Source organism: Argiope bruennichi, chromosome 4 (genome assembly GCF_947563725.1).
Source record: "Argiope bruennichi chromosome 4, qqArgBrue1.1, whole genome shotgun sequence".
Lineage (NCBI taxonomy): Eukaryota > Metazoa > Arthropoda > Arachnida > Araneae > Araneidae > Argiope > Argiope bruennichi.
The window spans coordinates 127,536,552-127,680,730 of NC_079154.1; the positions used below are offsets into that span (position 1 = coordinate 127,536,552).

Sequence of the window (144,179 nt, forward strand, 5' to 3'; positions counted from 1 at the left end):
AAGCCTAAATTAAGTTGAACTTGATAGAAGAAAATAAAAAATTGCGGTCTTTGAATCTATTTTAATCTTCCTGATCACTCAACCATAACCGCCGCTGGTTACGATTTGTTAACCCAGACATATATGCTACCGTAGGCATAAGAATCATTTGCTTTTATCATGCCAATTTAATCGTTCTTTTATTTAAATGTAGGTTTTCTGTTAAAGTGGTCATCGCTTCACTTCTTTCACACCTCGGTGGATAAAGAGAGTGTAGAACTATTTTGAACTGGGACGAATTTGATTTTTCTTTATATATTTATACAAGAAAAGACGTTTAGTGGGAGCATTACGAATTTACAAAAGTATTTGAGAAATCTTATTTGCTGCAGAAAAAAGATTTATTCATTCAATAATGAATGAATCAAAACATTTACATTTTACTTACAGTTTTAAGCAAGAGTTTTACTAAAAAAAACTAAGATATTTTATTCTTCTGGCACTTCTTACTTCTTCTTAATACTTCTTTTTTTTGGCAGTTTTAATTATTTTAAAAATCGGAGCAAAAAATTCAATTCATTTTCTAGAGTTTCATTTATGTGATGCTGATTATGAAGAATATACAATGAAATTGGCAACATTAAATTCAAAAATATCTTTCTCGTGAATCATTGTATTATCATGATTAAGAATATACTTCTTTATTCGGGAAACAAAAAGGAATAATCAATGAATCACTTTTTTGAAATGAACAATATTATCTGTAAAAGCACTTAAGTTCTCCGCGAATTTAATATGTTTTTTATTTTCAAATAATTGCCAATATTTTTAATTTGCATTTGTTGGTTAAACTCTATTTTTTCTTCTTAATTTTTAGCAAAATTAATATTTTGCGAATTTCGATACTTAAGAGAACGCAGTTTTCACAAATCCAGTGTATGCTATTTTGATAAAAAAAAATTTTTAACTTAATAAATAATATATTTATTCTTTAAAAATTGAATTAATCGATATTTTTAAGTTTATGCGATTCTGCATTTTATATGAATTCTGAGAAAAAATTGAATTTCTGTAAGTATCCGAATTACTTTTATCCCCAAAATTTAAAAAACAAATTGAGTGAACCACATTCTTCAATAGCTTTTGACGTTTTGTTTGTGAAAACTTTTTTTTCTGAGATGAAAGTTCATTTTCATTATTCTCATTTATTTTCTAATTGCTATTCATTAATTTGAAAATAAGTTGTATTTAAAAAATTCTTGTATTTCTTCGAATATTTCGTATAAAATCAATTTTTTTTTATTTTGAAAAAAAAAAAAAAAGGTTAAATTCCGTTTAACAGACAAATATCGAAGAGGTATAGAAATTTTCTTAAAAAATTCTTCTTCTTTTTATTATTTCTTGGTTGAGAAGCTTTTTATGGCATTTTGGTTGGTAATAAAAAGGAGAATTTGGTTAAATTTTAAGAAAATGTGAATTGTTGATGCATATTGTTCCTCAATTAATCTAAAAGTAAATGATTTTTTGCACCCAGAGAAATAACTTCTTTCATAAATACTGGATTGATTATTTTATGGCATTTGAAATACTGATTCGTCATTGCTGCACTTGGAGATAGATTTAAATGTTGGTTTAAATATCTGGTTTAAAATTTAAGCTCTCAGATATAAGAAATTTTTTTCTCAGAATTAAGTATTTGATTACAAATAAATGAATTTTTGAAGTTTAAAACATAAAAATGAAATAACGAGCACAAAAGTTTATTTCGAAAAAAGTAGACACTTTTAAAAAAACACAATTAATTTTTTTTAATATCTAGTTAATTTAGATGTATGAAATTGTAATTTGTTCAACCCTTTATTTTAAAATGTCATTTACTGTTAAAATATTTCTTGTAATGATATATGATTACAAACATTATTGTGAAAAATATAAAAAGAAATTTGAATGTATAAAAATAATTATGAATTTGCAAAAATTACTAAAGTTAAAAAGACTGAATAATTTCTTTTTAAAAGTGTGAAAAGTAGTAGTTCTGTCGTGAAATTTAGTTTCTGCAGTTTTTATTATGATTCATTGATTTAAAAATATTAATTTTCTGAAATTCAACATAAGATTTTTTTTATATCTCGATTTTTTTTTTAAATTCAACAAAATAAATATAAAGCAGACAATTAATTAGAAAAGAATTTTTATTTTCCTTACGATATTATGAGCCTCGAAAGGATGGAAATATATTTTTACAGCAGATGGTTCGTGTAGGAGCAAATATACAGCAAGCATGATTACTTGTACAGGTAAGTATGTAAAAGATCTATATTACAATTCTTGGCGCTCTTTCTTCGCCTTGGCGCTCATCATCCATGGTGGTGGCATCCGTGGTGTTTGTGCTCAGACAACATCTTGGCGACGATTCCTGCTGCCAAAAGCTCCACGATATTGCCCTGTCTGTGGTGGTGATGAGCGTCCACTGGCTCTGTGATGAGAGTGCCCAAGATAGCCAGGATGACGAGAAAGCAGACCATTTTCTTAGCAGACACCATTTTGAATATCTACAAAAAGGAGAAAGATTTGCGGATTATTTAAAATTGCATAAGCAAAGAAACTTGAAAGTTTTTTAAAAGCAACACTATAAAAGGCAATGGCTTTAACTTGTAATAATGCAATTATATATTTAATTGCTAGCTAATATCGATTGTAGATAAATAGACCCTTCATATTGTGTCGATATAAACAAATTGCTTTTAACTAGAAGAGACAAATGCTCAAAATCTGAAATAAGTTGTTAGTGTTTGCTTAAATAAACTTTTTACTTATTCTTTTTTTAAAAAAAATGGCTAAAACGTAGTCTAGTCAACATCAAACTAAACATTTTTTAAACTCAAATTAAACACATAACTTAAAAATTATTTTAAACAGAAGTCCTCCCTTTTTATAATTAAGTTATCCTTATTTCACTTTTCCTGTTTTATTTAAATTTAATTAATAATATACCATTTAATACGTCTAATGTTAATTAAATTTACCAGGATTATCACCAGAAAGGCTTTTGTAACAAAATTGCTGCAAAAATTTAATGTATTACTAAATTTTAATCATTGCAATATTTTTTATTGTTTTAACTCTATTAAAATGATTTTAATAACAGAGGTACACAAAAGTTGCATGCTATTGGAAGCTGTACATCTCTTACTGAGAAAACTGATTTATCTGAAAAATGCGATTTATATTAATACGGAAAGTTTTCATTAGATAAACCAAATAATTTATAGTTTACTGTATTATAATTTATAGTTTAAGGAAAGTTTATAGTTTAAAAAATAATAACATTAAAAAAACTCTAACATATTAAGTTAAAGAAATGTTTCAATTGAGAATTTTTAGTATTACAGTTATGAAATCTTAAAAATTATTTAATATTTGCTACATTCACAAAATATTTATATTAATTTTTAACTATTAGAAAAGTTTTTTAATTTGAGGCCCACGAAGTCATGATCACTTCTTGCTTATGCTACAAGATGGCGCTTGTCTCCTTGCACCTATGCATTTGTTATAAGATGAAAATACATGGTGGCTATCATTAAAATTAAAAATGTTTGATGACAGTTTGAGATAATGTATAACTTGATGCTAATCGAAAATTAAAAATTCTGTAATTGAAAATTTAAAACTATGCAATTTTGAAGTTCTGAATGCGTTATGAATTTAAGATTGCAGGACTCTAATATTTTAGAAAAAACACTCATTCTTTTAAACTCCCGGTGTATTGGTGTGTTTGTTCACTTTAGTAACTGTATTTAATAGTCTTTTTGACTTTGAGGTCACCTAAGCAGAAGCATGGTATCAAATTTCTTTGCTTGATGTTTGTTGCATGCTTTTTAACTTGAAAGAAAAGTTATTAATATGAAATTTTGCATTAGTCCAGCGACTAGCTATTAGTTCATCATATAATGTTATTTATTTAGTGATGGCAGTGAACTTTAATGAAATATATCTTATCACAATAAAAAAAATGCATTTGGAATTTTACTTGTAATATAAGCATGGGAGCACTCTGCTACGCCATTTGTATATATATCTCATCATTATTATCATTTCAACAGCATCATGTCATTATTTTTTCCGATATCTCTCCTAAGTAGAAATTGATGAAATCGATTCGGTGACAATGGCTGGAGGATGCTCAAGACTCTTCACTATATACATCGAAAAAGTGTTTTTGACTGTCCCCAAAACCTATCATTTTCCCCTCGAAAATGTATTCCGATGGAAGATCATATGAAACAAAAATTGGCGAAATCAGATCATTGGTTGGGAGACTGATTCTTTGAGTATGTTAATTATTTGAAACATATAGATCAATATTTAAAGGTTCCAAACTTTTTTTGATTTTTTTTATTGAATTGTTTAAGAAAATAGTCTTATAAATCCTAAAACATTTGCATTTCATTCAATTTTTTCAATTCTTTAAAAATTTAGCTAAAGATAATTTCAGATATATAGCAGTATAACTTTGCATTAGCAATTTTCTAAACTGGTTAAAGATCAGAAGAAAAACGAAAGATTTATGAATTAATGTTCATTTATACGAATATTTGCATTGAAACGCATCAGTTTTAAACCTCTAAGATGATGGAAATATTTCATCACCATGAAATTTTATGATCTGCTATTAAGATTTACAGAATTTTGATTTTGCAAAATATGATATTTTTTTCCATGTTTTCCATTTGATGGCAGCTCATTAAAATTATTTCAAAAAAAGTTAAAATTATTCCTTTAAATAACCAAAATTAATAGTAAAGTATCAAATATCATTGCATCAAAATTTTAATTAAACTTTGATTTAAAACCTTAATGTTAGATTTTTCTCTCTTTTCTATCCAAAATGATTATTGTAGTTTTCCGTTGAAGAAACATTATTATTGAAAGCTATTATTTTAATTTATTTCATTCAATAACAATTCAACCAAAATTTTACAGGAATAATATGTTTAATAAATATTCATGATATTCCTAGATAAAATAAAAACTAGGCCCGTTTTTAAAGGAAAAATTTGATAAAATCTCTTAAATGATATCATGAAGAATACATGATCACAAATTTAAAACTAAAATTACTTTTTATATCGAATGATTCATTAAATATTCCCCATCATTTTTAGAAGTTCACTTGAAAATAAAAAGTTAAGCAAAAAATAATTTCATCTTTTTGTAACAAAATATTCATTAAATAAATAATAGAAACGGGAGTTCCGAGATGCGCTGTTAATAATAATAATAAAACCACCTAATTTTTAAAAAGGTTACCGCAATCGAATAATTTTAAATTTTTAATAAATAACAAATTACGTGTTAGAAGCGAACAAAAATATTTTTAGTATCAATTTTTACCTGAAATTATTGACGCTATAATAAAATACTTATAGTGATTAACTATGTGTTCTTTTAAATTCCTTTGAATGCATTACCAAAAGAGCAACGAATAATAACTTCTATATAAAATCCTAAAATTAACAGAAAATATAGTGTCCTAAATAAAATGATATTAACTTTATATAAAGAACTTTAGAATAAGTGTTGGAAAACTTCTAGAAATTTGGAAAATTTTAAGTGAAGAGGAGAATTATTTTGCATTATATTAAAACAGTTGCATTCAGAAGAAAAGCAAAGGACATAATATTTTTTAACTTATTCTTAGTTGAATTAATTTTCTTAAGATTATTTTAAGATCATCTTGAGATCCAAATTAAGGAGAATTTAATGGAATATCAACAAAGAGCGGGGGGAAACTCATGAATCTCATTTTTAATACATCCAAATTATGATTTCTAAAAAACAATCATCATGCAATGCAAAAAATAAGTTTTTAGCAAATTGAGACTCTCCTATTTGAACTACAATTAATGTATTCTTAGAATTGAAAGATTTTAAGAATAAAAAACATTAAAAAAGCTTGAATGAGTTATTATCTTATTTTGAATAAATAGCAGCTGATAGTTTCTAATATTAAATGACAAAATATACAGAGGAAAAGAACAAACTTTTGTCTTATCAAACTTTTTTTTAATTAAAATACAATTTATTTTCAGAAATTCATTTTTTTATTAGAATACTGAACATAAAATTAAACTAACTTAGAATGGTAATAAAAATGTATTATTTCTTATAAAGCTTCTTTTAAAATTAGTTTTTTTTTTTTTTTACCTAAATATGAGCAACTTGCCAAAGTGAAAAATGATTTCTAAGAGCGTAATAGAAATAAAATCAAACTGAACTTCAAAAAAGAGAAGGAAGAAACCACGAATTAAAATTTTCTCTACCATACTAGCAAACGATTATTTCTAAATATTAAATTTCACAAAACAAACATAAAAAGTTTTTTTTTTTACTTGGATTGCCTTATTTTTTAAAAAATATAATAAATTCGTCGAAGTACAATGCATTTTAAGAGCATATTGAAAATAAAATTAAATTGAATATTTCAAAGAAGAGAGAAAAAAACGCGAATTCAACTTTTTCTTCACAAGAGTAGCAAACGATTATTTTCTAAATATCAGATTTCACAAAACAAGCAGAGAAAGTGTTGCTTTACCTGGATTTCCTTTGCGTGTGGATGCAAATGATGGGTGGGAGGGTGAGAAATCTAGCTTATATACCAAATGTTCTAAGGATTCGGATCAGTGCTTCGATCACTCACCCTTCGCACTTCCCTTTTCCTTAGCGGGAAAAAGAGGAAGTAAAAAAAAAGTGCATATCCTAATTTAGAAAATTTTATAAACTTTTCCTTCGATTAATGTGAAAGTTAATCTCTAAGTGGTTCTGGGCTTCACAGGATTTGGGAAACTCGTACCACAGGAACCAATCGATTGCACCCTGACGTTCGGAAATGCCAATCAGCAAATCATTCATTGCGTATGCTCATTCTGAAGATTAAGAAATAGGGATAACAGTTGTTGTTATCGGTTCCGTTTAGATTTTTTCCCCCTTCGAAAAGTAATGAAGCAGTGCTAATTAGATATAATACTTACGATTTAGAGATTTTGTTACTTATTTTGGGGAACGCCGGAAAAATAAGGGTATCATTGAATATAACGTTTCCTTTTTTTCCGAAGAGGTTGGTTTTCAAACCTTGATCCTTATGTATATCCAGGAAGTAATTTGCTTTTAAAAAATTATCACTTTATTTACCTTCAACCTCTTGATTTTTCACTTCTTTTGCTAAGTTATGTGCATTATATCATAAATAAATATTATTACACATTACAACACATTATTAAAATATGGTCTCGAATTTTTAATTTTGAGTTGAACAAAACAATCATAACGAATTTTTCTTGGATATGGAATAAAAATGAAATTTTCTTCTTTTATATATAATTTCATTTAAATTGGTTTTTAAAGAATTCTTCAAAAACATTTTATTTTAATAGGTATTAAATAAATTATTAAAAATAATTAAAGTGCAAATGATTAAACCGAAAGTTTCTCCTTAATAACGGTATTAACCTCTTCTCTCGACTTAAAAATAATGGACCTCGGGCAAAGCCATGAATGCCACGAGTACGCAGATTTTTATTTTCGGAGTTCCGCAAGTGATCATGTTATGCTTCATAATAACCTAGGAAAATCGAATAGGTATTTTGGACACCTTTTTTATCGATCGAACAGGTATTAAATATATTATTAAAAATAATAAATAATAATATCGCTTACCGAATTTCACTGATTTAAGCAATCGTGTTTACTTGCATACAAATGTACTGACAGACAATCAAGCCTTAGACAGATTAGAATCAAAATTTAATAAATGTCCACATTTTAGATTTTAAAACCTGTGTATCATATTTTATCTATCTAGCTCAAGCTTTCTCTGAATGGATTTCGTTCAAATTTATTAAAAATCTTTGAAATTGAAGAAACCAGATTTTAATCGTCTAGTTCAAAACGTGATTGAGTTATCTTATTGATAGACATACAAACGGATATAAGTTCAAAAAAAAATATTTTTTTTTCGTATTCAGAAAAGTTTAAACCATAGAAATTAGCTAAAATTTCGTTTCGAATTTTTTGACGAGTATAATACTTTCTCTTTCTTTATTTCGCATATTAGAAAAAAAATGTGATAAAATTAGTTCTTTCTTGTCTTTTCATTATATTTTCTAATACTTAAAAGACTTAATAAATAATTACTTTCACTTCATTGCGCATTCTTTGTGGCAAAAACCCTTGATAGAGTTTTCCAGCCACAACCACTGTGCCGATTTCGAAAATGTTTATTTCATATCAAAACTCTTTGCACCTTAGTTAAATAATAAGTGTTCTATGAAATTTGGTTTGAAAATGTTTAATGCAATTATGCTAAACTTTCACAAAATATTTTTATCCTCTTTAATTTTCCTGGCTTTACAAAGAAAATTATCGTAATTTTTTTTCAGATTATTCCACTTTTAATTTTTCTCTTTTACACCCCTTCAACCTCAATTTTCTTCTTTTTCATTGCTGAATATTTTATGAATATAAAGTAAACTAACATAAGAAAAAATACTTTTTTATATCGGAGATTCAAAAATTCCATTGATAAATCAAAAACTTAAATATATCTCTGCCTTCAATTCTCACATTCTTCCTCTGATTATTAAACTGTTTCGAAATGATGTACTTCAGAATACATTCCCACGACTTAGTGTTACAGAGATGAGAAAAATTCCTGTCCCCTTTCAAAAACCGCAACTGAAGCTTGTATCCTTAATGGCTTGATATGCAAAAAGAAGATTTTGTTAAGCAAATAGCTCTAGAGATGTATTACAAGATAAAGAATTCGGTTTCGTTTTAAACAAACGTATGTTCGAGTTCCTTTTGATAAAATCTGCCAGTCCTCCCATCTATTTGTACCAAAGGTTATAACAAAGTAAGCGTGCGCCTCAGGTATTCAATCAATCAAATTAACAAGTGAGCGTGGAAATTTCACGATGATATCAAATTGTTTTGAGTACCGACGCTCAAAGAGTTTCAATGTAAAGGGGGCGGTTAAGGCTCTTCAGCTCTAAAACTGTTAAGAAGGTAATCGAAAGTATGTAATATTTTTTTTAATTTAATGATTTTTTCTTATTGTCGAAGTAAATGTGGATGACAAAGAGCAACATTTCATGTTGGAGTATATTTGAAAGTAGCTGATCATTACCGCACAAAAATAAGAGGAATTTTTTGATATTTATTAATTCTGACTCTCTGGAATTAGGATATGACCGCCTCTGTTGCTTAAAAATCACAATTTATACATTTCAATGAATAATAATAATAATAATAATGCCTGCGAATCTACGTGTCTTGGTAAGAGCTCCAAAAGGAACTCTGAGAAATGAATTTCAAATTTGAATATTAATTGTACATTTGTAAATAGTCATTATTTATCTGTTATAGTTCATGAAACTCATGTTGCCAAATAAAATGTAAAAAACGCTTGTCAAGGCTTTCTGATGGTTGGCAAAATAATATCATGCCCCTGGCACCATTGCCACTATTGCCATTCTAGATCGTTGATGATGAATGGGGGAAATGGAATATTTTTCTCTGGAAACACTTAACTCTTGTTCCGCCACTATAACAACATCCTAATTCAGAGTGGAAAGAAAATCCATCACAAATCGCATATAATGCGCTAAAAATTTGAGAATTTACTTTCATTGATCTTGCTTTCGCTGTCATTGCAGACTGATAAATTTTACTAGTACTTATATTTGCAAAGTATTATGCGATCTTTTTTTTGTCTTTCTATATTTTTTGTTATGCTTTGGCAAAACAATTGTATCTGTAATTTTAAATAAACATTACCATACATTCAGCATACAAATTATGCTTATATATATATATATATATATATATATATATATATATATATATATATATATATATATATATATATATATATATATATATATATATATATATATATATATATATATATATATATATTATCCTGTGTTGGTTAAAAATAAGAATGGCACTTTTTTGCTAATTATTTATCTTTAATTTCAGGAATTCTAATGTCCAAATATTATGAATAGAGAGTCTTTACTGTGAGAAAGCCTATGGAATCAATTGATTCCTAATTCTGTTATTTCTTACAACTCCCGTGATACAAATCTCCGAAAATGACCTTCTTTTAACCTGAAGTTCTCCCTTTATAGATGTGACTTTTGGTCATTAAATCACCATAACCTAGTAATACTATTAGCTGCTTTATTTTGAGAAGTCTAACTCGTATAGGTTCTTGGGTTACAAAAAAAAAGAAAGATTATATTTTTAGATTTTCTTTTAATTTGTTAAAACTGTGACAGTTTTCAAGAACATTGGAAAAAAGTGTTTTTTAATTATTCGCTTTTTAAAAATATGCAACTAAGTGATTCATAAACGGCGCATCTTGAGTCCCAACCTAGTCACGAAAGTGTGAATGTTTTATATTCGTAATGATGCCATCACTTCTTTATATACTAAAGAATTGGAAATAAATGCAATATAAATATTCTCAATGACAACATCCTAATTTATTACTTTCGAAACTTAATTTATCAAGTAATGAATTTTGTGAAATTGAAATCAAATAGGAATTGAAATTCTGTTTCCAGACGAGTCATGCCATCTGGTAGTGAAATTAAGAAATAATAATCATTGCTTGTCTTTTATTCTTACTAAAAAGAAAAAAAATAATTCAACGTAATAATTTTTTATCTAGTAAAAGTGTGTTTTTTAAGATTTGCTTTTAGTAAACATTGTAATTTGCAAATTTATATTGCCGCTACTGAAATTACGCACTTCCGAGGTTTAAATATCAACAAACAACAAATATCAACAAAATTAATTGTAGAAACGAAAGTACATGTTAATCTTCTGTGTTCTTTTTTTTAAAAAAAAATTCTAGATGATTATGAATATACGTAAACAAATAAGATGATAAAGAACGCCCATTCAAATGTTATTATCATTAATCAGTCTTTGACCATATTTCTTTAGCTACCAAAAATTTGATCTTCATCATTTCAAAAATATCATGTTAGTTGCTCATTTGAAATTATAACAGGATATTCAGAGACGGATTTGAGCATTTTTGAGGCCCTAAGCAGTGCACATCATGCAGATCCTCTTTTAATAAATTTTAGTTTTGCATTTCAACACATTTTTTTAAAACTTAATCAAATTTTAGTGATTTGTTTTAATTTTTCATTTTAATTAACTCTATGGAAATATATTTATTTATTATGAACTCCTAATTGCAAGGCTTCTAGGTTTATTCACAATTAGCTGCCTTTGGCGACCAGCTAGTTAGCAGAGAAAATGAGTAGTTTTTACTTTCAAGTAAATCTCTTATGCATAACTTAATGTTCATGATTCCTCTAAGAAAATATCTTTAATCGTCAAATTATGATGGAAATCAAAGCCGTGTCATTTTGATAGCATGGCATCTCTTTTGTTTATTATGAATCCTAATAAAATGAAACCCTATGACATCATAGCGCTATTGAAAACGTAGCTTTCAGAATGATCTAACTTCTCTGGCATTGTTCTTCATCAGCTGGCTCGCCGGGAATATCGGTTATACATGATTTCAGATAAATCATTTAGATATAATTCATGACCAATAATTCCACCAAACTATACGACATCAAAGCGATGTTATTTTAAGTGTCTTCCTTAAGTTCTGTTTATTGTGTATCACAAACTGACTATTCTGACCTGTCGGAAGGCGCATGGAAAAACTTGAATGACCAGACCACCACAATAGCAACACTGGCGGGAACTGTGGTTCAGTCCCAAGGGCCATCCCGACCACGGCACATCCCTTCCCTAAGGAAGTACGTTCCGTCATAGATAGGAAGATCCAGACCTCTTCCTTTTCGTGCACCCACACGGGTGGCGAGAACCAACCACCCTGCTAGAATCTTCCCATCCTGAATTACGAGGTGCCCTCCCGTGAGACCCGTTTATTGTACCCATGAACCATTCTAATATAGTCTAGTTCCATGACATGCCACATCACAGCTCTATTAAAAACGTAAATATCTATTATCTAAATTTCGCAACGTTGTAGATTCACTTTTTCTTTATTCGTCTTGTGAACTCATATTAAGCAGAATCTTCCTGCTTTAACTTTCAACAATGGAAAAAATCCCGTGATTCAATATTTGATGAAACAATGAAAAACAGTTTGAGTTTCTGGGAGCAACGAAATGTCTATCATTTGAAATATATATATTGAGAAATTACCAAAACTTTGAATTTTAAGAGGATATAAAAACATTTTTGTGTTGCAATAGTTTCAGAAATTATCGCTGAAAACGGCAAACACTTGCTCAATTTTTAATTAATTAATATTTCAGAAAGATTCGCGCCGAGTTGCACATTCCCACATTTCAAAGTATATATATATATATATATATCATGTTTAGTAGTTTTCTAGACCAAACAGTCTAGTTTTATAGACGTTCTTGTCATCTGACCGTAGGTCAAAATTACGAGGTCCGACCCAAAATAGCCTTAGTGTTACTTTAAAAAAGGACGTTAATATAACTAAATTAAACCCATCGTGCATTCAGATAAGTCCCAATTTCACCCTGAAACCTTTTATCTAAACCTATCTGTATCCTGATATCATTTGAGTGTTGATGTTGAAAACTGGTGCCACATCATAATTTTTAATCATGGTTAAATGACAGAGTTGAAATCTAAATTGGTAATTCCTTTCTTAACTTCCACTCGAAACATCGGGAAGGCAGTTGGAATTTTGGAACTCGGACATCACAACGAATATCCATTTAGAAATCTTACGAAAATCAAGCTGTATTCTCCAAAATGAGTGTCCTAGTGTACTGAGACATGATATTGTTTCTATCTAGAACATATCTTACCACTTCTAATTCTTCTTAAATGTAAATTATTATTAAATATATTATTGTATTATGTATTTAAAGTATAATTTAATGACAGTGATTAAAAAAGAGTTTTGCCCTAAAAATGCAATTTAAACACTCTTTATTAATACTTTTTTTTTGCCCGTTTTTCTTGTGAATCTGTTTATTTGGTTGTTCATTACAAACATTTTATTCGATTTTATTCTAACTTCCCGAGGAACTAAAGACTTGAAATTTTAAACAAAGCTCAGAAATGAATGGCAATGTAATATTGATCCATTTTCTTGTCAGTTTGATATTAATTTTTTTTAACGAGAGCAGCTCATTAGGAAGTTAGCTTAAAATTGGTTGCAAAATTTTACACACACGAAACCAAAAATCAAAATATAATTATTCAAAAATTTTTTAATATATCACTTTTTCAAAACGAAATAAAAAAGTATAAAGTAAATTCTCCTAATTGCATATCTTTTCTCTTAAAAATTTGCTTTGTAAATTTAAATTTTTAAAAATTTTATTTTACGTTTTTTCCTCCCTTTCGATAATTGTTGGTCCCGTAAAGTATCCAAAAATTTTAATACATTTTTTTTTATTTTTGAAGGCTTAAAACCAATTTGTTTATTTTACGCACTCTAGTCCGTTTCGATAATTTCATATCTATTTTTTTTTTAAATGAGTTTGAACATTTGATTCTTTGTTTTTGTTTTTATTGCAAAATATTTCTTTATACATTGAATATAAAGAAAACTTGAATCTGCAACAAAGGCATAGCATTCAGTTTATTCACATCTAAACCATCTATATCTTTGTACTACATTTTTTTTTATTTTCTTGTATACGAAATATATAAGGTATTGCAGTCATCAAAAGCGTAAGTCTCGTGATTTTAACGTACCTCCACGTCATTAGATCCCTGAATATGGGATCCCCTTTTTTTAAACATGTCTGTTGTGTGTGTTTCTCAAAAAAAAATTTCAGCTAGACAAATGAAATTTGGTATATAGATTTAACATTAAATTTGTAGATTTCTATGAAATTTTAAGTGGGAATCAATCCTTAGTAAGTTTTACTATCTGTCTGAAAGCAAATGAGCCAACTAATTACAAAACATAATAAAACAGATAAATAAAATTTGGTATACAAGTTTATCATGTAAAGTATAGGTCTATATCAAATATTGAATCAAATCCATATACAGGTTGATCATCTATTGGTCTGTACATCGCACGGATTCGAGGAAATTTTAAGCTGCAATGATTTAAATAAATGAAGTTCGATGTATGATACTGTGATTACAATTAAGTTATGTGTCAAGTTTTGTTTTCAGAAGAAATAAAAGTGCCCAAAATGCATATTTCATTTTCTTTTCTGTTCTGTAAAGCATAAAACTCTCATGTATGGAATTCTTAAAATAAAACTCTGAGCACTCGTGACGTTCACTTACTTATCCAAGGTCCCTAATTCTTGTACGGAAGATAAGGCGACAACACAACTTTCATTAGAAAGTATGAGAGAAAGTTTTTGGAAGACCATTCCTGCTGATTCCGGTATATTAAGCATTATAAAATTTCATAAGCTAGATGCTTGAAAAAATACGCAGACGGATCAAATTGAAAGCACCTCGGCATCTCACACTGTTCGTCGACAATAGCGTTGCTTCTACAACTCAATAACGGATATCATTTGAAAAAGCGGACTAGGTTCAGTTTCAACAGAAGTGAACAAGAAAATCTGAAGCTTTCGCATCATTTAGTGGGAATGAAAGTGCATTCTTCTTATTTGCAATTTGAGAAAAAATTAATTTTTATTATAAAAAGAAAAGATTTGGAGATAAATAAAAATAGTATCTAGTGCGAGCAGTTTTCATGAACTATTGTTAACGGAGTATCATGTTCTTTTTCCTTTTACTTTAATTTAATATTTCATTTAAGTTTCACGCTTGTTATTTATCAAGTTAAAAAGAATCTCAGTTATGCATTAAAAGAGCCCCACTTTGCTAATCTTTTGTTTAGAAGGAATGGAGTGTTTTATTATCTTCCTTACTGATTATAGAATCAATGTTCTCTAAACAATGCTAATAAAGGATTTACATATAATTCCACAGAGCTTTTCTCTTTGCTGTGACGTCATGTTCTTTTATATCCTACAAGTTGGATAAGGGATTTCAAATTTAATTTGACACAGCGAATTTTAAATGTATAGGAAAAGCAGAAACTGACTCTAATGAGCATAAAATATAAATAACGTTACAAGAACAAAGAATAATCAGTAATATAATGGCAGCATTGTTTTTTGAGTCAACTCTACTTTTAAACTTCCAAAATGTCATTATGGGAATTCATCCAAAAGGTAAACGGTGAAGGAAATCACATGCGTCTGATAATGAAAACCTGTGCTTTATTTCACAAGAAAATACCAGGTTGCTAAACACACAGTCGAGGCACATACGTACCATAGCATCAATTGTAGAAATTATAACGTGAAGACAGAATACATGATATATTAAGAATGCATCTAAGGGCTCACGGATCAACATTCCAAGGAGAGAGTTCCATTGACTGATTCGTGTTAGCTCTCAGGCATTTATATAGGTTTCTGACAGAGCGTAGAATTTTCTAGAAGAATCATCGGATCTCGAGTTCTAATAGAGATATCAGCAAAATTCCTACATTTTCTAAAATCTTCAGCTTTATTGCCATGGTCACCAAACTTTTGTCATATTTGATACAAAGCATCTATTAATTATATCTTTCAGCATAATTATATCTGTAAATCTCTCTTCCGTAAGATGAGACTAACTACTCAGGAAATCTTACTGATTCATAACAATATGAATTTCGGAAGTAAGTAAGATTTTCTGTAATAATTTGACGTTGAATGTTGTCTTTATAAATGCGAAATGCATGTAGTTAGATGGTTGCATTGTTTATTAGCTCTGTATTATTTTAGGATTAAAATAACAATTGTGTTATAGACAAAACATTTGTTTTTTAAAATATAAAAAATGTTATTATTTAAGAACTTGGTACAAGAAAAGAATTTTATACTATAAAATTCTTTCACCTCTTTAGGCTTTGTATTAAATGAGAGAAAGGAGTGTTGACTGTAGAAAAAATACGTCGGATTTTGCCCTATTCAAGATATAGAAATCCGTCCAATACGTAATGTAATTGCGGGTAATTTACAAACAAGACCACAGCTCGCATAAATATTAAGTTTTTTTTTTAGTTATATTAACGTCCCATTTTACAGCAACACTAGAGCTATTTTCGGACAAACCTCGAAATTTTGAACCGCGGTCAGATGACAAGGACGATACCTGAGCTGGCACTTCCTCCCCAGACTTCCACACGACATTATGTTTGGCATTGACGGATTCAACGTGCACCAAATACTCTTACATGATGGGTCTTCGGTGGAATCGGGTCTTGAACCTGAAACATCCGGTTCCGAAGCCGAAACCTTACCGCTCACCCCCCCCCACACACACATACACATAAACAAGTCAGACAGATACGATAAAGGCTTTCAGATTCTCCGTCTCTTATATAGGATCTAATAGTATTAATAAAATACATTAAAAATTGAAATAAATGGGAATTTAGAAAGTACGAACTCTGTAATTATAATAGAATTTAGAAAATAAAAATCGAATGAAACTTAGATTACTAAAGACTTAAAGAGAGAAAAATATATAATAATAATGCAAAATGAAAACATAAAATATAAATAATTATAGAGAAATGTAATGTAAATGAATACAAATACAAGATAAATAAATAATAAGAATATAAGTAAAAATAAAATGGTGCATACAAAAAAAATTATAAGATAATAATATAATTGAGATAATTGAATATACTTTTAATTATAATATGTCTACGATTAATATGTGACATAATAATAACATAATATGGCACAACATATGAAATGAATGCAGTGCTAAGAATACTATGCAAAAGAGGCTTCTATATATTTTGAACATGATCCTTATTTTTCTTATCTTATTTTGCACCACTTCCGTGTAACCGAAAAATATCCTGAAATTCATCATAGAAAGCAAATATCCATATCAGTCTCTAATAATATTAATGGAGAAAGTGTATGCATTCGTTTGCAAGATGTATATTGAAATTTTAAAGGACAGATCATTAGACCTAGAAATGCAAATCTGGCTCAGATAATATTGTGAGTTATAACAAAGTTGATAGGTGGCGCTGTTGCGGCACAGATTTATTCTAAATTAACAATAATCATGCAGATCGCTCGAAAGACGGAAGCAAGTCTTGATGTGTGAGAATTTCAGTATTGGATTTGTGTCGCTATGTTTATAATTATATAGCTTATTTTTTAAGTTTTTATATTTTATCGTAAAATAAACTATAATTATTTGAAGCTTGGTTAGAAAAGCGTTACAAAACCATGATAGCCATTCTCTAATACAATTGAGGTAAAATTGACCAACCAAAGAAAAATGTAAAAATGTGTACCTCAGTGCGATTTTTTTAAAATGTTTTTTCTCGATAAATCTTGAAAATATTATAGTACACAGACGACTTTTAGGTCTACTTAAATTTCAAAACATTATCCTTTTAATGGTATCAACTTAATAGCCGTGCAAATTCTTTCTGAATTTTAGCATTTAAAAACAGTTTTTTTTTGCTTAATTTTTAAAAATTATATTATTGCGCTGAAATTTAAACCGTTTTCATTGTTTTATTAATTATTTAATCGGAGGATTTTCTCCTATCGCTGCAAGCTAAGGAAGAAAAATTCTGTTTAAAATTTGTGTAGTTTACATGACGAATAAGAAAGGAAAAATGCAATTTTATGAAAGTTTAGAAGATAAATGAACTGGATAATATGGATGCTTTTGAGAGCAATAATATCATAGGACTTGACACCATTAGGAGGGTTCATATACACAATGAACAAAACAGGCGTCAGTTTATTAAATTTACAAGTTTTTTTTTTCTTTTTTCACAAACCCGATTCTATCGAAGAACTTTCGTGTAAGCGTGTTTGGTCACATCAAACACATGGTGGTTAACACGCTGATGTGGTGCGGAAGTTTGGAGAAGGTGTGCCAGCTAGGTATCCTCATCATTATCTGATTGCCGTTCAGAATTACGATGTTCATTCCAAAATAGCCCTAATGTTGCTTTATAAACAAAACGTTAATATAACTAAATTGATTGCGGTCACAATTTGATGCTTATTAAAGATTTCTTGAGGGAATAATTAATATTATGCTATACATAAGAAATTCAATTGTAATAAAATACAACCACAACCAACAGGTTTCCAAAGGAGGCTGGAAATGAATATCAAAAGAAAGTAGCTACTCAAAAATAATTTTTATCTGACGTATGGTATGAAACTTTTCCCATCACAAAAAGAAATCTACCATCTTTTCAAAACAAACAAACAAAACCCCTAAATTCCAATACTCATCAAGACGCTTAGCAGATCATTTCATTATAAGAAAATATTAAGAAATAGGATTAAGTTCAATGTTCCAATTAAAGACTCAGTCGAGGAACTTGAACACGCATCATAAATTAGATGGACGCAAAAAGTGAAACCATCTCAGCATGACTTGGAACTAACTAATAAAATTTTCAAACCAATGACCGATATGAGATTTAAAAGTAAATAATAACTTAAACCAAGCGACTCTTTTTAAACAAATAAGCAACAACAATTATAATTTACAACGATCTCTTATCTTTGATCTTTAATCCGATTCGATCACAGCTGCTTTATCTTCGATTCTATCTGAATAAGTTTATTTTTATCCATAATAATAAAAATCGAAACACTATTTTTAATAGGATTTCGCTTTTTATGAATTTCAAGGAAACTGTTTTCCTTTAATTTTTCAAAAATGTGTTTTAGCGAATTCCTAAAGTTAAGATTACGATATTCACTCCTTGAGCTACCTGGCCAATTATGTCGCCATTGTATTTTAGTGGAAGTTTAAGGGAAAAACCAGCAGGAGTGGTCTCCTAAAAACTTTCTCGCATACTCTCTGATAAAGATGTTATCCCAGAAAATGCCTTGCATAGTATTGGCGTACAATAGTTACGAAATTTTAACCTTTGACGTGAATTTAGCATTTTTGCTGATTCTATCGTGTAATCCTTGGCGAGTTAGTTGGCGATTAATAGTTACGAAATATTAACCTTTGACGTGAATTTAGCATTTTTGCTGATTCTATCGTGTAATCCTTGGCGAGTTAGTTGGCGATTAATAGTTACGAAATATTAACCTTTGACGTGAATTTAGCATTTTTGCTGATTCTATCGTGTAATCCTTGGCGAGTTAGTTGGCGATTAATCTTTGGCACGCTGTTTATATTCAAGAATCGAATTTGTGTTTTACATGCGTTTTTCCAAACCGATAGAAACAAAAATTTGATACAAAATTACACTTAAGTCACAAAACCATATAACAAGTTTGATATATTTAAGTGATTACGTCTTTGGATTATCACGTTTACATATTTATGATTGTACAGATCGACAGATGATCAATCACTCGTTGGATTTGTCTCAAAATTTGATAGGTGTCTAGACTTATAGATATTAATTCTGCGCATCAAATTTTATCCATCTAAATCTCTTTGTTCTGTAGTTATTGTGTTAAATTATATTCGAACAACCAGACAAACGGACTTCCTTTGAGCGGATTTAGCTTAAAATTTGATAGAAACCTACAAATTCGGTGGTATAAATTATACCAAATCAAAGTGTTTTTATCAAAGTGTCATAGATCAAACACTTTGATCTATGACAAAGATCAAAGTGTTTTTGAGTTATCTTTGTCATAGACATTTTCCAAACATGTGTTTTACGAACTCAGTGAGATCTAAAACTTGCGAGATTTATCAAAATCTCGAGTTCGAATTCAACTTGACGATTCTTATACTACGTATACGAGAAAATAAAAAATGAATAAATAAAAATTAACTTATTTGTTAAGCAATGAAGACTATGCCGGAAAGGCCCGTTCTAATTGCTTGCTTTTCGGTTCAACAGCATTTGTTAGGTCTAAAGGAATAAAAATTTTCGCAGAGTTTTAAAAATGCGATGGTATATGATATACAAAGCACCTATTCTATGTTATAACTATACAGAAATTCGATTAATCCAAATCATTTTTGCACTAACCACCCTTCTTATTTTTCAAACATCTTAGGTACTTAATATTTGAAGTCTCCTTCTGCTACTTGGAAAAAAACAAAAAACAAAAAAAAACAAAAAAAAAACAGAGGTTTATGGATTCTTTTTTATTTCGGAAAAGGAAGAGAGGAAGAAAAATTCATAAAATTTCGAGAATATGAATTTCTAAATAAATTATAAATAAGTGTTTCTAAATTAATTATAAATAAGTATTTCTAAATTAATTATAAAAATGCATATAAAAATAGCCGAAATCACTCACGCGTTCACGAAATTCACTATTCCGATCTTATTTTAAATGCGAATATATGGTATATTAATTACAAAAAAGAATGTTAGTAGCTGTTCATAGATGGCAGTACTATCGATTCGTTTATATATTGCTTCAAATAGATTAATTTTAGAGAAATAATTCATTCCATCGTCTTTTTTTTTTTCTTTTTTTCCCAAATTGATTTTTTTATATATTTCCGATTTGATTTGCGATGGTATTTAAAAAAAATTATAAAATAAAGTTGATTTCGATATTTTTATGATTAGACCCGAAATCGTAATTATTTCATCTTTATCCTATATGTTCAAGTTTCGAATGTCAAAAAGAACTCATCGGGATAAACCAAAACTTTCATGCATACTTTCTAATAAAAGGATGTCGTAAAGCTGTTATAATAATGTCTGATACAGTGGTCAGGTCATCGATTTCATCGACAAAATCTAAAGCTTAGATATACATGAAACACTCGAGACAGATTTTTTTGACATTTATTGTACAGAATATATTTTCGTATATTATTCCTTTATTACAAAGAGTTCGTATATCATATATTTGTATATATTTATTTATTATAAAGATTATATTTTTTCTGTTGTTTGTTTGTTTGTTTCTTATGGCACTTGCCACTGACAAGCCCTCTGTTACGAAGACAGCGATTTAAGCCTGAGGGGGACGTCTCTTATTTTTTATAGCAGCGCCAACTAGGGCCAAGAGTACGACTTTGCTACTCACGCATCACTCATTCGCTTGCACAACCCCTTTTTACAGGAGGGCACATTCACACATCTCAGACAGAACAACAGAAGAACAACCATGCCCAAACCGGGACGCCCAGATCACAGGGAAGACGCGCTACCCCTATGCCAGGACGCCGGCATATTTTTTCTAAAATTTCTTACACTTTTGCAAAGATTGAAACACATCATTTGTACCCTTTTCTGGAAATTATAACTTCCTTGATATTGTTTCAAATGCTGTTCGTATTTCTTCAAGTGAAGGGTTAAAATAATAATAATAATATATAAAATATATAATAATAATAAATAAATAATAATAAATAAGTAATATAATAATAAATAAATAATATAATAATAATTATAAAATAATAATAATAATACTAAATTTGGAGTAATAATAAATACAAATAAATAAATATAAGGGTTAAATGAAATAACTCTAATTACATTTTTTTTCAAAATTCTGGTTTGGTTAATTCAATTATACGTCTGTGCTCCCAATCGTCGCTAGGCCATCTTTCAGCATAAAATTGTTATTATATCGCTTATATTCTTAATAAGTAGATAATAACGATGACAGTTTATTTAAAATGTTATTATGACAATATTACACCATGTTCATCACATTTTAAATTTTGTGTATTCATTGTTAATTTCTCTGCCGAAAAGGGGATGGATAGAACAGTTACGAATTCCATCTACAGAGTCTACACATCCGAATTAGGAAGAAAAAAATAATTTAGATATTAAAATAATATCGTAACTTTCTATACGATAAGATAGTTTAGCAATTAATTCGTTATAGTTATCAGCGTAGAAGAAATTGGTCAATAGGTACAAGACATAGCAATGACATCAAATTCACAAGTATAAGTAATAAAAACTTGTGAACACAAGTAAAAAATAATAGGCTTTAGATGAATGGAATTTATGTGTCATTGCCCTGTCTGTCCGTGAACACGACAGTGAAAAACTCAACGATCTAGAAGAAAATGTGGAATTCGATCGTTTTATTAAAATTATAGCCTATGCATCAAATTTTGAACTTTTTCCTCTTAATAATGCTGGTATCTTTCCTTTTTCTCACGTAAGAATTTTAGCATCACACAACTTATAGATTACCAGAACTACCCTTTTAAAATAAACAAATGTATTTAACTATATGATATTTAACACTAAAAATGCCAGGTCAAGTGTCGTCCTCATCATCTGACAGCGGTTCAAAACTGCGAGGTCCACCCCAAAATAGCCTTATTGTTGCTTTGAAACGGGACGTTAATATAACTAATCTAAAGTAAACTAATCAAGATGCGAGAAAATATGCACATAGCATTCATGTGCTAGTAATAATGGAATATGGTTTTAAGGAGTGGGAAAGGAATCAACGATTTAACATTATTCGAAAGAAAAACATATTGAAAGATTTATATTTACTTACGGGAAAAACAAAACAATTTATCTTTATTTATTATCTAGAATTTAGCAAGACAAAAGTGATATATTAAGGGGACAGGGGATATATTACCTCTCATGTCACACAAAGTAAGGACTCGGTTGTTATAAAACAAAAAAACATTTTTATCATGATACAAATCGTTTGAAAAAAACATTACAAAGGCATATATTTTTTAAAATTTATTTATTCAATTTTGCCAATTTAAGTATTTGGACATCAATTTCTGTAGATTTTTCAGCCATCCGTTTGATTGAGCTAATGGACCTAATCCGTAATAAATAAGATACATTTCTGTAATTTCTGACACATTTTTTAATTATTTCACTTTCAGTGAACATAATTCCAATATATCATTGAATGCATTAAAGGACAAATGTGACCCAACAAGTTTTAATGCCATAAAAATTCATCTTTAAATGATTGTTCTTGCATTGAGAAGTTCGAAATCGGTTATTTTCAGACATTAAATTTGATGCGTCATCTTTTCCTGTGTTCCTTTTATATATTAAGTTCAACATCAAGGATTGGCACACGCAATCTTGTATGTTTTCCTCTTTTGGCATGACTAATAAATGCCTGTTTTCCGATATTACTTATCCTTATTATCTTCTTACAAAGCGAGCAATACACAATAAATTGATTTTGTGGAAGCTCTCGAACCTATTCAGCAAATTAGGATTGATTTTTTATCCGTTCAATATGTACGGATTTTGAGCAGCTCACTACTTTAAAAATATTCTCTAATCTACTTTGAATAAGCACACAGTTTGTCAAATAATCATTCAACAAACTCAAGTATGGTAGTCTAAACACCACTGCACTGCTTCCGTAGGTTGAATGTTGCTAATCCCGCCATAGAAATGTATTCTATTCTTTCGCGCAGTTGCAGAAGTCCCGCTCATGCTCATCAGATGCAATTCGGGTATCTCATAAAAAAAGGGGGGGGGATAGTGAGTCTCCGCATTATACAATCGCGTTTGGAACCTATGACTATACTCTTTTATTTTTTCAATCTTTAGAAATCGGCACCATTTGGATGAAATAAATAAATTTAAAATTTCCCTGCATTTTCCAGGTTTTTTTAAAAGACGATTTTCAAATTCCCTGTTTTCTCGGTATCGTGGCAACCCTGCTTTAAAGTGTTTTTACTGTCTATCAAATGCCCATGAGGAATTTTTGTATTTTCCCGTTTAACAAAATCTGCATACTTTTTAGAGAAAAAAAATAAATGTTTTGCAGGAGTAAATTCCCGATTTTAAGACTATTTATGTTTAAAATAAAATTCATGTTACTAATAAATAAAAAAAAAGTGAAAGTTAAATGATTATTTTTTTACGTTTGATGGTTTACAATCAAATATTTCAACAGGATTATGGCCTAGAATTTTCATCACCATTGTAATTATCTTAAAATATAAAATTTTTAACAAAGTGCGGTAAAAAACAAAATTACACTTTAAAATTCTTTATTTATTCAAAAAAAATATGCCAAATAAAAATCTAGATACATTCATACACAAAAGTAGAATTGGATAACAACTTATATACATTCAATGAAACAGATCGTTTCATTTAGTGAGTATTTTACAAGTGAACTTTAAAGCATTTTCATGGAATGGCCTATAAAATCGGCATGAAATGCACTACACACAGAGTTGAAAATATATCTAGATCTATACTGGAACAAAAGATAATCGGTGCTTTTATTTTAAAATGAAGTAGAGTTGAAACAACTCATCCTTCCAAGCAATATTATACATATGAATGAAAGAAAGTTACCATTAATGAGATCACATTTCAAAATTTAACATAAAAATACAGAAGAAAAGCAGTATCTTTCTGCATTATAATGCAATACACAAATAACAAATGAACTTATTTAAACAAAACATTTATTTAACTTGTAACCAGAGAATTTGAAGTACACCATTTACAAAATATAAAAGAGCTATATGCAGGTACACTAAAATATCAAAGCAACTAAAAAGAGAGAGAAATTATCTACATATCACAGCCAAAAATGTTCATTTTGAGAGAATATGTTCAGCAGTATTTATTCCTACTATACTATAAATTAATATTGTGTTCACATGCTGTTGGTATATTTCATATATAATGAAAATATTTACCTTCCGGCGGAATTTTAAGAAATAATACTGAAAAGCAGATCCTATTTTTGTCATTTCAAAAAAGAACTGCCTATTTTATAGCATCATCACTTTATAATTCCAAATGATCATTCAACTGGTTACAAGTTAACAAAAGAAATAAGTAAAAAGAACACAAACATGCATACCTGAGTATGATGACTTTTGTATAAAACAAGGACATATACTAAGATATCAGAACATGGATATAAATCTGAACTTATGAAGTTAATGTTATTCTTCTTTAATCTAAGATATAAAAAACAATAAAACAAATTTGATATTATCTTATCAATCAAAAAACAACACAAGAACAAAGAAATGCAAATAATTAAAAACAGCCTTGAGGACAAACTCAAATGCGACAAATAACTTCATTCCAAATAATTTGAGATTTGCATTTTGTAATCTTGAATTATCCCAAATTTTGGATATCAACAAAAAAATATCTAAACAGAAATTTTTTTAAAAAGTTTTCAAACAAAGTAATCTTTTTGGAATATATTTCCATGGCTCATATAATGATCAAAGTTTTTGCAGAAGGAATCAAAAATTCAAATGTTGCTATATTCATATTATAGAATACACGATACTAAACAAATATAACCTTTGAAGTCTGTCACATTAAACATCCTATTTCAAGACCACACTAGGATAGCTGGAGACAGACATCACAATTTTGAAATTTGGTCAGATACAAAAAGATACTAAATTTCATCTGCTGTAAAAATTTCAATACCTCAAAAAATAAATAAATAAAATGAGAACTGCTACACTCGATTAGCATTAAACATACAAATATGATAACCTTTATGTAGATGCAGTACAAAGATAACATCAAGTTACATATCTTCACAAACATATAAAATACAAATTTAATTTGTAATTTGCATATATTTTATCTTCCTGGCATTGCTTAATACATTTTTATTAGAATTTGATCTGAGTTTAAGTATATTAAACAAGAAATTAGTAGATACATTTCAGTATCTACTAATTTTTCAGCAAGTTAATTACTCTTAAATTTCTCAACAAACTCAGTTGATACTTCTTTGGTATTTAACAATTGGTGCTTTAACTAACAGTTAAGAGCAAACTAAAAACTTCCTTATTACAGTTCTCATGATTCATCCTATTTCTTGTCCTCCTACTAAAAGGTCCAATAAATTATTCATTTCAAATATTTCAGTTGTCATTCAAAACTGTTCTTTTAACTTTTCCATACAAAATTATAAACATTAGAATTGCTTTGCAATAGCATCTGAAATTGCCAGGTTTTGTGAAAGTTTCATAAGCAGCAACCTTTTTGGATATTCTAACACTAATAAAACTTATATTTGCTTAACTAGCAAATAATCAATTCCAATCATGATCTCAAAAACCAATTTACTAAGAAATGCAGAAAACTCAAATGGACGGTTATTTGACATGTTAATAACATGACATAAATTCAATGCCATAATATCAATATCTGTCTGATAACAAATATATCAATTTTAGTTTAATCACTGTTCATTTTTAATTATAATTTTCAGTAAGCATAACTAATAAAGCTTCTTAAATGACTAATTTTAAATCAACTGGAAAATATGTACAGAATAATTTTACTTTGCAATACAAAATTTAAAAACGCTTTAGAGAATTGACAATTAAATATTATTATTCAGTTCTGTGGCAAAATTTGTACTGTACTGGTTCCTTCGTTACTCCACGAAAGCACATACAAAACATTAAAAATGTTTATTTTGAATGAAAGCATGACAATGAATTGTGCATATGTAGATGGAATTAAAAGATGTAGATAAAACAAATATCTACAAATAAAATAACCTATCATTCAGATCAGAATGAGTTTCCTTATGTAAGTTTTGGCCAACAAGATATGCAAGTTTGTGAGCATATTGGCAGGGAGCAGGAACTCTTACAGTACCAGGCCAGTTATAGTATAGATGGGTCATTTTATAAGTAATACGTTGCATATGATCTGGTTTAATATTACTGGAGTCATAAACAACTATATAGTGAGTTGGTGTTACAGTTCCCTGCCTGACATGTTGGGAAACCAGGAAAAAGTCATACCACTTCTTCCTAGTGATACTATGATCAAGAATTGTACCAGGCAGTGGATTTTTCAAAATTTTTCGATTATTCTCATGTTCAACAGTATAGATCCTGGTATTGATTCTCTTCTGTACTACAACTACAGTAAGAGATGGAGCATAGTCAGCAGAGAAGTGGGGGAAACATGATTTAAGTTGTTCAGCTTCATATTTTGATACAACATCTAGCTGTCCATCACTGACACCATCTCTAAACAGAATAATTTTTTCTGGTAAGCGATGATTAACTTCAAAGTGTTTGCGTAAAGCAGATATAAACAGCATTTTTAGAGAGTCAGCAAATTCTTGACCAGGCCTCTGCATTGTTGTCATGCTGAACCAGCGAGTACGATTCTGATTTATACTAGCAACAAATGCAAGAACAGATCTTCGGCCTCTGGCGTTGTCATGATAAGCATCCATACCACACACCATCAAGTCATTCAAGGGAATGTGAACTGACCAAAGTTCTCCTCCCAACTTGCAGTTCATTTGAAGAGCAATTTTTTGAACAACACTACGCAGCTTTCTTGCATCACTTATTGTCCTTAAATTTATGACTTGTGATGGCACAGGCATTTCAATACAGCACAATTTTTTTACTGCACTGTAACGATCATCTCTTGGTGTTGGAAAAATTGCAACAACGATTTGGAGAGTAGGATTGATTATGTCTTTAATTGCCTCGCAGTAGGTTTCAGTCCTGTCATTATGAATCTCTACATACTGGGGTTCTTTAACATCAATGCCCATTTTAGGACACACATTGCGCAACATTTTCACAAATTCACGGATTTTACCGGAGTCCCGTTTAGGAAAAACAACTGCCCACTTCACAAAATGAACTGGTACAAGGACATTATTCCCAGTAACATCTCTTCCCCAATCAGCTTCAATGCTTGCACGCACCTTTACTCCACCTCCAAAGTATAAATTTTCTTGCAGCAAATTTCTACCTTCTAAACTTACTGGATTGGGAACCAATTCAACATTCCAATTATCAAACACCTGTTTTGCTTCAGGAGAATTTCTGACATTATCAACAAATCTCTGCAGTGCTAACTGTCTGTTTTCAGGCTGCACTCTAGTATATGCTGCTATGTCCTTCATGACTTTAAAATCGCTTCGCATAGTATCAGTGAGACCAGTCATGAAACAAAGTTCTGGAATCAAACAAATTAACTGAGGTTCCTCCCCTTCCCTACAACGTTTTTTATCACTTTTACTAAGCAATAGAGGCTGGTTAAGATCATTAATCTGTATGTCATAAGATCTTTTGTAATAATCAATGAAAGATATTTCAGGACCATCCCTTGATTTGAACGTAGACTTGGGACTCATTTCCCAATTAATGTCATCAATCTTGTAAGTCTTATTATTATAACGAGTAAGAACTACACAGTCAATTAAAGTCTTCACTATTTGTTCTCGGACATTGCCACCTCTCGATTGGGATGAAACCTCCTGCATTAAGTCTCTAGCAGTGACAGTTCGCAGAACTCTGAATGAAGAATCACAGTTTAACATCACTCCACCTTCATGTTCCTGAACAGCTGTTACATATCCAGGCCAAATTTCTAATCTGTGCTGAGGAACTGGTATTCCTCCTTTAGGATTAAAATAATTTCGGCCAACCTGAAAATAAATAAAGACATAACTATAAATGAAATCAAACTAAGTTTTACTTAAAAAAATAATATCAACAGGATTATTAAACAATTAAAATATTTTCTTTTTAATGCTAAATTTATTTTTTTCAGCTCTATTACTTGAAATAATTAAGAAACACATTCAGTTGCATTTCACTTTAACCCTTTGTAGCACATTACCCTTTAAATTAAAAAAAAAAAAAAATGTTTGCCTATTTAGGCCCATAGGAGTGCACAAGTTAAATTCTGCAAAGATTTCGCTCCAATTTATAGTTTTGATTTTGGGATTGTTCCATCAGCTGGCACAATCCACACCTAGAACTCTGGAAAGTGTGACTACGTGAGCATTGCAGTGAAGTGTGAAAATGTGTCATATATCTTGTATTTAAATTTAAAAAAAAAAAAAAAAAAAAAAAAAAGATTATTTTATACCTCTGCAGTAGATTTAAGCACGATCCAAGGTGCACCACAAGGAAGCATGCTTAGGTATACCATTGGAGGGCAATTCTTGAAGCAATTTCGGCACTTTGGAAAGATTTAGTTGGGTCTCTGTGCCATTTACAACACAATTTATTTACAATAAAAAATTTACAATTATATTTAAAATATTTACACTATTATATAAAACGGATGTTAGCAAAATTCAAAAACTCTTGGCAGCTCTAAGTAAAGATGACCAAAACTATTAATAATAATGATTAAAACAGGGAACCATAAAACATACAGAATAAGGGCCAGTCATTCAGACTCTCCTAAACAATATAACTTGAATTGAGTTGTATGTATCTTCATGTTATTTGATAGTTATAAAACATCAAGAAAAAAATGTTGATCATTTTTCTTACAATAAAACCAGAAGAAGAAATTTAATTTTAAAATAATTTTTATTGAACTTATAAATAATTTTAGCCCTATACAGGTATTTTATATTAACTTTCCACTGAATGTATGGATTCTTTCAATGTTCTGTCAGAACTGTCATTAATAAGAATAAGAAACAGAAAAATAATGGAGGAAATTTTTTAATTTGTGATTAGAATTAACTGAAAGTAAGTAATATTTTATAAAGTCCTAATTCATTCTATTTCCTCTGCTTGATTTGTTTCTGTTATTCCTAAGTTTTTATAAATAATCTTCCTGACATTTTTTTAGAAGTATCTAAAACCTTTAGAATGAAATCCCCCCCCCTCCCTTAATATATTGCATAGTATATTTTAATAGTAAATGAAAAATAATAAGCACTTTAAAACTAAAAGGAGTCAGTATTGCATCAAAATAAAAGAAATTATTTTGTGACAAAATAACATTAACTTTTAACCTACTAAACCATAATAAAAAAATCCCCTGCACATGGGCAGAATGATTAACCAATTTATATATATAAAAAAAGTGGAAATTTGGTTCTTATTGCTAAATTTTCCTTTATTGCATAAAAAATTTATTTACATAAAATGTTAAAAGAAAAGGGCATGAATGAATAACGTCAATTTTTATTAGTTTCATTTATTCTCTATTCCCAAATTTGGAAAACCTCCTGCACTAGGAGACATTGATTTTATCAATATTGGGATGAGATGAAAAAAGAGGAAGAGGATATAAACATTCTATTAAGAAATATAATAAATTCCTATTAACAATGGAATTGGAGTAGCAATTGCCAATAAACCAGAAAAATAAACAAGCCAAACTAAGAATAAATTCAAAAATTTCATACTAAAACAATGCGGAGCAAAAGGACAAGAGGGAAAAAAATGTAGAACATGCATCTGATGGAACAAAAGAATGGCCCAACAAAGAAATATGAAAATGCACTCATATAATTCATCATCAAAAAATAGTGTCATTTTTCTTAAATGTATTGAATAAAAAAGTACTATATAATTAAAATGTTGCATTTTTTAAAAATATTATCTTGAGAAAAGGAGAAATATTGAAGAAATATATACTTGTAGAAACAAAGCATACACAATGGTTGATTGATGGAGGTTTAATGGTGCAAGAGCCATGTTTGGCTAAACTGCACCAATCAAATAGTAAAAATGGAAAGTATTTAGAAACTCATGAATAAAAGATCAATCGTATAAATGACATAAAATCTAAAATATGGAGAGCTGTATGCAAATTAAGATAACAAGATAAAAATTCAAGAAATTGTTAAAAATATTTAATAAAATCAATAGACAAATGATAATGTCTAAATTAGGTATATAAAATCATTGCAGTCTTTTGACACAATATTTCTTTGAGTACTTGTCATGGACAGTGGTACTAATTGTCTTAGGATGAAATATTTTAAAATTAACCCAATGAAATGGGCTGTTTTTTAATTTTTCTTTAACAGTAAGATTATCAGTTGTGGTAGGGGTTTTAAATATTGATGTTGGTTGTTCTTGCAGATCAACAACAGGGAAAGTTTCCTCAACAGTATCTTCAGCCACAGATGACTCAATATCATTGTCACCTTTTTTATTACAATTATCGTCTATCGAAATGTGGTCAGGAATCGTGAAAGATGGCAAATAATCAGTTTTACATACAGATTTGGAGTGATTTGCCACATGTGTTGACGCAAATTTGTTTACTTGCATAGTAGCAGAAGTTGGAACTTGCATAGGCAAGGTTACACAAAATTTGGATTTTTTTAACATTAATTCCTTTTGATTTTCAGGGTTTCTATATATTTGTTACTAACTGAAAATCAGTCAAATCCTATGAAGCTGACGCAACATCAAAGGCTGGAACTGACACACTTTCATTCTGAGTAATGATTAGTTTAGTTGAATTAGAACTAGATTTTATGTTGGGAATTGTAAATAATATATCTAAAGCCAAAGAATCTATCGATATATCAAAAGATTTTGACAGCTTAACTTTTGTCTGAGCTAGGAAGCATAGCTCAGGGGTTTGGGATTTCACAAGTTTCCGAGCTTTGGTGTAAGATATTCGATTTTTTATTTTTGTACTTATTTCTTTTTCAAGCAACCACGTTGGACAGTTTTTAGAATACGGGGTGTGTGCACCTTTACAGTTTACCCACATTTCTACAAAGATGCATTGAGAACTGCCATGACCGAGCTCTGCACAATGAGCGCAGGCCAGTGTCCTGCGGCAAGAATTTTTAGAATGCCCAAAACATTGGCATTTGAAACAACAAAGAGGACTGGGAATAGATGGTCTTACTGGAAGACGAATATAGCCTGCTTTAATATATTCTGGCAGTTTTGGAAACCCAAATGTCAAAATAAAATGTTTTGTCTTATGGAGTTCTCAATTTCTCCGTATTTGTATACGTCTTACATTAACTCACCCCATGGCTTTTAAATTCTTTGAGAATTTTTTCCTCTTCATCATTAAACATTTCTCCACAGGAGAATTCCCTTGGATTAATTTAAAGAAACATGCGGAGAAACGGTGATTTGGATATCAGCAAATGTCTTCAATTTCCTTATTTATTGTGATTATTTTTGGGACAAAACTTCCACTAGCAAGTCTCTGGAATGAAGTTTCTTGCCGCATTTTACTTCTCTGGTATTTCTAGTGATGCTTTTTTTCAACTAAGAAAGGAGATACCAAATGAAAAGTCTCATTCGTCTTGGAAACTCTTTTCACGAGAAAAAAAGTTGGAAAAATAGCTGTCATTGAGTTAGTTGTTTGAAACACTTTGTTGCCCACCAAAGGAAGTAGATTTCCGTTTGCCCATACGACATCGATAGAAATTCAGGCCCAATGCACTACCCACCATGGAGCGCAACAAGGGATAGTAACCACTAGCTCTGGGCATTTCCAGCTTCAGTACTTACCATAGTGTTAATCGGTTACCTATACGCTCAGAGTTACCCCCAAGGAGTAACCCCTCTGCTTGATCCCTAGCAAACCAACCACTCAGGTGGCTAGCTACCATCCAATTGATACACTGGGGACCACAGTGCTCCACCCATCTAATGGGTCGCCATGCACAGCTAACATGTGGGGTTTTTGGCTGTCCATGAGAAGCAAAAAGCAAACAGAGTGGCGGCAGCTTTACATGGAGAGCTCTCTCGCTTGCCGTCGGGGGATGGAACAATGAAGCAGTTGGCAGAAGGTTTAGGGGAGAATAAACATGAAGGAAGTAAAGATCCCTAGGCACCTCGGGATTGGGACGCCCGTGCCCACCTGAAGGGGGGGTGGCTGAGGGCACAAAGCATACATAAACAAATCTGTTTCAATAAAATATAAGCACTATATCTGATACTTAGCAATTCAACAAAAAGCTCTCCAAGAGGTAGAAAAATAAATTAGTTCTTGTATCAAACATATTTGTTCACACTAAATTAGTCTTAAATAATAATGCTACAATATATTTTACATCTAGTTTAAAATAGCAATGGGTATTATCAACATTAAATTCATACTTTAGCATTATTGCCTTGATGTTCATAGAAGAAACCATCCAAAATCTTGAAATAAAAATTTTCGAGGGCTATAATACTTTTTCTTGGTGTACAGGATATATTACAAACAATTAATCATTTTTCTTTTTCACCAAAATAGGTCTATTGAAGATGAAAATCATAACATTAACAAATGTGGGACGTTAGTAATGGATATATTATGCTGCTAATTTTATACTATGTCCTAAATTAATATTCTGACCTCACATTTCTCTAATAAAGGGGGGGGGGGAGTGGTCTTCAGTCTTTACACATTTTTGAGGTTTTATCAAATACAGTAAGGGGTTGTGATAGTTCAATTCTTTTAAAAACTTACAGAAGTGCGACCTTTTCTTTTATCTAAACTTGACTATAGCATCTTAATATATGATTTAATATTAAAATCTGTCCTTCTACAACTTTACACTATCTTTCAAAGGACGTTTAGAACTTCTCTAGTTTAAAGCTTGTACACAATTACTAAGGAACTACGCTTATAGTTATGACATGAGAGATTTTCTCTAAAATATTTTAAAACAAAGCAAAAACCATCCCATTCACAGGACAGTCATAAATCCCATTTATAATCAATTCTATGAGAGAAAGGTTTCATACATTCCATCCTTTGGCTTCCAAATGCATTCTCTTTAAAAGAACTTGGAAGATATTTTATCTAAGGAAGACAAAAGTCCACCTTGGATAAGAAAAAAAAGTATTTGTATCACTAATGAATTAAACAAATTGTCATAGTTAACTGCTGCACCATCTGTATACATGCAAATGTTCTGTCATCCCATAAAAAACCTTTTTTTCAATAACTTACGTCACTTCTAGAAAATTAAACATTGCTCATTTTTATTTCAGAATTTTGAAATTTATACAGCTATTAAAGAAATAAGACCTATTGGACATAAAGTGAGTAATCTGTATAGACAAAAACAATTTTAAATACATCCAGACACAGCAACTCTTTTCGAACAATAAAATCATATTTGAAACTCTTAGGCCATAATTTTGATTTTTTTTTTTAATTTTAATTCTGTTGGATTCTGAGGCACATTGGTATTCCTGGAAATGACCAAGCTGATGCTGTAACAAAAACAGCTAGCTCCAGCATTGAAATGTTAGTTCCTTTAACAATTAAATAATAAACTGCACTTCATTTAACCACCTGTTACTGGATTTAAATGAAATAAAAATTTTAAGATTCTTATGCAAAATTAAGGCCTGCAATTTCTTTTTTAACTCTTAAAATTTCTTATTTAAATTGTACGTTAGTGTGCCCTCAAGTTTGTCATCAACATGGTACCCAACAAAACGATCTTCCAGCAATATCAACGCTGTTTTGTTTACTAATTTTTACAGTGGTTGAACTGTACATGAACTACAACTATTTTATGAAAAATGTTAAATTAAAAATAATTTAAAAATATCGATTAAAGATTTAAATTTAGTTTTGTATTATAATTAAAAGTTTTTCATTGCTAATAAGACACTAATGTTCTTTTAATGTGAATATGAACAAAAAATATTTATTCTTTTGCAACACTTAACTATCGGTATGTGCTTTAGAAATCATCTGAATTATTAATTTAATAAATCTTCTGCAATGGAATTCCTTGCATTTTTCAAAATTCCTCTTCTAATTGGACGGTTTCTTTGATAATTAATTTGTCGCTAATTGTTCATGAACAGATGTCTGGTGAATGGGAAGGCAGAAAATATTTTGAACCTGCAGAATGTATAAAGGTGAGTGGAATATTATATATATATATATATTTCTTACGTGTTGTTAAAGTTAGGAAAGGGATGCCTGCTTGAAATTTTGTATGAAGAATAGTTTCATTGCTTCTTTCTTTTCTTTTGCTTACGTACTGTTCCTGTTATCCACACAATCCTTATGTTCAATGTGCTAGCAAAGCTACTAAGATCTGGCTTCCGCTGCTAGCAAAGCCATATGATGTTTTTTTTAAGTTAAAAAATTATGCTCGGTGCCTTCTTCAGATGCTGAAGATATTGCATGCTTTAAATTTTTTGTCAACACAACAGACCAGCGCAGCCAGTTTGCAAAAGTTCATTCTTTCAAAATTGTAAAGATAAGCAGCAATAGTGACCCTAAAGGTTAAAAAAAAAAAGTCTTTTGAGGCAAAACAAAACCCATCAGTAAGAATCATAATTTTAATGCAGAAAGTGGTAACCGGAACTGTTTTGAAGAATTATTATTTAGTCTGCTATTTTTATTGCGGGCAGGGCATAGCAAGGGATACATTAAAGTACGATTTTACCAAGTCTCTTTTAGAGCTGCCTCAAGAACTTTGCTTCCTGCCTTTTCCTGAGAATTTTTTGCTTAATTCCTTTCATTATTTTTGAATGGAATTTAATCATATTTGGATTGTGAATTCTCTGCACTTATAATCCTTTGTTTTGACACTTCAAAATTATTTATTTCACTATTTGCATGAATGTTGTCATAAGTAATTCTTCATGCAATCAGTGTTTATTCCTTCATATTCCCTCAAAGACAATCATCATAGATCGAAAATTCTCTCTCAATAGTACCATTGCCATAGAAAAGTATTACAAGAATTTTAACAATGATACAGCATCATTGCAACACAGCATAATAACCTTTCTGGTCTTAAAAAAGTAAAAAACGATTTTCTTAAAAGTTTCAATAAGTCATATTTCATCAGTTTAGCATTCTTACCTTAAGGAATTCCAAAATGTAACTAAAATCTTGAAAAAATGCTATCCAGGAATGCTATAACCACAATCATTTTGGCGACACTGGCCTCAAGATTCAGAGAAAAGATTGCACAAAATCGCAAATCATATGTATGCTCAGAGCAAAATGCCCTCATTGGCAATTTTCACGGATAAAGTGTACTCCCGAGTATGTCGCCAATATTGCAACCCTAATGCTGTTTTGTTTACTACTTTTTGCAATGGTTGAGTTGTACATAAACTACAATTATATTATGAAAAATGTTAAATTAAAAATATTAAAATATCAATTAAGGATTTTAATTTTGTTCTTTATTATAATTAAAATTTATTAAATAAAGAAAGTTAAGCTTATGATTAAAAGTTATTTTCTTCTTTCTTTTTTTTAATGTGAATACGCACAGAAAATATTTATTCTTTTGCAATTTTCAATTGTCAGTATATGCCTTAAAAAATCGTCTGCATTTTCAATTTAAAAGACAGCTGCAATAAATTCTTCGAAGTTCTTGTAATTCTTTTGGTGTTCTAACGATTGGTTCCTTTCATAATTTGTAATGTCGGGAATATTTCGAACCTGTAGAATGGATGAAGGGCGAGCGAAATATGCATATACAGTGGCTCAAAAAATTGAGAGTACACCTTACTTTTATTTCATAAATCCGACTTTCAATATAAATAACACATTACCGAGAAGTGCAAACATGATTTTATTTTTACACATAACAAATGGTTTAATTTAGAGTAAAAATAAGAAAAATCAATGAAAAATTTCTAAATTGAACATTTTCTGAAGCATTTTAAATAAACATACACAGAATTTTGCCTAAAAAAATTGAGAATACACCAATGAAATTTTTGCAATATCACGCATAGAAACAAAGTGTCATTATTAAATTGCATGTCTTTTGGCTCTTATAATGGCCTCTAAACGTCATGGTACTGATTTGACCAATTTTTGGTGGTATTTGAATATTTTACCCCATTCTTCTTGCACCACTTGTTTCAAATGGGTTTTGTTTCTAATCTTGTATTTTTGAACCACTTTTTCGGGTATGGCCCACGAATATTCAATGGCATTGATGTCAGGATACTGTGGTGGTGTGTGTAACTGCTATTTACAATGAAAAAGACACCATATTTTGAAGTTACGTGTATTCTGTTTGGGGTTGTTGTCTTTCTGAAAAATGAAATTTCCATCTAAACCCAAATTTTTAGCACTTTCCTTTAGATTGCTGCGAAGTATATCCAAGTAAACCATATCATTTATAATGCCATCTATAAAAATTAAATTTCCTACCCCGGATGAAGCCATGTAGCCTCAAATCATCATGGAGTCACCATCATGTTTACCTGTAGGACGTAAATTTTTTGGATACAAAGCAGTATTAGGCTTTCTCCATACAGTAAGATGGTTGTCACTACCAACAATGTTGAAGTTTCTTTCATTACTAAATATAGATTTCTTCCAAAGTTTATTGGTCTTCAATTGATGAGTTTTTGCAAACTTCAAATGCTTTTTTTGAATTTGCAGGCTGATGAACGGTTTCTCTCTAACAATGCTACTTTTATATCCAGCTTGTCTAATGGCATTTACAGGGGTGTTTGTGGGACCCCAAAAAATCCCCTGAAACTTTTACGGACTTACTACCTACATTTTGGAGTTTCGAGAAGGGGGGGGGGGAGAAATGAAAAATTACAATTATGAAGTATTGAATGACCTAATTATAAAAGTTCAATGAATTACTTTTTTTGCAAAATTAAGACCTTTGAACCCAGGTCACGTTATCGCACATCTGGTCGAACGAAGTCTCTCCCCTTTTTTTCTGCCGCGCCTACTTGCCGAAAAGAATCCAGAAGAGAATGTCCGAGAACCGGGGGAATGAGTCATAACTCGCAATAAGGAAAGAACAAAAAAGAAGTTTTTTCCCCCTTTTCACGCATTATCACTGCCTTTGGAGAAAGAAAGGAAAAGTTTTCACCACACACACTGACCTTGCGTTTTCTGCTTTCAAAGCAAACAAAATTATCCAGATCAAAATAAATAATTCATTATTATTTCTACTTCCTTTTGAACGACGATCCCCGGAATTTCCGGGTATCGAAGTTCAAAATCCCCGGAATTCCGGGGTTTCCCCGGAGCACAAACACCCCTGCATTTAGCACAGTTTCAGCACTTACACTTCTGCTTATCATTTGAAAAGTTTCTGCAACAAGTTGGATTAACCATATGGTAGCGGCAATCTAAAGGAAAGTGTCAAAAATTTAGATTTAGATGGAAATTCCATTTTCCAGCAGGACAACGACCCCAAACAGAATGCACGTAACGTCAAAATATGATGTGTTTTTCATTGTAAATAGCAGTTACACACACCACCACAGTATTCCGACATCAATGCCATTGAATATTCATGGGCCATACCCGAAAAAGTGGTTCAAAAATACAAAATTAGAAACAAAACTCATTTAAAAGAAGTGGTGCAAGAAGAATGGGGTAAAATATCTTCAGATACCACCAAAAATTGGTCGAATCAGTACCATGACGTTTAGTGACCATTATAACAGCCAAAAGACATGCAACTTAACAGTGACACTTTGTTTCTATGCTTGATATTGCAAAAATTTCATTGGTGTATTCTCAATTTTTTGAGGCAAAATTCTGCGTATGTTTATTTAAATTGCTTCTGAAAATTTTCAATTTAGAAATTTTTTGTTGATTTTTCTTTAATTTTACTCCAAATTAAAAAATTTGTTATGTGTAAAAATAAAAACAAGTTTGCACTTCTTGCTAATGTGTTATTTATATTGAAAGTCGCATTTATCAAGTAAACGTAAGGTGTACTCTCAATTTTTTTGAGCCACTGTATATATATATATATTTTACGAGTTGATGAAGTTAGGAAAGGATGCTTGTTTGAAATTTTGTAATGAGAATGGTTTGATATCGAACCGGCAGAATGGATGAAGGGTGAGTGGAATATATTTTTTTACAAGTTAATGAAGTTGGGAAAAGGATGTTTGTTTGAAATTTGATATGGAGAATGTTACTTCTTAATCTGTTCTTTCTTTTCTTTTGGTTATGTACTGTTTCTGTCATCCGCACAATCCTTATGTTCAAGGTGCTAACAAAGCTACTAGATCCCCGCTCCTGCTGCTAGCAAAGCTGTAGGATGCTTTTTTAAGTTAAAAAATTCTGCCCGGTGTCTTCTACATCTGTAGAAGTATGGGGGAGGGGAATACTTATCAGTAAAAAGTCCTAATTACATGGCAGGAAATGGTAATCATAATTGTTCCACGGAAGTATTTGTTTATTTTGTCCGCCATCTTTATTGGCGACTTGGCATTGTTGGTGCAGCAGGCTTAGAAAACTAAAGATATACTTTCTTTGCTCCAAAATTTTCATTTGACAATCTAATTACTATGCAATCTCCCCTCTACGGATTCCTCAGTTTTCTTTATAAATTTAACTAAACTACAATTAAATATATGTGAAATAGCCTACTTTTACTTTTTACAGAGTCTAAACAGATTATATTACATCATTACTATAAGATAGAGATTAAAAACATATTTACCTGGATCATCTTCAAAGTTCTCATCACTTTTCGGAACAATAAATTATAAAGATGCAAGCAATCTGATGGACTGCTTTCTTTGATTAGTCTAATCACCACAGTAACAATAGTTTTATCGGTAGGTCGAGTAACAGCAATTTTCTGAGGGGAAACAGCAAGTTTAAGTGGCAGGTATAATTTCATACCATCAAATGTTTTCACATTCCCAATTATTTTCTTAACAACTGGATCGTTCATCAGACGAAATTTCATGTTTCGGCTGTCTATTAGTGGCTCAAAATCCACATGATACTCATAAATACCCTTTCCATGATACGTTCGCAAATATACATAATTTACTTCAAGATTTAGAGAATCTCCGTAAGTTCCTTTATAGTTTCCAACTGCCAACCTTTCGAATTCAGAAGTTGGAGGTGTAACAGATGTTGATTCAGATCCTGCAGAAATATCTGTGGAAGTAGCATGACTTTCTGACTTTGATTTCGAATCAGTTTCTAACAAAATGCTGGCTAGGCCACGACCACGTCCAACAGGTCGTGGGAGATCTGGAACAGATGTCTGTGGTATTCCACGTCCTCTAGCTTGAATTAAAGATTGCAATAATGCTCCTCTTCCGAAAGGTTTTAGTTCACCAGGTGGATCTGTAGTAGACGGCGAAGATTCTTCACTTGATGGTGGAGATTGACCTGGTCTACGAGGTTGATTCTGAAGAGCAGCGAGCAATAATGCTCCTCTTCCACCACGCCCGAAAGATTCTAAAGGGTTTTTATCAGCCATTTCATGAAATCTATATCCACTGAACTACATTAAAAAGTTGTACTCTAAATATTTTACATCATAACACATGGAACAATACAAAAAGAAGTGTATGGAAAAATGGATGCGAATTTGAAATTGAATAATGTTGAGATGTCTCGTGAATGGCGGTATTTACCACAGAGAAAGAAAATAGCTTTTACTTTGAGTTGACTTTTATAGCGAGAAGTAATAATAAAAATTAAAATAGACATACATTTCCTTATAAATTTTTTAAATCTATTAATAAAGAAAATTGATTGTATTTGTAATAATATTAGAATAAATATATTCAATTTGACAGAAACAGAAACGTATGATTGTAGAAAAATTGGCATTATTCTTCAATTTAATATTTAACTCTAGAGAATATTGCTCATTTATTCCCTATTCGAGAAAATTTCAGAAATTCTTTTTATTTATTGAAATTTTTTTTAATTCGCTGGAGAAGAAAATCGAAAGCTGATTATCGATATAAAAGTAAATTTACGATAAAAATTTGATCACATGATTTCTCACGCAGTTAGACAAAATTTATCAGCTGTAAAATTCCTGTAAATAATTTACTGTCATAATGGTAAGTTAAGTTATTTTCATTTATTATTTTTAGTTATAATTGATTGGTGTAGTTTTTTTAATAAATTATTTTTAAATTTTAGGACATTCAACAAATATTTATTTACCATTTGACAAAAGAGTTGTTTTTGTTATCTAAAAAAAGCGTTAAACTTTCCCTTTTTTCAATTCTGATTTTAATATTTCAGTATTAAATATAAAAGTTTCCGTAATGTTTCATTCTATTATTTCAGTTTACGTATGATTTCATTCCATTTGTTTGCCATGCATGTTAGACAAATTTGGCATCTTAAAATAACATTTTGTACATTAATTTCTGTATTTTAAGCTAATTGTATTATTATTATATTATGTGTTTCAGTCTTTTGAAGAAGAAAGCTCTGCATATAATTCAAATTATGTTGTTGGCTCGTACAACAAAGATTTTGAGTATGGGTCTGATGAGCAAGATGCTGAATTTCATGGATCTGATTCTGAAGACCAGAAACCTAGGATATTATTGATGGGCCTTCGAAGGTATGATGTTACCCAAAGAATAATTTCTTTTCTTGTGTGATTTGATAAAGTGAGAGATTGTCCAATTTTGGTTGGTCAGTTAATTTGTTATTGTAAACTTAACCCAATCAAAAATCATTTTATAAATTGTTTTGATATTTCGCCCTTGTTTGGAACGTTATTCTAATTTCTGTAATCTGATGTAAATGTCTGGTATTTTGATTAAATATCTCATATTTTAATATGAAATGTAGTGAATTCTGCACTGTTTTTATGATAATGAGTCTTGTATTCAGTTAGTTCATTGAATTTCATGGGGGGGGGACATGAAATAGCTATTACACTATACATTTATTATATATGTAATTGCCATATTTCTGGCAAAATAAGTTCTAATGCACATGGAAACTAAATAAAATTTCATTCATTGAATTGGAATTGCTTTAAAAATAATTATTTAGAAAGAACTTTTCTGTTTTGTGTAAAATATTTTAACTTATCTCATACCATTACTTTAAAAAATACTTCATTCTGGTTTTGCATTTTGCTTCCAGATTATTTTGTCTCCTTTTTGATAAAAATATTAATAGAAAAATAATAACCATTTCACTGTGAAAAGTTTGTTCTGTGTTTATATTTGGATATTAAAGGATTTACTCAGTATACTTTTGATTGTATGTTGATGAAAGATATAGCATTTTAATTAAGTACAATGCAGTATCAAGGATAAGATATAAATGATTGGACTATGTTATTGAATTGCTTTTTTTTTTTTTTTTGAGATACCAGCTTAAATTGTAAATCATTATTAAGATTTATCAATTGGTAACACTATTATACCTTGATTCAGACTGTTTTGTATTGTTTAAAAGATAATAAAAAAATGATGCTATCAAACTTGAACTTAACAGTCTCAATAATTTCTATTTTAAAATTTTTTAGTATTGCCACTTTAAAATTAGAAAATGATGTCATGCGTCCAGTCATACTCTTAACAATTTTTTTCAGTTGATATTGGTTATCTAAAAAATGACTCATTTTGAAATTTTTTCAAAAGCAGGTAGTGAATACTTTCACATTGTATTTATTATTGCATATTGTATTTCTGTAGAATCAGATTTTTTTTTTTTTTTTTTTTTAAGAAATGAGTAATTTTAACTATTCAATGACTATTTTGGAGGACTAAAAATTCTAACATATCCGGTACATGAAAATCTTTCATAGTCATGATTGTTATTGATATGATTTAGATGGTCAGAACTTGGCATGTATTAATCAAATTTAACTAATTAACGTGATTTGCCTTTTTTATTTTTTAATATATTTTTAAAATATATTTTTCTTATTAACTCTTGAAGGTATGACTTCAAAGCAATTTAATTATAAAGAATCATATACAATAGGCCTTTTAGTACTTCATGTAAATGGCAGAGAATAAACAGAACCTTCCTTTTAATGATTTCAATGATGGACAAAAATTGCATGATTTAATATTTCATAAAAGTGTGCTAGTAATTTGAATTTTGTTACAATAAAAACAAAAGGTCAACATTCGGAAAAAAGTTGTGTGATAGTCAAGTTGATACCATTAAAACAATATTTTGTATTTTAAAACTGAGTGAAAGTAATTGTTATGCATTTTATATATGGAAATTATTGCAGGAAAGCACTAAAAGGTTGTTCAGTTTTTAATTAATTAAAATTAAAAAATTGCTGTGAGATGTACGTTTTTTTCCTCGCATTCTAAATATATTTTTATCCTGTCATATTACCTCTTGATCATTGTGCTTCTATTGGCTGTAGAGTGCTCACATAAGCACATTTTGCTTTATTACTAGGGAGATATATATAGGATATCAGAGAAAGTGTATTTCCTTATAAAATATGAAAATTTTACTTAAAAAATAAAACTTTATTGTATATTATTCGATTATTAGAAAGTGTGCTGTCCTACTTTCTGAGTGATATTCGGTTTAGAAACCACAGATTAATCTATGGATAAAACTTTTATTTCTTGCTTAAATGCTATCAAATTTATTCACTGAAAATTGTCCATAATTTTGATGCTATGTACCAAAAAACTCTTGCTACTGTTAGGTCTCATATCATTGAAGCAGATTTATTCATAGTTTTTTAAGATAAACCAGAAACAAATTTGAAAATGGTATGAAAAAGATTTGATGATAAAAAATAGGAGGGAAAGTAAAAAAAATTAATGATGATAAAAAGAAAGACATGCTTTCCTTGGATCTTTGCATTTTTAAGATACATTTTACTCCTGATATTATAAATATTTTTTTAAATATTATTAAAATAAATAAATATTATTCTAATAAAATCATTAACATTTTTATTTGATTGGTTCTATAATGAGGAACAATGCATTTTTGGCATAGAATGTTTTATAATGGTTTGCAAATTTGTAATACGATAGCAAGATAATACTTTGATGAATTCAGTCTTATTAGTGTTTTTAGTATTGCGGTTTTAATGCTTAGGAGTAATGGATAAATTAATTTTAATGATTTAATTAAGATGAACTAAAGTAATTGTGACTGTCTATTTTATTCTTTAATGAATTTTTATTCTTTAAATGATAAACAAATAAAATTAATTTGTTGATGAACAGGATTATCAGAAGCAAATGTTTAATATTTTATGATAATATAATGAATATAAAATACAACACATTGTTAAGATTAATAATTATAATTTATATACTATATAAATTATAATTACTTTTATACTATATATTATATAAACATGCTTTTCCTTCTCTACCTTTTATTATATTTTACTTTTTCCTGAAGAAGAATTATATTATTTATATTTAATATTTATTTAAATTAACTTTTTTAAGTGGCATTCAGGTCAAATTGTTATATAAAACCCAATAATTGTTGGATTAGCTTCAGGTTAGGATTGTCTGTTACAAAATGCTGTTTATGAAACTAATTAAGGATATTTTTCAATTTTTTTTTATATATATATAAATGAAATCTTTGCATTTTTTTTATAAAGAGTTAGAAATCGGAACTGCATTTTAATGTTTGATTAAGAATTATATGTATTCCTTATGTATTTATTATTAAAATTAGCAAAATATTTCTTTTAAAGAAGCGGAAAATCTTCGATACAGAAAGTTGTTTTCCATAAGATGTCGCCTAATGAAACATTATTTTTGGAGAGCACTAATAAAATAGTGAAAGATGGTAAATGTGTTTTTCTTTCTATCTTTTTTTTTTTGAAATGGTTGATTTTTTTAATTATAGGCAAACATTAATAAAAAATAGAGCTAATTAGAATTTATCTGTTGTATTTTAGCTTTAACTGTTGAAATATGCAGTTAAATAATTCCTGATTTCATTAAAATGCTTGATTTTCAAAACAGAATGTGTTAACCTTTTTTTTTTTTTTTTTTTTTTTTTTGAAAAAAATATTTAATATTTTAACTAAAATATGTTATTTAGCTTAACATCTGATTATTTAATTTTCAGGAAAAGCATTATTTTATCTATTTTATATTTGTTGAATATAGCTTTTAAATATTTATTAATGTGTCTTAATTGGTATAATTTATATATATTTTTTTAAACAGTAAGGGAAATCCTAATGTACATAATTAAAGCCTAACTTTATTTTTTCCTGTAATCTGTTGTATTTTGTGTATTTCATTGACAGTCATTACAGTTCTTAGAAGTGAGAGTATTTAAAAATAATTTTAATATTATCAAAACAGGCATCTTGCATTATAATTTAGAATTTACATGAATTTTAGAATATTTAAAATTTTACTTTTGTCATTTCTTTGCCTATTTTATTTTAGATGAATTTATTTTTTCTAGATATATCAAACAGTTCCTTTGTTCAATTTCAAATTTGGGATTTCCCTGGTCAGATAGATTTCTTTGATCAAACTTTTGATTCTGAAATGATATTTGGTGGTACTGGTGCTCTTGTTTTTGTTATAGATGCTCAGGTGTGTATATCTTTATGCGTTTTCTATGTATTCAGGTAAAAATTCTTTGAAATCTCCTTATATTCACCTTATTGGTAAATACAAATTTTCATTTATATTTCAGTTTCTATTAATCCTTACCTCAGAATAATAAATATTAGCCTGTGTTTTCTTCAATTTTTAGTATTGATGTATTGGATTCAATGCCAGCTATTAATTTGATGGGGAAAAAGTCACATTAACACTTGAAATGTCTTAAGTTTTCTTGCTTAAAAGACATTTCATTAAACTTGAAATGTCTTTTTGTTTTGTGCGTCAAAATATAAATAACTATTTAATACAAAATATATCTTCAGAATTAGTATATAAAAGGTTATGCATACATGTATTCTATAACTTTTGAATCAAACCAAATTTGGGATGAGTAATTTGAAACAGAAATTGTTTTTGGTAATAAAGCTCACATAATTTTTAATATTCCTATACTTAATATATTGTTTAAGTAATTCTATATATCCAATGAATAAAGTTGATTATTGTTTATACAAATCCATATTTTCAATTTTAGATATTCAAATTTGATATGAAAATTCATTGGATCCTAATATCACTATGACATTTTCATATTTTCTTCTATAGATTTTTTTTCCTCTTTATATGTAGGATTAATGAAAGTACTATATAGCTTTCTATACTAATAAGTAGTTGCTATTATGGCATTTTTCCAATCTACTTATCTAATTTTACCACCTGTAATTTCTTTGTGAACTTAATATCTGAGATACTGTTAATTGCTTGTATAATAGATACCCATTTGGTCTAATGTGATTAAGGACAAGTGGAATTGCAAAATAAATAAATAAATGCTGGGTAAGCAGATGAATGTTTGCATCCTACTCATCCATAATATTGAAAAAGTGCTTTTAAATTAAAAACTGCTTTTATGCATATTTTCTTGCCTGAGGATGCATGCTATTACTGTAGAAATGTTTATATACATTGTTGTATATTAAAAAAAATTATTAAAGAAAAAGGAATCAGCATAAAAATACGAAACTTTATATTGAATTTTATTGTTAAAAATATGGTTTTTATGTGTTATGAATTTATGAATTTTAAAATAAATTATGCGTTTAAAATAAATTATATGTTATTAATTTTAAAATAAAAATGTTTATATGAAATTAATTTCAAAATTATATAATTTTTTTTACTTTTCATTGATAATTGGTAACATTGGTGTGTATATGCTTAATATAAATAAGATAAAATTATTACTATTATTTATTTATTTTAGTTTTTGAAAAATTCTTGATAAATAACTGCTCTCTTGTAACTTTCATCAAATAAAATTATTCTTTATTTTATTAAAGAGAATTATTTTTCCGTGGGCCATTATCAGGAATTTATTGTAAATTATCTTACTACTTACAATTGTATATTATAATTAATTAATGAAAAAAGATAAAAATAGGTACCACTATTGATAATTAGTACAATTAATATAAATCATATATATATATATATATATATATATATATATATATATATATATATATATATTCAGAAAGCATAAAACGTTTTTTTATGTTTCCAACAAAAATTCCATCTTAAAAAGTATATTCAGTCCCCCCCTTCCCCCATCTGTAGTCTAATGATAAAGAGAGTTGATTTGCAAATATTTATTGCAGCAAGCATAAAATTTTCAATGTATATTTATCTGTTTGCATCTATTTAAAGTCACGTGTTACTTTATCATTTTGCAACATAAAGTACAGATGCCATGAAACCTTTCAAAAGGTTTATAGGGATTTAATATTGCTTGTAATGAAAATTTTGAGCAGAACATCAACAAAATTAGACTCTAAGGATCTGAATCATAAAATAAGAATACAAAAAATGGTGAAAATTCTGTAACCAAATATCTTGAGTAGTTTCAAAATATTTCTGACAAAATTCATATTTTTTACCCTTTGCTGTTTAGAGAGCAATTGTTATACAAAAACATTTATGTCATATTACATTGTAGTATCCAAAATAAAAAATTACTAGGAAAATTTTTTATTCTTTTTTATGTTTCCATTTTTTAATCATTTTTTTATAATGAAATATTTAAAATGTACTGTAATGCAAATTTATTTCACAATAAATTTAACCAAAGGTTACAAAATTATAATACTTAGGTTCTAAATGGTTTTCATTGTAAATATAAATAGTTTTTTTTTTTTTTCTTCTTCTTTTTCAGGATGAATATATTGAAGCTCTGGATAAGCTGAAAATGACTGTAGCAAGAGCACAGAAGGTAAATCCAGAGATTAAGTTTGAGGTGTTTATACACAAAGTTGATGGTCTAACAGATGATCATAAAATTGAAACTCAAAGAGATATTCATCAGCGAGCAAATGATGATCTCATTGATGCTGGTTTAGAAAATGTCAATTTGAGGTAAACTTCTCACCAAGTTTTAATTATTTTGTTGTAAATTTTTTAAGTGATAATGTTATTTGAAATTTTATATCTTAAAAATTTCAAAGGCTTTCATAGCTACAAATAACACTTTATGCAATCCATTAAAATTATGTACTATTTTGAAGAATTCTGAATGAATTATTTGACTTGAAGATTATGCTTCTTTAACACTTCCTCCAATTTGAACTATGAATTTTTTATTCAGTGATGAAAATTACTATAATGGGACCCCCATTTCTCTTCTTCCTTTAAATCTATATATAATTTTTTTAAAAAAAAAAAAAGATTTAAAGTTATAAAAACAGTTCATTTTAAATGTCATTTCTATGAAATATTGACAAAAGAATTTCAGTTTGTGGTAATTTTTTTAAATATATTCTTTTATACTTATAAAATTTATATTATTATTATAATTAATTATAATTTAATATATTAATATTAAATATTATAAATTATTATTGCATTTACTGCTTTTTTTATATATCAATGTGTTTTTCTGATCTTGTGCATTTTGGATATTTGTGGGTACTTGAGATCTATTATATAATATTCTCATATCATTTTTGATAAAATTTCAAGGCTATGCTTTAATTAACATTCACTGCTTCCTTCTGGCCTGTAGGTCTTGATACCTTTTATGCATATGAAGTTCAGACCAATTATAGTGTGATTTAAAAATTAAGATCTTAATAGAGAAAGGAGAATTATACTGCTACCACTTTACTGTGTGCATGCAAATTAAGTTTTTTTTTTTTTTACTAAGAAAATGGTATTTTTATTTTTAAAGTATTTAAGTGTTCCAGTTCACAGAAAAGTTTAGTAATTCTTATTAATTACTTTTTTATTACTTAGCTAATTAATCATATTCTGATTATTTCCTCAGTAGTAATTAAATTCAAATGTATTTCCTTCACTCCCCTTCCTCCCTCCCCAGTGTGTATAATAAATATAACTTCAACTCTTTTATAATGTACCATATTATAATATTTGAAAATACTATAATGTAATTACAAATTTTATTTATGATATGAATTGAACTATGCTTTGAAAATATTTTTGAAGCAAAGAGGATTGTTTACTATTTTTCATCATTTGCATGTACATTAATTTTTGTATTTGTTTGGCATCCTGTCTTTTATGTGTGTTTATTTATTTTTTCTCTTAATTTTATTTCAGCTTTTATCTCACTAGTATTTATGATCATTCAATATTTGAAGCGTTCAGCAAAGTTGTCCAGAAACTAATTCCACAATTGCCAGCTTTAGAGAATTTGTTAAATATCTTTATTACAGTAAGTATTTTTTTCCCTTTCTTATTGATAAGTCAAGTTTAAAAAGCAAATTTCACATTATTACTTTTCTTTATAACTAATACAGCTTAAGCAGATACAGGCATTATAAATTTATTGCTATGAAGTTAACTGCTTTTTTAAGAAGTATACAAAGAACTATTGTAACTGACAAAGATTTCGGATAGAGCTTTTCTTGAATTGCATCTCATGCGAGTTCCCTCGCTTTACATCTCATGTGAGTTCAAAGAACACGTCTTTATGGTTTTGAATGAAATCCCTTGTTGTATTTTGTCCCTCTCCTCCAATCTCATGTTCTGGATTCTGGAATGTAATTTTTCTTGATGAGGGTGAAAATGAGAATTCCACTGTATCAGCTTTATAAAGAAGTGAAATCATCATTATAGGCAAGTGCATTCTAAAAGTGAATATTGTAGTCAATAGATTCCAAATGTATTGAATAAGTAAGAATACTGCCAGTATTCTGATACTGTTGTTAATAGCATCTTGGCTTGTTTTATGCATGATATAGATTCTTAAAGGGTTTTCCATTTTGAACATTTAAGAATATGAAGAAGCATTTGAAAGTGTGAATTACTTGTGGAGAATTTGGAAATTCAGTTGAAAAATAAATGATCAGTAATTGTAAATATTATTTTTTAGTCTTTGAATAAAGGTAAGAATTATGGGTATTTTAAGTTAATTTAGTCTTTGGATACTAATAAAATATTTACACCTTGCTAACCTTTTAAAATCTAAATATATGAAACACTATTATTTGTATGTAGTTGCTTTTATTATGTATAAACAAATGTAAAGAAATCACTGTAAAAAATTTTCATACTGCTTTGTTGACCATTTTTACTGCTGCACTTAATTCAGTGAAACTTATGTTACTAAATTGATTTTCATGGTCTTGTGATTTGCTATTTAAGTGTTTTGCATTGGATGCTAAATTGCACTGTTTTGTCAAATGTTAATGAGTTATGTGTCCCATCATGCATTAATTTTAGTTAGGATATGTACAATCAAAACATTGTTATAGTTCATTAAATACAATTCTTTTTGGCTTGGTAAATTTTAATTTTCTCCATACTTAATGGTTTGCTACCTCTTTGTTTTCTTAGGCTCATAAATTCTATACCTAAGAATAAAATAGATAACTTGATTTGACAAACTTGTGAAATTTTATGTTGAATATTTTTAGACAGCGAAATGGCTAATCCCTTATTTATTATTTTGTAATGATTCTGAATTTTTGTAATAAATATTTATTTTAGAATTTAGCATTTTAAACTTTTTATTGAGATTTGAATTGTACATTTCAATCACTTATTTTGCTTTGTGAAAAACTTATTTCATCAGCATTATTATTTTGTCTCTGAAGCGATTTTAGAGCATAAATTTGAAAATTTTTATCATAAACTCAATAGAAAAAACGTAATTTATAGTCATTTATTTATTGTGTACTTTTTCTCTTCAGAATTCTGCCATAGAAAAAGCCTTCTTGTTTGATGTCATAAGTAAAATTTACATTGCCACTGATAGTACACCTGTAGATATGCAGTCCTATGAGCTTTGCTGTGATATGATTGATGTTGTTATAGATATTTCTTGCATCTATGGGTAAGTTATTTTTTCAGTTCTTTTCATTTTTTCAGTTCCCTATTTTACTCTAACTATAATATAATAATTAAATTTGCTTATTTTCTTCTTTGTCTTAAAAAGTGCTCTTTTAAATTTTATTAAATGCTATATTTATTTAAATTCTCTATTCATAAAATTTCGAGGAATATTCCAGTTATAGTTTTCGTTTAAATAAGATCTGGAAGCTTGACTACTGTTTACTAAATATAAACTAATGTTTTTTTTAATGTTGCATCTATAATTTGTAAGAAAAAGTATAGAATTATACAAAGATTTTCCTTATTTTTTTTAAAAACCAATAGTTCTATTTAGATTTGTTCTAAAATGCTGATTTTAATGGTTTTTAGTGTTTAATTTCAAAATATATTAATTGCTTTTGCTAAATAATTTCAAAGCATGGACAGAAAGTATTATAAAACTTAAATAATTTAGTATGTTAAAGTCTAGTATTTTTAATACATTTAAAAAAAATTTTGCTGTAAAAATTTAATTGAAAAAATATTTGCTTTTGTCTGCTGATATGAAAATAAATTTTCTGAAGAATATTTGTCATAAATTAAAATAAAACAATAAAAACAATTGGTTGCTTAAAAGCTTTAATTCTTAAAGCATTCCGTCCTCCCATGGTTTTTGTAGTCTGCTAAATTTGTTACAAGCAAAATTATTTTAAAGTAAATATAATATTTATTTGAAACAATAGCAAAATTTTCATCCTATCTCTTCAAACAAACAGTCATAAAATAAATTACTTTATTTATTATTTATTGTATCAATATGTCGCTAACTTTTATATTGGTTAGAAATATAATAGATTGAAAATACACTGGAAATTATAAATGAAATGCTCATTTCAAATATCTTAAGATGATATGTTCTGAATTTTTCTCAACTGTACATAATTTCTGAATAAATTTAAGCTGTGGTTTCAATGTAGTATATTTTATTACAAGATCTTGTACCAGAAAATTCAGTTCGGTCCTGGAGTATAATTTCTGTGCAAAGCACTTAATATTTACAGAGAAAGTCAGCTATCTATGCACTTTTTAAAAAAATATTTTTTATTTCTACTAAACATAATTTTTTTAAAGTATTAAAGTAACAAGGTAATAATATGACTTTCTGAAGAATAGCTATTAATATTGGCATGGAAAAGTTCGTAAATATTTAAAATAATGTTTAATCATACAAATTCACATTACATGAATTAGATTTTATAAAAAATAAAAACTCAGGTAGTAATAATTATATTTAATCATAATGTTTCAGTAATAAATTGTCACTTGCTGCCTTTTCCAATAGATATATATATAATATATTTAAAATAATTAGCTGAAACCAGACATTCTGGTCCCTTCTCCCTGCCAGCCACTGCTATTATACCTGTTTTTTGAATTTTTATTTTGCATTGAAGTTTGACATTCAGATATGCTATTAATAATTCCCTACTTTTAATCATTATTTTTTTTTTTTTTTTTTGAAGAAAATCTCAACAAATATTTCACTGCACATTTTGTCTTGACAGATTTTCTGAGTCACAATCACTAAATAAAATATCTAATGTATTGATTTCATTTCATTTTATATGAAATTTATTTTACATCTCAGTTTTATTTTATATGAAAGTTTTATGATTCCTAAAGGTCGTCTGTTCCCTTTAGCTTAATTTCAAAAGGTATTGCAAAATAACATTTACATAGTCCCCAATCTCAATAACTTAGCAGATTTTGCCTTTATTACTAGCCTTGCAATTTTGTCTCTTTGAAAGCATAGTTAAGCAATCAGAATACTCTGTCATTATTATGAAATCATAACTCATAACAGATTTTTTAATGCATTTTTTCAGTATTATTACTCAACTATATTAATATCATTAAATTGGTTTCTGAAGACATTTATTAATAATTGAATCATGGCAATATTATAACAGCACTGCTATAATAATATAAGTAAAAGTTACATATTAATGATGGAACATTCTTGATTGGTTAGCTATACTTGAATGTAACAAAATTAAGCTGATGACAAAAATGATGAAATAAGTGTAGCTGTTGAGATTGAGGGCTCTGTCAAAATTTTATTTTGCACTATTTCTCTGAATATACAGTTAGAGGTTAAATAACTATTGATGATGTATCTAGATGCCTTGAGCATTGATATGAAGGGTATTTATTACACAAAATAATAATAATAATCTTGTCTTTAATTTCAACAAAATCTGCTTTATATCTTAATATATATAAATTACGTGTCACGTTGTTTGTCCGCGATTTACTCCTAAACTACTTAACCGATTTTAATCAAATTTGCACACCGTGTGCAGTTTGATCTAACTTAAAAGATAGGATAGCCCTTTTTTGAATTTTTAATTAGAATTTTAATTATTAATTAAAAACCAACTTTCCCGCCAAAAAAAAATCTTTCCTTTTTCCCCACCGCCAACTTTCCCGCCAAAAAAATCTTCCATTTTCCACACCGCCAAATGAGTAAGGCTTCAGTTTTTTTTTTTTTTTTTTTCTCCCAATAGTAATGAGGCTAGGGTTAACATTTTTCGGCCGATTATTTCAAATGATTCTGTTTATTTTTTTAATGTTTTATGCATTTAAAATTAATCATTGTTAATTAATCGATCTTTCAGATTCATTCCGAAGTACTTTTGAATTAAAATAACAGAGAATAAAGGAAATTAAAAATGTCTAATCTGCATTGCGTTACCATAATTGGAGTTGAAAATTCACGCATGTGAATTGTGTTCTGATTGTTGACAACGGATACGGACTCGGTTTTGAAGGTTTAATATGTTTTCAACAGATTATTTCAAACGATTCTGTTTATTTTTTTAGTGTTTGATGCATTTAAAACTAAACATTGTTAATTAATCGTTCTGGTCTTAATGAATCTGAGAATATTTTGTTGACAAATTCTTGAAATATTACATAAATTAGGAAAGATATTCTTTGGTGCCCATAAAGTTTAAACGCTCAGTGACTGTTTTCAGTAATCATATTACAAAAAAATACTTTGTTTCAGTAAAAAATATTATTATATTATTATTGCAGATTAATCCTTTCCACTTTAATTTATAGTATAAATTCTACGGGAACTTACAAAATTAGACAGATACATATTACGTTATGACTGAAGGCGTTTATAATATTATGAGAGAATTATATGACTATCAAAATTTGAGGTTTTAAAATATTTTGATGAAGAAGCTATTAAAGTAGGAATTGCATAAAATATTTAATTATTAAAATTTTAACGAACATTAAGATTGGCGAACCGGCTGGTCGCCAAAGGCAGCTAGTATATATATATTTTAATTTCTTTTTATACAATTTCCAATATTCGCTTAAGAGTTTATTTTTAAAAATCTCTTAATGAACTTGGTGGAATTAGGCATCTGATTTTGGATATCTGTTTGTTCAAAATTCTTGTGTTTTTTTAAAAAATATCTGATTTTTTTTCTTCTTTTGTTTTTTTTCAATATTTTTTAAAAAATAAATATCTAATCCGGTTTAGTTTTTTTTTTTTTTTTTTTTTGAATTTATAGAAACAATTTCAAGTAGTTTGAATAAAATGTTTCATTTTTATCATTTTGTAGTAGATGTGATTTCAGAAATGCTAATTGTGTTCAGTTCAGAAATCAGTTCAAACACAAGTTCAAGATTCAAACACAAAAATATTGCAATTCTACCAGCTTATATTAAGTTTGTAATTTGACTCAACAATAACTCAACATTTTAAGCAAAAAAAAGTACTAATTTTATAAAATTGTATTTAGTAATTGCACTAGTTTAATTAGCTAGCTGTAATTAAAAAAAAAAAAGATTATTTTTATTCATTTTAGTGTTTTTACATTAAATAAATTTAGGAAATCATTCTTGGATATATTTTTTTCTTAAATGCTTAATGCCTAACAATAATTATAAGCTAATTGAAATAAGCAAAATTTTTAGAACTTGTTTTGTTTAGGAATTATTTAAGAATTTGCTTTGAAATTGTGTAATTTAGGAAATTTGATTTACTCATTCTGCATCTCTTATTATTCATAATAAAATAATATGCCATTCTGTTAATTCATAACAATTCCGAAGCTATTGAAATTAAAGTAAGCAAAAAATTATATTGCAATTTTGCAAAAGCAGATTAAAAAAAGAAAATAGTCCAAGCTTGATGGTCAGAAATTAATGCAAAAGAAAATAGTGAAACTATCAAAGTTGCAAAAAATAAATAAATAAATAAATAAAATAAACAATGTTTTCAAAAAATATCTTTTCTTTATTTCAAAGCAAAAGCTTTCGTGGCTTACTAGAATAATGGAAAATTGGAAGAGGGCATGGTCTTTGATAATGGACTAGTCAAAGTGACTCCGTATGTTTCAAAACATTTGTATGAACCTTTTGAAATTTTCAAATACTGTTCCAGAGATAATTTTAAACAAAATTCAAAAAGTGGCATTTTTATCAATTGAAATTTTTTTTTAAAATTGAAATCAGGTCATATTATTATGGCTGGGGACCTCTATCATAAGTTTTCTCCTTATAAAATGTTCAAAAAAAAATTTTTTTAATGCAATGATTATTAAAAAAAAAAAAATTTCAAAAATGAAAGGGAGAGGAGGACAGAGTTGATATGTCTAGAGACCACTTGATATATAAAATTAAAATTTTAAAAATCAGTTCAATGAGCTCTATGAAGATTTTCTTTATTGACAGTAAGTAGTGAGGCAAAGTCTTTTTTAAAGGGGATGACAAGTGATTAATGGTGACATATCTATAGTTACTAGTTTTCATATAATTGTGAATTTTTTTAATTGTAATGAAGTTTATAAAAATTTTCTTTGTTTCTATTTTTTTCTTCTTTTAAATTTACTTTTGTGAACAAGCTGCAAAAATACTGCAATTCTTTTTAAAATTAGTCCTTTAGATGTCTCATTTTTATTTTCATCTTTCAAGTTCCTTTTATTATCTTGAAAAAGTTTTTGAGTCGTAAAGAGTTGTTCCTTTCTTTGATTAATTTTTCTGACTTTCACAATACTTTAACTATATGTTTTTGGGGATATTTTATGTTTGTAGAAATGTGATTTTCTTTTTTAAATTCTTGTGGATTGCCAAAGATAAACTTTTTTTAACTTATTTAACTCTAGATTAACCAATAGGAATCAATTGTATTGTTACTGTCATTTTTTTATAAATGAAATAAAATTAATAATTCAATAAAATTTTGAGTAATCATCTGTGCAAATAATTAATATAGGCCAAAACTTGTGTAATTTTATATTATTTATAAAAATGATACAAGATCATTTTGCTCATAAATGTAAACACCTTTGGCTGATAAACGCAACCAAATTGGTATAGAGCTACATTTAGTATCAATACAAAGTAACCAAAAACTTCTTTGTCAAGTTCTTAATTAGATTTTTCACTTTTGTTTGGATTAATTTCAGATGTCAAAATTAATGTAAGTATAAATTATTATTATTATTATTTAAAATATAAATACTTTTGTGTAGAAGATTTTTTGTAAAATATGGAATTTTTGTCTTTTAATTTTTTCTAATTCTATTTTGCTTATAGACTTAAAGAAGACGAAGGAAGTGCTTTTAATTCTAAATCGTCAAATATCATCAAGTTAAATAATAGTACTGTTTTATATCTCAGAGAAGTCAACAGGTTTTTAGCTTTAGTTTGTATCCTGAGGGAAGATAATTTTAATAGACAAGGTAAGGCACCAGTTTATTAAAATGTCTAAAATATCTGGATTTAGTATGCTTTTGTTCATTGTCGGTAGTCAAAGTAAACTGTACACTTGAAATTAATTTTTTAAAATTCATTTTTTATGAAAAGAAATGTTGTAAGACTTTTTGTTATAGATAATTTAAAATAGTTGTTTTGTATTTGTTAAGAATATCTTTAGTATTTAATATGATACAGAAAATTCTTAACTGTTTTTTGCATTAAAGAGTTTGTTATTAAAAGTCATGTAGTTCAAAAATATATATATATATATTCAACTTGCTGAGTGACTCCAACTGTAATTAATTAAAAAATAATTTTCATTCATGTATAAGAAAGTTAAAAAGTAATTTTTATTAAGTATAAATAAGAATAAGAAACTAATGAAAAATTATTTTATGATAGTTTAAATTTTAATTTATAAGATAGTGTTAATGTTCTATTTAGTACTCAGCCCTACTTTTCTGTACTGAATATATTTAAAAAAATAGAAAATTGATGTCAATTTTCAGTCTTATGCATATTAAGCTTAAAGAGGCAATTATTATTTTTGCAGCTTATAAAATTAAATTTTAATTTTAATAAAATATAAGATTTAATAAAAAAATAATTAGACTATTGCTGCAGTAACATAATAAATTGTTATTTTTCCAGGTAGTGTAAACTTTTATGTGGATTTTTTGAAAGTTGCTTTCCCATAAATGCACTAATTTTTTTTTCTTCTTTTTGCAGCACTTATTGACTACAATTTCCACTGCTTTAGGCAAGCAATCCAAGATGTCTTTGATGTTCGTTTCAAGTCGCCAAAAAGTTCTCATTCAATATCACGTACTCATTCTATGGTAGATAATGGCTTGACCAATGGTTATGGAGATCAGTCATAAAAAAAACAAAAACAAGAGCTCTGCTGAAGTTCCATGTTAATTTATTAATGGACAAAATAAAAAGATATATATATATTTTCTTCAGTATAAATTTTTAAATTGAAAACTTATTTTGATGTTAAAAATTGTGTCTAGTCCCTCTAAAATTGTACTTGATCAAGTATTCTATTTTTTATATGAATTATTAAGATTGTATTGTAAAATTGTATACTTTCCTTGCTTTTATTTTAAAACAATGATTGATTGTGAAGAAATACTGATCGAGTTGGTATTTTTGTTTTTCTTTGTTTCATCTCATTAACTGCCAAGGCACACATGCCTCATTCAATTGCATTCTGAAAGCTGTGAACAATATAGTTATTAGAATTGTGTTTCAGTGTACTTTCATTGTAATTTTTAAGGTCCAAGCATGTTAATTTCAGAATTTCCATGACAGTTTAAATCTATTCTTCATTGTGCATGTACAGTTAGATGTTTGCTTTCCTTTTATTCTGCCGTCATACATTTTTGGCTACATTTAAAATTACTCCCAGCTGCATGCATTAATTATCACTGATGGCCAAATGCTCATGTACAAAGCGATTATGAACTGACCACATGTATAGTTTGTTCTGGTTCCTTTTATTCTCAAAAATCAGAGCAAATATTTTAACTTATGACTTGTAAATAACTGTCCTGTCATGCAATTTAATGAGTGTTGTGTACAAATAAATTTATATTATTATTCATTGTTTGTGTTTGTTTGCATACAATCCCAATTTGACATTAAATGGATGTATTGTGTAGTAATGAATATTTCAATAGTTGATTTTTGTAAAATATTCATGAAAAATTCTAACACTGCATTTTATAAAATTTATAATTATGTATTGGCTACAATTGGTTCTGTTTTGCTGACTAAATCAGGCACTTATATTCAGTTTGCAATAGTGGGCTGAAATTCTACTCAATGAAAGATAGCATAATCGTATTCAATATAGTGTTAATAAGTTGAAATTGCTATATAAACCCTATCTATACATCTTTCATAATGTTTAGCTGATTAAGTAAATAATCATTTATAAAGGGATCACTTTTTTGTGTTGGCTGGTAATATAATTAATATGTTGAAAACAAATGGGTGAAATGATATTTCTTTTAATGATTTAATGAGGAAAAATTTCTGCAAAGTTTACTGTGTTCTGAAAGAGTGCTATTATGTCTTTAACTAATTGTACTAAAAAAAAATAGTTACTCATAATTATTTAAAGTCTTGTTTCATGCTTAAAGTTCCCATAAATTATGATAGTGTAATTGACTTTATTTTTTTGTTTGCTTAAAATATATCATCAGATCCTAGCAATTCTGTATTTATTATGATTTTTGAAATCAAGAAATTTTAAAATGCTGCATGATCTAGAGTACTCTTTTAAAATGTTATATATGGCAGGAGTTCATAGATTCATTAATAAGCAAAATCATTGACAGATGAATAATTTTTTAAATTGTGTTTTATAAAAAGAAATGTTCAGCATTTAAATAATAAGCATAGTGGCATTTTAATAATATTTTATGGATAAATTCATATTTAGTATTATATTTTAATGTTGGAAACAAACTTTTTCCTCCAAGAGCAGTACTGAAATAACGAGAATTGCAAGACAGTTTGTTATAACATTAGAGTAGTAATTTATTCATTAATGAGATATAAAAGATTGTTTATTTATAATGTGTATGAAAAATTCCTTATCTAAAGAGTTTAAGAAGCGAATTTTGAATGTGCAAACATCAGGCTTATCTATTTAATTTTCCGAGAGATTGAACAAGCTTTTTTCCATTTCTCATTTCTAAGATGATAAGTTATATATTTACAGTTTTTTTAGATAGTTAAATGAGATTTTCACTGTTAATAGAGGCCATAAAACTATATGGATTAGACATTAAAATTTACATCAAATGTTTTCATTGTTAACATTCAAATGCACCATTGCTTTTGTGCTTATCGATTCTAAATACTTAAAGAGCATCAGAGCTAATTGCATCTGTTGTGCAATCTTACAGTTAAGAAGTCATAATTCGAAGTGAATTTCAAGATACCAGTGCAAACTCTCATTAATTCTAAATGTTGATTCCACACAAACTGTACTATTGGATGCATACTTCATAAACATATTCATATTTTAGTTGGAAAAAAAAATCATTAAAATAATGATAATTTTGACCAGTGCTTGGCAAAATGAAATGGAAAATGCAAGAGACAAATATAAATGTGGCATTCAATTCAATTAAATTCATCCATTAAATTCTATTATAATAGTAGGGTTCCCCCCCCCCTTCTCACTGGTAGTTTTCTAATCAATTCCATGCTTACTTTGTCATGTACAAATCTTTGATTTTTTAAAGTTAGAATTTTTATTGGCAGTTGTTAAACTTTCAACTTTTGGCCATTTTTACCATTATTTCTCTTTACACTAAAAGTTTTCAACAGTTAGCAAACATTTTTTTTTTTTTTTTTCATATCTTATCAAAAACTAATATAACTGTGTTCCCCTATGTAGGATGTTATTAAAGTTGTTTTAAATTAAGTAAATTAAATACATTTATAAAATATAGTAATATTTAAGAATACTTTCTGTAAATATAATACCAAATGCAAATTAAAAATTTGTATATATGCATCCTATTGCTTGCCAAGTATGCTTCTAGAGCGCTAAAAAATGTGCAGGCCCTGGGAGTGTGCAGAGCGCCTTACGTAGTACATACTTTATGGAAGGCCCAACGTCCTGCCACTGGTATTGGTTAAAAGTTGGAGTGGGATTCTTGTTTTTGTGTCATCCTAACTACTTCAACAAGGCTCGTCATTTTAAAATTCATCTTTCAAAATAGTCCTTGTATAAGTTCAATACTTGACTCTAATATATAAGTAAAACAAAACTAATACAATTTTGTATTTAAAAAATCGCATTCGGGCAGTAATTTCTAATTTCTTTTTTTATTCAAAGAATTTGTACTGCATTAAAAACAAAAAGAAATTTGAGATTTCGTCGAATTTTTACTTTTCAAAAAATGTGCTTTTCGGATTCTGAAATCTTGTCGTCTTTTTTTGTGGTCACACAGTCACTCAAAATGTTTTGAATTAGAATGAAGAAATTTGGTGCATGATTTTACATGAAACAAAATCTGAAGAAATCAATCACAGGAAGTTGTCTATCTGTCTGTCGGAGTGCTAGTGAACACGATAATTATAAAGTATAAAGAGCTAGATTCATATAGTTTGGTACAGAATTTAGGCGCCTAAATGTAGATCCATATCAAATGTTCAGCCAAATCCATCAATACTTTCTGCCTGTTTGTGCAGCTGCATATTGTTCCCTAGAAAGTTTGAATTAAACATACATATTTTTTAAAAAGGATATGTAGTAAAATTCATTTGTCTAGCCCACAGCGTTTTAGAGTTTTCACTGTCACAGACAGACAAATATAACATCCGAATTCGGGGAGGGTTAAAATATGGAGATATGTCATAGCCTTGGTTTCAAATTCTTAGAACTATCACAATATTTTTTATATACCTATGTATAATAGAAAGGAAGATTTAATACCACAAAATTGAGAAGGTAAATGGACTGCACAATTACAATTTCAATAGTGCTTTAATGGCATGGTTTTGGTCTCGATAAAGAAGGTTCTCATATATAATGAGCAAAGCCTATATTAGAAAATTTAATTCCATGGCTTCAATGTCTGATAATTAGATACAATCCTAGACACGAAATTATATTTAAATGATTTAATTGAAATTAACTATAACCAGTATCTTTGGTGAAACGGCTGGTCGCTAAAAGCGACTGCTATAGCTAGTTCCTTTACTGAAGTTAGATGAAAGACTCGACAAAATGAAATGTTGCATCCGCATCTAGTCAAAAGCTTGAATCGTATGAGGATAATTAAAAAAAAAAAATAATAATTCGAAACAAGTGTTATTTTTTTAAATTCCTATACGAAAAAGGAAATTCAGGTTATTTTGTTATAAAATTGAAATAAATTCCAGCACCTTTTAGCCTATAAAATACCCGATAATAAAATAGAATTGAAACTGCATCACAAAATTTTACGTAAAAGTATTTATGAAATAAATAATCAAATAATAATATGAAAAAATGTTTAAAACAAGATATATATCTTTGATTTATGGGTAAATATTTACATTTTTTCAAAGATACGTTAGATATAATGTTCTCTTTCCATTTTTTTATATGATTCATTATTGTCGCCCATTTATCTGTGTAAATGAGCATTCCATTAATTTCACAAAAATCGATTCTTCCCTTTTGATACGTTGTCTCGTGCAATATGGCGTCTTTATGACCCACCACCTGTTAGAAGGGACTGAGAAGTTGTTTGCGCAGTAACCGCGAATAGGCATTACCACGCAAAATCCGGGTATTTTCAGTTTACCCGGAAATCGGAAAGCGTCCTAGGATTCTAGTGCGTAGACTGCTTCTCTTTCGAGAAAGAATTTCATTGAAATTACTTAAATTATAGCAGAAACTTGATGCAATATTCATTTACATGCTGAAATGAAATTAAGCATTAGCACTTCAGTTGGAAAAAGATTTATCGAACATGCATGCAATTGTAAGTATTTTTTCATACGTACCTACTTTTTTAAACGTTTTCACATGATTTTTTTTTCAAGTCTGTAATGATGGAATTGTATAATGGAATTACATTTACTTGATGTATTAAATTTCAGAAATTTTATACAATTGTGTATTCCTGAAGATATGACTATATTTCCATAATATTGGAACTCGTCGTTAATAATACATATAATAATAATGTAAGTATTGGTTTTGTACAGACAGCATATTAAGTAATTTGAAAAATCTATATAGTAAGAAATGTGAGATTCGTGGATTCTTATATTCCATAAATTGTGAAATGTTTTAAAAATTTAAAAATAATAGAAGTGAAAACTATTAAAATATGTTTTAAGAAATGAAGTAGAGTTTTTCTTAATAAAATCAAGAACCATGTAATAAAAAAAATGATAGAATAAATATCATTTAAATGAAATTCTTGGTCATTCATTAAAAATTGAGATATTTTATAAATTAAAATACAAATAGAATTAGTTGATACCCGAGTTCTGCTTGACATAGAAGAAAGGTTTCATTTGAAATAATTATTGCAAAATACTTTTAAATTCAATGAAATGGTTATTTGCTTCTGAATGTTTCGTTGTTATTTTTTTTTTTCGACCATTCCTCTATCGCCCAACTCCGAGATCATTAGTTAAACACTTTCTTATATTTATGTGCTTATCTGCTCTTGGAAATCAGAGAATGAAGTTTAAAGAATATTGATTTGCGGAAAAATCTCATTGCTTTAATCGAATCTGTTTTGCTTCCCAACAAGTGTCGCATAATGGTTTAAAAATAATATTTAAATGCTTTTGTGGGATTTCTTCTCTTTTTGTCGATACAGAAAATAAAAAGGTTGCAATATTTCCCAAGAATTTTTTACAATATATACTGCTGAAAGACACATCACAAATTAAAATATAGTGATAGGCAAGGCACATAAATTGCATGTAGAATCGAAGAAAGTATTCTACATTTTAATCCTTTATATTTCCCTTTCATGCTGCTATCAGTTTTTTATCCCTGCTCTCTATAATTCATAATATCTAAATCCAGCTCATTTAATCTTTTCAATAGAGTTTTTACTAATTCTTTTCCAGTCATGTCAGTTACTTCAATAAACATAAAATGACTCATTTTTAGCTAATCTTTTCTCTTCAAAATTTACATACCTAATAATGATTGAAGTTTTTTTTCTTTATGGGAAATATCAGGATTACAATCCATTTTAATGCCTGTATGTTTAATATGTGCCTGCTTTTATATCATCTTTAATTTCATTAAGGACTTCATTTCCTCGCAAAAATAATCTGTTATTGTGATCTATATGTTAAGTGATACACGATTCTATTTTTCCGATTTTTTGGTAAAATCCTAGATTGGCCCACCTCTTGGCGACTTATTTAAAATCTCGCCAAGTTGACTACTAATTGAATATTTATTATTATTATTTTTCAATTAAAAAACGATACTTGAAGGCCAGAAATAATAATAAATAAAGTAAATATAATAAATAAAAAATGAATATAATAAAGAAATAATGAATATAATAAAGAAATAATGAATATAATAAAGAAATAATAAAATAATAAATAAATAATAATAAAAATAAAATAAATAAATAAAATGAAATAAATATAAAATAAAATAAAATAAAGAAATAAAAAAAATCCGTCTAGGTTGCTACATTGGCGACGTTATTGCCACTCGTTTGGCGAGAATTCAAAAAGACGCCAAGAGGTGGACTGTGTTAGGATCCACCCGATTCTTTTATTCCGCTTAAATGATCCATTAACTGAATCGTATTTATTTATAAGACTTTCCTATTCAAGTTTTCTTCGAAACAGAAGATTATTACATGCTGAAAATAGAATCACATCTACAATTCTTGGAAATAATAATTTAAATTGCTCCTTTTTCTTATTTATATTAATTTAATTTTTTATCAATAGTCGAACATATATTTAGTCGTTTTAGTAATTCTTTCCAAGTAATAAACGGATGAAAGTGACAAATAGAATGCTCATAACCCTTAATTACAGTTGGCGGATTTCTCTTCTTATTATAGCCACTTATACATCGTGTCGATTGTTCATTTCTTCTTGTTTTGAAAAATAGTATCCAACAAAAACAAATATGGAGTCTTGTGTTTTTGAATAGTGTCCAGCTGTGTAGCTAGGTTTCATCATTTGGCCTTCTTTTTTTAAGTATTACATAGTGCAAAATGATCTACCTTCAGCATTTTTAGCAAAAACTTTTTCTAATGTAAGTCCGGTTTTAAACAGAAAACATTCTTAGCTTATCAGTTATAATTCTTCGCCATAAACCTAAATCACTTATATTCATTTCATCATATTTGGAAGTGTCATTTCTGTCGTTATTTTCAGGTATTGTATAAGCATAAGGTTTTTTTTAAAACTAATTTCACAGTTTCTACATTTTAATTGCAAGAATGTGTACTTTCTTCTCCAGTTGAAGCATGAATTGTAAGTTCTGAAATTGAAGTTTCTTCATTGCTAGAATTATTTCGTAGCCAAGAAGTGGCAGTTACTCGCTTAACTTATCCTCCTTTAACTTTTTGTTTGAACAACTTAATATAAAGAAATATACACACAAGAAAAACTAAATTAGAAAAGAGAAGAGGGTTGGCGATTACACGTCCTTTTAGACATAGTGCCATCAGCGATTTCTGACTCATATCTTAGAAACCCATGATGATAAATTTCCTTTTACACCAATTAATAGTTATAAAGGAAGTACTTATATGCACAACAAGAAAATCATAATACCAATAAGATCTTCTTAATACCAATCTTCTTGTTGCGCTGTTTATGTTTTGTTATGTTTTAAAAAAAATATTTTTGGCACTTTTATACTTATTATTAACTACACGCCACCGTCAAACTTTAGGCTTAACCCATATTATTGGCGAACATAATCAATAGACTAACGTATCTTTGTTGACCTTTTTTGGTGTTTAATTGCTATAAGTCAGTTAATGAAAGTACCTATATTTGGCTTCTAGCCATAATGATTCTTGTTTTATTATTACAACTAGGGGGATCCTCCCCCTTCTCGCCAATCCCCAGGAACTGCTAATGCGGTTCCAGGCGATCCCAAACTCGCTTTGCTCGTTCGATATCTAGTAAACCACTTTAGTCTAGCTACAGATATATTCAGATTCAATTTATTCCAAAATATAATAAAACAATCAAAGAAATAAAAAATGTAAAGCAAAAAGCACAAGCGCAAAAATCACCTGCATCAAAGTTCTTTATGTGCAAAATTATATTCTTTTATATGCTTCTGATAGTTTTTTTCCTTTGATTGAGTCACTGGTAGGTATATAGAATTTATTGGCACAAGAACCAGATTGAATCACTGATCAGCAAGTCTTTCAATATTTCCGGTAAATTCAACAGATGCTCCAAAACAATTTTTTTTTTTTTTACATTACAACATTTCGTCTATTTGCCACTTGAATTTACTTCTTTATCCCAGTAACGCGCCTGGCAAAAAGAACACAGTCTTGACATAGTCCCACAACTATGCTTCTGTAGTTCTGAAACTTCGCTCCGTACACATGAATGTTCAACCCTATCTCGTTCATTACGACTGGATCTTCGTATGAGCGATTCTTGAGCATTTTCATTCTACCTGTCTTCTCTTTTTCGGCGATTTCGTTTTAAAATCGATACGGCACGACTTAAACTCATCGTAAAAATTTTTGTCTGTTTTTTGACAGTTAATTTTTTTTTAATAATTTCAAACCGATGCAAAAATAGCATTCACTTGAAATCTTATCAAACTGCGTGTTAATGTTCCCGGTCAAGATCGAAGTGCTGCCAAATGGCAATTAACAAATTCGGCCTGATTTTGAGTCCACGTAAGCGTTTTATATGTATAGATATTTTTTTAGTGCAGTATAATCTCATTTATTCGATAAGACATCAAGCCTAAGGATTATCAAATTAACAAAAGCCTAACATAATAAAGTGCATTAAATATAATATTTTTCTTTTCTTTATACTCATTTAATTAGTTTTATTCTTTAATCTTTACACCATGCGCATTTAAATAATTTCAAATAATGGAAATAAAAGAAAAGTAGAAATTTCATTTCATTTTTTTTTTTCAAAAACCGTTGACATTAATTGTTGATGTAAGAAACAGTCAAACTAGGGCTTGAAAATCACATTTTAGCCTCTAACTTCGAAGATATTGCAGTTATCGAAAAACTTTGAATATAAAAGTTGTTCTTCCTTAATGAGGTGCTACTTCGGCTAATTTGATTTATTTTTCTATCTTCAATATTATGGAAGTCATAGTGAAATTAAAATTTCAAACCCCCACCATTTCAATCCTCTTTGAGTTAGATTTCCCATTTACGAACTCATTTGAATTTATATACAGTAGACTCCCGATTATCCGCGGGCGGGTTATCCGCGCCTGCCGCACAAAGTTTTTTTTTTTTTTTTTTTTTTTTTTTTTTTTTTTTTTTTTTACTGATTTTTTCAAAAAGGTGCAGTTTTACAGTTATGCTTTTGTAATTACATAATACATTACAGTATTAAAACAGTACATATGTATTCATTTTTCTGTGTATTCTCGACGCCTCTCGTAAGTACAAAGCACTTTTCTGTTTTCATTAACAAAATGCATTTTAGGTTAGTTTTGAGTGATATACTTAAATATTAAGCGTTAGTTAAACATTTCCTGCTGTTTATTTTACGTTTTATTGTACATAAAGCGATTTTCCAAAGTTGAAATGACTGTTTTCTTTTTTGCTATTCCCGTTTTTAGCTTTTTTCGGATTATCCGCGATTTTTGTTATCCGCGGCGGCCGCGCCACCCAATTCCGCGGATAATCGGGAGTGTACTGTATATATATATATATATATATATATATATATATATATATATATATATATATATATATATATATATATATATATATATATATATATATATATATATATGTAAAGTATTTCGATCCTGTCGGCTAAATAATATGTAACATTATTTTGGTTGAAGCAGAGTGCAGGTTTGAAGACATAGACGAGACGTTGTATGTTTAATTTCGTTTTATTCTATTCCGAGTGGCAGGCATGATTTTTTACAAGGTGCAGTGCAACACAAAAACAGAAGTAAGAAAGAAGGGCAAAAAGGGCCGAAACAAATGATCACTAGCCTTATATAACTTAGGATTTCTGGCCACGTGCCGATTGAATGACCTTTGACAAGGGCAAAAGTATCACTTTCATTTGATACGCAATACTGATGGCGCATTATTTTTACAAAAGGCTTAATTAAAACCGAAAGTGGAATTGGATCACGAAATATGAGAATTTCTTACTTTAGGCTAAATTAAGAAATTAATTTGGTTCAAATTAAGAGTTTAGAATATATATATATATAACTTTTGAACGAAGGCTGGTTTTGGGTTCTAGGGACTATAATCTGCGTAGATCTGCAGAAATTTTTCTAAAGTCATTTCATGAGAACCAATGCAATAAGCGATTTGATTAGACTTCAATGCAAATTCGCATTCATATTTCAATTAGCAAATAGATCGTTCAAAAAGCCCTTGCCTGTCAGAAAGAGGCAACGAGTGGAATTTCCACATTTTATTTCAGAAACAGCACATTTACACAGGAACAAAGACGAAAGCAACACATCATGCTATACAGGTAGAGACTGACTCAATATAAACAAAACCCAAAAGAGGCGCACAGCCCCATCGAGCGGAAAGACCTCGGACTTTAAGGGTGCAAATAAAGTTTTAACATAGTCTTCCCGTAAGTCATCAACCTAACAAGTCTGGAATCAGGGAAACAAGACTGGTGTAGTACTGCTCTCTCGCTGATTTTTTAAAATTTTGTTTATTGAACTGATTCATCTATAAAGAAATGAATGTTAACAAATTTAATCATTACTTTATTTAGTAAAATTTCTTACTATTAATTTAATAAAACTGTTACATTGGTTCCTCTTGTTATACCAATTTTTAGAATCAATTTTTTTTTATTTGAAATTTAGGATAAATTATTCAGTAGTGCCGTCAGTTTTAAATGAAATACTGAAATGAAAGAAATTGCTTTATTTCATGAATGAATTTTTCTTATTCCCCCCCTTTTTTTTATAGGTGGCTGGGCGATCATTACTAGGTTACAGTTACCTAGTAACGGCGTCAGACGACACTCAGTCCGCCACGTGGACGGAAATACTTCCGTACTCTCGTGTATGTTTACACTTTTAGTATATGTGTATTTAGTATATTTCTGTCTTTTTATTTTATGTCGCTCTGTCTTATCCTGTATGACCGATATTTCCCTACCCCTGAATGAATTTTTCTGTTTCACCCCCTCTTTTTATAGATGGGCGAGCACCGGTGCGAGCTGACCATTGCCCAGTAACGGCGTCAGACGAACTAAGTCCACCATCTGAAAGCAAGCTGGTATGTATACTTTCAATATGTGTGAGCGCATTATCGTTCAGATCACTATTCAGCGCTATCATTGTTTAAAATATTATTATATAATTTCTTGACATATTGGGATCCCTCAATCTCTAGGTCCCGGTACATAGTACTCCCGCCCCCCCCCCCAGGTGACTTGCCCAATTCTGACAAAATGCATTCTAGATATAAGATTTGCAACCTCATGAAATAAAAAAAATGATATTGTGGTGAAAGCTTATAAGCCAGTTAACAGCTACGCTACCTGAGCAATTGCTTTTATATTGTGTTCATGTTACTGGGCTGCGAACCACAATTTCCCAGGTTCTATCCTCGCGCATCCCAATCCTCCACATTGGTGACCCGGACGATGAACCCTCAACCTTCGTACAGCTGTTGTGGTGCCATCTACCCACAGTAAACCAAAGTCGTCAGATTCACTTGACGCAGCAAACGAAAGTCGTCAGATTCACTTGACGCAGCAAACGAAAGTCGTCAGATTCACTTGACGCAGCAAACCAAAGTCGTCAGACTCACTTGCCGCAGCAAGAACATCAGCAACCACTCACACGCACATTCTTGCCATAACGCTTGACGCTACTCAAATGGGTACAGGCGCATTAGAATCAACAGCTAAGACATCACCACTCAACAGCCAAATCGTTCGTCTCACCTCCGACTCACTGGAGGGAGAGTCTGTAGTGAAAGCTTATAAGCCAGTAACAGCTACGCCACCTGAGCAATTGCTTTTGTATTATGGTCATGTTACTGGGCTGCGAACCACAAGGTCCCAAGTTCTATCCTCGCACATCCCAATCCGCCACAATATTATAATGCAAAAGCTATGGCACTAATAAGGAAAATATTATCTGTTTTTTAAAAATCTGAATTGAATGAATTGATCATAATAGATGATTTCTTTTTGTATTATTCCAGGAAGGAAGAATGCTGGCATTAAAATGAAAATTCTGTTTGGAGAATCCATAAATCTTGCTTTTCTAAATTTGAATTGGTTTCTTGGTGTAAATATGTATTCCTTCATTCCTTTTTTCTCAAGTCGGGACGCGGATGGTTTCTAGCGGACAAAATTTCTGAATTAAAACAATATTATCTAGCAGCAAAATTGAAAAATAAAATTTGGTAATCTGTACAAAACTATGAAATGAAAAACATCAATTAATCCTAAATCCGAATTTATACTGACATGAGCACCGCGTAAAAATGATTTAATTACATTTTCACCGAAAAGAGGCTATAGCATAAAATCTTAATTATGTAATGTTTAATATTATAAATTAATATTTAATGAATTTTGAAATTAATTTCACTTACATTTTATAATTGGAATTATGAGAACTTCAAAGAATTTACCGAAATTTCCTTCTGTAATTAAGAAAGAGTTCACCGCAATTCAATCCAGTCAACGCGAATCCCTTTCGATTTTTTATCAAATGATACGCTGGTGACTTTCCCTATTCTTTACCATGTTCTCTGCGAAACCCAAACTCCTCTAGGACTGAACCAATCATCTTTGACTTCAATGATGACATCCTTGGCGAAAAAAAGCGCACAAAATTTTTTTTTGCGCAAAAAAAAAAACCCAGCCATAGAAGCCACGTGATATGTATGGTGTACGAAATTCAAAAAGACCCTTTTAGTTTACCTTTAAAATATGTGAAGCATACATCGAAATTAAAGTGCAAATAATAATAATAATATTTAAATAAAGTTCATTTATAATGTGTTTTTATTATATAAAGTTTAGAATGTCTGTTTCTCTTAACTCAGGTAGTTAATAACTGAATAAACTCCGTTCATCTTTTTTTGAGATATTTTCAATTTGAAACTTGAAATAATTCGTTCACAAAGAGATAGATTATAATAAATGGATATATTCTTAAAAACTTGTTAACGTCAGAAATAAATAAAAACGACTTAGTTTTCAGAAAGAAGTAAAAAAGAAATTATAGTTTTCTGTGTTTTTACAAACTACATGGAACTGTTTAATTTAAATAAATATTGAGAATTAAAAAAAAATTTGCAAATCTCAAATTATAATTCACTTGCCCATCAATTTATTGGAATCTTTTTTTTTGGAATATACTTTGGTCGATTAGCCTATTCGATTGATGACTATCAGGGAGTCTTAAATAATAAATTACTCTATGTTTCAAGAGCAGTTTCTTCTGATGTAACAATCATATAATGCGAGCAGGATTCATTTTTCTTTAAATTCTTAGAAAAACTGGCTTCCAAAATTAATTTGTTTTTTTAAATTGTAGTTTAATCTCTGTATAAAAAATTTTAAGCAGCAAATTTAGTCATATTGAACTAACAAAATGTTAAATTTTCAGCATTTTTTTTTTTTTTTTTTACTTTCTTGTATACGTAATAATCGTCACAAAATTCGAATTCGAGATTTTGATAAATTTCCACATTATAGACATCCTGGAATTCAAAAAACACATTTTTGGAAAATGTTCATCTGTCTGTAACAAAGATAGCTAAAAAAATTTGATCCAGACAGTTAAAATTTGGTATATGGTCTTTTCACCAAACTTGCAGATGTCTAATAAATTTTGAGTAAAATCTGTTCAGATGTAATCCGTCTGTCGTCTTTTCGAATATAATTTAACAAGATAAATACGGAACGAAGAGAGCTAGATAGATAAGATTTGGTACACAGATTTAACATTTTTAGTGTAGATGCATGGCAAATCCAACAATGGGTTGATTATCTGTCGGTCTGTACGTCCAGAAACATGTAGATGTGGTAATTCAAAAACACAATGACTTAATTATATCAAATTTGGTATGAGAATTTGTCACTAGAATTGCATTTTTAAAAAAAAATTTTGTTTCAATTGAGTGGGAAAAAATATCAAAAATACAAATTCGTTTTTTGCATATTATTACAACATACCAGGGATTAATAGCCAAGTGTCTCAGGATAGATTCAATAAAAATACTAAATTCAAGCCAAATGTTAATATTTCGTAACTGTCGTACACCAGGGCAATGCAAGGCTACTCTGACATGATAAATTTATTAGAGACTATGCTAGAAAGTTTTAGAGAGACGACTCCTGCTGGTTTATCTTTCGTATAAACAATAGGAAATATGAATTTAAAAGTAATTTTATACAAAATAGCAATTGACAACGTTTGTAATATAATCGTAATAATATATAAGAAATCTATGAGTAATTTATTCTTAATTATGAAGCAATTTTTTTAAATAACATAATATAAAACTTACTAATTAATTAACTACTAGAATTGTTTTCCAAAATTTAAGCGATGCCTATTTTTAATTTTAATAAGTTCGAGTACATCTTCATAGTGATTTAAATATAAGCAAAAAATGGAATTATTTTGAAAATGCTGATAATTATATCAAGACTTGTAGGTAGTTGTCTATTTTACCTGTTATGAAGTTTTGGAATGCAAACACATTTGAAAGAAAGTCTTTTAACAAACATAAATTTATATTTTAATTTTTTTCTTCAAAATAATAAGTTTTATTTAAATAAAGCATTAATGAATTACAAATAAAAAAAATATTTTTCTTTATTTAAGAATTTATTCATTCTTGAAATTCATTTTTCATAAAATTGAGAAAATATTCCTTGATCTGCAGTTCAGTTAAGATTTGAAATCTTCTTGTATATTTAGAAATGAGTTTTTTTGAGAAAAAAAAAATAACCAAATGGAAATAATAAAGCTTTTATCATCACCTCTTGGAATATTTTTCACTTAAGTACAAAAATTTAATGGCTCATCACACTGTATTGCACCTGCATATTTTGTAGAAAATAAAAATATGTTTCCTTTCCAACTTCTCGGTAAAAACCTGCAAATAATTTATGCTTTGAAAGCTACTAATGGAGGGAACTTTACCTTAAACTGGCTACTCCGACCCACCGGAAGGCATACGGAAAAATCTGAATGACTGGGCCGTCGCAACAGTAACACTGGCGGGAACTGTAGTTGAATCCTAAAGGCCATCACCGGCCACGGCACAATCTTTCACTTGGGAAGTATGTCTCGTCATCAATGGGAGGAGCTAAACCACCACCTTTTTGTGTAGTATGGCCAGGTATGGCTCTTGCGCCATAAAACTCCAACAACCAACATTTTTGTGTACCCAACAGGGTGGCGAGAACCAACCACCATGCCAGAAGCTTCTTATCCTCAATTGCGAGAGTTAATGATAGAGGGAAGCTTAATTTAATTTGCAGTAACAAAAAATAATAGTCCATTAGCAGAACAGGAAACAAAAAAAAAAAAAAACCCACTAAAAATGCGAATAAAAAAAGCAAAGAAATTTAGCTTAAATGTAATTAAAAATTACCACAGTTAGTTTCTCATTTTCGAGTTGTCAGAATGTAACCTTACTATCTCCCTTTGTCCCTGATCATATCGTACGAAGTATTCATCACTCTTGCTGACTCGAGGAAACTTTCGGTAGTGTTCTAAGGACATTAAAAGAAGAAAATAAAGCCTTTTTTTCGTTGAAATAAATTCGTTTTCTGAGGTTATTGTTATTAATTCGAGATTTGCATCTGGTCTGAAAAGAAAAATCTTAAGAAAAGAATTCATTTGATTACAGAAATAGCAATAACAATCTCTTTTACGGGAAGGAATCCTTTTTATGATATTATTTTTATTAGTAAAAAATGGAACCACCTTTCAATTCCATTTCATCTTTATATTTTCATAAAATGACGCTTAACTTTTCATCTATTCACCCTTTTATATGTCTTGATGGATATGAGAATCAACTGCCTTCAAAAAATATGTTGTCGTAGTTTAAAAATAAAAAAATAAAAAATCTGGATTTGCTATTAATAAGTTTAGAATTTCTCACATCTTTCTTGAAAAAGAAGAAGAAGAAGAAAAAAAAAAAAAAACCTATCAAATTATAACAAAAATAAACAAGCAAATTATTTAAAGTGATATTTAATTTCTATGGTGAAAATATTTTTATATTATATATCGTCTACTAACAGAAGTTCAAATTGCTATCTGTATAATATTTGTCTAAATGTATTGCAGTATGATATCTGTAATCTGTATAATATCTGTTTAAATGTATTGCAGTATGATATTTGTAATCTGTATAATATCTGTCTAAATGTATTGCAGTATGATATTTGTAATCTGTATAATATCTGTCTAAATGTATTGCAGTATGATATCTGTAATAATTGCTCATGTTGTAAATGATTCCATATTGCTGTATGAGAAAGGAATTCATATATATTTGAAATGCTAAATTCTGTGATTCACTTTCTACGAAGCATAGTATTAACCTGTTAAGCGGCTAATTAAATTATAAAATATTTCGTCATACCCGATTAACAGGTTAATTGGATGTGATGCAATATAATAGTTATAATATAGCTGATTGTTTTTTTAAAATCATTTTTTGACCTTGATGAAGTAATTATAATATGTATAAATTTAATGTCCACTGAAACTTCTAATGGATATACTGCTCTTGTAAATCTGTAATATAAGTTTTGCACTGATTTCCTTCTTTTTGTGTAACAGTTTCATAAATCATATATCTTGTTCACATTGAACACCTATTTGTGACTTTGGACATCTTTTTGTAATTGAATGGAATTTATATACAAATTAGTCTTCCTGATGTATTAAAAACATTGATCAATATAGCAGATGTAAGATTTATCAAACATATTCACATCAATTTTCAAACTTCTTTCTAAAATTAATGTGGGAAGCGCTGACAGATCCCGTATCCTGTATGGCGCCATGCTGGCCATGTTGCGTCACGTCATTAATCACGTGATGCTTTCCCGCCATTATTGGCAGACGAGAGTTAGGCAGTGAGACTGCAAGACGTGCAGCTCACGCTCATGTATCTTTTATGTTCTATGTAGTAATGTTTTGTCCTTTTTACTTTAATCTTAATAAATATATTTCAAATATTAATGCTGGTCGTTGCCTTTTCCCACATTTTTGGGGGCTCGGCCTTTCTCGTGAATACCCCTAGCAAATCCCGCCAAATTGTTGAAAAGCTGTGGACGTTAGTACAATTTAAGACGTTAAATTGATGCTAAGAATTTTGATAAGAGTGGATTTTTGCCGTGGATATTTTAATGGACGTTAGTGCACGTTTTGGATGGATATGATTCAAGTGGAAACGTTAAAGGTTCAAGTACTTCGTGTTCTTGTGCAACTGTGCTGACATATACTGGCTGCTTTAAAAAAAAGGAACTTTTAAGAGTGAATAATTCGACTGCTCCCAACCAGGTAGGCGCAATTTTTTCCCAAGTTTGTAATTTATAGTATAGTACGTTACTTTATTCCATTCTCCCTTTAAATTTTAATCCCGAGTGAATGTGCATTAGTTCTGTTTTAATTCATTACAATGTCTTTAAAACTAGGCGATATTGAATTAATCGCTAACTCCCTTAAATATGCAAAAACTAATTCCGTAAAATTGCTTAACTCTGTGTTAGGTTACAGTAATTTTGACCATTCTTCTCGAAAAAGAATGAGAAATTTTGAAAGATTTGAAAATTTAGATGTAGAAAAACATAAACAAGAATTGCTGAAGATTTTTTCTTTATCTGATTTTATCTCCGTTTCTAATTTATTACACTTAGAAGTAACGGAGACCGACAAAGATGCTATGTGTGAAAATATTTTTAAAGCCCTAACAAATTTAAATGAATTTCAGAACTCGCTAGATATTAGTTTTTTATCGGAAACAGAAGAAAAACCTTTGCTCCTCAAAAGGTTTCTCAAACCGAAACTTCATCTATTAATAACAGCTCTATGAGTAATACGGGTAATAATTCTTCCTTCCCCATCCCCGTAACTTCAGACGAAACATTAATAAATAACAGTCAGGCATTAATTACTGGCGCCAAAAGGGAATCACTCGAAAATGATCCCTCGAATAAACAAACGATGAATGAAATAAACCTTCAGTTTTGTTTTTTATTACGCGATCTCTGTGGTAGTAGCAGAAACTTCACAGGAAATGATTCCTATTCGATTAAAAGTTTTTTTTTTATGATGTTGAAGAGAATTTTTCTCTTTTTCCTTCTTTAAGCGAACAACAAAAATTAATCTTTGTAAAGAGATTAGTTTCCGGCGCAGCTAAATCTTTTTTATTCTCTCAAAGAAATCTAAATTCCTATCATGCTTTTAAAAGTGCATTCATTAATGAATTTTCCGATAAAGTAACTTCGATTGAAATACATAAACAACTAGAAAGACGTAAAATGCGCTCGAATGAAACTTTTATGCAATATTTTATTGCCATGCGTGAAATTGCGAATCAGTCTGAAACCCTTATTGATGAATGTTCTGTTATTCAATACACAATAAATGGGATACAGGGTTCTCCTTCTGATAAAATTATTCTTTATGGTGCAAAATGTTATTCTGAGTTTAAAGAAAAATTACGAATTTTCGAAACTATCGTAAGCGCAATGAACGCAAATAATTCACAGATGTCGTATTCTAGATATGCTAATGACGGCCAAAGACGTGATACAATACATAAAATCCCTGTCCAACAAAGAGAATCAAAATTGAATCTTAGTAATCCGACTAACAGTAAGACGCGTTGTTTTAACTGTAACGATTTTGGACATATCGCAAAGTCTTGCCCTAATCGTAATCGTGGTCCTAAATGTCTTTCTTGTAATTTTTTCGGACATATATCTTCCGATTGTCATCGTACTACTCGGAATGACAGTTCTACCCCACGGGATAATGTCAACACTTTACATTTATTGCATTCTCCGTCGAATATGCATAAAGAGGTTGTTATTCTTAATAATACACTTTCCGGATTAGTCGATACTGGTAGTTTTTCGACACTTCTCAAACATTCTGCATGGATTAAACTAGGATCGCCGCCGTTGACGAATAACAAGATGACACTAACTGGATTCGGTTTTTCCCAAACTAAAATAATAGGTTCCTTTGAATCTGAAATTATTATTGACAAACAAAGTTTTCCTGTTTTTATTTCTGTGGTACCTAATAATTGTACTACTTATGACCTAATAATAGGTTGCGACGTAATAAATCAGGCAAATTTGACAATTAAACCTGACGGTGTTGTATTTTCCAAAATTTCTAAATCTGATGATCCTGTTGAAACTGACAGTTTTATAATGGCTATTTCTGCCGAAACTCCCACGTTTGATATAGGTCCGAATATTTCTAAACAAACTCGCAATGAGGTTGAACAGATTTTGTTAGCCTATAAACCTAACAAAACTAAAACCGCGAACATCGCACTTGATATAACGCTTACTGACGATGAGCCAATTTTTCACACTCCTCGACGTTTACCCTTTGCCGAACGTGATATAGTCAATGCGCAGACAGACGAGTGGTTAAAAAATGGAATTATAGAACCATGTTCTTCACCCTATGCTAGTCAAGTTGTCGTAGTTCGTAAGAAAGATGGAAAACATAGAGTCTGTATAGATTATAGAAAATTAAATCGTAAATTAGTTAAAGACCATTATCCACTACAATTAATTGATGACATTTTAGATCGTCTTCAAAATGCTAAAATTTTCAGTACTCTCGATTTGCGTAATGGATTTTTTCATGTGCCGGTAAAAGAAAAAAGTCGTTGTTACACCAGTTTTGTCACAAATACAGGTCAATTTCAATTCCGTTATATGCCATTCGGTTTAAGTTCATGTCCTCCTGTCTTTATGCGATACATAAATGCCGTTTTTCGTGATCTTATTGCAAAAGGCATTGTCCTCCCGTATATGGATGACATCGTCATTCCCGCAAATAATGAATCTGAGGCTCTCGAACGCCTTAACACTGTTCTAAAAGTAGCTCGCGATTATGGACTAGATATAAACTTTAAAAAATGTCAATTTTTGCATAGTCAGATTGAATTTTTGGGTCACGTAGTAGAACACGGCAAATTGCTCCCTTCACCCTCCAAAACTAAAGCCGTTCTTAATTATCCTGAGTTAAAAAATGCAAAAGACGTACAACGTTTTCTAGGTCTTACGGGATACTTTAGAAAATTTATTCCCTCATACTCTACTATAGCAAAACCACTTAGTGATCTTCTTCGTAAGGACAGCCCCTTTCTATTTCAAGCTCAGCAAAAAATTGCGTTTTTACGCTTAAAACAGTTACTTTCTGATAAACCCGTTTTAACTATTTTTAATCAAGGCAGTCCCATTGAAATTCATACAGACGCGTCAATTGATGGCTTGGGGGCAGTCCTACTACAAATATCCAAAGATGATAACAAATTCCATCCAGTGTATTATATGTCCAAGAAAACGTCTGACAGCGAAAGAAAATACACCAGCTATGAACTGGAGGTACTCGCCATTGTAGAAGCTCTTAAAAAATTCCGAATTTACATCCTCGGATCACACTTTAAAATTATCACTGACTGTAATGCATTCGTCAAAACGTTAAATAAAAAAGAAATGAATTCCCGCATTTCGCGATGGGCATTATACCTTCAGGATTTTGACTACGAAATAGAGCATCGAACCGGTTCAAAGATGACTCATGTCGACGCTCTTAGCCGAAGCCCATGCTGCATGATCATTCAAGACTGTGTCACTCTTCAAATTTTCAAAGCTCAACAGACAGATGAGCATATTATAGCTATAAAAGCATTACTTCAAAATGCACCTTACGAGAACTACATAGTCAAAAACAACATTTTATATAAGAAATTAGACGGAATCGATTTATTTGTCGTACCTGATGATATGCAGGCCAACATTATTAAATCCTGTCATGAACGAGACCATTTTGCAGTAAAACGCACGCAGGAAATGTTAAACAAAGAATTCTTTATTCCGAACTTGAAAGAGAAAATTGAACGATGCATACGCAACTGTGTAACATGCATTCTAAATAACAGAAAACGTGGCAAATTAGATGGCACTTTGCATCCACTTGACAAAGACGATACTCCCTTTCATACATATCATATTGATCATTTGGGTCCTCTTCCCAGCACTTCTAAGAAATATAAGCATATTCTGGCGATCATCGATTCCTTTACGAAGTTTGTGTGGCTTTACCCGACCAAGTCCACCGACACCGCTGAAGTTCTCAATAAGCTCGAATGCCAAAGATCAGTTTTCGGTAATCCTTCAAGGATTATTACGGACAGAGGTACCGCTTTCACATCTACGTCATTCAAAGAATATTGTGAACATCAGCATATCACCCACATTGCTATTACAGCTGGACTTCCTAGATCAAACGGTCAGGTAGAAAGACTTAATTCTACTATCATATCTGTACTCTCCAAGCTATCCATAGAAAACCCTGAGAAATGGTATAGCCATGTTGCTTCCGTTCAGCAAATTATTAATTCTACATTTCAACGAAGTATCAATTCTACTCTATTCGAAATTCTGTTTGGAACTAAAATGAAATCTGAGCATGATATAAAAATCCTCTAAATCGTCAACGAAGAGATCCAGTCTGCATTTCTCCAACAGCGTGATGAGCTCCGTAAAGATGCAAAACAACAAATCCTCAAAATCCAAGAAGAAAATCGCCGTACCTACAATCTGCGTAGGAAACATGCTCAAAAATTTCAATTGAATGATCTCGTCGCAATCAAGCGCACTCAATTTGGCCCTGGTCTGAAATTGAAACAAAAATTTCTCGGACCATATAAAGTGATCAAAATTAAAGCAAACGACACATACGATGTTGAAAAGTATGATTTCTTCGATGGACCATCAAAAACTTCAACTTGTGCAGAATATATGAAACCATGGTCCAGCAATATAGAACATATCACTTGAATTGTGTTTCAAAAGAAAACACTGAACACTACTTAAAGAGAAAGAGAACTATTTTCCTTCTTTTTGTGTGTGTATATTTGGACGATATAGACTTTGATTTTTTTTTTCTCTGTTTATTTTGTGTTTTTATATTTTTACATGTTCAACACTAATATTATTTTTATTTTTAGTTAGTTATTCGATATTTCCAGTGCACGCTATTGTATTGCTATATACTTATGCTGTCACGGATGGTATGACTATTTTATTTGTTTTATCTTGTGAATATTTCAATTTTACATATTATTATTTTCCTGTATTTGCTGTTTGTTTTATATATTTACTTCATTGTACTGTATACCATAAGGCGAGGTCGCCTATCCTGTCATGATGGCCGATGTGGGAAGCGCTGACAGATCCCGTATCCTGTATGGCGCCATGCTGGCCATGTTGCGTCACGTCATTAATCACGTGATGCTTTCCCGCCATTATTGGCAGACGAGAGTTAGGCAGTGAGACTGCAAGACGTGCAGCTCACGCTCATGTATCTTTTATGTTCTATGTAGTAATGTTTTGTCCTTTTTACTTTAATCTTAATAAATATATTTCAAATATTAATGCTGGTCGTTGCCTTTTCCCACATTAATGCCAAATTTATGTTCAACTATATTTAGTTTCAACGTGATTTTATTGTTATTGATGTAAATATATTTTAATTTCTATGCTGAAAATTTTTACTTACTAACAGTTTTAAGTTTTGAGCCCAAGTTTTAAAGTTGAAATTCTTATTGTCAAATCATATTTGAACCCATTATAGCATATTAAAATATTGAGTTGTATTATCGTCTTTTTTAAATATTCTATTAATTTTTTTTAATTTGAAATGCAATTTGTAATTAAGAATTGAGAAAAAAAAATTGAAATTGTAAGATGTAACATGTAATAAAGATATCATTGAAAATATATGGAAATTATGTTGGTCTTGTGAATTTACTCGAATTTTTATATTATTTACATGTTCAGAGTTAACTCAGCCTGATATACATTGCATGAAAGGATGTCGGGAAATTTACTTTGAATATAAAAACAGTTGTAATCATTTTATCTGTGTTACATTTCTACGAGTTAATAAATTATTTTTTCTAAAAAGTAAAAATGTGTGTAATGATTAATATTTTTATAATAATTAAAAATTGAATATCATTTAAATAGTCTTTGGCCAACTGAAAAATGGGTTGTTACGACAGATACAATATTTCTCTTATAACTTTGAATATTCAATATATTATTGGCAGTAAAGTTATTTTGCCTGCATAGACAAGAATCTCTTTATTATCTATCTTTTTAAAATTCTCACTCGGTTCTTTAATTCCAATGATGATTCTGAGTTGCGCATGAAATAATTGAATTTTTAATTTTAAATCTACCGTAAAATGAAAGTATTAAATAAATTAAAATGTTCCAATGTCTCAAAAGGTCTTTTCTTATTATAGAAATTAAAATGATTAACAGCGTTTGGAAACCAAGCTTTTCCGCCAAATGACTGATTTTGCAGACTTTTAAATAGTAAGTCTTGTTTTTTTTTCAATTCTACTTTTTTATTTGTTAAACCGAAAGATTTGATTCGATTTCATTGTTTTTTTTATGGCGCAAAGGCCAATACTGGCCAAACTGTGCCAAACTCGAATTAACTTAAAATACAAAAAATATACTCATTACAGTAAGTGGATGTAAAGTTAAAATAACAAAGTGAAAATAGAATTTTAGATATTATGCATGAAATTGATGTCAAGTAAAAATGAAAATACGTTAATATGGAAAGGTTCGCCAATTATAGCTTTCAAATTTGGATAATCACTGCCGAAATATTTTACTCTTAGAAAGCGGTATTTAGGGCATTCACATAGTATATGCCGAACTGAAATTATAGTATTACATTTTGTACAAATTGGAGCAGTGTCCGAATGAAGTAAATGTTTGTGAGTAAAATGAGTATGACCTATGCGAAGCCTTGTTAACACAACACTCATTCTACATTCATTCCGAACACAACATTTATTCCGAAAAATCTGAATGTAATTGAATAAAATGTGTAGGGGAGACCGGGGCAGGTCAACAATAATTTAGATTTGGAATTTATTTTTATTTTTTTGGTAACGATTAAACAGCTGGTATGTATTCTAACACATTCTTACATCCTTTGGCTAGTATAAAAAGGAATTAATAACAGTTTGGTTAATAAAATAAACGAGCAATATCGAGTTAAATGAGCTAACTTCATCGGTTTCAACGTACCTCGGGTCAAGGGTACGTTGGTACCATACTTGGAGGGATGACATTATATATTTGTTCTTTTCTTAACTATACTGTTGGTATTTATCAAAAAAGAAAATTAATTTTTTTTAACTAGGAACTTTTATAGAACTAAAGTTTAAATAATTGTTTTTAACTAATTACATTTTCTTTTTCGAATTTAGGAACATTTAATTAAGATACAACAAATTGAGATCGACTTCAAATTGCAAAAAAGTTTTTACATCTTTGTTGCTCCAATGTTCAAAGGCAGTATCAGAAACCTTTTTAAATCGGCTCTTCAAACAATTGCTTTTTCAGCGTTATTAAAAATATATTACTGCTGATAGTGCGCGGAAATATATAAATGTATAAAATTTGTAATATATAATTAAAATATTTTTAAAAAATAAAAGAAATATATGAAGAATAAAGTGTATAAAAAACAAATTGGGCACAAAGGTATGAAATGTGCTGCACTTTTTTTTGAAGTTATGATCATATTTTGAAAAAAACAAACGAACAAAATTTTCAGTTATATATTGTTACGAAATTTCCGGGGTTCGTTTGGATAGTGGGGGTTATAGGGTGTAAAGAACGCTCAATCACTAGGCGGCAGTAGAAAATAAAACAACGACGTTTATTTACACGAAGACACACAGGACAGCACAAAGACGACAACTATATACAGCACAGAAGACGATTATCTTCAGCCGAGACGTGCAGCAACAACAGCATACAAAACAGCAGCATACAACAGTCTCTACTGCAGACAGTATCGCACAGCTTAGTTCAGCACTAGCTTCACTCCGTCGCTGCTCCGCTAATCTCTGGAAGGCCAGTTCTTTATCGTCGACCCCGACTACTCTGCCCTAGCAGCTGCGGCCGCTTCCTTTTATAGGTCTCAGGAGGCGGGGCTAGACGCCTCTCAAGACCAATCAGGAACGTTCGAGGCGTATCTCCGTTCCTACTGGACGGATCGGGAAAATTCTCGATGTTTCGGGTATAATCTATTTTGACGCAAAAGTCACCAAATGGTCGCCAAGTTTGTCGCCAAGCGCCGGGACCTCCGACGTGACACACGGACTCCGTCCAATATAAATGCCTGTAAAACATTCTTTCCGATGGTGGAACCAACTATGCTCGGAAGCAGCATTACAGATTCGTAACAATATTTTTGAATATTTTTTATACTGGCCTGTCTGTCTTTCCTAACATTTGAGCGTAATGAAGATAGGATGCGTCAACAATTGGGTTTGAAATGTTACTTTATTTTTTTAAAAAAAATCATACCTTTGAAATACATAATACAGGGTGTTTATAAAGTCCCGGACCCATTTTGATGTTTAATAACTCATAAAATAATAAAGATAGATTAAAATTAATAACATAAATGGTTAAATAGACTCAAAAAGTTTCATGACCCTTGTCAATGAACTTCCACGTGTGCCTCCTTTCGTCGCACGGAGAATATCAAGTCGATAGTCAATTTCACGCCAGGTAGCGACAAGCATGTCGGCATCCACAGAGCCATTTGCGCACATTATGGCGATTAACAATGCCAGAAACATGAAAGGATGCTTCATCGGAGAACATTATGCTCTTCAGAAAATCAGCAGCATCTTCTATCCTCCTTAGCATATCTGTTGCAAAGGCCATCCTCCTAGGCCTATCGTTCGGTTCCAAAACTTGAACAATTTGAACTTTGTATGCATGCAGTCTTAATTTTTTCTTAATAACCTTGTACACCGTCGAAATTGGCATATCCAATTCTGTTGCCGCTGATCTCACAGATATTCTAGGATTGTGTAAAAATGTCTCTCTGACACGCTCAACATCAAAATCACTTGTGCAAGGACGTCTGGAACGTTTCTTATCTTCGATACTTCCAATTTCTAGAAAATTCTTTTTCCACCGCAAGATGCTGTTTTTGGATGGAGGATATTTTTGGTAAATTCTTCTGAAATTTCTCTGTGCTTGCACTATCGATTTCATTTCTATGAACCACCATAAAATCTGTCCTTTCTCTTGTGGTGTACGCATTCTCCTTAATATCCACTCGAATAAAACATCACATACAAAAGTACTACATAGAACAAACACATCAAAAGTAAACATAACATTGCAATAGTTGACAAAAACAAAAGAGAGAAAAATGCAATTAATAAGCAGACAATATTTAGAAAAGTACAGATATTTAGACTGGAAAATGAAATTATCTGAAAATAACCACACATGCAGACGATATTTACAAAAGTAAAAATATTCAAACCTGAAAAGGAAAATATATGAGTTATTCCATCAATAAATGCCATAAGTTTGTTTATATCTTTATTATTTTACGAGTTATTAAACATCAAAATGGGTCCGGGACTTTATAAACACCCTGTATTTATGGAGTCAATGCATATACCACTCAATTTGTGTTGAAATGGATACATGTGTGGACGTATATAAAATTTGAAATATATTGAACCCATGTATAAAAATGAATAAAATGCATAAGAAACAAAATGTATTCAAAGGTATAAAATGTTTAAATTATGGATCACCCTTTCAAAATAGAAACAAATTTTTCTGTTGTATATTTTTGAATTTTTTTTTCATATTATGGCCTATCTGTATTTCTTGTTTATATTCGAACATAATGAAAGTTGCATGTATCAATAATTGAGTGTTACGAAATTTCATTTAATGATATTTGAAATATTAAATTGTTTTTAAAAATAACACTATTTATGTGCATAATATATAAAATTTTTAATATATAAAATGTGAAACATGTAATTAAAATATATAAGAACAATACATAAAAATAGATGTATCAAAAAAGTTTTAAAAAATCTTCTGAAAGGTATAAAATTTATTGTATTTTATTAAATTAACCCGCGTTATCGAGTAAAAACAACAAAATTTCGCTTTTAAATTAATAAAAATTCTATTTAAAATTTCAAAAAATCACTCGGAGGCTGACATTTAACGACCTCCAAGGTATACAAGTGCTACATTCAGTATTTCTACGCCAAACGGCTGGACTGTAAAGCGCCAACACACGGACTTTTATTATTATAGATAAATCTTAACATCTCCCATCAATAACTATATCCGAGAATTTCAAATACAATATTTATAATTATATAAGTTACTAAGCAGAGTTTTCAGTGAGTTAAGATCGCATAGAAAAGGTTTTTTTCTTCTTTTTTTTTTCTTTTTTTTTTTTTTTTCTTTTTTGTAAATGCAATAATAATAATAAAAAAATTAAAAAATAAATAAATATGTCCTCAGATCAATTTTCAGACATTCAAAAAACTAATTAAATCCATTTTTAAAATTGTATGCAGTTAAGATACAGCAAAATTGTGTACTAATTCTTTTTTGTAATTACTGAACATTCTCTAACTACAAAATATGTAAGGAAAAGATCTTGCCATTATTTTTCAGGATCCTTACTGCGTACAATAAAAGAAAAAAAAAGATATTAAGATGAATAAAAAATTAAATTAAGGTCACAAAATCTAATGCATTAAACACTGGAAAATTTACTTGCAGTAGTTGAAATTCATTAAACTGGCGATGAAATTCATCATAAAATATTTTTACACAATTACATCATAAAATATTTTTGACTATACAATTCATTTTTCATTGTGTTGCTTTTCATTTAGTTGGATAAAAATCATTTATAATCTATATCTATACTTATAATAAAGCTCAATGTGTGTGTGTGTGTGTTGGCGCTCTACAGGCCAGGTCATTTGACATACAGCTATCAAATTTGGTACATGTATACTTTAGACGTCGTGAATGTGCACCTGGGGTCCCTTTTTTGAAATTTTAATTATTAATTAAAAACTAACTTTCCCCCCAAAAAATCTTTCATTTTCCCCACCGCCAACTTTTCCGCCAAAAAATCTTCCATTTTCCCCACCGCCAAATGAGTAAGGCTTCAGTTTTTTTTTCTCCCAACAGTAATGAGGCTAGGGTTAACATTTTTCGGCGGATTATTTCAAACGATTCTGTTTATTTTCTTAATGTTTTATGCATTTAAAATTAAACATTGTTAATTAATCCATATTTCAGATTCATTCTGAAGTACTTTTGAATTAAAATAACACAGAATAAAGGAAATTAAAAATGTATAATCTGCATAGCGTTACCCCAACTGGCGTAGAAAAATTCACGCATTTGCGTTACCGTAACCTGCGAAGAAAATTCACTCATGCGCATTGTTTTCTGATTGTTGCTATGACAACCGTTATTAACGGATGATTTAAATTATTTTTAGGGTTAGTTGCATGCTTTTGTAATTAAATTGTATTTATGTTAGTTATATATTTTTTTGTATATGCTTATAGTTTTAAGTACATCGTTTTTTAAGTAGTTTTTTTAAACCTGTTTTCGACCGATTATTTTAAACGATTCATTTTATTTTCTTAGTGTTTGATGCATTTAAAATTAAACACTGTTAATTAATCGATCTGTTCATGATGAATCTGAGAAATTTTTGTTGACAAATTCTTGAGATATTACATAAATTAAGAAAGATATTCTTTAGTGCCCATAAAGTTTAAACGCTCAGTGACTCTATTATCAGTAATCATATTATTAAAAAAATGCTTTGTTTCAGTAAAAAATATTATTATATTAATTGCAGATTAATCATTTACACTTTAATTTAAAGCATAATTTCTACGAGGGGTAACAGAAAATTAGAGAGATACATACCACGCTATGACTGAAGGTCTTTATAATATTATAAGTGAATTATATGACTATCAAAATTTGAAGTTTTAAAATATTTTGCTAAAGAATCTATTAAAGTTGGAATTGCGTAAAATATTTAATGGTACGACCGGAGTATTCCGGTTCAACCTATTTAATTATTAAAATTTAAACGAACATTAAGATTGGCGTACCGGCTGGTCGCCAAAGGCGGCTAGTAAAAATAATAAAGAGCGCTGACAGTGAGTTAAAGCTCAAGAATTTCATGTGTCAACAATGTAAGGATATAATTTTTTTAAAGTATTAAAATAATTTTTTTGTACATTATACCACAGTTCCAATATTGTAAAAGGTTAACGGATTAAAATAAGGAGTATATGTTGACTATTATCAATTCATGACGTATATTAAGTATGTCCTATATCATATTGTGTATAGATTGTTTCAAAACTTGCACTAAAGTAAAACGGACAGATAATACAAAAGTTTTAATGAACTGTAAAATATATTTCAATTATTCAGTGTTTTTTTAAAAACAATGTTTAGCATATCATTAATGTCGTTCATAATATATGATTTTTATAACATTGAAATAATTACAATATTATCTAGACAAACAAAAAATAATCACACTTTTGTGTAAACATTCTTTACAGAGGTAGAATGTTTTACTTAATATAGAAGCTTTAATTTCAGCAACAAATCAGCATTGGTAACTAACCAGCTTAGATACCAGTATATTTCGAAGATAATCTCAATCTCTACAAATAATATAGAAAAATATACGCTTTTCAGTGTTGCCACTATACAGGTCAAATTGTTGTCTTAGAGTACCAAATTTGATACAGATTTACATTGCAAGGTGATAATTAGCACCTCGAAGCAATTCTTTGAAGATTTTAAATAGATTTTAATGAATTAAAAAAGAACCTGATCTTTGGTTCGTTCCAGAATAACTTGCAACAATATTATTGCTTAAACATAAATTTTGCACCATTTCAAAATTGAAAAAAAAAAATGTCTTTTAATGATACTAATTAAAGAATCCTACGAATTTTTCCTGGATTTGGGCAATTTTTAAAAAATATTTTACTCCCGAAGTTTTAAGAATGGATTCCATTATCACCTGGAATTAAATAAGTTTTAATTGTTTCATCAAATAACTTATCAAGTGACTTTCTTTATTGTTGATTACTATCGAAAAAGGATGCTGTTTGATGTCTACTTACTTTACAAAAAAAAAAAGAAAAAAAAAAAAAAAAAAAGAAACTGAAGTTACAGTATTGCGGAATTTCGAATTAAGTGAATCTAATATTTACTTTTTAAATATTGCTATGATGTTTTGGGACGGCCTCCATTAGAAAGGTTACAAAATAAACAGTATTTTACAGAACTCATTAGTAAGACAGTTGAATGCACACGGCCTTAATGTGAGACAATTTGGCAGAATCAGGTTCGAGAATTGAAATTATATACAAGCGAAATGTCTAAAATTAAATGGAACCAATATCCCTGGCGAAGTTAGTCACCAAATACGACTTGTATAACTATAAAACATTATTGCTAAATGGAAATTTGAAAAAAGACTCAACAAAATGAAAAGATGCTTTGCACTTATTCAAAAGTTAAAAGCTCTAATCTCATGAAAATAATTCTTAACCCTTTCGGCCCCACCGGGGCATATATGTCCCGCTGATATTTTTAAATCATCCAAAGGGATAAGTAAGTGGGAAATTTGTTGAAATGCATGTCCCAATGTTTTTTTTTTTTTTTGTGATTTCATTCATATGTTAGGGTAATTTTTAACTACATCTTAGTAATAAAGTAGCAATAAAGATCTCCGAACGAAAATTGTATGTGTCATGAGTAAAGTTGCACTTTTCAAAAACTGTTTTGCAAAGTATCATACATAGAAATGTCATGAATAATGTTCGATATGAAATTGGTAAGAATTTTCTTTCAATAAAATGGATTTAAAATATTTTAAAAACTAGAAACTCAACGTTTCTCTGTATTTTGTACGGTCACCTCAATCGTAAAGGGACATATGTGTCCCAATTAAAAAGATCACTGGGACACATATAATTGACCTCAAATAATTAATTTTTGTTTTTATTTTAGCAGAATTAAGCTATTTATACTTTATTTGGCTCATTAGAGCCCTAAATTATCTTAATTTTGCAAAAGAAAAAGGTTAAAAAAAACCTGACAAATATATAAAAATCTTCATTCCTTAAACAAAAAGTTAAAAAAAAAGGTTATAAAATTAAATTCCAGCATCTTTCAACCCATGAAATGACCTGTAATGAAATGGAATTCGAGCCGCATGGCTAAACTTAAGTAAAAGTATTCATGAAATAAACGGTCACAAAATATTGCCGATAAAATGTGAAAAAAATTGAAAATTATTCTAAATTTTATCTAAATATTTGCATTTTCTTAATATTAATTTGCTTGTTATTGGCTTGGGTTTTTTTTTTTTTATAACGATTCATTATTGTCTCCAATCTGTATAAATGGATACTTCCGTCAACGTCAGAAAAATCGATTTTTTCCCTGCTTGGAACTTTGTCCTATGTATGATGGCTTCGTTATAAGCTGCCACCTGTTGGATGGGATTCGAAGGATGTTTTGCACAGTTAACTGGAATAGGCATTACCACGCAAGATCCAGGGCATTTTCATTTTACCCAGCAACAGGGCAGCTTCCAAGGATTCCTTTTCTTACTTTACTACGATTCCTTTTCTTGCAATTACTACAATTATTGGCATAACTTAATAAAACTTTTGTTCGATCACATTCATTTACATGTTAGAATGAAATCCAGCATTGAACATCGCAGCAGGAAAAAATTTACCTCAAACCCACGCAGCTGTAAGTAATTTTGCGTATATCTCTTGCTTTTTACTGGACATGTTTTATGTTTCTAAAGATTGAAGTGAGTAATAGATTTCCACTCATTTAATGTATTAGATTTCCAAAAGTTTATAAAATTGTACGTTTTGATAGCAATGTTATATTTTAATAATTTTACAATTTTATGATTAATAATTTATATAATTATAATTAGCACTGATTTTACATATGCTACTTTATCTAATAAGGAATTTGAGATTTATGAATTTTTATATTCCTTAATATTTAAAATAAGGTATTATGAAATGTATTATTATATAAAAAGATAAAAAAATTAAAATTAAAAATATATAAAAAAAAATGTTTTTACAAATGTTGAGTTAATAATTTCTAAATGGAAATGAAGCGCAGTATTATAAGAACTTAAGACACAATGAAGATTGTTGGAATTTCTTGGATATTCATTAAAAATTTTATTTTTTTACAGACTTGTTTTATTTTTTACTTGAGATTGGTATTGATGAGCTTATTTCAGTTTTTTTTTTTTTTTTTTTTTTGTTCTTCTAAAATTATTTTTGGCTTTTTAACTCTTTGAAACGTTTTGAAAATTTTGAAAACTTTTTCTAATCATGTGTTTGGCGCAGAACGGCCAGATGTGGCTTTTGCGCCATAAAACTAAACCAAACCAAATCACATTAAAAATTAAAATATATAATGAAATAAAATTCCAGTTCACATAGAGTTCTAGCTGATATACGAGTGTTATTCAAAATAAAAAATAATTTAAATTGACTTATTTATGAAATTATAATTTTAAATTCAACGAAATAGATATTTTCTGTACCTGTTATTTTTCGACACTTCCTCTAACCCTTATCCCTTGGCCAGCAATTTAACCCTATCTTCTTTCTACCTATCTTCATGGAACCTATCTATCTTCAGTCTCATAGAACTTAGATTTCAAAGATCCAGGTTTAAAGAATATCGATTTCTGGAAAATCTCTTTTCATTTATCTTCTCTTAGGAATGAAATGGAGTTCAGTTCACCAAAATGCTGATATCATAATTTAAGTCGTATATGTGTAAATAATTACATAAATCTCTTCAAGCAAAAGAGATTTCTATTAAAATTGCTATATAAATATCTTTTAGAAATTTTTTAAAAAAAAGCTTCATATCTAGCATGCGCAGTTAAAATGTTTTACTGAATATATTTATATTTCCTCGAATTTTTGGTGAATTATATTTGAATTTTAATATAAAATTTAGATATAACTTTCCCACATAATCAGTAAGCACCTTCTATTTTTTAAAATTACACTTTCTAAACTTAAAAAAAAATCAAAATTCTTAAAAAATTGTTATATTTTCTGACATATGAGTTATATATTTTGGCATACAATAGCCATGAGCTATGACTTTCTAAAATAATTCGAAACAGCGTAAATCTAAAAGTTCCTAATAGTTTAAACCACCATAATATTTATAAAAGAGTAAAAATGAATGCAATACCTGCTCCATTTTGTCAAAAACTTACATGAAATATAATGTTGAAATAATTTTTATATAAATATTTCTTTTTTTACTTTGCTATGCAGGGTGCTACATGAGACATTGGAAAGACTTGGCTTTTCTTCATTTTTTGCTTCAGTTCCAGATGATAACGCACGTTTCAGACTCGATGGGTAAATATCTTCTTTGTTGTTGTTTGTATCAAATAAAATATTTCTATTTTAAAAAATGCAGCTTTATTAATAGAATATAAAGTTTAAAGAGCTAAAATTTATTTTTGAAATTCAGTTACTCATCTATTCGTTAAATTATTTATTTATTTGCTGATTTTTTTTCAGTTTTTCCATATTTAAAAGAAATTTAAGAATTTCTAGAACAAATTAATTGAATTAATTTTTGTTTTTAATATAAGAAGGCAAAACAGAAATTTCTAACATCGTTTCATATTATTTATGTATATCTACATTAAATTTACAGGGTGATTATAATTAAAGTTACGACTTCAAAAATCGATCATTTTAAAGCTACTGGTCAGAATGACTTGATATTTTAGCAGACCAATCGTGAGGCAAAGGAATTTTGTTTGGCGAAGGAAAAATTTCTGAATTGTGCCGATAGATAGCGTTGTCAGGGGAAAGACCAAAAATGGATACGTTAAATACAAGAATATTGTTAGCCAAAAGGAAACAATAGAGTTCAGGGGTTTACTAAAAATTTACTAGCACATATGCTTATACATATTTAAAATATGTATAAGTAATTTGGATATTTCCAGATATTCGCTTTTCTCCATTTATTGGCACATTTTGGAATTATATTTTTTCCTTCTCCAAACAAAATTCCATTGCCTCACGATTGTTCTGATAAAATATCAAGTCTCTCTGACCAGTAGTTTTAAAATGATCGATTTTTGAAATCGTGACTTTAATTATAATCACTCTGTATATTATCATGGGCGTTGCGTTAAATAAAGAAAGAAAAACACTGAAAAGATAATATACAGTGTAGCTCAAATATTTTTATCGATATTCTTGAAACAATGGACTGAAAGCTATACGAAACGAACACGATTATTCTCTTCATTCAAGCTGAAATATTTCAATTCTTCTGAAAACAATTTCTTAACTACATTTTCAAATACTATTATTTGTAGTGTAGAGAAAAGGCATAAGTATTGATTTTTTATATTTGCCTGGTTCTTCTGATATCCTTTTGTGTGACATTGATATCCATCACACCGTTCAATGTATTCACATATTCTTGAACCAATTATTAAAACCTATTGCCTATACCTGGTAATTGTACCAACATTCTTTGGCTACCAAAAATTTATTTGTGTCACAAATTAGCTTTAAATAGACGTCTCTTAATGTATTGTGCGAATTCGGGGTTCTTTCGATTTGTTTGTCAATGAAGAAACAGTCCTTTAAAAGTCTAAATTATTTCTTCCCAAAAATTCCAGCAAATTCAGGATTTTACACGAACTAACTATTACAATTACGCACTTGAGTACAGCGTTATTCAGTAGTAACTAACAGCAGAATAACAGACTTCAAAAAGTGTCAAACGATCAGATCTCAAGCGAAAATGCTCTCAGTGAATTCGACTCTCTCCTTACCCTATGATACGTTCTATTTATACCCTGCCTTGGCGAGATATGACGTAAGCATTATTCCACTGATTTCCATAAAAATCCCGCAATTCCCAAATATTAGTGCTAGAGATTGAATTCTCAAACTTTCGAAATCTAATGGAATGTCGGCAAGATCGCCAAAAATCTCACGAAGTTGGCAATAAATTCGTCAAATGGGTCGCCAAGTGGCAATTCTGTAAATGGAGAAACCGATCCTTCGAAGGCGGGCACTAACGCATAAATACTGATTCATCTGAAACATTTACTCAGAAATATATTAAAGATACAAAATATTTACAAATTAGTAACAGCATGGATATCACCATAAGTTCTCTGATGAAACGAAACGATGCCGTTTGGAATACAGTTCAAACCTCCTGTTGAACGAATCGATGGAACTAGACACATTTCTCGATCTTGTGAGTGAACTGAGCGGTTTCGGAGAGAATGAAACAATTCAAAGGACTGTGAGGATTTTTTTGTTGTAGGAAGTGGTTACGAATCCGCTGATATCATAACGATATTGCTGCATCTTCTAACCGTTGCTTGTTTACTATTTTTATATTTCCTCGGTACATAGCCGTCTATGAGAAAAATCAAGAACTAATTTTCCTATTAGAGGAAAAGGAGTTTATGAATTAGGAATTCAATTAATTGATACACTTCTCCACTAAATAATCTATTTTAAATGTAATTCAAAATTGTTTCAAGGATTTTTGTCACAGAATATATAATACGTTCTAGATATAATATCTGCAATACCTTGTTGAAAGCAAAGTAATGAAATCTTTTGATGAACAATCTATGCTCTCAACAAGGAAAATATTAATTTTTTTTTCTATTTTATAGTCATCAAAAGGTCTTCATGGAATGCTTTTTTCTACTATTATTCCAAGGACAGTATACTGAAAAATCTCTGCCTGCTGTTTGCTTTTTCCTTTTTTTTTTCAATATATCCAATTTTTGAATTTCCACTTGTATAATTATGTAATTGCTTTTTGTTTCTTACCCCGACAATGTCTGCATTTAAAAGTATTATTTTTTTTTAATTTACAAAATATTTTAAATTTTCTTTTTTAAATATCAATTTAATGTCTAAATTGGCAGGCGCTGGCATTCAACTCCTTGTTGAATAATACAGAAAACTAATGCATTCCACTGATTAAAATTGTAAGATTTCGCGAATCTGTCAAACAACTGTTCTGAAAAATATTTGCTCCTCTAAGACTGAACCAATTATTTTCAACTTGAATTATAACATCAATGGAGAGGAAAGCCGTGGATATTGTTTTTTCGTGTTTTTACTGCAACAGACACGCAGACCTTTTTAAGTAACTAAACTTAATGAATACATAAACATTAATTGCATTAATAAAAGTTACATAAAATTTCTCTAAATGTTTGTTTATGAATTCATTTTCAGCTAACTCTATGCTGTTAAAATTTGCTAGCTTTAGACACAAATGAAAAATAATTTGGTTTTGTTACAATTAGTTATACAATAACAAAAAAGCAGTTATATATAATTTTACAAATTAACATTCAAACAAACATTGAATGAAAATAAATATTAAGAATTAAAAGGAAATTTAAAAATAAAACTTACAAGTTTTAAAATATTATTCAATCATTCGTCAATGTATTGAAAAATCTCTTCTTCGGAATATTACACGATCGATTCCACTAATCGATTGAACACTGCAAAGTAATTATTTGTAATTAATTACGCTGCTTCAAAACCAGTTTTTCCTGAAATAAAAAGTAGTAATCTGAGCAAGATCATCTGTTTAAATGATTTTAAGCTATACAACTCTTAGATGCCCGCAATCAACTCCTATGTCTCCCTAAATAAAATATAATTTATTTAGGGAGTAACTGTAACTGTATAATATAATTATATCACAACTGTAACTGTATAATATAATTATATCACAATATAAATAAAGTGGCAATTATTGAGCCAACACAATATTAAATATCTGAGGCCAGAGGTTGATTTAAAGCAACTGAAAATGTAAATTAGAAAGCAATTTGATACGAAATTGATAAAAAAATTAATATGGTTTTTATATAGTATAACATATTTTGAATAATAAATTCTTACATCTTTTTTAATTATGAAGTAATTTTTTAAATATAAAAATAACATGAAATTTACAAAATTAATAGAGAATATCGTTAAAATGTTTTGTTTTATTCTGAATAAATTCGATTACGGGCTTTAGCAATTTAAATAAGAGTACAAAATTAAATTACTTTGAAAATATAACAAAAAGTCTTTTAAGCAGTTTTTTGTTGCGTTGATTTTATAACAGCAGCCTGATATATAATTGTCTAAAAAGAAATATTGAAGAATTGTGAAATAGGACATTACTAATTTTTATGGAATTCGAGTATATTTGAAGGAAAAGAAAAAAGATGTATTTCAACATACAATTTTGAATTGTTTTATAATAATCAGTTTTCTTTAAATCAAGCATCCATAAGTTAAAAATAAAACCTGATTGTTTTCTTTTTCTTTATAAAAAAATTTATAATATTCTCTCTCATCATTCATCTTCACAAAACTGATAAAGAGTTTCTTGATTTACAATTTAATTAATTTTTAGAATCTTGCTATGTGTTTAGCAATCAGTCACTGACTAAGCAGTAAAATAGTAATGATAATAAAATTTTGATCAATAATTCTTGTAATATTTTTTACATAAAATCGAAAATTTAATAACTGGTTACATTGTACTTGAAATTGTTTCAGTTCAAAATTCTAGCTAAGATTGTACAAATTGCTAAATTACTTCATAAATTACTTATTGACGAAAGATCTAATTTCAGTCTAAATAAACAAAAATGCAAACCAATTCAAGACATGAGAGACCTGAGGAAAATACAAATGGAAGAAAAACAATTAAAAATAGTCTAAAAACGTCTAAAAGTCCATAACTTATGAAGAGTTTTTAACTGCAGTAATCTCGAGGAATTTTTGCTTGTGTGCTAGGCCCTTTGAACAGGAGAAAAAGCCGTTTTCGCTGAAATGAATTCATTTCGAGAATCTTTTTATTAATTGCAGATGTAACTTTTAATTCCATTTCAGTTACTTCTTAAATCTGAAATATCAAGCTTATATCTCTGTTACTGATATAAATAAATTTATGAATTTTTTTATGAGTTGATCTTATTGAAAAAGTAAAATTTATGTATAAAAAACTCATTTCAATTTTGAATTGACAAAGAAAAGCTCTTTCATTGAGATGATTTCTTTTCATTTATTGAAAATACCATTTTTAATACCATTTCATTTTTACTTTCTCATGAGCTGATGTCTAAACAATTAATTAACAATTTTTATTTTTTACTGCCCTGGCAGATATGAGAATCAAATACTTTTTTATTTAAAAAAATGTGGGTGTCGCTTAAATGTCAAAAAGCTCTTGGTTTGCAATTAATAAGATTAGAATTCTCAATTTTTTAAAAAAACATATTGCATTTTAATATTAGAATATATAATTAGAAACGAAAGAGCCATAATGTAATATTTCCATGGTTGAGCTAAAAATTTGATTTACATAATTTACAAATTCTGAATACAGAATTATACTGAAAGTCAAATAAGTTTTGTATCTTTGCACAAATAACAATAGGAGCTCTAATGTTTAGTTATGCTGTTGTGATTGTAAATTATTTCACATTATTATATTAGAAATAAGTATATATAATTCAATTGTAAGTTCTGTATTTTAAACAGAAGAAACACTGTTTTTATTGAATATGATATAATATAACCAAACTTTTAGTGTATTTAGATTACTTTTCATTCAATTTTGTAAGGTTTCAAAAATTATTATATTCTATTAAACTTCACTGAAATTGTTATTATATTTCTGGATATATTGTTCTAGTGATACTACGACATGAGAACTGTATTGAAATTTTCTTTGTATTCAATAATTTTATGAATCCTGTTGTTCAGATAAAATAAGTATGAATGTATTCTGCATTAATATATATGACTATATTCTGTAGAAATTTAATAAATTTTATGTTCAAATACGTTTTTCTTGTGAAATGACTTTATTGAACAATGTAACATTTATCAAACATATTCTCGTGCATTAATTATTTGTATTTTCTTTCTAAAAATAATGCCAATTTACTTTTCTCTTGGTTTATTTTCGACTTCGTTTTTTTTTTTTTTTTTTTTTTTTTGCATTACATTTTTCCAAGTTAAAAATTTTATAAAATATATTGAAATCAAAATATTTGTCTTTTTATACAGTTCGAAAAACAATTTAAAATAGTAAAATGTTTTTTAAAAAAACACTCTTTATAAGATGCTTTATCTTTGCAATGTAAAGCAAATCAAATTGTCAGTGAGAATAGTCCCTCAAACACTTTCTAGTATATTTTCTCTAATGTAGAAATTACTTCCTCTCTTCCTCACATAAAATTACAATTCATGAGTGCCACAAGTGCTTAACTTTTTATTTTCAGAGTCCCACATATGAAAGTATTATTGCGCTTCGTAGAATAGTAAAGAAAACCGATTATGCATATTGGAAGGTTGCTTTTCAGCCCATCGAAATCAAAATTTAATGCAGAAATACAATTTTAATAGCAAGGTCATTTACAAAAATTCCATTTATTATAATCGTTAAACTTTTATTTATCATGTTTATATGATTGCAAATGTGTAGACCTGCAGTGCGTCAACCTTATGACGAACATGGCTCTAAATTTGATACGTTTTTACATTTGAAATGTTAAAACTGCGAACCAAATCGTATTTATTTAGATTTTTAACTTTTGTAGTTATTATGTTCAATTGTGCACGTACAACTGGACAGTCTTCCTGTGAAAGGAAATCGTTCAAAATATCTGAAGTCTGTTATCTACAAATTTGAATCAAAGATTACACAGGCCCAACTTCAGCCATTTATCTAAAAGTGGTTTTGAGTTTTGTGAGGAATATTGCTGGACATAAATCTAAAATTGTTCTTCGAACTCAGTAAGGTTTGAAATACTGAAATTATGTGCGTTAAAAGCAAATATACTATATTACAGGAGTTCTCAAACTTTGGGTAATGACCTTTTATGACAAGAAAAAAAAAAAGAATACTGGGGTTGGAAGCAGGTTTTCTTTATTAAAAGTTGTTAACGTTTGGAAGTAAAACTATCCTGACTGAAAAATTTCACAGGACTTTATTTAGTTCTTTTACTTTATTAAACTTTTTTCACCATTTAAAATGCTCAGTAGAATCTGCTAAAAGTCTTGAATTATTTTAATATGATAGTAAAGTATTTATGTTACTATTAATTGTTATTGTAAACTAGTTGCCTTTGCTAACCTGCTGATTCTCTAGAATTATTGGGACCAATTTTTTTAAAGCAGTTTTCAAAACTTCTGCATTCTTCATTTTTTTTTATCAATTTTCAAAACTTGTGTTGATTCTTATAATAAATTATTTCTGAATTTTGTTATGCATGTAACTAGTTATACTTTAAAAGTTTTACTTCTGTTGTGTTTTTTGTCTGATTATCTCAATAAGTAAAATGAACAGAAATTGAACATAAATTTAAAACCGAAAATAATTAAACTTGAACCTAAAACAGAAGAATAATTAAACTTCAACCAACCTATTAAGTTGTTTGATGTATCGAAACATGCTTATAAAACGTGTAAAAAGAATAAATAAAACCATTCAGATTGAAGTTGCTTTTGCATAATATCGAATACGTTTCCTGATTTGTGTAATATCAAATATAATTTTATGGTGGAATGAAGATCCTTGCAGTGGATGCAAGAGGACGTATGTTTTCGGGAACATTTCACACAAAACAAACACAAACACGAAAGACAAGACATTAACGCTTGCACACCTCTTAGAATAGCATCTCATCTGATTATTATTTCAATCGCAATGCACTGTGGGATGCGTACCTAATCAGGCCTCGCCATCTATTATCCAAACGAGAAGATAGAATAAAACAACTGCTACAATTTTTATTTATTTATCAATAAAATTTTAGAGTATTGCGAAAATTACAAAAGATAATTCCAAAAATACCATGTCAGACACTACCACCCACCGAAGTATATTCGGGTCTGTTTTTCTATGACTTTTCTGTTCCATACAAAGCTAACACACACATATTCTCCTATATTAGCAGTAAATATAATAAGAATAAGAATTTTCATATTTATTTTTAAGAGAGAAACAGTCTTCATGTTCAAACATCTATTTTCACCTCGGGGATTTCTTCCTGCTGTGCAAACGAAGAAAGAGAAATGCATTCTTTCTAAATTTATCATTGTCGTAAATATATTTGAGATGCTGTATTGAAAACTGTTGTATACTAACATTTCTAATTTCTTGATTCCAAGTGATATTTTACCCTTATTGCAGAAATAGAGACATATAATGTTGTAGTTTTTAACTAACCGATTATTAAATCTCAATGCATATTTAGAAAAGGGTGCTGTAATGTTGCCATTTTTAATTATATGATTATTTCGTGTTTTAAAAGATTATTTGCAATCATCACTTTATGGGGAAAAAATGAAAATATAAATTGAATCACATAATAAAAAACTCATTGTAAAAGTCTGAAATTTATGTGTGTACTCGATTTAATGTTGTATGCCAATGTAGTGAGTTAACTCAAGCTGGCATTCATTGTCTTTCTGTATGCAATGCAAAATTGTATTCAGTGTATAATGATAGTAATAAATAGTTTTTTTATTATCTTTGTGAAAGTTACATATAATATTTTCTGTTATCTGATAAACTATATGTTGTAATTAGCAGGTTCACAGCGACAATGTAAATAAAAAAAATTAAACAGTTTTCGTCTGTTTAAATACATTGCTACTGATAAGACATTTACCATACATGCTTTAACAATGAATGCTCGTAGAAATGTTATCTTAAATATTATCTTATCATAACATTATCTCAAAATTCAAAGCGCTTTCATTTTTCCACCATATATTTAATCGCATAATTTAATTCCATTGTTTAAGCTATATAAGATTTTTTTCTGTTATCCGATAAACTATGTGTTTAATTGCAGGCTCACAGCGACAATGTACAGGGTGGTTATAATTAAACTTTCCCTATAAACAACATCATACAATTAGGGATGACGAATATTTTACGAGTGGTTATTACGTAACCAATATCAAAAAGTCACAAATACCAGTGATCAATACTTTTCAAAGAGGGGTGTGATTCAAATCCTTGATACGATCTTACTGGTGATAATTTGATTACAGGTTTTGGATCACGAAAAAAGTAACAATCGATACTATATCACTGAAATTTACCGGAGCGGTGACTTTAGTGGAAGGTAACAATCGATACGATCTGTCCAATGGAAGCTCTCGAACGAAACAGAAAAGAAGAAATCTCTGAATGGCTTGAAAAGTGACCGGTTATTCTTGGAATTATCGTATCATTGAATTGCATATCACTGAAATTTATCGGAGTGGTGACTTTACTGGAAAGTGTGAAGTCGCCGCTCCACTTCATGAGAGTGATCTTGACCTTCAGATATTCGCATTTGATGATGCACTATTCCACACAAATCCTTTTTAATTGCTTGCGACTTGACTTTGGATATATACCATTTACTGCTGGCGTCATCTATTGGTAGAATATAGAACGAAAGTAAACAATTTAAAGAAATGACATAGATATTTAATTCAATTTTTCAGAAAATGATTTATTACAATAAAGAAATTAAATAAATAGTTTTGAAAAAAAATCAAATTTAAGAAGTAAGCTGAAACAGATAAGTTAATTCAATCACACGTTACTTAAGTATTAAATTAAGTAAATTATTAAGTAATATATTATAGTAATAGTAAGTAATTAAAGTAAATTAAATATTAATTACAATTAATAAATTTTATATTTAATATTAAGTAATAGTTTTTAATTTATAATATGATTGGAATAACAGATATTTGGAACAAATATTTAAAAATAACAATAGCAAAATTATTTGTTATTCAAAAAATTGTGGATTATGCATCTCTAAATACAATGCAAACGGAAGAACGGATTGCAGCAAAATTCAGTATATAGACTATACACGAGATGCGCTCATGGAATTTCGGAAAAAAAAAAAAAAAAAAAAAAAAAAAAAAAGGTTCCAAAATGTCCACAAGAGGGCGCCTTTTCCAGAAAAACATTAAATTTAACACAATAAACGACTAAAACGGAATACAGAAACAATATAAACGATCCAGAACAAGAATTATTAACAATAAAATGTAAAAACCGAGATAAGTTGTCAGTTGTAGGGAAAAATGTATGACAGAGACTTCTGTGTATTAACACAATCCAAAGATTAAAAACTGAGAAACTTGGAAAACCATAAATAGCTAAATAAAACTTAATTTTAAATACTTTTTCTACTACGTAAAAATGTTGTTCAAGAAAATATTGTTTGGTTTATAATAAAACAAAACAGCGGGCAATACGTATTGCTAACAGACTCACAAAAATTATGCTGCGCTGGAACAATTGTATAAATGCTATAATAAAAGGGCATTAAGATTTCACTGGCCTTCCCCTGTGAGGTTTCAAGTTAGTTTGTAAATCCCCATTACACTTTTATTCTTTGCATCAGCTTGTATTTTTTACTAATGACGGATACAAGACTAGGCAATTACAGAAAGCAAGATAACTGATAGTATTTTCGAAAAATCTGCAGGAACGAAGGGCGCCTATCCTATTTCTAAATCAGAATTTTTCTAGAAAGGAACTTCCCAGGAACTTTTCTTTAGTAATCTAAAGGTTCAAATAAATAGTTATGGATTCCTCTCACTTTATTGATAGGAAGGCATTGGGCGCGGACTAAGTTTTAGAGATTTAGGATTCACTAGTGGTAAAATACATTTGACTGTTTTCCATTGGCCATGAAAAATTGAAGAAGGTTAAGTAAGTAGAACAACTATATGTATATGTTAAATAGACAGATGCATTATAATTTTCTGGAAGATTACCAGATCTGAAATAGATGTTTCTTAATTGCAAGGGTGGACATTAAGTCGACCGCGATCGACCGTTGGACCCGACCCCCAAGACATGCTGGAGAGACCGTCTTCACTAAGATCTTAGACGCGCATAGTAAAAGAAACATATTTATGGAACATTGTATTCTCTTTATCTGACGAAAGCGAAGTTTTTCTCCTTCAAAATGATATAATTTTAAAAGCACGTTGTTCAGAACCTAAGTATAACTTTTGGAATCTAATGGAAGTAACCTAATTTAAAAAAAGTTGCATATCATTTAAAATCGTTCCTTGGCTCTACCTACCTGTGTGAATCTGCATTTTCAACGATGAATGTAATTAAGATAACATATCGTTCCTGTCTCACAGACGATCACTTAGAATCCAATGCAAGATGAACAGTTAGTAATTATATATCGAGATATTGGCGGACAGTATGTAGTTGAAGTCATCTACTGACTACTAGAACTAACTTTAGATGAAAAAGATTTATTTTTTAATGATTTTTTTTAATGGCAGTAGTTCTCTTGATGAGTGGTTATTGTTCTCAAATGAAAATCTGGAAAAGCCGATTAATTTTAATGCAAGAAGGTAAAGGTGGCCTTTCAAAAATAAAAAAAGTGTGGTACCTTTTTACTTATAGCAATGAAAAGAAGTGATAATATATAATTTCATTGTTTTTCAAAATATGCATATTTTAAGCACCATCATCGCAATCCATTCTTGAAAGCATTCTTCTAAACACCTTAAAGTATAAACAAATCAATACCTGGCAATACTAGTGCCAGGTTTTGAACTAAAGTTATCACCGCAAAATAGTAAATTTCGAATAGAGCAAGCACCTATTTAGAGTACATACAAATACAAATTTTCATTATTAAAAGAGTGGTAAAAGAGCTCTATCAAATGTAGCAGTGTTTGTCGATGTTATGACAGCATGAAAGGAATTAGTGAAAGATATCTCCCTTCGAATTTCTCAAATGATTTTATAGTTTCGTCATTTTTTTTTTGTCTCGAAGTACAGTGTACATAATTTTGTATACATATAGATATCTTCTATTTTGCAGAATATACCAGAAACATACGAATATATTTATAATTTTTTTATAAGATTACAGATTATCTATTCAGTTCCATTTTCAGTAATTGATCTCACATGAACACGGATAAGCAGGAAATTCGCCGACTACTTTGATACAGAATGCGACAGAAAATTAAAATTTAAAGAACGAGTATCGAATTCCCCAATGTACAGGGGGGGGAATTGTAAATCAGTATCCTAACTTTGCCTGACTTTTAAAAGCTAGCAGAATAAAATGCATCCTTGTTGCTCATTGGAAATTATAATAATAGTTGATAGTTCAAATTCAACACATGAATAATTATTGTAAAAAATAACACAAACGATATCAAAGCGATGCGATAACTCATTGCAAACTTTTTCAGCATTTATGATGCGACTATAACCTTTTTTAATTGGCCTATCTGCAGCACCTCTTATTCTATTAACAGTAGTCACCTTTTATTTCGGAAATAAATCTTCTTTATGCCTTGCGAAAAGATAACTTTTCAATCTACAGCAATTATTTTTTTTAAATCAAATCTACGGTTTAATGTTTGTTTGTTTGTGATGTTTAATGGCGCAAGGGCCATATTTGGCCATGCTGCGACAAGCAAATGGAAAAAATAAAAGTAAAAGTGAAACATTAATATATGGTTGTTTTAATACATTAGTCAAAATATAAAAGCAGATAGAAATTAAAAAAAATGTATACTATAATAATGCAATACGATAAGATAGACTTATTCAATCTACGGTTTAAACTTAAAAAAAATCTCCTGACGCCAAATTGCGAAATAAGAAAATTTTGATTATTTCGATAGCAACATTCTCCAGAACAAGTTCCCGGTATTAAGACAAGTGCTGAGTCAATATTTATTTTATTGCACTCTGATGAATGGAGTGGTAATTTATCCATTTTTCCCGAACACTTTTTCTTAAATTTATTTATTTATTTATGGATATCTTTTTCATATATTTGCATGCTTACTAATCCCTGTTTTGATCTTATTTTCGTTTCGTTTTGGTACTGTAACTTCGTTTTGAAATGAAAACCCTTTTATCGCTTCGAATCTTTTAAGTGTTAGCATAAATTTCTCATGCCCAAGATAAATATTTCCTTGCTGCGAATAATTGAACATTTTTATTTTGATTACATTTGAAAAGTTGAGCCAAATTTTGGCGGAATGGAATGGAATTTGGTGTTTTATGGCACAAAAGCCGGTGTCGGCTATGCTACGCCAAACACAAGATTAAAATATGGAACAATTTAAAAAAGACTAAAATAAGTAATGAAAATTACTATTAATCGAAAGTTTTAAATAATCCCGATTTTGGCGCAGTCATGAACCTGATGTTTGTAATATTATCAGTTAATTTGTTTTTAATAAATTTTTAATTGATACTATTTCAGGCCTTTTAAAGCCGTGGTAAAAATGTCGTTGGACTTAACAACGGAAAATAACAACTGTTGTTCTACCAGTTTTTAAATAATGCTGACTGAGAACACATATTAAATATAGACTCATAAACCACTTCCTCGTACATAGCATAATCATAAATATCTTCCACCGTTCCTTAGCCACGCCACACACTAACGCAACTTAACCAGTAATTTTGTAGAATAATGTAATGGGTTTAATTCACGCCGAAGACAAAATTCTGTGAGTCTATTGTGGAGTCTACAACGCATCTTTCAAGAAGAACTAACACTAGTGGTCTCCCTAAACCCTTCTCTCATAAAACTGTTATCTCAGAGAATGCCTTTCATGGCTTTGTCGTATAATAATTACGAAATATTAATCTCTGGCGTGATTTTGACATTTTTTCTGAATCTATCTTGGCGAGTTTTTTTTTTCTTTTGGCGATTAATCTTTGGCATAAGGTTAATAGTATCCGAAAATCGAATTTTCTTTTTAGACTAATTTTTCGCAACCGATTGAAAGAAACACTTGACGCAGAACTACACTTGTAGTCACCAAGTCTCATACTAATTTTTATATATTTAAGTCATTTAGTATATGAGTAATCACATTTACATGTTTCTAAAGGTATAGACAGTCAACCTCTTGTTGGAATTTTCACAAAATCTTACAGGCATCTACATTATAGATGTTAAAATTGTGCACTAAATTTTATCTATCAAACTTTCTTCATTTTGCCGTTATCGTGTTAACTTGTTTTCGAATAGTCGGACAAACAAATTCCCTATGAATAGATTTTGCTCAAAATTTGGCAGAGGCCTACAAGCTTGATGTAAAGACCACATACCAAATTTGATCCTTCTAGGTGAAATTTTTGACACAAACTCATTTTCAAGAATTTCGAGCTCAGGAAAGTTTAAAATACGAAAATTCTTTAAAATCTCGGCTTTGCATTTTTTTACGTTTAAAATGCTTTCTCTATACATCATATATATGAGATTATTAAAAAGAATATGACAGCACAAAAAATGTAATATATCGTACAGATAAATATTAATGAAATGCGTATAGTAACATTTAATTGTTTTGATTAAATGAACGAGAATTTTTTTATGTGTATTGAGATAAAATCAAAGCAGACAGCAAGTGATAAATGCGAGAAGATTTGCTGATTAATCGTCTGCTATGCTGTCTCAAAAAAATCCAATGATGCATCATTTATTATTTTAATATCTCTGTCAAGCCATTAAAATTACATTGAGAATTCATAAAGTCTAATTGAAATGGTTCTTAAAGCTGTATTTGCAGTAATTGCTTTTTTATTTGTTTATGTCACAACTGAAACTTGTTCAACAGAGACTCTCACCTATCCATACGAATGCTTGGACTATACGAATAGGAATATAACTAATGCCAGTGTTCTGGATAAAATAACTCAATGAACTAGGAATATGTTTTTTTAAACATATTTCGAATGCTTAGTTCTAGCATGAATCGGTACTGCAAATTACTTTGATTACAAAGCAGTTTTATGAAATTGTAATATTTGATTCCGAATTACAGATTCTATTTGTTTGATTTGATGAATCTAACAACGTTAATGCAAAGTCCCATTATCATTCTTTCTTTTCATTCTTTTTCTTTTTCAATAAGTGCGTTACGTTATCCGAAATATCCATACGTCCCTCTCAGTTTAATATTTTGTGTTGATTTTGAAAATTTTCTCCATTTTTCACAAGGCATACTTTATTGTATATAATATACGTGAACTGCTGAATACATTCAGAGAAAAATTCGTGTTATTTTTTTTTTTTTTTGTGAAATAATTAAAATCTGGGCGAAGGGGATTTTTTTCAGTGATGATTTTCTCTCAACTTAGCGGGTAACTTGTGTCTGATTTCTTTGTTGGAATTAAATAATTACAGGCACGTGTTTTGACAGAGAATTTTTATTTCTTCCTTTCTAATCTCCTAATATTTTATTGTTAGAATGGTAAGGTCGGCTCCTTCCATGCTGAGAGTTGTAATATTTTTCTGATAGAATACAGGTGGCAACTTTGTTTTGAACCTTTCAAAGGGAACGATATCCATCAAAATTGAGAATCGAATAATTTAAAGCTGAGTGGGGGGGGGTGGGAAGGTGATTATTCAGTGATGGTTTTATTCAATTTAGTGTTTGTTAGTGTTAGATTGTGTCAGCTTTCTTTGACGGAACCAAAAAATTACAGACACGCATACTGACACAGAAAATCTATTTTTTCCTTTTTAAACTGATAATATTTTATTATTAGAATGGTAATTTAGGCTCCTTCCGTACTGAAGATGGTAAAATTTTTCTGATAGAAGGCAAGTAGCAACTTTGTTTTGAATCTTTCAAAGAGTGATATCCATCAAATTTGCCCCTCTTGAGGTTTCTAAAAGTGACTTGGAAAATCTTTCTGCTTCTAAACTAGATATATATACACTTCACGTTTGAAGAAAATAGGCTAAAAATATGACTTAATGACCTGAATGGAAATGAGAAGTTCTTCTTCTTCTTGCGTACAGCCGATCACTCAGCCACCACTGAACGTAGCAGTATCGACAGGATTTGTGGAAGCGAGAAGTAACAAAGGCAGCAAAAACCGCGGGAAAAATTCCACGAAGGGCGTTGAAAAAATATGACTTGCCTTCTTCTTGTGAGTAAACAAGAGATAATACAAATTATTAGAGGGTAAAATGCTTTATTGTCAGAGGATACCATTTCAACCATGCTTATTTTCAGATGATTTTTTTAATACAGTTTTCTTTTAAGAATTAATAATTGCATCTACGATAAAGAAATGAGATTCTGAATTAGTTGAGAAGAAAAATTTAGATTTTTTAATTGCACGTAATATTTTAGAGAAAGAGATTATATTTATTCTAATTTGTTGTAAAATAATCATTATAAAGGAAAATTTTTTTAAAAAATTATAAAAGTTGACATTTTTTTTTGTTTGTTTTAATGAGAACGCTATCGAAATTTTACCAGATGATACCTTAGAAGAAATGCCGAAGTCAGAAATTGATAGTCTAAAATGAATCAAGATTTACTTAAAATTTCATGTCTCACATAAATTTAAAAAAAATTGTTTTATTTTATTGTTACAGTGATTGCAGAATTCAAACGCTACAGTGCTGAATATCATGGAGTCAGAGCGCTGAACGTTATGTTACTTGGATTTTTAAATCTCCTTATATTGCTGGAAGTGATGAGGAATTCAAGGTCTTGTCATCTAGATTTTAGAATCCCTCACAGTGCTGAAAATGATTCGGAGTCAAAGCAGTTAATTCCACCCCATGAAGGTTCTTAGGTTCTTCGCAACGGCCCAACAAGTTTCTCCAGAAAACTCCTTCTCTGTCTTTTATCAAAGCAATCCAACGGATGCTGCAGTTGCATTTAATTGGGTTTTCTAAAAAATAAAAACACACAGCATTAATATCCTAATCGTCACATAAAACAAGTATGTTTCACAAGTAATATATTCAGAGCCGGCCTTCTATATAAAAGGGCCTGGTTGCCAAAATCCATTTAAAGCCCTAAATTTTTTGTAAAATAAAATTAAAAAAAATTGCAAACAGAATATGTAATACTATTGCGTGTTTAGTTATTACGATATTTTGTTTTTGTTATTAATTACTTCAGAAAAATTACTATTTTTTGCAATTTTTTTTTCGATGATTAGTATAGTAAGTGTATTTAAGCGAGTTTTTGCGTTTTCATCCAATTTGTGTGCAACTTTCTTCTTCAATTGGAGCTTGAATTGTAACTTCTGAAGTCAGAGCAATTTCATTGCCCGAATTATTTCATAGGCAAGAAAACGGATCTATTTGTGACCTTGAAATTTAGCTTTTATTCTTTTTCCTTCTCTTCTTTTGACACCGAGAGGTATATTTCCCTGACATGGACATAATTAAATCTAAAAATATTAAACGTTTTATGGTAGGAATTATCAAAATACTATTACAAAATCTAACCTAGGAGATGTGGTAAACGACTGTGAATCTATTTACTTTATGTTTATAATATGTTGCACACTTGAACCAGACTTTATATATCTGTAAACTATGTTCGTCTATTGTTACAGTTAAATTTCTTCCTCTCTTCTATAGATATCGCTATTATTATTTAAAACATTATTTTATTTCTTCTTCATGTTGGGGTTGGGGGGATAGCTTATAAGCCAGTTAACAGCTACGCTACACGAACAATTGCTTTTGTATTGTGGTCATGTTACTCGGCTACGAACCACAAGGTCCCAGGTCCTAACCTCGCTCATACCAATCCGCCGCATTGGTGACCTCGGACGATGAACCTTTAACCTGTTGTGGCGCCATCTACCCACAGCAATCCAAAGTCGTCAGACTCATTTGACGCAGCAACACAAAGTTGTTAGACTGACTTGGCGCAACAGCAACAGCAACCACTCATCCACACACGCTCGCCATAACGCTTGGCGCTGCTCAAATGGGTACAGGCGCATTAGACTCAACAGCTAAATACATCACCACTCAACAGCCATATCGTTCGTCTCACCTCCGACTCACTGGAGAGAGAGTCTGTGGTGAAAGCTTGTAAGCTAGTTAACAGCTACGCTACACGAGCAATTGCTTTTGTATTGGGGTCATGTTACTCGGCTGCGAACCACAAAGTCCCAGGCTCTATCCTTGCTCGTACCAAACCGTTAAGGGTCCTCTGAATCGCGGGTTCCCGGTTGCATCCGCCGCATCCTCCATATGGCCGGCCCTGAATATCACTGAATATAATCCCTGTGCTTCATTTGAAGGAAAATTCTCGCCGTCGTTTAGCAACCAGCCTGATGGTAATGAACAGATCATTTTAGTTTATCACAGGAACTCTCTTTAGTTTAGGAATTTTTAAATAGTGCTGATTTAAGGTACAAACAAGACTCAAAGTTTCATAAAAATCTATAAATCCTTTTTCCAATCTAATTCTCTGGGTCTTGATGTATAGAGACGGCTTTTCGGCAGGACAAATGAGACTGTTGCATAAGTTTTCTATGCAGGATCATAGGAAGGCCTGTCTATCACTATCCTAATTACCGAATAAATAAATTTAAAAAAAGAGATTCCTATTAGGACTGCAATATATGTTTACTTTGAATTATTCAATTCCTACTAGTAGTTCACACTCTACCTATATATATATATATATATATATATATATATATATATATATATATATATATATATATATATATATATATATATTAACTTGTAGTGGATGACACTTGATGTTAATACATTTTTTTCAAATATTAATTCATTAATTATTAAATTTTTAATACTTTAAATAGACTTTTAGGTGTTTGTAATGAAAATTGAAATCAACAGCCAGTAGCTCAATCAGTAAAATGCAATTATTTCAGTATTTTTCACGTAAAGGTGAAGAATGCGAGTTCAATTCTTGCGAAAGTAGGAATTGACTTACATTTTTTTATGTTACTTGTTAAAATCATTATTAAATTAGTAAATCATTATTGATTATTTCTAATATATTAGAATAATAATCATTAATTTAATTGGTTGTATTATAATGCGCTTGATAAGTCATGTAAAATAATAATTTCCAAATATTATATTTGTTTGAAGTTTGTTATTTCTTAATATTCTTTCATAATGATTATACGTTTTTAATATAAGTAAGGAAATTTTTCATTAGCCATTATTAAAAAATAAATAAAAGCACACACACACACAAATATATGTAATGATATTTTAAACTCTTAATTTAAACCAAATTAATTTCCAAAGCTTTATATTAATTTAGCCCATAGTAATTTCATTCTCTTATTTCCTGATCACACTCCTCTTTAATAATTCAACTGAAGCTATGTGAAAATTACTGCTGCATTAATTGCCCTTAACAAGGTGCCACGGTCACCAGGTGTATTGAATTGACGCGAGGCCGGAAATCCCATGTTATATAAGACTAGTGATCATTTGTTTCGGCCTCCTCTTCCTTAGTTCTGTTTTTGTACCGCGCTGTGGCCTGACGTGCCTCGTCCGCGTCTCTGCTTGTAAATAATTTTGCCTCCCCGGGATGGATATTAAAGAGAATTAAAAAATCCAAAGCGCCTTCTATGTCTTCAAACCTTCTACTTTCTACGTTCTACTTTCTTTCAAACCTTCTACTTTCTGAAAACCTTCTACTTTTCAGAAATATGCTTACATATATATAGATATAGATGATGGTCGTAAAAAAATGCCGATATTTGGAAGTCTATTGGCCAGTCCATTCAACTAATAGGGATGATATTTCAGGTATAGGTATTCAGAGCTATAAGCTTCGGATTCTTTGAGCGGTAACAAAGTAGCATTCACGTTACGGTTACAGGTACAGAAATTTGAAATTTTCAGATATAGTTACTCAGAGGTATGAGCTCGGAATTCTGTGAATACAACAAAATTGCCCTCACGGTTATAATTGTATGCATAGAAAATGAAATTTTCAAAAGGCAATGCCCATTTCTTTCTGTCTGGAAATTTCTCAGTGCATGCGAACATTTTTAAGAACGATGGAACGGTATATGTATCACAAAAAATTGATGGTGGTGGAATATACATTTCATATATTTGTCAATGCATCCACGCATTTTCTTGTATAGTAAAATCTTTGAAAAACAATTTTTCATCGTATTTAGAAACTTCTTCTTGCATTAGATACTTATCAATTGTGAAGTCTTAGCCTTAGACATTTTGACAAAAAGAAATGTTGCAAAGTATATTACAAAACAATTAGAACATTTAAAAAATAAGCAAGATTCATTCATTTTCTGAAATACGATATAACATAATTTTGAAGAGTATTGTAATGTTTTTTCTAAAAATATTCTTCAATTTTTACTTACTATCTAGTAAACATGACATTAATATCTTAAAAGGTGCCTTAAACGTGTTTTCGGATATTTGAGAGATAAGATTCCCAGTTAGCCATAAGTGCTGCAGATGCGGCATATCGCTGAAAAGGTTTTCAGGTAGGGATTCTATTCTTTGGTTTCTGAAAAAGGAAATTAATATAAAATAAGCAATTTTTTAAATCAGCAAATGTAATAAAATCCACATTTATTACAATTAACTATCAATTAAAATTATCTTCGATCTGCATTCAGAGTCAATAATTAAATGAATTTTTCAAAGAACAAAAAGAGTGGGACTTGATTTAACTGAGTTGATTTTCTAATTGAACTGCTCGTTTTGAAGAAGATTAATTTGAAATGTATTTTCGCATTTTCTATCAATATGAGATAGCAAGCCTTTTTTAAAAATCCAGAATAAGCCTTCTTAGAGCTCTTTATCAACACAAATCTCGGGTTCTCCTTTCCTTTCCAAACTTTTAAGACCGAATAGTTTTCATCGAATTAATCTTTATATTACTAAATACAGTTGCATATTTTGACGGTCTGAAAGAGCAAAACGATTAATTGCCGATCATTGCCTAAAAAATATTCAGTACTAAAAGAGTTTAGTATCATATACAAAAAAAATGTAAAATGGAAACGAAAAGTAATTTAAAAAAAACACTAGTAAAAAATAGAAAACTTTTCTTTACGCAATCTAAATAATATTTACTATTAGGTTCGCTATATTTTAAAATTATAATGCACCTCATTTTTTCAGAATCTTAAAATAATATAAAACTTATTTCTAATTAATGATGAGAAACGTTTATGAAATGGTAATTAATTAGGAATGCTTCTACAATAATATTCCAAAATCAATTTCACAATAATTGATCTAAATTTCAATACGTTTGATTGTACGGCCTTTGTAATTGAATAAAAGTACAAAATTAAATAACTTCCTAATTTCAGCAAAACCTCTCGAGGGATTCATGCCCTTTCAAGTTGTGGAATTCCTAGACAATTGTCTATCCACCGTTCAACAAGTTTCGTAGATCAAATTATTTAGTCCGCGAAGACAAATTCCACTAAGTTGAGTTTCGTTACATTAACGTTCTATTTTTAAAGCAAAACAAGGGCTATTTTGGGACCTCGTAATTTTGAGCCACGGTCAAATGCAGAGGATGACACCTGAGCTGGCACGCCCTCTCCAAACTTCCACACCACACCAGCGGGAGGACGACGGATTTAACGTGCACCAGGTCCGCCTTACCCGACGGTTCTTTGGTGGAATCGGGTCTTGAACCTGAAACCCAGCTGTTCCGAAACCTTACCACCAAGCCACCGCGGAAATTCAACACTCTTAAACAAGATTCAAATGCAAAGAAAATCTTTATTTATGACATATTTCGAAGTCAAGCTTTGTTATTATCCTACCTTAGTAATACGTAACGACTTTTAAAAAGTCACAGTGGTCTCACACACACACACAAAAAAGTCTAAACCAGTTCTGGTAAATTTCCTCTTTTTCAAAGCGGTTGTTAGCAGTGATTAATTAGTTTTTAAAAAATTTTCTAAGAGGATATAGATATTTTTACTGAGAAATTCGCGAGTGGATTAAATAAAAAATTGTTTCAAAAGAGAAAAAGCCAAAATTGTGGTATGTAAGCAAAAAAAAACAAAAACAAACTCCAAAGCTTTTAAAAAAATTTGTTTGAAATTTAACTTAAATTATATCAAATAGTCAAGCTTGCTTTTTCAATATTATAAAAATTACTACACAGTGTTTATTCATATTAGTAAATTAATAACTCTGAGTAATTATAAATGTTAATAATATTCAAAACCTCATGACAATTTATATGCACATCAAAATAATAAAAATATAAATTAGAATTTTTAATAATTTTTATCGTATAAATAATCTAAACTCAAGATTTTAAGATGTAAAAGTTTGTAAAGTATATATCAAATATTTCAGCTGCTCCAACTAATTTACTTGTTATAACGGAAATAAATTTGTAGAACTGAATGCAAGAAATGTTCTTAAAATTTGTTTAAAAAATTCTGTGTTATTACCATTACTTTTTGAGATGCAATATGAATACAAAGGCTAGAAGTAGGAAAAAGAGAACGTGTGAAAGAATTGTGAACTTATCTAGTTTTAAAAGAGAATTTACTGAAACAGTGTTTTTGGTTTGGCAGATGTTACAGTTAGGGTAGAAAAGTAGGAAGCTGCGAATCAGAAGTTAAAGTGAAACCTGAGCTCTTGTGATTAGTAAACAATTATTTTAGAGCCCATATAAATTGAAATAATTTCCTATTTTGTGAGAATAATATATTAAATGAAAAATTCAGATTTGAGAAATGCAGTTCTTTATAAATTAATCTGAGTATTTATGTCAGCAGTTATTTCTGTATGAAAAATAATAAAAAAATCAAGTTTACAAAACCTACTCCTAAAAGAATACCAGAAAGCAGAAATTTTCCGTTTTTCATTATTTTATATTTTTTTAGTATTTATTTTATAGCGCATATTTGTAAACATTACATAATCTAGAAATATCTTTTCCCTAATCCACTACCAGGTGGCGCCATATGTATAGAATCAAAATTTAATTAAAGTGATCAATTAACTGTTTATTAGCCGTGAAAATATTTAAACCGTATATTGCCATTGCGAATACAAATCCGTTTCAAAATCTCAAAACGTAAACACATCTGAAAAAAAAAGAGTGAAACGTTTTTACTAATATCCATTTCAGCAAATATAAAACATTTAAAATTTTAGAACAATACTAAAAAAAAAAAAAAAAAAATTGAAAAATATTGAAAATCTCTTACTTGAAGGAAAATTTCCTTATTTCAGCTGGAGTCGGAAACATACTTCTTGCCAACGTTTTAATTTTTCCTTCATCCATTACAATGTCTATTAAACTGTTCATGCTTGCAAAGGCTTCTTCGTGTACTTTACTGATCGAACAGTTACTGATGGTGATTCTTTCTAAAGACTTAGGAGCATATTGAACAAATTTATCGTCAATGTTACGTAAAGGAGAATTTTGAATGGTTAAGTTCTTAAGATTTGGAATTTCTGTGAACAAATCCCATTGGATTGCTCGAGACAGTTTTAATCCATACGCTGTTAACCCCAGCAAATCCTTTGCGTTTGGAGGTTTATCAAACAGAGACACCATGGTTGTATCCATGATGATCAAGCGTACTAACTTTTTTATTTCAAAAGCAGCAGCAGGTATGTATGTTAAGCTGGACAAATCTATCATAAAGTATCCATACCCATAGTCGCTAGTTTTGTTCAAAACATCAAGAATCACATCCTTTCCCGTTATTTTTTCGCATGTAACGATAGCACGATCATCGTCAAAGTGATTCCTACAAACACATGGAGTTGTGAGATCTTTAGGGGGACAAATATCCATTGGGTCCGCCAAACATGCTGGAATCAGGACCACTAAAAAAATCAAAACAACGAGATGCTTGAAGTCCATGTCGAATCTTAATTCACTAAAATAATTTTTTTAAGTACTGTAGACGCCTTTTATGCGATTCTTCACACAAATTTTGTGCGTAAGATACTTTTTATCGTCTGTGGAAATGCAAAGTATCCAATGACATGATTAAAGATTGCTTACTCGGAATTTTTACTGTTGTTTACAGAAAGTAGGAATCGTGAAGGCACAAATAAACTGCGTCAACATTTTTTAATTGCTGTCTAATACTGCTACAGAATTTAATTAAACTAAATTAAATCAGAAAGTAAAACCTTTGGTGTTTTGACCATTCATTGTTTATATCGTTAGATGGTCATTAAGGAAGCGAGAACCAATCAGCATACCAGAAGCTTCTCATCCTCAATCTGTATTGCTCCCGTTAAGAGTACATAGAGTAATAATTCTTGCCAGAATTACATCCATTCTGCATAAGGATATGCTGTTTTGGCCGAATGATTTGGTCGCCGCAACTGCAATGAGGCGGGTAAAAATGCTGAATTCTAATGGCCCTCACCGATCATGGTATAACTCCATCCACAGATAATATTCCCGTCTTTGAAACAGAGGTAATTCAGTACAATGCCATTACCATCTCCACTAAGGAAACGATAATCGATCACCATGTCTTAACAGCCTTCCAATTTTCCATACATTGCGCGTTCGAGACTTAAACGGTGGAATTATAATGACAGTAGTTAATTTTGTATCCTGTAAATAGGATTGGATTGCATTTTATTGAAGAAAAAGTCATGCTTGTTCATATTGCGTATGGTGGATAAATAGGAATAAGGAAGAAAAAAACATATACTAATATATAAAGTTAAAATTCTAAAAATATTTTATAATTTCATTTAAAGAAATTTAAAAATATTTTGACAAAATTGACTAGAAATTAGGTTTGAAGTCTTTGAGACGATCACTAAACCAATAAGTAATTTGTCGCGGAATAAAACCCCTTTAAATGAGCGCAATGATTGCAAGAATAAATTGAAATAGGAATTATGACAATGAATTCAAATTTAAGATTTATTTGGCTTGTTTAGAGGAACCCACTTCAATCTGGAGGGCGCCAGATCTTTTTGAGGATTTAACTTCGCCTATGCTTCCAGAAATGTCTTTTGCAACAAGAAAGTGAGCACATGTATGTAAAGTGTGAATATGACGTGTTTCTTTAAAGTCTGAATTTCTGTGGATGTTAAAGAACATTGGAAAGTTATTTTGAGAATTTGATGCATTGTGTTGCCCATTGAAAGGAACACGTTCGATTTTGTTTGCTCATATGGCATTAATAGAATCTCTCATCATCTTTTGATCCACGATTGTCTTGATGAAAGATTTTAGCTACATTAATGGTGCGTCAAGTTCATTTTCTGCTGTTTCTTTAGCCAATCTGCACAATTTTATCATTTCAGCTATAGCTTACATCGTCTTCGCTCCATAATACTGACTGAGGATGAAGATAAAGTAACTTAATAATTTTCCAGACTATAGTATTAAAGTTTTTTTTTTTTTTTTTTTTTTTGGATTGGCCAAGGTTTAAACTTGGTTGTCTACTAGAGCTGTCAATTATTGAGTTGGAAACAATAAGCTACTAGAGATTGTTAGTTAAAGAATTAAGCAAAAGAAACGAATGCAACTATAATTTGTAAAGGCTTCGTGAAATATAAATTTATAATGACATATTAGTCCTGTTGCATGAATAAGAAACATTTGAAACATGGATAGTTTTAAAAAAATCCTTTGAACATTTACTTGAAGTATTCCAAAAGTTTGTTGTTGATATTTGCCATCATATATAAGAGCTGCTTTAGACTTGATATCCTTTTGCAAATGCAAACATATTGTTCTGCTATTGTAAATTCCACTCTTCTGTTGTGTGGAATAAAGTCTGCTCACAGATGTTATTTATTGTATCTTCTTTCTTTTTTTACTTAATTCGATACCAGAGAACTCTCTGTTTTAGTCGCCGCTTGCGTCTGCTGTCCCATGTTAAATTGTAAAACTGTCTTGTTATTGTACTCCTGACTTTGCCTTAATATTTTGAGATATTCTAAACATTTCATTAGATGTGTTTATAAACTTTTTCCGACTCGTAACTCAGATTTAACTCAGTCAGCAGACTTGCGAATGATTGAGGCTACCAGAAAGCGTATAGCATCTTGGGAAAACTTATTCGATGAAAATTACATCAATGAGGATTTTCCTATTTGTTTACATATTGGTAATCAAATAAAATTGTGAATTATAAAATATTACATGCCTTTATTACTGCCAAAATTATCACCTGATGGCAAGAAATACTATATTAAATAGACGCATATTATATTACTAGTTTTCAACCTTTTAATGAGAAGAATATATTTTTTAAAATTTAAATATTGATGTTGAAATATATTCTGCAAGTTGATTCCACACTTTACCATACAAATCTGCCATACTTTTTTTTAAATCTTAGATATGCTCTTCCTTTTAACAATGAGATCTCTTATTTCCCACAATCGCTAACAAATCGCATTACTGGTTCGAAATTAAAATTTATTTTATCTAATGATTTACTATTAATTAAATTCCGAGCATATTAAAACTGCGCAGTGTTTTATAGAATATTTAATTAATATTAATAAATAATAATATTAAAAATAGATTAATAAAATATAATAATAAATATTAAAAATAGATTATATAAGTTCTTCTTTACAAATATGAAAATTTGGAAGAAATTAAGATAAATGCTTAGAAAAGAGGAAAATATATTTTTCTTTTCTTGCTATTTAATTATCACAAAAAATTATAAATGATAGTAAACGATGGCATTTTTTATCCACTTGCACTTCTTAGCTTTGCTCTGTATTAGTGAGCTTATTTGAAATTGTTTCTTAAAAATGATAGTTATTCGTGTATTGAAGTAATGTATGAATATTATTTTCATATAGTTAAAAGAAAGGGTTTTCATTTTTCGATTTTCAGATATTTAAATTTAGCATTAAACTTCTGAGACTGAATGGTTAATAAATTTCATATGGAATTCTATATTACTCTCTTCTAGTTGAATTCAGAATTTTAGATTTCAGAGTAATATAAACGATATTAACGCTATAATAATTATTTAAAACTCGTAAAAATAATTTAAATTAATATTCAGACTAAATGGATTTTTTTTTAAATTCTAACTCCTTTCAAATCTGTAAAGATGAAATTTCAATTTTTCATACATTTCTGATTGTATTATAATTCTTAAAATTAGAATTTTTCTCCAACCGAATTTTGAGTTTGAGTTTGATGTTTATGGCGCAAGAGCCAGGTTTGGCAATACTGCGCCAAACATATGGTAAAATGAGATAAAAAGTTAAATTTTTTTTTTATCTAGTTGTTAAAATTTTTGTGAATAGAAATATCGAGTACTATAAAAATATAAATTTTCAAAAAGTATACTAAAGAATTATAAAATTAGATAAGATTTCTCCATCCGATGAGAATACAGAATTTAAATATTTAAAAAATACAATGAACTATTAATCTATTAATTTCGGTTTTAATTTCGTTTGATAATGAGTGACCAGTACATTTAGAAAAAGTTGATTACAAGATTCGATAATGTTTATAAGGATAAACCAAAGACAGGAGCATTATCAATCTACTTTGAAACTGAATTTGAAATTTAAAATAGGTGGATCATTAGATTTTATTCCTATGATTTTTCATACAGTTTTTTAGAACTGATGATATATATGTGAGTGATGGTAGCGTTAGAATGGACATATAACACAAAGAAGGCTCCGTTTTCGAAGATAAAAAATTTAATAAAATAATTTATCAATACATATTCTTGATGTGCTGTATTTAAGATGGTAAAATGCTATTTTGAAAAACCATGAATGATATCCCAACAATTACAAAGCATATTTTATTAATATTTAAAAAAAATAAACTTGAACTTACATCAGAATACGGAAGTAAAGCTTTTCAACAAGCAATAATTTGTGAGCACGTTTATATGTTCGCTAAAACCATTTTTAAAATTAATATAAAACTATGACATTTCTTATGTTTACTGATAAGTCCAGCAGCGAAAGCATTTTTTTAAAATATCAAAATATTTTAAATAATTAAATAAGTCGGTCCATCATTTTCATCCGTAAGTAAAAATAAATATCAGAATTCAGAAAATAAATTGACTATTTAAAGCAAATTTCATTTTCTTTTCAAAAATTTACTACTTTTAATTATAATTTAATAGGATTTATGTTTTTTCAACAATTCGAGAAACCTGACAATGAAATAAGATGTTTTGATCTTAGAAGATCTGAAATAATTAATAATTTAATATTAACACAGTTATTTCTATTACAGTAGTAGATTATGATAATCAATATCTAATTTTTTTAAAATCAAGTTCATATTATGATATTTATTTATTCACTAAAATTATGTTACTAACAATGTTTGAAATCTGTGTCAGTTAATTCCGAAATCTCCTTTCTCGCTACAGGCTTTGGGTGAACACATGCACCAGTAATGTACTTCTTTCGATTCTGTTTATTCCGTTTTGCAATCCACTTCAGAGAACAGTCGCATTTGATAGGATTACCTAGAAAAAAAATGTGAATTCACGGATTAATATTGTTTATTCAAAAAATTCTTTTGTGGAAAATTTGAACAGAAATATAGAACAGACATTCATTATTAAACGCCCTTGGCGACTATTTGGTTCGCCATTGGCGATTAATGGTTGTTAAAAATTCCAAATGCACATTTTGTGTAATTTGAACTTATCATCTTCCTCATGAAATTTTTTTGCTTCAAATTTTTATATATATCTCGGACTATTTTAGTGGCCTTACTCAGTTCTCTTAATCTATACTTATAATAAAGCTCAATGCGTGTGTGTGTGTGTGTGTGTGTGTGTGTTGGCGCTCTACAGGCCAGACCGTTTGACATACAGCTACCAAATTTGGTACATGTATACCTTGGAGGTTGGGAATGTGCACCTGGGGTTTCTTTTTTCGAATTTTTAATTGGAATTTTAATTATTAATTAAAAACTAACTTTTCCGCCAAAAAAATCTTCCATTATCGCCAGCGCCAAACGAGAAAGGCTTCAGTTTTTTTTTCCCAACAGTAATGAGGCTAGGGTTAAAATTTTTCGGCGGATTATTTCAATCGGTTCTGTTTATTTTCTTAATGTTTGATGCATTTAAAATTAAACACTGTTAATGAATCAATCTTTCAGATTCATTCTGAAGTACTTTTGAATTAAAATAAAACAGAATAAAGGAAATTAAAAATTTCTAATCCGCATAGCGTTACCCCAACTGGCGTAGAAAAAATCACGTATTTGCGTTACGTAACCAGCGAAGAAAATTCACGCATGCGCATTCTGTTCTGATTGTTGCCATGACAACGTTATCAATGGATGATTTAAATTATTTTTGGGTTAGTTGCATGCTTTTATAAGTAAATTGTATTTATTTTAGTTATATATTTTTTGTATATGCTTATAGTTTTAAGTACATCGTTTTTTAAGTAGTTTTTTTAAAACCTGTTTTCAACCGTTTATTTTAAACGATTCGTTTTATTTTCTTAGTGTTTGATGCATTTAAATTTAAACATTGTTAATGAATCGATCTGCTCATAATGAATCTAAGAAAATTTTGTTGACCAACTCTTGAGATATTACATAAATTAAAAAAGATATTCTTTAGTGCCCATAAAGTTTAAACGCTGAGTGACTCTATTTTCAGTAATCAGATTATAAAAAAATGCTTTGTTTCAGTAAAAAATATTATTATATTAATTGAAGATAAATTCTTTCCACTTTAATTTAAAGCATAAATTCTACCGTTTTCAACCGTTTATTTTAAACGATTCGTTTCATTTTCTTAGTGTTTGATGCATTTAAATTTAAACATTGTTAATTAATCGATCTGCTAATAATGAATCTAAGAAAATTTTGTTGACCAACTCTTGAGATATTACATAAATTTAAAAAGATATTCTTTAGTGCCCATAAAGTTTAAACGCTGAGTGACTCTATTTTCAGTAATCAGATTATAAAAAAATGCTTTGTTTCAGTAAAAAATATTATTATATTAATTGAAGATAAATTCTTTCCACTTTAATTTAAAGCATAAATTCTACGGGTGCTAACAGAAAATGAGAGAGATACATATTACGTTATGACTGAAGGCCTTTATAATATTATGAATGTATTATATGATAATCAAAATTTGAAGTTTTAAAATATTTTGATGAAGAAGCTATTAAAGTAGAAATTGCATAAAATATTTAATTATTAAAATTTTAACGAACATTAAGATTGGCGAACCGGCTGGTCGCCAAAGGCGGCTAGTTAGTTAATAAAGCACATTCCTTACTTTCTGTCCAATTCTTTTCCATAAAATTATAACGAAGGAAAGAACAACCGAATTTACGAATGGATGTATTTAAAGAAAAAAAAAAACTTTTCATATTCGATTAATTCTGAAGTTTAGTTGCAATAAATCAAATTTCGAAAATGTAACTAAAACCATACTTTAACCTTTTAAAGGGCCATTTTTTTCTAGTCATATTATGTTGAAATATTTTTAGGCTTGAAATTAGAATAAGAAAAGGGATTCATTTAGCTTATTAGATAAATTTAATTTGATTAATTAATAATTTGGTTAATTAATAATTAAGTAACAAATCAAGACACATCATTTTGTCTGAGATAAAGAACTGAAGCATCTAAGTTTCTGACTTACTAAAAAAATTTATCAGAACTTATGCCAACCCACATAAATTCAAACAAAAATTGATAAATTTGGTGGGAAGCATACTTCCGACGGTCCTAGAAAGGGTTAAGTTCTGATGGCTGAAATGTATTCAACATTAGCCGAATGGATAAACTAGCCGGGAACAAAATCCAAATCTTCATATCCTGATCGTCAGTAATGCGAAAAAATGCCAGATTAAAATATTAGTAGCAATTAAGAAAACGAGTTGAATTTCTGTTCAACAATGAAATATACCATTATTAAATAAGTTTAAAATATTATTCAAATATATAAAAAGTATTATCAGGCAAAAAATTGAAATTATTGTAAAGGTAATTTTTTTAAAATTTTAAGATGATATATTAATTTTTTTAAGATCATGTTTGATCATTTTTCTGATGTAATATTTTCGGAAGTTATAATCGGAAAAATGCTAATATTTCTAGAATTTTTTTATTTTCGCTCCGAAGTGCGCCTTTCTACCCTCCAAGGAATACATGCGCCAAATTTGGTAGCTATAGATCAAACTGTCTGACCTGTAGAAAACCAACAACTGCACATACATTCTCCTTCATTATCTAGTAGACATCTATACTTATATATAAAGCTCAATGTGTGTGTGTGTGTGTGTGTGTTGGCGCTCTACAGAAAAGACCATTTGACCTACAGCTACCAAATTTGGTACGTGTATACCTTGGAGGTCGGGAATGTGCACCTGGGGTCCCTTTTTTGAAATTTTAATTGTTAATTAAAAACTAACTTTCCCGCCAAAAAATCCTTTCATTTTCCCGACCGCCAAATGAGTAAGGCTTCATTTTTTTTCCCAACAGCAATGAGGCTAGGGCTAACATTTTTCGACCGATTATTTCAAACGATTCTGTTTATTTTCTTAATGTCTTATGCATTTTAAATTAAACATTGTTAATGAATCGATCTTTCAGATTCATTCTGAAGTACTTTTGAATTAAAATAAGACAGATTAAAGGAAATTAAAAATCTCAAATCTACATAGCGTTACCCCAACTGGCGTAGAAAAATTCACGCATTTGCGTTACCTTAACAGGCGTTATAAATTCATGCATGTGCATTGTATCCTGATTGTTTACATTTCAACGGAAGTGGACTCGATTTAAATTATTTTTAGGTTAGTTGTATGCTTTTGTAATTAAATTGTATTTATGTTAGTTTAAGTTCATTGTTTTTTAAGTAATTTTTTTAACCTGTTTTCGACCGTTTATTTTAAACGATTCTGTTTATTTTCTTAGTGTTTGATGCATTTAAAATTAAACATTGTTAATTAATATACCTGCTCAAAATGAATCTGAAAAAATTTCGTTGACAAATTCTTGAGGTATTACATAAATTAAGAAAGATATTCTTTAGTGCCCATAAGGTTTAAATGCTCAGTGACTCTGTTTTCAGTAACAATATTACAAAAAAAAAAATGCTTTGTTTCAGTAAAAAAATATTATTATATTAATTGCAGATTAATCATTTCCACTCTAATTTAAAGCATAAATTCTACGGGAGCTAACAGAAAATTGGAGAGATACAGATTACGTTATGACTGAAGGCCTTTATAATATTCTGAGTGAATTGAAATTTGAATTTTTAAAATATTTTAGTGAAGAAGCTATTAAAGTAGGAATTATATAAAATAGTTAATTATTAAAATTTTAAGGAGCATTAAGATTGGCGAACCGGCTGGTCGCCAAAGGCGGCTAGTTTTACAATAAAAAAAGCGATAATCAATCATTAACCTTAATGATTCCTTTTAAGACAAAACGCTTCATTAAAAACTTATAATGCTTAAAAAATTAAGTAAGCAAATGATGAAGATTTCAGTTAAGAAATTCGATGTGTGTTAATTGAAGGGTGGAAATGTATACCCTGGAGTGATTTTCTTTCAAGATTTTAATTAATTAGAAATGAATCAAGATTTTAGCGTTTATTGCGATAACTCCCAAAAATATATCTGTAATAAAACTAATTTTACATGGTTTTAAAGTTTAAAATATTCAATTAAGTTTTCAATGACTCCAATTTAGTTTCTATAAAATTCATTAGTCTAGATTAAATTAATTTTTAAATATATTCGTAAGCATATTTTACAACAATATTTTATTATTGTAGATGAAACCAAATCTTTTACATTGTTATATGAAATACTTAATGGCGGATTTTCTTTCCTTTCTGATAGCTAAGAAAGATGGGTTCTCTTCAGTATCTGTATAATTTATGTGAGGAATTAGAAAGTTGTCACAAAAATTAGAAGTAATTGAAACAGAAAGTTACGTTTTTTAATAGCTATGATATCAGGAGACTTGATTCCATTAAAATAATTTATATATACAATGGACAGAAAGAGTGTGAGGCTATTTAATTAAACAGGCTGAGATTTCTGCAGAATTTCATTGTTAAAAATATGCATCATGCGTTTCTGAGAGAATATTTACGAACATGAGCTCATGCAGCATGCATTCCTTAAAGAATATTTACGAACATTAAATCATCTAGCATGCATTCCTTAAAGAATATTTACGAACATTAACTCATGCATCATGCATTTCTGAGAGAATATTTACGAACATTAAGTCATGCTAGCAAAATTTTAATTGGAATTAAGTACAATTAATATTCCGGCGGTCCAGCGGTCGGCAAAGAGGGCTTAATAATTTTAAATATAAATGCACATTAGATTCACTCACCTCTTAGAGCTAAAACCATGAATTGATTATAAAATCGATCAAATAAATTTTCTGATAAAAACGAAATCTTGTTGTTTTCGAATCCTACACGAATGAGGTGTGGCATCTCATAAAACAAGTCATCTGGCAGACTTTCAATGTCGTTATCACTGAAAAATAATAAAAATAATTACGCATTATTATTTTATATCAATAAAACAAATTAATTTTTATTTTAAAGTTTATAGGGGTGGTTAGCAGTTAAGTAAGAATTTATCATTACCTTTCGTAACTAAAAATATTATTAAATAAAAATTACAATAGATGAAATCTTTTTCACAGAAAAAAAAATAATTGAGCTAAAATTATACATAAAAATAAGAAAAAAATCTTAAAAAATAACTTTATACCTATGAAAAGAAATGTATTTTAATATCTGTGATAAAAAGTATGCAAAGTGTTAATTTTATAAAAGTTAGTTATTGAAGTATGATATATTCCTAATAATGATAAAAATGAAAATCAGAGATATGCAGAACAGACCATTGAAATTAGAGCTGCCAAATTTGTTATTGGATCCGAGATTATTTTTTTTTTCGAATTTAAACTTTTTAAGGTTAATTATTTTAGCAATTTTTGACCCTTTTATCTATAATTTTTTTTTTTAATATTTTCGCACAAAATTTGTTTTTATATTATTTTAAAAATCTAAAATTTCTATTGAAGTAGCTCAAGTTTTCTAAAGTATTTTGCAGCATTGAAAAAAGTCGATGGCATCGAAAGTTAATAAAGCTACAATACTTTTTTTTGCAAGCTAGTAAAATATTGCACTCGCTTTGAAGTGGGAGTAGGGCTGTTGCCTTGCCTTCTTTATTCCGTATCTGAAATTCAAGGTTATTTGACAGCCAGATGTTACTCTTTATTTATTCACTTCGCTCTTTCAATTTTTTTTTCATTCATGTTAGTGCTATGTATATTTTAAATAATTTTATAAATCTTTTTAAAAAATTTGAAATTTAAATAAACTTTTGGCTATATAAATGTTTTCTTTTATTTTTGCATAAATTTATAAATATTTTCTGATGGCAACAAATTATCTTTTAAATATTGTTTCATATTGTTTTGAACAATAGATATTATTCCATTTTTAATTTCAAAAATAAAATGTATGTGATTTTCAGTTAAAAATAAAATGTATTTCAAATTGCTTCAATAACGCAGAAAGAAATTAAAATTAATATTTTAAAATAGCTGTTGTTAACTATATTCATTAATCGTTTTTTCAGCATTTTCAGTTCTATTTACCAACTGACAATCTTTGAAGTTGGAATGTATGTATCTGAAAATGATCCGTTTATAATATTTAATACTGGATACATCTGAATTTACTTTCTGATTTTGGACCTAATTATTTCATCTAAAAATCAACTAAAATGAATTTTCTTCCCAAAATATTTTAATTTGTTAATATTAATTATTTGTTTGACTCTTCAATTTCAGCCATCATTTTTCAAAAACAGGAGTTTATTATATTCTGAAATTTTAATCAGAAATGACTTCTTTCGATAAATAGTTTTAATTCCAAATCATTAATATGAAAAAAAAAGCGTTTTTTCAAGCAAAAGTACATTTTAAATTTTGTTGATAAAATTGATCATCATAGGTGTCTAATATGGAAAATAATAAAGACTTTTGCATTTTGACAAGCTCAATATAGTTATATTAATGCCTTGTTATGAAACAACAAAAGTCTTGATAAAATATGAATAATTTTGAACTACGAAATGATGAGACCTAAACTGGCTTTCCTTTTGGAAGTTTTAACATCACACCAATAGAATAGTTTACGATATAAAATTAGGCGCTAACCAAACATATATAGATAGCGTTAGATTTGAATCTAGACCCTGAAGTCGAAGTCTTACTGCTAGGCCACAGAGACTTCGTTATATAAAGGCCCAATAATTAATACTGTATGAAAAATCGATGGATTATGTACATTTTGCTGTTTCTAAAACGAAAAAAATATGAATTAATTTTTTTAAAAGCAGGTTTTCTAATATTTTCTTAACGATGAAAAATATTATTTACGCATTATAAAAACTGTTTTAAAAATAAGTTAAATAAATTACTAAAATTCAGCATTTTGAGACTGAATTCCTTTAATACCTGTTTGCAGTTTCCAAAAATTACATATAAAATTTTCAACAACACATTAGAATTTGATGAAATGACTAATATCACATTATTCAAACATAAATTTTCATTAAAAATTTCAATAACTTTTTCATTAAAATAATTTCTTAATATGCCTAAATTTTTATAAATTAATATACATTTTTTTTTCTTTGTCTTGATTATAATAAATTGCAATCTAAATTATTTAAAATAATTGTTTTCTACGTAATGACATAATGTGTAAACAGTTTGTATAGTGACACTAATCAATTAATGAAAGGTATGTATTGCAAGAAACTAATAAAGATTTAAAATGACGTTTAGTAACTTGTATTTGCATTTAAAGTAGACAATACTGGACATTTTTTTAAAAAATTTCACAAGCAATTTTATAATTAAAAATCTCTCCTAGAAATAATCTTTTGCGCTAATTTGATAACTATTCTCATAATACGACTTCTATAAACATTTTTAAACTCATGAAAGAATTTAATGGTAGCATGTAATTATTAAAAATATGCAAAATGTTATCATACTTGAAAAAGAGGGTTTCGATGGTGTTAAATGCCGGAAACATACTTCGTTTCAGTTGAGAAATTCTGTTATTTTGAATACGGATGTCAATTAATTCCTCCATTGCTGCAAAGGCATTATCTACAATAAATGAAGTATTGGTTTCTATCAGCTCCAGAATAATCAAACGTTTACTCATGTATTTCCGAAAATCTTCATTCAGGCTTGGAATATTCACTTTCTGAAAGTGCAAACACTTCACATTTTCAAGATTTCGAAATTGGGACCAATTTACCCCATTACTGAAAGAAACTTTTTCGACTCGCACGGCCTCAAGATCATTGACAGTTCCAGGAATGGGTTGGAAAAGTTGTTTCAAATGAGATCTTGCAATGAGAAGTGAACTTATCGATTTGTCTAACATTAACTGTTGCGGTATAGAAGATATTGTAGAATTCTGCAGCACAAAATTGTCGAATTGGTAATCTTCCGTGCGGTTTGGTAATTGGTCAATATCACTCTGTCTTTTTACATTCCTGCAAATTAAGGAGGTTTCGACACCATCAAATTCACAAGAGCAAGGAAATATGTCAGCCTTTGGCATGCATTGTACGGAAACGGCGTAAACAAATATAAAGAAATAAGACTGGAAAAAATAAACTTTCAACGTCATAATTAGAGATGTTAAAAGCATTTACTAAAATAGTGCAAACATTTAGATAACTTCAAAACATATTTATCATTTTTTTCATACTACGGTTATCATATAATCACTATACCAGACTCTACCTCAGCAGATTCTTGTCACAAAAACAAGTCTTCGAAATAGAGCTATTTATTACGATCATAATCATCAGTTTGACTGGCGGCTTTCTTCTAATTTGAGATATTTTTGTGCTAAAGAAATCTGATTGAAATTTGATAGCTCTGACTCGATATACTTGAAAAAATGAAATTCTGTTTTCAAGTCTACTGGTGAGAGAAAAGAAATTTCACACTTCTTCAAGAATATTTAAAGAAAAAAAAATTGTTGGGACATTTCATAATAGCCATCATGCTCATTTGATTCAATTTCCTCTTATTAGTTTATTTATGAAATTTTATCAACCCTTTCTAGAGCTGTGGAAGTATGCTTCCCACCAAATTTATCAATCTTTGTGTGAAATTATGTAGGTTGGCATAAGTTCTGACAAATATTTTTAGTAAATCAGAAACTTAGATGCTTCAGTTCTTTATCTCAGACAAAATCAGTGTCTTGATTTGTTACTTCATTATTAATTAACCAAATTAATTAATTAATCAAATTAAATTTATCTAATAAGCTAAATGAATCCTTTTTCTTATTCTAATTTCAAGCCTAAAAATATTTTAACATAATATGACTAGAAAAAAATGGACCTTTAAAGGATTAATTTATCTGTTATAATAGTTCCACATTAATTTGTTTTTGCTTAAATGTTGTAGAAACATTCAAGTTGAACGTATTATGTCAGAAATTAAAATTCTTACACTTTAAAAATCAAAGATAGCATTGCAAATTATTTTTTAAAATGTTTTTAAGAAATTTAAATTTTTAAAAATATCTTGTACTGTTTTTTAAAAAAAATTGCCTTACACTAATTATTCGATTTTCTCAACAGACTTTAGGAAGCGCTTTAACTATGCAGTGAACATGCAGATTTTATTCCGTTGTCTGAATTTTATTGTGAAAGTTATTTTATTCTATTACTCTGTTGAATATTTTGTTCTTTCTTTCTCATTGGATCCTATTTCCTGCATCTGTCCACACGTCACCTTATAGATAAAAATTTATCGTAAAAAAAATGTAAACTGATTAAAAAAATTAAGTTAACTAATGCCTTATTAGGATGCTTTGAGAGAGCTACTTCTTTTCTTTTTTTTTTTACTTTCTAGTATACGTAACAGAGAGAAAGTATAGTAATCATTAAAAAAAAAAAAAAAATCGAAAACGAGATTTTGATGAATCTCCACGTTTTAGACCTCTGAGTTCGACAAACACACTTTTAGTATATATGTTTTTGCTGTTGTCTGTAATGGCACTTGTCATAGACAAGACCACTGACTCTAGAAGTTTTTTTTAAGCCAAGGGTGCGTCTCTTGTTTTTTTTCGGTAGCGCTATCTAGGGAAAAGAGTACGACTTAGGCTACACACACGTCACAATCTTTTTTACGGGGCGGACTTCATTCATGCATTTCATCCACAGATTGTAATTTAGACCTGAATCAGAGAACGATCACCTCTGGTTCAGTACCCCCAGTGGTATTACTCTCGACATGGAGGACTTTGTGACCACGACAGATTTATGCGTGCACAAGCCATCACACACACGGAGACTCTTCGACCGACGGGGTTCGAACTCGCAATCCAAGAGATGCGAATCCAACGTCCTACCAACCAGGCCATCACGGCCCTTTTGATATACATTGGCTCAAACAATTGAGAGTACACCTTACTTTTACTTGATAAATCCGACTTCGAATATAAATAACACATTACCGAGAAGTGCAAACATGTTTTTATTTTTACCCATAACAAATGGTTTAAATTAGAGTAAAAATAAAGAAAAATCAACGAAAAACTTCTAATTGAAAAGTTTCAGAAGCATTTTAAATAAACATACTCGGATTTTTGCCTCAAAAAAATTGAGAGTACACCAATGAAATTTTTGCAATATCTCGCTTAGAAAGAAAGTGTCACTGTTAAGTTGCATGACTTTTGGCTCCTATAATGACCTCTAAACGTTATGGTACCGACTCGACCCATTTTTGGCGGTATCTGAAGATATTTTATCCTATTTTTCTTGCAACATTCGTTTTAAATGGATTTTGTTTCTAATTTTGTGTTTTTGAACCACCTTTTCGAGTATGGCCCACGAATATTCAATGACATTGATGTCGGGGTACTGTGGTGGTTTGTGTAACTGCAGTTTACAATGTAAAATACACCATATTTTGATGTTACGTGCATTCTGTTTGGGATCGTTGTCCAGCTGGAAAATGGAATTTCCATCTAAACCCAAATTTTTAACTCGAAAAAGTGGTTCATACCGCCAAAAATGGGTCGAATCAGTACCATGAAGTTTAGAGGTCATTATAGGAGCTAAAAGATATGCAACTTAACAGTGACACTTTGTTTTTATGCGAGATATTGCAAAAATTTCATTGGTGTGATCTCAATTTTTTTAAACAAAAATCTGAGTATGTTTATTTAAAATGCTTCTGAAATTTTTCACTTTAGGAGTTTTTCGTTCATTTTTCTTTATTTTTTCTCTAATTTAAACCATTTGTTATGGGTAAAAATAAAAACATATTTGCTCTTCTCGGTAATGTGTTATTTATATTCGAAGTCGGATTTATCAAATAAAAGTAAGGTGTACTCTCAATTTTTGAGCCATTGTATATATATATATATACTTATAATAAAGCTCAATGTGTGTGTGTGTATATGTGTTGGCGCTCTACAGGCCAGACCATTCAACCTACAGCTACCAAATTTGGCACGTGTATACCTTGGAAGCCGGGAATGTGCACCTGGGGGTTATTTTTTCGAATTTTTAATTAGAATTTTATTTATTTAAAAAATAAGCGAAAATTTGGTGTGTTTCTGCTATAACTTCCGAAAATATTACCACACAAAAAAGATTTTTACATGAAGTTAAAGATCAAAAATTTATCTTTTAAATGATACCAATTTTTTAACCTTAAAATTAAATTTCTATATTTAATGAATTTTTAGATAAATATTTTAACTATATTTTTCAACAATTTTTTTCGTACAAAATAAAAATAAAATTTAAGTTGCACGAGCACGTTTCGCATTCATGAGAAAAAATTAGCTTTTTTCAAAGTGTTGCCATCACTTTGATTAAAGCTCCAACTAAAAATAAATTAAATGTTTTTGGAAATGAAATATATTAGTTAACTTAATCTTATATGAAGGATAATGGATTGGGGAACCCGTACACACCTATAGCAGGTGAGCCTTTGAGAGGATTGAAAACAGTTTGAATTCATTCACTACAATGGAAGTGTTACTAGAAATTGTAGCTTTTAAAAATATTTTAAATTTTTATAAAATGTAACTGCAATTAAATTGGCATCAATAAAATATAAATTTTTAAACTTGAAAACATTTTAATAATCATCCTTCTGCAAGAATATTTTCTAAAATAATCAGAAAAATAAAAACCTTAATTTTTTAATAAATTAAAATTTAAAAAAAAATATTCCGAGCTACACATTCCCAATCACCAAAATATATATATACCCAATTTGCTAAATGTTGGCCCGTTGAGCGACAACTCAAACAGTGATACGCATATTTTCCTTTATTATTAGGAGAGATAAAATTCCGTTTTATATTTATTCAGTTTATTATTTATATTTGTATCTTTATCTCTACTAATCTATATCTATATCTATACTTATAATAAAGCTCAATGTGTGTGTGTGTGTGCGTGTGTGTGTGTGTTGGCGCTCTACAGGCCAGACCGTTTGACATACAGCTACCAAATTTGGTACATGTATACCTTGGAGGTTGGGAATGTGCACCTGGGGTTTCTTTTTTCGAATTTTTAATTAGAATTTTAATTATTAATTAAAAACTAACTTTCCCGCCAAAAAAATCATCCATTTTCCCCACCGCCAACTTTTCCGCCAAAAAAATCTTCCATTATCTCCAGCGCCAAACGAGAAAGGCTTCAGTTTTTTTTTCCCAACAGTAATGAGGCTAGGGTTAAAATTTTTCGGCGGATTATTTCAATCGGTTCTGTTTATTTTCTTAATGTTTGATGCATTTAAAATTAAACACTGTTAATGAATCAATCTTTCAGATTCATTCTGAAGTACTTTTGAATTAAAATAAAACAGAATAAAGGAAATTAAAAATTTCTAATCCGCATAGCGTTACCCCAACTGGCGTAGAAAAAATCACGTATTTGCGTTACGTAACCAGCGAAGAAAATTCACGCATGCGCATTCTGTTCTGATTGTTGCCATGACAACGTTATCAATGGATGATTTAAATTATTTTTGGGTTAGTTGCATGCTTTTGTAAGTAAATTGTATTTATGTTAGTTATATATTTTTTGTATATGCTTATAGTTTTAAGTACATCGTTTCTTAAGTAGTTTTTTTAAAACCTGTTTTCAACCGTTTATTTTAAACGATTCGTTTTATTTTCTTAGTGTTTGATGCATTTAAATTTAAACATTGTTAATGAATCGATCTGCTCATAATGAATCTAAGAAAATTTTGTTGACCAACTCTTGAGATATTACATAAATTAAAAAAGATATTCTTTAGTGCCCATAAAGTTTAAACGCTGAGTGACTCTATTTTCAGTAATCAGATTATAAAAAAATGCTTTGTTTCAGTAAAAAATATTATTATATTAATTGAAGATAAATTCTTTCCACTTTAATTTAAAGCATAAATTCTACGGGTGCTAACAAGAAATGAGAGAGATACATATTACGTTATGACTGAAGGCCTTTATAATATTATGAATGAATTATATGATAATCAAAATTTGAAGTTTTAAAATATTTTGATGAAGAAGCTATTAAAGTAGAAATTGCATAAAATATTTAATTATTAAAATTTTAACGAACATTAAGATTCGCGAACTGGCTGGTCGCCAAAGGCGGCTAGTTGTAAAATAAAATATGTGTGTTGTGTTTGTGTTGGTGTTCGACAGGTCAGACTATTTCATCTAGAACTATGAAATTTGGCATATATATTCATTCAATTTTGAAAATATGGACCACTTGAAATATTTTTTTTTAAAATTTCATTGGAATTTTGATTCTTAAAAACAAAGTGAAATCTTAACGCTTTTTCGCTCCAATTTTTAAAAATATTGCAACACAAAAAAGCCTTCTAAATCATCTAAATATTTAAAATGTATCTTTTTAAATTATACTAGTTTTTGCCATATAATTTTTCTGTATTTTAAATGAATTAAAAAAAAATATATGAAGTGTATTGTACAATAATATATTTGATTCTTGTTGTGAAATTCTTATCACTTTTATTACTGCTACCAATATTTCATTGTAGCTTTTTGAAATTGTGGATGATTAAACTTTGAAGATTAGATTTCATAGCACCGTTTATATTTTAAGTAAATTTCAGTATATTGTATGATTTTTATCATTTTTCTTGAAATTTTGCAGCGTTTACAAATAAGGTTAAAATTTAGAAACAACAAATGCTGAAGAAGTTTTAAGATATACCCTATTTTAAATATTGCTGCTCTTTTAGATATAATTGGATGCTTAAAATAATTGTTATATTTTGCATTTACTTTTTAGAAAAATGATATATAATATTTATTTTATTTGCAATAATATTAATTTATTTTTTAATTTGAGCTTTTGTCAGTGTGATACCAACTTTTTGATAAAAGCTAATTTTTTTTGCATGCACGCGTAACGTTCTAGTGTAAGTTAGTTTAAAGTAAGTTTTATTTTTATTTCTCTGGAGCTAAATTGCTGATAAATATGATTTAATTGTTTTTAAAAAGATCATTTAAAAATAGAAATTTAATTTGTAATTCAAAATTTTAAGTGTATGGCAGTGCTGTTCCTTTTTTTTAGTTTAGCGAAAGTGGCAACACTATTATAATATTCCATAAAATAAAATAAAAAATGTCGATTTAAAAAAATGGTTGTTAGCTTCTTGCTTTTGTTAAGAAATCTACTTTATCGCGAAGAATCTAGGATTCAAATAAAGTGAGTAACATTAGCAATCAGGTAATATAGAACATAAAATTTATACTGAGATAGATAACGTACGAGTTTTTGTGACTGTTTAGTAAACGACTTTTTCGACTGCGCGTTAAATAATACAGTGGCGGCCGGATGACAGGACACAAGGAGTGTCACGAATATATTTCCTGTTGTGAAAGGAGTTAAGAAAGAAGATTTAAAATCTGTAGCAGAATATTTGGATTAAGTGAAGATGAGTGTGCACCCGAGTTTGTCGCCAATATTGCAACCCATCGGAATGCTTTTCTAGCAATCCTAATGCTGTTTTGTTTACTACTTTTTGCAATGGTTGAGTTGTACATAAACTACAATTATATTATGAAAAATGTTACATAAAAAATATTAAAAAAATATCGATTAAAGATTTTAATTTTGTTCTTTATTATAATTAAAATTTATTAAATAAAGAAAGTTATTTTCTTTTTTTTAATGTACGAAGAGAATATATTTATTCTTTTGCAATTTTTAATTGTCAGTATGCGCTTTAAAAAAATCGTCTGCATTCTCACTTTAAAAGACAGGTGCAATGGAATTCTTAATTCTTTTGATGTTATAACGGTTGGTTCCCTTCATAATTTGTTATGTCGGGTGTATTTCGAACCTGTAGAATGGATGAAGGGCGAGTTAAATATGCACATATACATATTTTACGAGTTGGTGTAGTTAGGAAAGGATGCTTGTTTGAAATTTTGTATTGAGAATGGTTTGATATCAAAACGGCAGAATGGATGAAGGGTGAGTGGAATATATTTTTTTGCGAGTTGATGAAGTTGGGAAAAGTATGTTTGTTGGAAATTTTGTATGGAGAATGTTCCGATTGCTTATTTCTCCGTTTTTCTTTTGTTTTGGTTATGTACTCTTTCTGTTATCCACACAGTCTTTATATTCAATGTGCTAGCGAAGCCGTAGGATGTTTTTTTTTTAAGTTAAAAAATTCTTCGGCATCTGTAGAAGAAACCGGGCAGTATGAAAAAAAAAAAAACATTACTTATCAGTAAAAAGTCCTAATTAGATGGCGGGAAATGGTAACCGTAACTGTTCCGCGGAAGTATTTGTTTATTTTGTCCGCCATCATTATTGGCGACTTGGCATTGTTGGCGCAGCTGTGTGCACGCTAAAATTCACTTTAACCCATATTTTTGTTAGCATTTTAAGTAAATCGAAAAATAAAAATGTCTTAATTTTCAGCTGCGATAATACGAAAGCGAAACAAACGTAATAACATACTTTCCGGATATTGCGAGATTATTCATACGCATTATACGAAGAATGGGAAGTCTTCAAAGAAAGCTTCCAAATTTCGCACATCATGACTTTTAGAAAATTGTAAGCTTACCAAGAAAGGTTTTCAGAAAATTTTAGATTTTTAATTAAAACTTAAATTTTTTAATGAATTTAGACTTGATTTCCATAAGAACTGCGAAACATCGGCCATAAAAATTTTTTAGACGAAATACAAATGTTAACATTTTACAGTTAGCAATTTTAATTCAGCGCATTTTTCCTTCAAACATTTTTCAAATTTAAAGTGATTGTAAAAAAGTTCTAATGAAGTAAACTCAAAATATTTTTACTTAATTCTTTCATCCGCATTTTTTTATCAAAGTTATTTATATTTCTTTATTTTGAAAAGAAAGCAATTTTAAACGTGAATTTCAAAGCATAACTTTCCGTTGTGCTAACGAAGATTTCAAACCGACGTAAATTGAGAGATAGAAAATTTGTTGGCTACTGTTTACAACGGCTAAATGCAAAAGGATTAGATGAAGATGAAATGCATGAATTCAAGTCAAGCGTATTTCGATGCTTAGGAGAAAGTAAAAGCACAGAATTGCCCGAAATAAGCAAAATGACTTGGTAGGCAGAGTTGATGTACTCTTGGAGAATTGTGAGGTTTGATTAAAAATAAAGACTTTCAGAATTTATAAACCATGGAATTTATTTTTAGATCCTAATAAATTTTAATTTTTTGAATTAAAAACGACGTTTTAAACTAGTCGGATAACTTTACATTACAACCATCTTTAAATTTTTTTTACTTTATAGATTTGGCAATTTAATTCTCCTTGCATTAAAATGTACGTTAAATTTAGTCTTTTATTATTTTGTTAAATTAATTTATAATCGTTTTCTATTTATACGCGTATTTTTCTTCAGATTGTAATTCGGATTATATTTTTAGAATTTATAAAATTTTAAACTATTTACTTTTCGTATCCATTTTCATTATTCTATTTAGATAAAATATTTATTGATACGTTTCATCAGTTTTGTCTTCGCATTATTGCGTTAGCCATTGCATTTCCAGAATTACCTTTAATATGCAATAAAAGCATGAAAGTGAGAAATTTAATTAACGATAAAGTTAATTTATTATAACATGAAGATATTGTTAATATTGCATAAAATTGAAAAATCAATGAAAACTGCGGAGAAATTTAACTGACCGAGGTTATTTTTTAAATTGATGCAAATCTTTTTATAGATTCCAAAGGTAATAAATGAAATAACTATGAAATCATTCCAACTAATTTTTGAATAAATATGCGAAATTTCGGAAACGCATTTCCGAAATTTGCCGAATGCACATTCTCCAAAGAGACATCGTATTCGATTCATAACTACAGGCCCATTTAACTCTTCGATTGGAGTGGGAATGAGCATTGAATTTTGTGGGTAATCGGCACGAATTACCAGTAATACGTTAATCAAGAATACAATAGAAACTTAAAAGAAAAGAATTATGCAAGCTTATAAGACTTGCCTCCTTTCAATCCTCCATTCTCTTAATTACTCATAATTATTAAATAGAAAATTTTTACACCATAATTTTACTTTTGTATTGTCACAGCTGAAAGCTGAGTGAAGCATTCTTGCACCTATAGGCATGCAAAACGTTAAAGTACAAGTAGTTATACAGCAGCATAAGATGCTATGATAATTTGCATATTCAATGACATTTTATTGTATTTGTTGTGATTGCAGAGTTATATGGAAGTATAGAATTATTACTGAATGCTGTTAACTTCATTAACGGTGATTATGTCGCAGATATAAAAATATATCCTTTATTATAGCTGCTGCTTGGCATGTGCTTTTCCTCCAGCTATTTGAAGAGGCGGGGAGAGGTGCCAGTTTGGAACAAGGTGGAACAAAATTAGCTAACCAGTTCCTAAAGAACTCTGTTCTTGATTCGAAAACAGGACGGTTAGCATAACTTGCTTTAATTATATTAAACTTGCTTACTATTCCAGTTGCTGTTTAGTTCTAGGAAACGTTCTAGGAAAACTCTTGGGATGTGCAAAGAATTAAGTTGAAACATCACAAACATTAAAATGTCATTGTTTTTCCATACAGAAGAATTTTATTGTAATTTAATATGAGAATATATAATCTTTGTAGACTATTTTCTATCAAATTGTCTCGGAATTTAACAACCATTCCGTTGAATTGTAAAAGACAATTTCTGTGGCTCAGATTTTTATGTAATATTTACTCGGTTACTAATTCCAATTTATAATCTGTAAATATTTAACCACAATCCTTTTTTTTCAGAGAAACCTTTCACAGATGATCTAGAATGCAAAAAGGAAGTAATGACTGTGCCTTTATGCCAATCTGTCCTGTGATGGGATATGCTTGTTGAAACCATCGTCGTCATATGTGGCATTCTTCCAAGTTCTCGAATGAAAAATCGGGGACTCATTTCAAACTTGCTTGAGATGGGAATATCGTTCAAATCGTACTGTCATTTATGGATGATAGAAAATGTTTTCTTTTGGATCTCCTACTCAATCGCATTGGACGATCCAGGTATGTCTGCATCATTTCGGAATCGTAGTTCTTTAGAGGCTGCTTCTGTGAAATATTCGAATATTATGAGTATTTTTTCTCTCCTCATTTAGTAAACCAGGAGTTCAAATTTTGATGCATTCTATTCGATTTTAAATAGTTCCAAATATCGTATAAATAGCAATCGAGTGAATAATATTGTAGAAGAATGAAAACGTATAGAATTGGTGATCCCAAGTGAATTCCCCTGCAGTTAAACAATTTCTGCTACAATTTTCATTCAAATAAAATGAATTTTCTAAATTGCTTCTCACTTAAAACCTTCCCTATTTTCTGGTTCGTTAATCGAAATAATTGCTGATTTCTGATTTTCGGGGCGTATTCATTCTCTAAATGTGGATTCTAATCTCGTCTAAAACGTTTTAATTTCTCTTATATCATGCCATAGTTATCTGTATTTCGAATGTTTCATCCAAATTATTTAGTCTTTGGAACTCCTACCCTAATCTTCACTTTAACGAATTAAGTTTATTCAAGTAAGAGGTTAGATTATTACAATCGGTCATCAGATTTGGGCTTGCAAATTATGATATGGCGAATCTCCGGTTAGTTTCACAAACAATGAAGTATTTTCTGAGTAGTTTCAATTATTTCATTAAAAGGTGACTGTAGGAATTGCACCCCAATTTCAGTTTTTTAACTGACTGATATTTGAATAGAAGCAGACTTTCGATGTACATAAGGTGAATTTTGGTAGACAAGAAATAAATCAAGATGACTAAATTCTTGTTATATGAATTAAGGAATGAATCATTTTTATATATTCAAAAAATAACGCGTTACATGCTTTGGAACATTTCGGAAATCGATGTTCGAAAATTTCGTATTTTTGAATGGTAAGAAATGTAAAAGAATTAATAGATAAATTTAACTTGATTTTTCGAGATTAGGATAGTTAAAAATGAATCGCCATTTTATTTCAAAATGAATTGGATTTTCCATTGCCACTATAAGCGAATTTTTGAGAACATAATATTTAGTATTTTTATCAATTTTCTATTTTATAGGATGTTAAATGGAATTACTTCGTTCTTATTATTTGCATTAGTGCCCCTCGCCAATTTATAGTTACAATCCACTGGGCATATTGAAATTGCCGCTGGTACTCGAACAAATTCTGTCTGGTTGAAATAATTCGTTATGGTTTCTTTTAAATTTTCTTCAGAGACATAATCTTGTGTATTAAAAAAACTTCAGTTGCTTTTCATTTGTATTGTAACTTCCTGCAACGAGTCTTTCAGTCAACTAGTTAACTCCTATTTACATTAAAGTCGTGTATTTTGTTTGAATGAATCAGATAAATCTACATTATTGCCATTTTATATGCATCTGTATACACGTTTTGAGTACTTCTCTTAGTACTATTTAGTTAGTAATATATGTTTTTATTAATTGAAATCCACCTTGATTTAAATCATGAGTTCCGGAACAACTATTACATAAAATCTCGCGACGCATTTTAATCGACGAGTGTTACGTCTCTAACCGGACATCATTTCCTTTAAAGTAGAATTTTGCAATTTTGATAGTTGGCATTTAGAAAAAGGTATTTGATCTGGTAATTTCATTTAATATTGGAAGAATAAAACATTGAAATAGTCGGATTCCGATATTTTATAAAGCAGCAAATTAATGTGATGGAAAAATTTTCCTATAACGCACTATCTGAAGCCATTGACGTGAACTCGAATATCAAATTTGTAAATTTACAAAGAAATTAAATTATTTGTACATTCTTCGATATAATCAGCATTTAACGAAAATTTATTAATATATTTTAGTAGTAATCAAATTGCAAAGGTGCTAAAGGCGTGACCGGAAGTGATCAGTTCTCAGTCCTCGGCCGTTTTGGCATCGAACTAGTTGCCATAAGTTGGATTTTTAAACTGATATTTGGTAAAATTTGTACATAAAGTAGGAAATACATTTTATACAGAATTAACTTCAAATTACGTAATTGTAGGTCTTGTGTTCATCCTCATTCTCCTTGGATAAAAAACGCGTTGAATCAAATCTAGGATAAGCGATTATAAATTTCTAAATCCAATTTTCGCATGCCAATTTGAACGCAAAATAATTGGCGTTTGGAGGAGGGAATTGTGATGCATTCTATAAAGTAGAAATGCTTTATGCAAATGTAAAAACTGCATAAACTAGTGAAGGTTATTATCAAAGCTCTGTTGGGTATTATGCTTACTGAAGTGCGATGTATCGAGTCAGATCAATAGAGGATGGTATTGGCAGTTATGTGTGGAGCGTTATCTGCACAAAGTTGCAATAAGCTGTGTACGGAGTAATACCATAGTGGCATGAAGTGCAGAAACAGTGTGTAACTATTGGAAAGAAATATGTGCCTTTTCGTATGATTGATTTATTCGATATTGCCTGTAATGCTGAGAATCCAGGATTTGTCTTCCTGGTGGCGTGGGTAATGAATGCGAGTACTGTGAACTTGAGGTTTGACGTTTGCGGCGAAGGTAATGAATGCTAATACTGCTAAAAGGTGTTGGTGTCAGCAGCGTGCGTAATGTGTCAGATTTGTGGAGGTTTTTTGGCGACGTGGGTAATGATTGCGAGGACTGTGGATTTGTGGAAGGTTGTTTTGGCGGCGTGGGTAATGAGTGCGAGGACTGTGGATTTGTGGAAGGTTGTTTTGGCGGCGTGGGTAATGAGTGCGAGGACTGTGGATTTGTGGAAGGTTGTTTTGGCGGCGTGGGTAATGAGTGCGAGGACTGTGGATTTGTGGAAGGTTGTTTTGGCGGCGTGGGTAATGAGTGCGAGGACTGTGGATTTGTGGAAGGTTGTTTTGGTGGCGTGGGTAATGAGTGCGAGGCCTGTGGATTTGTGTTGTGGAAATGAGAATTTCTAAATGAAAGAATGCTGTCTCTCTCTCTTTGTGTGTGTGTGTTATTTAGGATGTAGGTATAAATTCTTAGTTTACATACAACAGGCCCGAAATATTAATCAAAAATCAACTGAATCTTCTGTATGTTGCACGAGTCCTCAAATGTTTATTCTTTAGTTTATGAGAGAAATTTATCCTAGAGTGAAATAAGAAAGTAAGAATTTATGGTGGTGCGAAGGATTTTTGAAAGGTAAAGAAATGAATGTATAGGCAGTTCAAAGATAAACGGGATTAAATGTTTACGAATTTTTGTTGATAATTCCAAAAATACTTTCATATTTTATACCTGTAAATTAAACACTAATGGATGCTGTTTGTATCGATACATGAGGGAATAATTATGTTAAGTTTACTCTCTGCTTTGGGATAATTTCAAATTACAAGATTGAGCAAATTTATTAAACAATTGAAATTTTAAAAAAGTTCTGTTAGTGATTGAATTTTAAAAGATCTCGTATAATTAGTGTTCTTTTTCTAGCCAGTGAATTCGATTCATAATTATTGTAATGAAAAACTAAGATCTATAATAGTATAAAAAGTATCGGCACACATCGCGTTAGTGTTAAAGTATAATGAAAAAAGTAGACTCAACTCATGATTTAGTATAATCTTTGACTGATCTCGGGTGAGAGTTCTTCGAATTAGTTTTTTTGATGGATTTGTGTAAAAAAAAAATATAATTTGTTAGAGAAAAAAATTTAATTTCATAAAATAATTAGAGCTTTTCAAAACTTCTAAGAAATTGCATTCACTTGCTCCTATATGATATTGAAAAATGCTTGGAAATGATTATTAAGAAATAAGGAAACTTATTTAAAATTCCCATAAAATGCATATTTTTAAATTTTTCCTTAATTTTCAACGTCTAGAACTGCAATGATTCAATTTCCATAATGCATAGTTAGGCAACTTTCTTATCGAAATGTTCCGAAGCATTTCACTCTTTCACTCTTTTGCATAGTACTAGAGTTGTATACATAGGCCTCTAATGCAAAGATTAATCTTGCTGACAGGGAAACTGACATTCCTTAAAGATGTTCAGTTTGATTCGGCTAAGCGTATCAATCAACAATGGAGAGAACAAATTAGTTTGAAAAGCAATGCATAAAATTCTTTCTAAATAAAAAGCTCAAATTACCTGAACTTCTACATTTCTCAACATTGAAACCACATAGCTTAAAATTTTCAATACGAGTTCAAACTGAAGTTTAGATAATTACATATGTTGAATGCGAACGAATTTTAAATGCTTCTGAATAAATGCCATCGGAAAAAGTTAAACTAGTAAAAAAATTTTTTTTGCATCAAACTTTTCAGATAGCTTATCCCCGAAGTAAGCTATTCTTGGTTTACATGAAATGTAAAAGAAATAAAGGTGTTATGAAAAGGGTAGAGTATTTGAAGAATTCGCGTTTTTTTTTTTTCTTAAATAGTATATTTGGAAGCAAATTTGTTCATAATGGATAACAAAATGTCTTAATTTTCTGAGAGATACTATATCCCGTCTCAAAAAATATTAGCAAGTTTTATTAGGGTGAAAAATAAAATTTAATTTTTTAATTGGGTTTTTAAACCAAATGAAATTTAAATTTATTAAAATTGACCATAATTCTTTTCATAGAAACCGTACTTGAGAGATTTTTAACTGCAAGGGAATTCAATTCTTATTGTAAAGAGACTTGATTTGTAAATTTTTATTTTGCAGATCGTTTTCTTTAGACGATTTAATAACTTAAACTCTTTCAAATTGCATTGAAATCTGCGCTTTTGGTATGCTGTCTGAGTATGGGGAAAATATTCGTTACGTCTGCATATTCCATACAAGCAGCCTTTAAATGGAGAAAGTACCGGAAGTATGTAGGCTTGCAGGAAATTTGGATTATATATATTATACAAATTGTAATCTCATGCATCAGCAGAGAGGAAGGTTGCTTCTTGTACTGTCTACTATTGAACAGAAAGAACTGAATATGACAAGTTTGTTGCTTTCACTTTAAACTTCCTTAATTCCAGATAGTTTCTGCTGGTTTCATTTGTTTTCACTCATTTAAAGAGAATTTAGCGTCACATAAATCATTGAAAATGAAATACCTGGAGTTTCTATTGGAGCAGCAAACTGTTTATAGTTTTTGGAACTGTTTACTAGAAATGGCCACAGCGCCATTCCTTTTTCTGCTACACTGATTGCCTTTTCGGCTGCAGATACAAATTCCAGCGTTATCAATATCTGAACGGCCATGAATGTTTTTCTCATGATAGTACCGAAGCGATATCGGTAAGTTGAAAGAATTTTGATAACTGTCATATTTTAATTTGATTATGTAATCAAATTGCTTAGAATACATCCTTTTTTATTTCGTTAGGTATTCACAGGTTGGGCAATTTACACTGATGCTATTTCCTGGATAAAAGCTTATCGTCTATCATCAGTATTAAAACTGCTCTCTTGGTTTCGAATAACCATTCATCAATTATGTTGGATGCAGTGAAATATTTCCCACGATGACATCGAAGTAAAAAAAATTGAAGGCTAAGTAAGATTCTGAATTTTAATATTTAAACTACCAAAATTTGGCATTCTCAACTCACTCTATTTGTTATTTTAGAAAGGAAACTTCCCGTAAGCTGCAAGGAGTGAGACAAATCGTAATTTCCTGGAAACATTTATCGAAAGTCATGCACTATCGGATACATATTAACATCACCATCCGCCGAATTGAAGCACATGATGGTACGAGATCCATTTCTTTATACATGGGTGTCGATGTAATCGGCCACCTGAGATTGGAGCCAGCACTTGACAACCGTGTGCTCGTCACTAGGAAAATGCTGCTAGATGAGGAATGCCCGTTTTATTATCTGCAGAGAACATAAGATTGTTTACAGGTAATTTTTCTTATCCCTGTAAGATTCCTGGGAAAATTTCAGAACGAATAAAATATTTCACTTAAAAATTTGTATTTTTCAATCCTTTATTTGTAGAACAGTTGATTGTGTTCTATGAAGGTTACTTACAACAATTTTGTCAAACATTTTAATGCTATTATCAAGAAAATTGATATAAAATGACTGGATATTGAGGGAAATGAATAGTTCCTTTTTAACAAAGTAGTCGAACCTACCTAAATTTTTAGTTCCAGAATTCATAAATAGGTTTATTCAATACAACATAAGATTTGCCATATCACAACTCGAAAGTGGAAGTTTGAATGATAATGCATATTCAATTTTTAATGTGAAAACAATTTTAAATTGTATTCGAAAAACGAAAGAAATCGCCAAAAGCTACACTAGGGTCAAATATGTTAGAAATGTAATTGAATTATGATAGTAGCGTGAAGCATATAAAATGAATTAATATCCCGGAATGAAGTTTTTCTGGACGTATGAAATGATTTGGGAAAATTTTGAGTTTAAAACATCAACATATTCTTTTGCATTTCTAAGTAAAGCACTCTGAAATTTTTCAAGTGACGTCCAAGTGATGAATGCTTTAAACTTGATTTAGAAATGTATCGGAATAGAAAAGTCCATTACATTAAATTCTTGCGTCGTCTACAAATGAACAGCAACATTAAATGTGAATGCAAGAAGTTTCGGGGATAAGAATAGGATCTTGGTTATCTTCACATTAAACCGTTTTACTTACACCGCAAAGTTTCTGATAGCTTCATTTGTTTTTGCTCATTTAGGAAATTGGATGTCATCGTACTTCGTTGCAGGTTACGACACCTGAAGTCGCTACTAGAGAACCACAATGTATCGATGCTATTTACTGGAACAATGACACAGCGTCATGCCCTGTCTGCAAAGGATTGCTTTTTCAGCTCCATGCACATTTGAACGATGGTGGCAATCGGTGAATATATCCTTAAAATTCCACCTAATCAACATCAGTAAGTTTCAAGAATGTTCATAATTATCGTGTATCTGATCACATTTTTATATTTTTGTGAATTGAATAGTTTAAAAAGCTGAATTTTTATTTTATTAGGTATTCATTGGTTGGAAAAGTTACATTGATACCATTTCCTGGATAAAGCAATAACACTTGACAACAGTAGTAAAACTGCTTCATCTGTTCAGCCTATCTTGGAATCAGTTATCCTGGAAACTCGGAAATACTCCCCCAAGATGCCATTGGAGTATTTAAATATTAATATTCGCAATTATTTTCAATTACCTAAATGACGTGATTTGAAAATGACTTTTTTGTTCTTCTAGAAAATTTCCTACAACTTGCAAAGAGAGGCAAACCATAATTGCCTGGAAACATTTCTCGAAAGAAATGCAACATGTTCAGCTATATCTCAACATAAGAATCCTCCGAATCGAAGAACTTGATATTCCGAGATCAGTTTCTGTGGATACTGGCCGCAATCTAATCAGCCGCCTGAGAAGGGAGTCAGCATATGACATCCGTCTGCACGTCGTCATCGGCATTAAGAAAATGCTACTTTTCAAGAAATGTCTTGAAATTAATAGGACATTGGTTAAAAATTTTCCAGGTAATTCTAGTTCCAGTTAATAACTATGGTTTTTAAAAATATTTACTGCACATTTCATTTCTGTACTGTTATAAGAATTGAATCTCTGGGTCTGGGCAATTTATTGAGACTAAAAGCGTTGTGAAAATCTTCTTACAACTCTTCTTTACTCACAATTAATAAAAACACATCTCGGTGAATTTGCGAAATTATTTTCTTGCATTTTAAATACGACAAT

General features: G+C 29.4%; 3 protein-coding genes and 1 long non-coding RNA gene across 4 annotated transcripts; 1 reads left to right on the forward strand and 3 right to left on the reverse strand.

The window, feature by feature from the left end:
• Positions 1 to 2,153: 2,153 nt before the first annotated feature.
• LOC129966980 (uncharacterized) lies at positions 2,154 to 6,662 on the reverse strand. The gene is made up of 2 exons (XR_008784332.1): positions 6,578 to 6,662; positions 2,154 to 2,531 (listed from the first exon to the last, which is right to left on the reverse strand). It is a non-coding gene; the product is annotated as an uncharacterized LOC129966980 (long non-coding RNA).
• A 17,369-nt stretch (positions 6,663 to 24,031) lies between these two features.
• On the reverse strand, positions 24,032 to 40,037 carry LOC129966080 (piwi-like protein Ago3). Its single transcript, XM_056080454.1, has 2 exons — positions 39,141 to 40,037; positions 24,032 to 28,421 (listed from the first exon to the last, which is right to left on the reverse strand). The coding sequence occupies exons 1-2, from the start codon at positions 39,915 to 39,917 to the stop codon at positions 26,502 to 26,504; spliced, it is 2,697 nt and encodes an 898-aa protein (XP_055936429.1). The 5' UTR covers positions 39,918 to 40,037; the 3' UTR covers positions 24,032 to 26,501.
• Positions 40,038 to 40,386: 349 nt separating this feature from the next.
• On the forward strand, positions 40,387 to 57,718 carry LOC129965791 (ras-related GTP-binding protein C-like). The gene is made up of 9 exons (XM_056079975.1): positions 40,387 to 40,512; positions 40,873 to 41,027; positions 44,124 to 44,218; positions 44,852 to 44,985; positions 47,210 to 47,409; positions 48,610 to 48,724; positions 50,205 to 50,347; positions 55,948 to 56,093; positions 56,839 to 57,718. The coding sequence occupies exons 1-9, from the start codon at positions 40,510 to 40,512 to the stop codon at positions 56,988 to 56,990; spliced, it is 1,143 nt and encodes a 380-aa protein (XP_055935950.1). The 5' UTR covers positions 40,387 to 40,509; the 3' UTR covers positions 56,991 to 57,718.
• A 55,384-nt stretch (positions 57,719 to 113,102) lies between these two features.
• Positions 113,103 to 113,771, reverse strand: LOC129966440 (uncharacterized). The gene has a single exon (XM_056080864.1). The coding sequence runs from the start codon at positions 113,769 to 113,771 to the stop codon at positions 113,103 to 113,105; it is 669 nt and encodes a 222-aa protein (XP_055936839.1).
• Between the last annotated feature and the right edge of the window lie 30,408 nt (positions 113,772 to 144,179).

Excerpts from the sequence above, each read along its gene's own strand:
- LOC129966080 (XM_056080454.1), bottom strand. The coding sequence starts at position 39,917 with ATGGCTGATAAAAACCCTTTAGAATCTTTCGGGCGTGGTGGAAGAGGA. Across the intron at positions 28,422-39,140 it reads GAACTTTGAAGATGATCCAG|GTTGGCCGAAATTATTTTAA; the intron begins GTAAATATGTTT and ends ATTTATTTTCAG.
- LOC129965791 (XM_056079975.1), top strand. Across the intron at positions 44,986-47,209 it reads TTTTTGTTATAGATGCTCAG|GATGAATATATTGAAGCTCT; the intron begins GTGTGTATATCT and ends CTTCTTTTTCAG. Across the intron at positions 47,410-48,609 it reads TTAGAAAATGTCAATTTGAG|CTTTTATCTCACTAGTATTT; the intron begins GTAAACTTCTCA and ends ATTTTATTTCAG.
- LOC129966440 (XM_056080864.1), bottom strand. The coding sequence starts at position 113,771 with ATGGACTTCAAGCATCTCGTTGTTTTGATTTTTTTAGTGGTCCTGATT.